This window comes from Haemaphysalis longicornis, unplaced genomic scaffold, assembly GCF_048455015.1.
Source record: "Haemaphysalis longicornis isolate Haplotype H1 unplaced genomic scaffold, Haemaphysalis longicornis Haplotype H1 scaffold_5, whole genome shotgun sequence".
Classification (NCBI taxonomy): Eukaryota; Metazoa; Arthropoda; class Arachnida; order Ixodida; family Ixodidae; genus Haemaphysalis; species Haemaphysalis longicornis.
Genome location: NW_027526385.1, coordinates 196,862,581 through 196,965,875, shown reverse-complemented (window position 1 = coordinate 196,965,875; position 103,295 = coordinate 196,862,581). Strand labels below are relative to the sequence as shown.

General features: G+C 47.7%; 1 long non-coding RNA gene across 1 annotated transcript; it reads right to left on the bottom strand.

Moving 5' to 3' along the window:
• Nucleotides 1–55,263: 55,263 nt before the first annotated feature.
• LOC144139589 (uncharacterized) lies at nt 55,264–99,515 on the bottom strand. The gene is made up of 2 exons (XR_013316287.1): nt 99,464–99,515; nt 55,264–55,451 (listed from the first exon to the last, which is right to left on the bottom strand). It is a non-coding gene; the product is annotated as an uncharacterized LOC144139589 (long non-coding RNA).
• Nucleotides 99,516–103,295: the final 3,780 nt, after the last annotated feature.

Sequence of the window (103,295 nt, the reverse complement as noted above, 5' to 3'; positions counted from 1 at the left end):
AACAAGCATATTCGTGTGATGCTCCTTGCATTTTCTCATGCGTGCACAGTTATACTGATACCAACGGGTATTTGAGGAGCTACAATAATAAGCACTTGTTCGGTTTCGTTGGATACACAGCATTTTTTCGCAGTGGTCTTATGCCAAGTAGAGTGCAGATACGCAAATTCACCTATGGGTCTGTACTTTTTTATTTCTGCGGGGCTGTTATGTGCTTTGTGCACGTCGGCGTCGCAAGCAGCTGTCGTCTGCTCTTATTGGAGAAGGGGCGCTTTCGAAATATTTCAGCTTGTATTCCTCCACAATTATTCAGCGGAACATTTCTATAAATATAACAACTGTGAATGTAATAAAACGCGGAAATAGTTGTATACTACTTTTCCGGTTGTTGTTTAAATTGGGCCCCGCCGCGAACTGATGTTTATGTTTATTTTGTTCTCCAGAAAAAATTCCGCCGCCGCTACCAGGTGGCACCACATGTTTACTTGAAAGTGCAGTGCACGAGGCCCATAGCCCGGGCGTGCGTCGGCAGAAAGAAAACGGAGATGAGCGTCTTTCGGAGGGTGAGACAGTGGGACCTAGCCATTCTGATGTGCTGGCTAGGGGCTCAACCACCGCGTGACGCAAGCGCAGACACCGAAACAATTCGGCACGTGAGCTTAGTTATTCCAATTTATGCTGATTAATACTAGTTTAGTAAGTTTGAGAATCGGGAGAAAGCGGTGGGAACTTTTATATTCCTATTTATCAGAAGCAGTTGATCCTTCCACCTTTTGTAATACCCCTTAAAACCCAGCCGAATTGGTATTCACAAATATAGAAAACAGAGTCCCATTCGTCGCAAGCACTGCGCAAAAAGGAATGTGTTTGTTTAGCGGCCAGATGTCTGTATGCAGTCTCTACATTTTGTTTTCGTTCCCTGCAAACCAATCTTTAACGTATTTTTGCAGTACGACCACTTAATTTCGTCGTTTTCTGGTTACCCAGGAGGGGCTGTCGAACAATTTAATCAAGCCATGCGAAGAAAGCGCGCAATGGACGCGAAGCTGCACCTAAACAGGCCTAAAACAACCATAGCTAAAGCAGTTGACAAAGCGGGGTCACGCTGATATGCGCCCGCCGGCGTGAACGCGCGGGGAAAGCTGGGTAAATTCGCCGCGCCATCTACACTGTGCTCCCGGAGTGAAAACCGCCCTACCCTCCGCAGCCGGTTGCGAGTTTCTTTTCCCACACGCCACGAAAGAACCCTTGGCTGGTAGAGGTAGAAAGCTTTGCTTAAAAACACGGCAAGAGTGTGGCAGCTAGGCATTTTGCTAGGGGGCGGGGCTGAGGTCGTAGTACCTACCTCGAACTCCTCTATATAATTTCTAAGTGGATTAAAGATATATATAATAACTACATAACTATTAACTGGTTATATACAGAAATCTTCACGTTAACTTATAACTATTAACTGAAAATACATAACTATTAGTGTAAGGAACAAGGGAAAAAATAAGATATTTCAAAAAAAGTTTGTGCACACGTTCCGATAATTGTGGCGGAATTTCCGGCTACCAATTTTCGTTTTTGTCTACATGAGAAGAAATAACACTTAAAGAAATGTGGAAATGCAGAACAAATGTAATCATACACGCTTACCAAACATGGAAGCAAAAACATTGAAGTACTAAATAACTAATTATTTAAAACTAACAAAGCACGCAGCGCACATTACAAACGCGTAAAGCCCGACAATACCAATTTATGTGTGCACGCTATATTTTATTGTGGCGTTGCCATTCAAGAAGGAGGAGGAACAAACGTTTATTTTACATATCTACAGCAGATGGGCGGCCGCCTTAGTCCAGGTAGCCACGTGATGTCACTACTCGGGTGGCCCGCTGGATCAGGCTTTGCTGGTCCTGCAGGTCCGAGCTGGTCCACGCGCATTCCTACTGCTCGAGAGTAGGTGTGGGGAGTGGGGAGGAGTGGTCCGGGCAGAAGAATACGATGTGGGGGGTTGTACCTGGGGTGTGGCAGTCACGGCAGTTATAGGTGAAACGGCTGGGGGAGATATGGGAGAAAGAATCTTTCTTTTTTTTTTTTTTGCACGCATGCGACGGTTAGGGACAAATCTTATTGCCTCTGTGAGCAGCTTGTCAACTGTGCCGTACTGCGGGGAGCTGCACCAAATTAGGCACACACAAAAAAACGTTTTATTGAACCGGTGAAGTGGGAGTGGTTGGTTTGATTGGCTTCGGTTTGTGGGAGGAGCGGGAGGATGAAAAAGAGAAACACTTTACTTAGAAACTGGGTATAGGGAAGAGGGGTGGCGCAGAATGCGATGTTATCCGCGACCTTGGCGGTCTGGCTGGTTTGTGCTAACTATACGTCCGGGTCGGAGCTCTCCAGGGCCTGCTTCCAGTGTTAGGGGGAAGCAAAAATGCACTGACGATTACTGCACTCCCTAATATAAAAGACATCCCCCTCGCGAGGGGCACGATCAAATGCACAGCATTTCCGAGGCAGTGCGCCGGCAAGTCGTATCTCTCGATCGCGGGACCCGTGTCGCCATCTTTCGGAGGCGCGGGACAACTTGTGGCGCTTTCGAAACAAACCAGAAATGAGTGAAGGATATAAGGCGCGTTCGGTGCATTCAAATCCCTGTCGGTTTCATGGCTCAGTCGGTAGTGCGCCGGGCACCTTGCGTTCCGCCCGCGGCGTCATGGGTTCGAAACCGGGCGCCAGAAACTGTTATTTCTTTTATAGTGTAGTGGCCTGGCTGCGGACTACGGCAAGGCGCGCCTGCGGACTACGACAAGGCACGCCAATGCCGCGTGACCTTGTGAGTTACTAAAATGCTACGCATTTAATACGTCAATATGTCCAGTTATCGTGAAAAAAGCCAGAAGATTATGTTTTTATCAGGCAACAAAAGTAGTACTTGCAACACATTGTACATTTATACTGTAAGCCCGTTCTACATGGCACGAATTAACCGGCGAAGTCGCTGCTACGGCGCAGCGAGGGCGGCAAAAAGACATATTTTTGTAACTGTGGCAGTTAATTGTTTTGCCGCTCGAACGGCGCCGCAGCAGCGACTTCGCCGGTAAATTCGCACCGTGTAGTGGAGAGGCGGGGGGGAGAGACAAAGTCCGGAGCCTTTAGCCATGGAGGAAAGAAAAGTTTAGGAGGGAGGATCACGTGACAATCGTGAAGCCTAGTCATAAAAAATAAAAAGGAAAAACAGATGGGAGTTCCACTCACGGGACAGGCAAGCGGTAGATCTTTGCGCCTCACGTGTCCCTTCGCCGACGCTGCGTGCGTGCGTCTATCCGTTTGGTTGCCGGGCCGTCCGCGTATTCGGGTTTCGGCGACGAATCGTTGTGCGCAGTTCTGCGTGCAACCTGAAACGCGCAGCGGGCTGATCGTGCGCGCGAAGTGGTCAGACGGGAGAGGCAGAAGACATCTTTGTTTATTGAGCTTTCAGACCGGTCAAAGTTCACGCCGCAGTCAAAGAGTTGTGTGCCGCCACCGCATGCAGAAGTGGACATGACCTTTCCAACTTTGCCGCTCAGGCAAAGTTGAAAGATCGGGCATTTCAGGTAATCGATCGTTTATTGCCAAGACGCAGTCAGTCTACAATTCAGCAAGGTCCCTCCCAGGCGTAATCCAGCATTCGTTTTTTTTTTCATATACGTATCGCACCGATCGAGCGGTCCTGAGCGGACAAACAGCCGGCATACTGCTTGCGACGCGAGGTGTTTACACCCAACATAAGGGTTCTGAACCCTTTGTTTTCCAATGCACTGAAGTAGATAAAAAAGTACCACCACGCCGGAGCACCGAAAAGGCGAACGTATGCAAATGCGCGCGTGAGCGAAACCAAATCTAGTAATAATAATAATAATAATAATAATAATAATAATAATAATAATAATAATAATATTAATAATAATAATATAATAATAATACTTTATTTGTACTCATGGTGGGTGGAACCAGGCGTACAGGGCCGCAAAAGGCAGAATTTCCCCTACCAGTCTGGCTTCGTACCCAACCTGGGACCCAAAAAGGCTTACCACCTCCTAGCCGACATGGCACTCGTTACGCGCGATAACTCAGCAGAATGCCAAACGCAATCGTCACAGCACACCTGGCAAACACCGCGCAGCCGTAGGCTGCTCCATGCTAGTGCATGTTTACGGCGGCGCGTTCAAGCGATCCAACGTCAGAAGTGAAATTCCGCTTGCAGCTGTTGAGGGTACTACGTAAGAATGCGATCGAAGTCTCGCCTTGTTTGGAACAGCGACAGCGGCAGTACATCCACGATACGAAGCTTGGAGCGCAACGCTGGCGAACAATCTTGTACGCATGCTTGTAGGGCGCCTTCGGCGTCGGCGCTCGCCTCCACCTCCACCGGCAGCCAGCCGGAGCCACTAAATGCTACCCCTTGCCTGAGCGTGGTGGATCTTCCATAATGCATTGCGCGAAAGCAGACCGAGGAGAGGAGAAAGCGGCTTCAGAGGAGGTTGGCTTGCCAAAGCTGGGCCGCCTGACGTCATACTCCCTTCTAACATTTTTCTTCCTCCATGGCTTAGCGGATTGGTTTTCGACGGTAACCCCAGTTATATGGAGGTACAGAAGCACCCAGGCCTGCGGTTTCGCCGCGATTCTCCGCTACTCCGTTCTCAACAGCGACTCTCCGTCGCGTCGCAGAGCGCGAACTCGCAGATCGCCCCCGTGGATGAAGTTTTTGCAGAAGAGTTAGGTACTCCAGGAGGAAAATGATCCACCAAGAGGGCGTAGGCGCGCTCTCCCGGGCAAGATTGTTGAGGTTCTATACAAAATCCGATTATAGTTCCCGGAGCACGTGGTTGTCTCCATCGCAGTGCATGACAGCGCGACAAAAGTTCTCGAAGGGGGGAAACCGGAGGGGGCTGAAGCTCCGTAAGCCCCGTCCCTCCTCTCTTCGCCCCTGCGTGCAACCGTTGCAATGTCAGCTTCGCTTAAAACTGCCTAGCGTTATTCTCAAATCCCTGTCCTCGACTATCCCTACCTTTTCAATGGTATGTTTTCCCGGTTTTCGATTTCATTAGGTTCTTTTCCCATGCATCAAAGCCGACCGCTTCGCTACTTGTGCGAGACACCATGCACATCCACGCACGCTCCGTCCCCCTCAGAAGGTTATTTATTGCCAGTGACAACGTAGACATGAGGAGCCGTGCTGGCGAGCTTATCTTTCAATGCTGCACCTTTCCAAAGTTCTACCCTTCGGGTCGTCACCCTTCTCTCCCTCTTCCCGCCCAGCGAATTCGCTTACTACAAGAGGCAGATATAATTCGAAGGATAAGAATGGGGTTGAGTGAATTCGGCAGGCATTGTCAGATAATGAATGGCAGCCTACCATTGTCCCTGAAGAAGAAAGTGTATGACAGGTGCATCTTACCGGTACTCACCTACGGGCCAGAAACTTGGAGGCTCACTAAGAGGTTCCAACTTAAAGTGAGAACGACTCAGTGAGCAATGAAGCGGAAGATGATAGGTCTAATATTAAGGGACAAGAAGAGAGCGGATTAGGTCAGGAAAGAAACGCGTGTTAAGGACATATTAGTGGAGATTAAGAGGAAGAAATGGGCGCAGGCAGGCCATGTAATGCGAAGGCAAGATGACCGTTGGTCATTGAGGGTAACAGAGTGGACCCCTAGATAATACAAACGTTGCATTGGGCGGCAGAAAGTTAGATGGGCAGAGGACATCAAGAAGTTTGCGGGGATAAATTCGTCACAGTTGGCACAGGACCGGGGTTATTTAATGGGAGAGGCCTTTGCCCTGCAGTGGGCGTAGATAGGCCTGTGATGAGGATGATGAAGAGAACCGAAACCAGGAGATGGCGCCTATGGAGTTCCTGTATACTCAAGGCGATGACAAGCTCCGCTCGAATTTCTCAAGGCTGAGCTGACTCAAGGAACAAAGCAGCGGTCGAACACGCTCGGTATGGTTGAGCAAACTCTCTCACGCCATGCCTCACCGACTTGCCGGAGGGTGCGACAGGCGCGCTTTCTGAAACACCTGGGGCCTCAAGCGCCTACTGCTGGCAGGATAAAGATTTTTTTGGGATTGCAAACAACCCGAGTCGGTGTTTTTGTGATGGCTCGCGTAGAATTTGCCAGCTTCGGATATAATGCCGGCTGCGTAAGACTTTGGTAGGCAAACGGTGGCATAAAAATAAACAAAAAATGATTTTCTGGGTTTGTTACGTCGTCGTAAGCTCAGATCACCCGGCATGCCTGTTTATGTCGGAATCTGTCCAGCGCAGTGAAAATGGAAACCCGATTCCGGCTTCCATGAATTCAGTTGGACTCTTGGACGCTTACTTCTACGACCCCGCTATACTTACTGTCAACGCAGAGAAAAGAAAAATGGAAAAACCTACAAAGGTTATGCTTCTATCAGCACAGATGTGCGCAGTTTTCGATGCTGAATCGGACGTCGACTTTTCTCTTCACGAACTAGCCGCATTTCTTACTTGTCTGCGATCATTCGTACTAGAAACCCATGCGCTATTTACCATTGAAGATGGCATCCTGGCATCCTGATCTGTTCAAACGCGGGCAATGTGAGCAGTGCCAAAACAATATAGTCCCTTATTCTGCATCCTTCGCAGTATACGCGACAAGTACAGCTACATAACCAGTTTGTACCCCTAGGGCGGTGTCTGTGTCGGTTCCAACAAGGAAATCCTTCACCGCGGAATATGCTTAGTGTCTATAACAAAAAAAAAAATAACTCTCAGGTGATTTCACGTCGTTTCGCTCAGCAGCAGAACCGCATACCCATTGAGTCAGGACGATCGATGGTGCAGGCATTCGCAAAGTACGTACAGTAATGGTAAAGTAAAATGGGAACACCAAAATATGAACCAGAACACGCAAATTCAAAGAATGTGTACAGTGGACATTAAACAATGGCACGCTCCGGGTATATTTGGACTGACGCATTTTAAGTCTTTTTAATGTAATAAATCCACGTGATAATTTTACTTGCACGGAAAGAAGTGCGCTATTTGTGTGTTCTGGCGCATATTTTTATGTTCCCGTTTCATTTGTCTATGACTGTACGCCACTGAAGTCAACGCTGCGCATCCAAATAAGAAGCTCAATACATCGGCTAATGCCGGCCTCTTGAATCCCCTTAAAAGCTAAACGGCTTTGAAAAATGACGGCCGTGCTTTCTCGCTGTGTCCCATTTATTTCTTAATGTAGGAGAAGCTGGAGGTCAATGGGTGTTTTCTTCGTTCTGCAGTGGATCTTAGTAGGTTGTTGTTGGTGTTGTTGTTGATGAAGATGATGGTGTTGGTGGTGGTGGTGGTGATGATGATGATGATGATGATGATGAACGTTTTTTTCTGAAAGTGAACACGAGTTCTGAGGGGCGAGTTCGCCTCTTCAAAAGTCAAAAGAGCCGGAGCACCTTAGACTGCTTTTCCTAATGTTGGTAGGGATGGCGGACGAAGAACATTCCATAAATTTGGTCCTAAGTTAGCGGGGAGCGTATCAAGGACGCCTTATCTATCTCCACCTCTAATCAGCTATATTCGCAGAGCTGCGGTGTTGTTGGGAAGGCGTGCCAGTCTCGCATTGAGAGTGTTCCGGGTTCGAGTGCCAGCCAGACGCAAGTTCACCCAACTTCCGCTTCAACACAATTACTCCATGTTTTAATTCTTTGAGCTGTCGGATATTTTGCGTTGTGTGCGATCTGTGAGCCAGAGGTGCCGAATTTTCGACCTATCTAGTTAATAATGTTTGCGCGTTAAAAGCATCGCGGAGTAGTGGTTTCGCCTACTACAGGCAAGCGAACAGTTAGATCGGGCACGCACGGGTGAGTGCGCGTTCCTAATACGTGCGTGCGATTAGCCGCGCGGACGCACGCCGTCACTTCTGGCCCGTTTGTTTAAGCGCACATATTGTTTTCTGCCGCAGAAATAACCAATCCTGTTTTCTCCGAAGTCTCCGGAGCGTTTCAACGCTGATTGCTATTTTCATAATAGGGTTCGTTTTTTTCTTCCTTCTATTCGCTCTTCGCAGTGTGTGCATGTTTACAAATCTGTTCCAACAACGATCTTTATTTTACCCTACCCAAGGTTCTTTCCCGACAAGCACGCTAAATCTCTGCAGTGGCTCAAACGAATACAAACACGAGAAATACCTAAGAGAAACTATAAGGAGCAAAAAGAAGCACAGATGCTGAATGGGTTGCGATAACTCCGAGCATGGCCAGAGTAAAATTAAAGCCTGCAGTTGACAGGTACAGATGGTGCAAAACGGTTGGTTCAGCACGCCGAATCTGCAGACTGGCCACAGGACGCGGCAGATGGGAACGGCATAGGGTAGGCCTACCTAAACACTTGGCCACCCTTAAACACAGCGGCCCATGATTTCCCGCGGGAGATGTTAAGCGCACTGCGTGCCTTCGTAAACGGATAAAACAACCGGACGGAATGGTTGGCGCAATAGCAGTGGAAGTACATTCGTGACTGTGATTCTATCCACTGTAACTCGGGTAGACCAAGAGACATTCTGCCGAGTGTAAATAAACTTTTATACGTGGTTTAATGAGTAAACGAAACTTACGCTATATGGCCCCACTTCGTGCACACACATACAGCCTCATAGGATTATATGGTGACGTTCCGCCTCTGAGACTAGGTGCGTTAGCTCCTTTCTGATCACTCTACCCTGATTTACGTGCACTGTGAATTCACTACATGAATAATAACCGCACCAATCAGAATGATAATCCAGATACATTTTAAACTCACAGTAGACAATTCATATAATATTCATAGAATCAATAAAAAAGCAACCAATGGCAAGCATTACCCCCATTGTACACCGAAATCCGCTGTGAATGGCTTTTCTTCTGCGACTGCAATGAATTTTGTAAAGGCAGAGTGGGAACTTGAAGGAAGACACTCGAGACTAAAAATTTCAGGATGGTATAGCGCTATTCATCGCATCCAGCGTGGCAGCCACACTTTCCATCCCTCAGAAGCGGCCATGCGGTCTTGCCTTCTTCGCTTGGAGGCACAGATTTTTGCAGATATTTCTATTTTTAGACAAAGCTCTAAGTAACAAAGAAACAGTAGTAGAGAAAAGGAGACGTCAACACACTGACAACATACGGCGGCTCCCGGAATCCCAGCGGACGTCCCTGATTGGACAAGGGAAGGCGAGGGTGGTACAGCAGAAACCGACTTGCTCACATAGAACCGTAGCATGGTAAACGTGCACTTCACTCAATTCTTCTGCCAGGTTCTGCATTCTCCATGAGAACCGGAACTTTCGCATCAGGGTTGGATCGTCACGTCATCTAACCCCATTGACTGTGCGCAGAGGAATGTCACATATAATTGCACGAAGAACCAATCACAGGAGGCCGCGTCAGAATTCAACACCGCAAGCGAAGTTTTGGTGCCCCAGAGAATAGGACTCCAGGTGGGAGAGCAGACGGGGCATCGCTTCATCGCTTGGTACGCTTCCATTGTAAAGCAACCTGGGAGATGCTTAGAACTTCCTAAGAATATGAGGGCGAAAGCCTAGTTGGTCCTTCTGTTATTTCCTCTTGACCTTTCCCGTTACGCTCACTCGCCATCACTAGGAGCCTCCTGTTCGCCCCCGTCGGCACAGTTACCTCAAATGGCTCGAATGGCACGTGAGACAGTGACCTAACCTCCTTTGGCACTGCGATACGCCGCCCTTACTCAAAGCCCTCCTTTGACCCTCCTTGAGGAAGGTTGTTTCCCTTTTCAAACTTCAGACCCTATCCTCATTCTCCTATTTTCGGTACCTCACGATTTTATGCACCTCACAACCCGCGTGCTTGAAACCTTGAGATCTAAGGCTTTGCCTTTACGGCGGCTGTTTTTTACAGAAATCGATAGATTAATACAGGACGTTTTTTGCCCACGAAATGTCTCTTGCGAAATCAGTCCTGGACTGCCCTAGAACTGTCCAGAACTGTTCTGCAAAGACGATAAAAACCAGAGCGGAGCCAAATGGCTTCAACAGCAGACGACACTATGACAGACGGCTCCCAGCACATACCGAGAGTGTGTACCGTAAAAAATTACGCGCTCTTATGATCCCAAAACACATTCTCACGCAACAAATTTCTTTTATTTCCCCCTGTCGCTAAAGCATTAGACGCGCGAATTTGAGGAAATGAACGACGTTATAGAAATAACAACTTCACGCTCTTTTTTGAGAATCAAAGCCCAAAAAAGCCAGAGAAAGAAGGACGCTCCTCTTTTGACACAAACCACGGACACTCCGCTACAAGCAGTACAATTAGACACCACTTTTAAACAGAGGCTGTGAGGGAACGCTTTCTCCCCCCCCGACATAGAGATGGTGTCCATGACACCACGTCTTCAGACCGGCCCGGCTTCGTGAGCTGACAAGTCTGTTATTCACGCACTGTCACGAGGAACAAGTGTCCTCCCTCTGAGGCTGGCGTTTCGAAGTGTAGTGGTGCAAATGTACGATAGCTTCGAGAAACCGAGACGAAGTTATACAGAGAAAAAAAAAAGAAACAACATCTCTAGCAACTCCAGCGCGGGCTGCTTCGCACGATGACTGTGCTCGAGGGAGCGGTGGGTTCGTGTCCCAATGCTTTATTTAATTTTTTCCCACCCCAACAGCGACCTTAATTTTCGCGTACGTTTAAACGTCAGTCTTAGGTCCACATGCCTTGTGAGTGGTTCTTCTAAAAAGGCTTTGAAGGTAAAAAGGTCGTATTGCATTTCCTGGAACAATTAAAATTTTGCAGGCCTCGTGGAGAAAAACGTCGTGTATACCTAGTACATGCAAAAATGGCTTAATAGTCTTGATGGTTCCAGGCCTCACCGAAAAGGCTTAGCTCATCCTAAAGCGAAGGGTGTCTTCTTATCTATACCTGGATACGTTCAGTTAGCAAAACAATAAAAAATAAATTTCAAAGTTCTACACCCTGCGTGTCCCCTGGGTTGTTTCCTGTCCAAGAGCGAATAAAACCAAGAGAAGGGAAGAAACTTTTACCGCCGGAGCAACGGGGTCGTGGGAAACTTAAAACTGCACCGCCGTCGTGCTCTGTTCATTCCGTACGATTCTAGCGTGCGCCTGAGCTTCACATAGTTTGGGGTAACCATGCCTGTGGCTGCAGCAAAAACACTCCAATGCTTTTCAACAGAACAGCACTGTGACTTGGAGTGTATTCCACCGCTGAAACAAGTACGGGGCTACTTTACAAAGATTTCTGCTCTACACGTCCACCTGCGCATGCACCACGCATTAGTGATCTGCTCAATAGGCGCGAAGCGAAGAATCAGGTGAGGAGCGCGAAAAACGCCCACGGTTCGTCACACCAAAAGACGCATTTTGAAGACGATGGTCTTCCTGCGCTACTTAAACGAGAAACTTTTACTGGGTCTGGCAGTCTTGAAAGGAGAAATGTATTATCAAAAAATCCTGGTATCAATAATACAACGTAACAACCAGAAACAATAAAACAAGTGCAGCGCCTGTTGGTACAAAACAAATAGAGCCCTAAGGCTGCCAGTTACAGGCACTTACAGAAACACATAAACAACTTCAAGTTGATTGTAGACAAAAGAATAACATACAAACAATTTAGAGTTGCTTACAACCCCCTCGATTCAGTCGCCCGATCAAATGTTGAAAGAATTCTTGAACAACACGTTTATATCGGCAAAGCATTTCTAAACCACTTGTACTTGTGGCAATGCTCATACTTGTCAATATTATTAAGCAAAAGGGAAACATTGGGTGCATGTGAAGCAAGTCATATATACATAGATAGTATTTCCATTGTTCTTTTATTAAAATACGTGGCAACTTGATTTTTTGCGAGAGGAAATAAAAAAAGTAATGCAGTTTCAGTGAACGTGAGAGATAAGTGCGTTATAGTTATTCGAAAAATGATGATGATGATGATGATGATGATGATTCGTGGCTTTCCCATTAAATCGGGGCGTCGGTTGTCAGCAACCGACTTGCCTGTTTTATTCCACTTACTTGCCCTGCTCCTAGCTAACCTAACAGATTTGCCTCCCCCCATCTTCCAGTTACCCCTGTTTTAAACTTTCATTGCTCTTACCCCCATTTCCCCCCCTATGTTCTAAATTCTAACCCGTATGATTACTCCGCCTGCGTACCCATCCCGTCCCTACTTTTCCTCTACCACAATTCCAGTCGATTCATCGTCGCCTCTACGGCCCTGAAGTTGAGCCACGCCCCCTCTCCCGAAATCTCAAAGCCTCTGCCAACGTTGTTTCCCCCTCACCCCGCGGTGGTATAATCTCTGTGCAGCCCCTGACATTATGGTCTATAGTGACGCGATCATTGCAGCCTGCACATGTTTCATCCTGCTGCATGTAGATACCCACGAATTTCCGGGTTCTCAGGCGCACCCCGCCCGTGCTTCGAAGAGCATTAACTGCCTATCGTATTGCCATTGAAACCTTCCTTCCTTATTTCTAGTTTCTTGGCCCTATAAGCCTCCAGGGTTTTTTGGCTTCCATTCTTAGAGTCTGTGCCCACTTCGTCGCTATGCTGTCTTTACCTGCTTTTCGACTTTTTCACTAAAGGGGCTGGCCACCCTCTATCGACTAGTTTCAGTACTAGCGTAGCATCGATACAGCAAGTGTTCACGAGAGGGCGCAGCAGCCCCTAAAAACGCCTATAGAAAGAACGGAGTTCTCATAGCGGCGAAAAGCAAAAACGCCCGTGCGAACGATTTGATTTGATTGTAGGGTTTAACGCCCCGACGCAACGCAGGTGATGAGGCGCGCAATAGTGGAGGGCTCCGGATTAATTTTGACCATCTGGGGATCTTTAACCTGCGCCGAAATCTCGTACACACGGGCGTTTTTGCTTTTCGCCTCCATTAGAAAAGCGACCGCCGCGGCCGGGAGTCGAACCCGCGACCTCGTGCTCAGCAGCGCAACGCCTTAGCAACTGAGCCACCGCGGCGGGTGCCCGTGTGAACGAGAATTCGGCACACCTTAAAGATCCGCTGGTTGTCAAAATTAATTCGCAGCCCTCCAATACAGCGCGCCTCACCACCTAATTGTTACTGGGGGCTTCAATGCTCCCCACACGGCCTGGGGCTATCCAGGCGATACTACGAAAGGAAGGCACCTCTGGGAGCTCCTCCAAACTCAGCATTTCACTCTAGAGACACCTCCTGATCAGCCAACGTGAGGAGGAAATAGCGTCCCAAGAGACCCTACACCGGACCTCCCGATCACCTGTCACACAGGGCCAACCACCTGGCAGCGTCTAGACCATACACTAGGCAGCGATCACCGCATTATACAGTAACAACCTCCTAAGCAACCCCCTAACATTCTGCCCCCCCCCCCGCAAACTCCAAACTCATAACCGATTCGGCTGCACTCCGGGAATTTCGTGCTTCTAACTCCAGGGACCCAGCACTTACACCCCTAGCACAGTGGACACAACAACTTCTCCACGATGTTCACACGCGCCAACATCCCCTAGACCCAGCAATACCATCTCGCCATGCAGAAGCCAGACTACACCACATGTGGGAAGCTCTTGGCAGCCTTAAACATCGTTGGCGTAAGCAACGTTATAACAGGCGACTTAAAACCCGCATTGCCCACCCCGTGAAGTCTATAGAAATTCACTCCCAAACACTAGTCCAGGAAGCCTGGGGCACTGTATGCGACAGCAATCGAAACGGCCTCAGCATGAAGCGCACGTGGGCTCTCCTAAGACACCTGATGGATCCCACTTCCTCTCGAACTATCCAATATACTCGTATAACCAATATAACCCGTCAGTTAATCAACTCGAATCCCACCTGTCCCCATGCACTAGCCCAGCAGTACGTCCCAGCAGGCTCAACTCAGCCACTGCCGCAATACACGACCCCCCTAACGAACCCCTTGATTTGCCAATCCTTGAAGCGGAAGTGAGGGGAGTCCTACATGACCTCCGACTGCAGTCAGCTCCCGGTGGTGACCGCATTACCAATAAATTGCTACGTTTTTAGATGATCCGTCAATAAAATTTCTCCCCGACCTGTTTAACGCACTGGGAAGCAGGCACCCTCCTCCCTCACCACTAGTTTACTCATGCAGGGGTCACTCTCATTCCTGAACAATCCCCTCTCCCACATTAACCTTCGGCCTATATCGCTAACTGTACAACTGGTAACTGGGGGCAGCGACGCCGATATATAGAAGCATCACTTCACGCAGGAGTCTCAGCGGTACAACAGTCAGCCCAGGAAGGTGGTTGAACATGTTTGCCAGCAAAATCCGAACTCCTCATGCTATCTCCACACGCCACCGCCCCTAGAACAGCACATAACATGCATGTATTTCTGAATAACGCTCCTATACAAACTGTGAATCGCATAAAAATACTCGGCCTAGTCACCCAATCCAATCTCCGAAACACATCAGTCCCACACACCCTTTCCTCACATGTAACAAAAATCATAGGCCTCCAGAGGCGCGGAACTGCTAGGGGCCACGGCCCGACGGAAAAGAACCGCTGCCGATTTATCCAGGCATTTCTACTTAACCCCATTACATACTCCCTCCCATATCTGTCACTTTCTACCACGGAGGTCACCAAAGTAGATGGACTCATCTGTAAGGCCTACAAGGCTTCATTCGGTTTGCCTCATCACGCATCCACTGCCAAATTATGGGCCGCCAGAACCTACAACTGCCTGGACGAATTAATTGAAGCGCACCGTACGGGCCAGATACATCGCGTGGCTAAACACACACCTGGTCAACTCTTACTTAAGGAGGCACAAACACTTACTCCTCTTACATCAACCCCCCCCCCGGCTGCCATTCCACCTAATTACTGAGATTGAATAGAAATCCGTCCAATCCCTCGTAATATGAACACTACTCATCATACTGCCCAACGAGCTGCTCTATCGCGTGCCCTCATTTCCACTTTCCCTCCCTCGCCAAACACCTTCGACGTAGATGCTGCAGTACACAGGCGCAAGACGGCCTTTACTGTAGCTATCGTCTCCTCTCCGACTACTACTCCTCTCACGTCTCTCACTATTCCCACCACAACCCCACATGTTACGGAAGAGGTGGCCATAGCCCTGGCTCTAATATTATCTGATTCTAATCACCCTGATCTAATATTATCTCATTCAAAAAGGACCATCAAACATTTTGATCGCGGCAGTACCTCCATGCTAGCCTACAAAAGTCTGCTTCAACATTCAGCCCCGAGCACCCTATTCCGGTTTCCGGCACACACGGAACAAGACGGCTCGGAGTGGGCTCATGAGGCGGCACGGGCACTCGTCACCCGTGCGCCTGACGAGAACACTTCCCGTCAAGAAGCGTACTCCGCCAGGGACTCCCTCACCACGTATAGGGAGGTTACTGACTACTCCCGCCTCTCCCGCAACACGTTGCTCCCGGCTCATCCATCCCTAAACCCCTCGGAGGAACGGCTGTGGCGCCTACTCCAAACGGAATCGGTCCCCAACCGAGCCCTTCTTATTAACTTTAACCATCCGCCTACCCCTCTCCGCTCTGCCTACATTGTGGCGCTAAATACACAGTGCAACACCACATGTGGGCCTGCCCCTCTCACGCCCACCCTACCATAACTACCGCTGACCACTGGACGGAGGCCCTGGGCCGCTTGGACGAAAACTCCCAGAGCCCACTGGTCACCCGAGCACAACCCGTGGTGGCGGCCCCTTAGGCCAGTGGTGTCAATAAAAGTTTTTATTTCTATCTCAAAATTCCGAAAATCACGAGGCTGTCTGTCATTGACCACCTCCGCCTCCCAGATGGCAAGCGACTGATTGCAGCCTCGGTTTATTACAGACCAGCCACTGCCTCTCAAAAATCAATTTCGTACAACTCTCTTCGGCACCTGGTATCTAAATATACCAGAATACCGATCATTATCGACGGCAATTTTAATGCCAAATGTACCACCTGGGGTTATGCTCAAACCGATTGCCGTGGTGCCCGCCTTGAGGAAACCTCGGAACACTGTAACCTCATTATCATCAATAATCCAATGCAACACACACGCATTGACCTACAACCCAAGCAACAGAACTCCTCCCCGGACCTTACTTTACCTTCGTCTTGCATTGTGGGGGACTGGAGCCTCTTTACAACAATGTGGGGCAGCGACCATTATCCGATTCACATCACCCTTAACGGAAAGCCCTTCCGAACACGCCAGCGCCTACCCCGAGTCGATTGGACAACCTACCGGAGCATGTCCTCTTTGTCCACGCCTCAATCCCTCGAACAAATCATTACAACTTTCCATAAAGCCCGAGATCTCTCTGGTGAATATATTGGCTATGACGACAACACCCCGGCTATGGACGCCCACATGGCGAACCTATGGAAGAGAGCTCAAACTCTAACCACCCGGTGCATTGCTAGCGGGAAATGTTACCGCGATCTCCTCAAGATGAGAAAATAGAAGCTAATTAGGGAATATTAGCGCTCGATCGCTAACGAACCATGGCGCAGCCTCTGTGCAAGACTCGGCAAGGAACGCGGCCTCTCCAAGTTATGGCAGGTGTATCGTGGGTTGTTCGGCAAGCGCAAGCATAAGTCGACGCTGTTCTCCACGCTCACTCAAAAGGACACCCCTGAAGCTGAGGAACAGGAGCTCATAACTATTTTTTCACCACGCTTCCCTAACTGTGCATCCCCCGCAACCCAACATACATGTATCAGAGCCTGTTGAGGAGCTAGATCTCCCATTCACCTTTGCGGAGCTCCAGGCTGCCCTCCACCAAGGCAAACCACGTTTGGCTCTGGGCCATGATGGGCTCAATTTGCAGCACCTTTGCAACCTGTACGAAGCTACCCACCTAGTGCGTCTGGACATCATGAATGGCCTTTAGTCTACAGAGACTGTTCCGTACAACCTCAAGCTCACGCTCGTCCATCCCATCCCAAAATCTAACAAAGATTCCTCCAACATCTCTAACCTTCAGCCCAGTTCTTTGACACCAACAATCTGCAAACTCATCGAGCGTCTCAAAAATAATCGCATGAAACACTATATGGAATACGTCCGGCCATGGCTCCACCCATCAAAAACTGGTTTCTAGCCACACCTGGGTACGCACAGTGTTTACGGCTGCAGCGACGGGTGATCAATCGCACGTCCAAAGCAGGCAACCCCGACTTTGTCCTTGCCATTGACATGCGTAAAGTGTTTGATCGGATGAGCCAAACTGAAAACCTTACAGAATTGGCACAAGCATTTCAAGCCAGCGAGCCTAAAACTGGATCCGGTCATTTCTAGACAACCGCACCATACGTCTAAGCGCCACGCAGCTAGCATGGAGCCCCAAGATCTACTACCTGGACACGGGCGTGCCTCAAGGCTCTATCCTTGGACCTGCGCTTTCCAATTTGGCAATGGCCCGCGTTGCAAGGAAACTAGAAAAGGATTCTGCGGGACGTTTCGCGATCTATGCAGATGATCTTACTCTATGCACCGAAGCTGCAGACTACACGTCAACTCAAGACATAACTGAGTTGCAGGCCGAAGCCCACAGCCTAACGTCAAGCCTTCCGACGTTAGGGCTAGACCTGGGTCCTGAAAAAAACAGAGTTCTTTGTGGTTCACGGACGGCACAAGATACCGCCTGATATGCACCATACCATCTATCTATCTGACACACCAATTAGGTCTACGTGTGGCAAAATTAGATTGCTGGGTATCCCTTTGGCCAGTCACAATAGCGCACAGCGCTGGATAAAGCAACATTAAAATACCTGGAAGCCAATGCTTCATATGATTTCTAGAATGTCAAATAGGTACGGAAGGGCCCAACAATCGGCTTGCATTACCCTAGCACGAGCAGTGGCTCTAGGCCGCCTTCTTTATGGTGCCCCTGTATATACTTTGTCAAATCGTCACACAAAGCAATTATCAGTACTGCACAAAGCCACGCTTCGAACAATAACTGGATTGCCGCGATATACCCGTATTGACGCCCTCGAAAAGGTGCCTCTTCTGCCTGCTATGGATGCTCTGCTCTCTGTAGCTACCCTCCAACACGAACAACGCCGATGTCCTACGGGTCAGGGAGCGGCGCTCGCTGCGTGTTATGCTCGAACCGTGTTGCCACCACCAGAGTCCGGCACCCCCTGCCCCCTGGGAAAAGTCACTTCTGACATCGCCACCTCAGCGAGCAGGCATTCGAAAAGCAAGGATGTGTCCACACCAAAAAGCCCTCCGTCGCATCTTGGGGACGAAGCTCCCAGATGAAATTGACATCTTTACCAATGCAAGCCTGGACCACCATCAAATGGGCCTCGCGTGGCATTGCCCAGCATGGCCTAAATGTCATGGTTCTATTAAAAAACATGTACTTTACCCGTCTCCCACTGAAACCGAACTGCGCGGTATCTCCATTCACTGGACCATCTGGCCTACAACGTCTCTGCTCCACTACCTGCGCGCATTCGTATCCTCACTGACTCCAAAAATGCTCTTGACGATTTCAAGAAGCCTTTCTCGGACCCTCCTACTGTCCACCAGATTCAAGCTATGCTCGACATACTCGCCAAGACCGGCACTAAAACTCGCCTGGATTGAATACCGGGACACGTGATGCAGGGATATGGCAACCAGACCGCGCACTCCGCGGCTACGGAGAGCCTCCTCGTAACCCCTCCTCTGGATGACCAATCCCCTGCTGCTGTCTCACCCACCTCCTTTCGCCTGCAACTGGACCACGCTCGCTACGCGCGCCGATGCCGCCTAGCATCAAGCACTCCGCTTCGCTACCTACACGGTGTACCATCTCTACCACGCCCAGCCGACATTTTCATTAATAAGACTCTTGCCAAAGCTGGTCTCACTCCTCACATCATAGCCAAATGGATTCACCGAGGGAAGTCACCACCCCCACTTTGTCCGCACTGTTCAGCGACTTCTATCGCGGACCTAAACCATTTATACTGGCACTGTGCTGCATTCTCAGACCATCCATATATTAAATGCAGAGCATTTCAGTAACTCACGATGTCACCCGCGTTGACGTCCGTAGTCCGCATCGCTCCCCCTACACTATATAAAAAAATAATACTTACCGGCGCCAGGTTTCGATCCCACGACTCTGTGGGTGGAGCGCAAGGTACATGGTGCTCTACCGACTGTGCCACAAAGCCGGCACAGAACGGAAGGTTACGCACGCGCCTTATATCCTTGACTCATACAACCGTCGGCCACAGGTGCGCCCTCTCCCCCGCGTCCTCCTCGCCTTCTCTCCGCTCGCAACACCTTCTCTCGCCGCATTCGGTTCGGACGCACAACAGGTGCCGAAGTGCGCAACACCCTTTCTCGCCGCGTTGGGTTCGCGCTGAGCAACAGTCGGTTCGCGCGCAAGAACAGTTGGGGGAGCTCGCATCGCGCTCTCTCGCCGCGGTCGGTTCGGGCTTAAACCACATATGTCGTTCGAGCGCGCTCCGGTCGCTAACATCTGTGGCGTGATCGTGACGTCAACATCACGCTTTCATGTGGTGGCGCGATTTCGGCGCTATAACACTCTCTCGCGAGGGGCATTGGATTGGATTCTATTGGATTGGCTTGGCTTGGCTTGGCTTGGATTGGATTGGATTGGTTTGGATTGGTTTGGATTGGATTGTATTAAATTGGATTGTGTTGGATTGTGTTTCGTCATAGCCGCGCCACGTTGCGTCATAGCCGCTCCATGTTGCGTCATAGCCGTGGCAGGGGGTTCACGGCACGTTTCACGTTTCACCATCGACTCCATCGGCAATGTCTACGCTGGAAGACAACAATTACAACAACAAAAACCAATACGTAATCTATACGACTTGCAGGCGCGCCCCCACGGAAATGCTCTGCATTTGATCGTGCCCCTCGCGAGGGGGATGTTTTAAATTTTTTCTCGAACGTGCACTCCCAAATGGTTTTGCACCAAACAATCCCCTATACCATGACCCCCAATTTCTCGCAGTGATAGGCACCTTTTCTCTTGAGAGTCGTCGAGCTCGTGTAGTGTTATTCAGGGCCTACAACCCACCCTGCCGCTCAAACTGGACAATTAGGAACTCAATTGAAGTTGCCCGCACAGCCCTTGAAGATTCAATAAGTGTTAATCCTCCCTTCAGGATGCAGCGATGGCGTAGAGGTAGAGAATCCGCCTCGCGTGCAGAAGGACCGTGGTTCGAATCCCGGTGCCAGACAATTCCCACCGGATTAAAAAAATCTGCATATTGATGGAATTGCACAAAGGGGCTTGGGGTGCGGCCTTACCCCGCTGACCATTTCCGGTAATGCACTCCCTCACCAGAGCAGGATTTGCCACCCTGGTGTAGTAACGGCCACAACCTCCGATGAATACGCCAATTAACCCACGGCCCTCAGTCCCCAACGGCTGCAAAGCAACTGACCACGGTGGCGGTCAGACCTGTGACGCAGCAGAGGGTGCTAAGAATCCCTGGATCCGGACAGGCCGCCAATGGAATCTGAACCTGGCAACGTTTAAAGTGCGAACCCTATCTAGCAAAGCGAGTCTCGAGGCGTTGTTCGAGGAATTAGAGGGCATTAAATGGAATGCAATGGGGCTTAGCGAGGACAGGAGACCAGGCGAAGCCTTTACGGTGCTGAAAAATGGACACGTATTATGTTACCAGGGCCTAGAGGACAGAAGAGAACTGGGAGAGGAATTTCTAGTCAATAAAAGCATAGCTGGCAACATAGAAGAACACTATGGCATTACCGAAAGGGCAGCAGAACTTGTAATTGGGTTCAATGAGAGGTACAAGCTCAAGGTGGTGCAGGGCCACGCGCCCACATCCAGCCACGACGACCAAGTAGTGGAATGCTTCTATGAAGATGTAGAATCGGTAATGGCTAAAGTAAAAACAGAGTATACCGCAGTTATGGGGGACTTCAATGCTAAAGTAGGCAAAAAACAGGCTGGACACAAGGCAGTTAGGAACTATGGTCTGGCCTGTTGAAATAGCAGGGAGGACCTACTAGTTGAGTTTGCAGAACGGAATAACCTACGCATAATGAATACCTTCTTCTGTAAACGGGAGAGCCGGAAGTGGACCTGGAGGAGCCCGAATGGAGAGCATAAAAATGAAATAGACTTCGTATTATGTGATAACCCTGGCGTCGTGCAGGATGTGGAAGTACTCGGAAGGGTAAGGTGCAGTGACCTCCGTATGGTAATCTCTCGAATTAATCTAGATTTGAGGAGGGACCGCAACAAGCTAGTACGAAAGAAGCCGATGAATGAGCTAACAGTAAGACGTAAAGTAGAAGAATTCAGGATAGCGCTGCAGAACCGATATTCAGCTCTTAACGAGGAAGCCGAGCCTACGACACAGGAAGCCAGCGACAACCTTACACGCATTATCACGGAGTATGCAGTAGAAGTCGGGGGCACTATGGCTATACAGGATACTGGCAAACTTTCACAGGAGACGAAAGATCTAATTAGGAAACGGCAAGCCATGACAATCTCTAACGCAGCCTACAGAATAGAACTAGCGGAGCTTTCGAAGTTAATAAGCGTAAGACAGCTGACATACGGAAGTATAATATGGAGAGGATCGAATACGCTGTAAAGAACGGAGGTAGCCTGAAATCGGTGAAGAGGAATCTTGGCGTGGGGAAAAAGTATATGTATGATCCTAAAGATAAGCAAGGCAATGTCATCGCAAATATTGATAAAAAAGTCACAGTGGCCGAGGAGTTTTATAGAGATCTGCACAGTAGCCGGGACATCCAGGATAATGCCGAACGAGACAGTGGCTAAGAGCAGATAGACATCCCACCAGTAACGACCGAAGAAGTAAGGAAGGCTTTGAAAGAAATGAAAGCGGGCAAAGCACCTGGTGAGGATGAGATAACAGCAGACCTCTTGAAGGATGGCGGAGAAATTGTACTTGAAAAACTGGCCAACCTGTATACGCAATGCCTAATCACTGCAATTGTACCGGAATCTTGGAAGAATGCGAATATCATCCTAATTCATAAGAAAGGTGACATTAAGGACTTGAAAAATTACGGGCCGATCAGCTTACTGTAAGTCGTCTACGAGGCACTTACCAGGGTAATCGCTAACAGAATCTCTGCAACCTTAGATTTCAGTCAACCTAAAGACCAAGCCGGGTTTTGTAAAGGTTACTCAACAATGGTCCATATTCACACGCTCAATCAGGTGATAGAGAAGTGCGCTGAGTATACTGAACCCCTATAAATAGCCTTCATAGATTATGAGAAAGCATTTGACTAGGTCGAAACCCTAGCAGTCATTCAGGCATTACAGAACCAGGGGGTAGATTAGCGTTATGTAAGAATACTAGAGGATATCTACAATGGGTCCACAGCTACCATCATCCTCCATAAGGAGAGCAGTAAAATACACATAAGGAAGGCTGTCAGACAAGGAGACACAATCTCTCCAATGTTATTCACAGCATGTTTACAAGAAGTATTCAGAACGTTGGATTGGGAACAGGTGGGAGTAAGGGTTAATGGAGAATACCTCAGTAACCTCAGATTTGCTGATGACATTGCATTGCTAAGTAACCCGGGGGACGAATTGCAAAGCATGCTTTCCGCACTGGACGAACAGAGTAGAACCGTTTCCTGAAAATTAATATGCAGAAAACTAAAGTAATGATCAATAACATCGGGACCACACAGCGGTTTCAGATAGGTGGCGAGGCAGTGGAAGTGGTAAGCGAATATATCTACTTAGGCCAAGTTGTGACTCCAGATCCCAACCATGAGGCAGAGATAATTAGAAGGATCAGAATGGGGTGGGGTGCATATGGCAGGCATTCTCAGATAATGAATAGCAGCCTACCATTGTCACTGAAGAAGAAAGTGTATGACAGCTGCATCTTACCGGTACTCACCTACGGGGCAGAAACTTCGAGGTTCACTAACATGGTTAAACTTAAATTGAGATCGACTCAGTCGGCAATGGAGCGTAAAATGATAGGTGTAACATTAAGGAACAAGAAGAGAGCGGAGTGGGTCAGGGAACAAACACGTGTTAAGGACATATTAGTAGATTAAGAAGAAGAAATGGACGTGGGCAGGGCATGTAATGCGAAGGCAAGATAACCGCTGGTCATTAAGGGTAACAGAGTGGATACCTAGAGAAGGCAAGCGTTGCAGGAGGCGGCAGAAAGTTAGATGGGCAGATGAGATTAAGAAGGTTGCGGGGATAAATTGGTCACAGTTGGCACAGGACCGACTTAATTGGAGAATAATGGGAGAGGCCTTTGCCCTGCAGTGGGCTTAGATAGGCTGATGATAATGATGAATCCTCCCTTCCTGCTATTCCCATCCCCCCCCCCTCTGGCCAACCGACCTTCCCTTCCCAGTAAAGGACTTTACTACTACTCTCTCTCTCTCTCGTCGTCTGCGTTGTGCCGGCACGTTCAATCCCACAATCAATCTATAAAAAAGATGGCGTGAGTTTTTAATAATTCCAGGCAATGATTTCGTTATTGTAAGATTTTTTTTCTGATTTTATGTCGCTGTGCACTTGTCTTCGACCTACCAATTACAGCTTCCGTAACATCGCCGTAGCGCCATGATCACCTCCAACACTTTGCATACTAGGCACGTGTGCTGTGTTTCTTAATGTGTTTGACATCGGCTTTGTACCGCGAGAGACGTCGGTTCGATGGCGACCAAGGAAGTGGTGATCTTCTCGAAGCCCCAGTTTGGATGCGTTGCGCGTTGCTTTACGCGCAACTAGCGTGGCAAGATACCATGCCCATGTACGAGCTACGACGACAGGCCGGGCCCATCAAGTTCTTCGAACTTGAAATACGCCCTGAAAAAAGCGTTTGGCTCAAAAAAGACAAAAAGCGCTCGCATTCCGCAGTAGCCGTTGGTACGGCGTTCTGTAGGTACAAACGTAACGCATGGTTGCAATAAATGGCGCGCGAGCAGTGGAACTCAGCGAAATCGAATTGAGTTCAGCAAAACCTCCTGCGTGTTTATCGTGGGAGAAGCGAGACTGGTGGGGAAGAGGGTGAGATGTAAGCGGGAAAGAGAAGAGATGCCTTTACGTTGCAGGGGCGGCGGAAGACTATGTCTTTGGACATTTGCTGTAAAGTGAGTAGGAATGCGACCAATTTTTTTTCTCAATACATACAACGTAACTTTTTTTTATCAAGGGATGTGTAGTCGAATATAGCCCGGAACTGTAAAAGTACCTGACCTTTCCCTTTTAGCTTTGCTGAAAATGTGCCGCTACATAAATACATATTTTTAATGTTATCTAGAAAACTCTGACCTTACTTTCGTGTGTGATTAGACGAATTAGAAACACAGAAATGCAGGACGCGTCAAGTAATTCCAGGAGTTCCGTTCTAAATCTCTGTTGGACCTTTACACGCTTTCCTGCACAGGCTTTCCTTATTCTCACAAATTTGTCTTTAAGATGGCGAGAAAATTGCGCAGAAGAGGTTCATATGTTTCGGCAAATTTAAACAAGACCCGTAAGAGTCTTTTTTTTGGAAGAAGTGAGTAAAACCTTGTTGGTGCATTGGGGTTTGTTTTGGTGGCGAAAGAACCCATCGCTATCGAAGCTGGTGATGGCGATTAGGCAGAAAACCGGGAGGCAATGATGGCAGGATGTGATTACAACTAAAACTGTATTTACAAATAATCTACAGGAGAACGAACTATTAAAGTTTTTATTCAACGACGGGGACTGCTTCTAAGGCACCAGCCCAATAGAGGGAATCCTCAGTCTGGAATACCTTGGCTGTGGCTGCGTATGCGGGCCCTCTTTACCAGGTCAAGCTGGATCGTAGAGTCCTCGCCGGCCAACCACGTCATTCGCTGTTGAAAGAAGATATAGGAGATTGGTTGTAGACGTGGTGTTTTCTGGCACGCCTATACCTGATGGTATACGAGGCCGAGTGCTGGGCGGTAGTTAGTGGTGGCTCGATATTCGGTCGGATATATGGCATGGAGGAGGGTTTGCTGTGGGTAGGTGTTGGTTTGTAGTCTTCGGAAGGGGGTAGCTTCATCTTTTTTCAGTTGCGGGTGTGGATGGGGAAACACTCGCCTTTATTGCGGGTTGTGGGCCAAGATATCTATGTAGCATGCGTGGGACAGGTTGTTCATTAGATGCCAGGGGTGATAATACTCCCACAAGAGAAACGGTCTATTGCATATAAGCGGGGCAGCGGCGTGAGCTGCCTCGTTCCTCTCGGGGTATTCGTCACCAGGAACCGAGACTATGTAGACCACGGAACTGTTCAGGCTTGTGTGAAGTATACGTTTTGGAAATGCCTCCTAGTCGAAAATTTCTGCAAGCGGTCTGAGGGTCCCTCATTGTGGTGATTGTGTCATGGGCAGCAGTTATTCTATAGACTTGTGGTGAAGGAAACCTCCCTCGCAGGTTCCTTTCAGGTATTTTGTGACGACTGGGACCTGCCACAGTGCCAATAATTTGAGCAGGGTTCTCGACGACGGCACAAAAACATCTATTCTTAAACCAAACACGCACACTGCAGGCAGTTACTACTTAAAGCTAAGCAGCCTGTACATAACTGTAACAGCCTGTAAAGCACACAGAAAAGTCCCCACCAAATGTTCTGGGCGATAAGGAGCTTTCCGCAGGAGGTCGTGGGTGCTGGTTACAATGCGGGGTGTAAAGTTGCGTGGCTATGACAACGGAGTCGTACACACCGGATCGTTGACGAGGAACAGCCACCGTGGTCCTCGTTGAAAATGGCCTGACCGGCCACCGCTAACCATCAGGCGCCCCGTAGCAGCAGGCGGGAGGAAACAGGCCACTGCCGGACGACGGCGGGCAGCAGGCCGCGGGTCATCGAAGAACAGAGGACGCGAACGTGGCGCGCCTCCACGAGTCAGTCGCGCCTCCGCTCCAGGATGCCAAGGAGCCTGGTAGCTTCTTCTCGACCTCGGGTCCCGAAAATCGGACGAGTTTCTAGTCTTCAACCTGGACGTCGCGCTCCTCAACCTCCTCCGTCCACTACTCCCGGCGTTCTCCTCTGTTCTCACCTGGCCCCCTTAGATCTTCGGTTGTGACCGCCTCCCATTGGTCCACATCATTCCCTCTTGTGATGTGCAGCTTCTTTTTCTTCCGCAAGGCTGGATGAGGGCAATGCCTTTATTGTCATTTTCCCGCGCTTGCGTCACCATAGCCGTTGAAACGAGCGCGTCACCTAACAGGGCTATTGCGGCTTCTTCGGAAGTACCGATTAATCCACGTTGTCTTGACTGCGCCGTGCGTTGTTCAAAGTATTTACCGAACGGGTGAGAGAACCTTGATATCTTAGCAATCGATCGAATGACTGAGTTACGCCCAAGGCATACAACCTTAGCAATCGACTTTTTCGTAGTTACGCCCCACAACAGAAGTTGTACGTGTGTCTTACAAGGAGGATCACTGTTCAGGTGTGAAAGCTACAGCCCAGTCCGGAGCTCACCATCTTCCGCGCGAATTTTACACTTCGTGCCAATTGCGTGCAGCACAGCATACTTTATTGGTCAGTTCACCTTTCGGTTGGGCGTAGCCGAACCCCGCCCGACCGATTTCCCGAAGTTTTTTACCTTTCTCGAAGTGCATTATTCGACGGAGGAAGAACACATGCCAACGGGGTATGTTTTTCACAGCCAGCGAGAGACTCAGGCATCCCCATGGTCAAGACTTGGGTTTTCGCCTGCTAGCGTAACTCACTGTAATAACTAAGGAAAATTGTTAGCGTCCCAAGCATGGAGGAAGACAACCCGTGAGCAACGACGCTTTGTTAAGCGCTCTGAGGGTACGCCTTAAATTAAATGTCTCTCTGCGCGTCTACAACAAAGCGCCGAAGCAATACAATCCAGTTGTCATTATCATCGGCATTGTAATAATCAAGTTGAATGCGAGAAGGAGTGAATCGAACGACAACTAATGGCGTAGGAGAGGCTACGAGAAATGCCCACGAAGCGGAAATAGAATACGAACAAATGCGAAAGAGGTTGGTTGAAAGGCGGGGAGACCCACAAAATCGGCGGAGTTCTCCCTCCCTAGGTTGTCGCCTATGCCGCAAAAGAAACACTTCCCAGGTATCGCTGATGACAAAGCAACGCCCAAGTGGCCTGATGGAGTGTCTATAACAAAATGAGTAAGACTGGGACGGCTTGTTGTCCAAAACAAGCCGAAATTTAGGCCAAAGAAACATCAAGGGAGCAAAGAAAAGATGCCATGCAGTAGCCATTGTCCTGACATGTATGCACAGAGTGCTCGACTCGGCGGGAGATCCACGAAGTTTTAATTACACGAACAAAATTAAGGCTTCGATTCCATTTACCCCACCTCCACGTTTTTCCCGTTATTTACGTCCGCCACTTCAAAAACGGGTTGCGGTGACACTCGTCATCGAGGAAAGATTAGGTAAATAAACACGGCGAATCTGGACGTTTTACTGAGTCCATGTTTGCCTTGTATAATTCAGGAACAAATATTAAAAATAAATCTTGAAAGCCCTCTGTCGCGATTTTCAGAGTCAAACTTCGTTTTTGTTATCAACACGGCCGCTGTATAATTGACGAAACCGTGTGTGCTTTATGTTTTTCATACTTATGTTTTTCATAGAACAGGATCCGCAAGAACACCACACTTTCGCGCTACAAGGTACGGCAGCCTAGACGATCCCGAGTGTTCGCGGTGCTCAGCCAATAGCGACATTTCACACATCCTGTGGGACTACCCTCGCTTTGCCGACTGTCGACAAATTGGCTTTATCCAAGTCGTTCCAATCAGAGCATCGAACGGCGACTGCTCGCCGCTCTAAGAAAATTCGTCGAGAACTCTGGCCTTCACCATTTCCTTTAATTTCCTACCCCATTGTATGTATCATACTCCCCCCCCAAATTCCATTACCTAATCCCTCTGCCCTAGAGACCAAAATTTGTAAAGCGTAACATGGCGTCTTTGTATCCCTTGTACATAAAATAAATGCGCGTTACCACCACCGCTAGATATGTTCCATGTTCCGCTTGGAACGCTAGCGGAGTAGATTAACGTGGTTTTGTAAACGTAGTAGGGTGCCTCGATTCACGCGCGTCTCCGCCGTAAGGCAGCGCTGGAATCGAGGCACCTAACTTGTAGCAGTGGAACGCTGTAAATTTTATTGATTTGAGCAAACCTCCAACGTTTTATCTTGGCAGGAACGAGAAGGGAGATGAGCAGCTTGACAGGTCAGCGGGAAAGAGAAGGCGGGCGTTTACTTGGCAGGGGTGCCCGTCGACTATCGTCTTTCGTCGACATTGGCAACGAACGGAGCAGATACGCGGCCATTTTTTTATTGCAGCCATGAAGACGAAATAGAGGTTCGATTTATAAGACAGCTTATCCGTCCCGATTGTAATGATAAAGATTTTGTCGCGAACTTCAAAATTTGATTTGCGATATTAAAGAAGAAAGATGAAACAGTGGTGACTTTCCTGAGGTTAATACGCGGAATATTTCGGACGAATAATTGCACACTCGTACATTTGAGTTTGCAGTGCTAAGAATTGCATGAGTTCTCTTTTTCCCGTCGGGAAGTCTTAAATTACTATGACGTGTTTCGTGGGCATTGGTGTACAGATATACCCGCGGGAGTATATATTATTCGCATGCTTACCGCGCATGCAGCAGCCAACCGATACGGGACGTCCGCTGGCGGGAGAGCTTCTAGTTCAGCCCAAGTCACCAATATCAAAAAACCCAGTTCCACCCAGTGCGAAATCTGCTGAAACATCAACGCTGTGGTTCTCTTGTTGCGGCTCGAACGTCAACGGGCGCTCGCCCGAGAACGGCAGCGCCGTCGCCGCGCAAATTCTTTGGTTCGCATCAAGGAATGTGCGGTTAGACGTCAGCGGTGCGAGGCTCCCTCCCACATCCTTCTCCTAGCGAGAAGCAGAACACATCCCTGCAGGGATCATCATGATCGTCCTCGGCTTGGAAAGACCGCACAACACGAAGCTCCAGAATCTACGCTTTTCTTACCAGGCTACCGACGCTGTGACCTGAACCGTCCAGTTCACACTATTCGCCAAGTCTGTTGGATCATTTTCGACCCTCAACTCTTCTATTTCGCCGCTTTTACACAGTACACATACCTTGTGAAGGAAGCAGTCATGTCCGACACCCGCCAAGCCTAACAACGAAGTTCCAATCTGCTGCCATGGCAACGGCGCATTCGCCGCCACCGCCACCGCCGCCACGTGCCGCCGATGCATCTCCAGCCGAAGCACACGCTCTCCTCGCTGAAGAACCCGCTCAGGCCATCGAAGAAGACATCGACGCGAGTGACTGGATTACCATTACGAGGAAAGGCAAGATAAAGATTCCCACAGCAGCAATCACAACACTGAAGACCATCGTCATGAGAACACCAAACACGCTCAAAATCGCCCAGGTAAGACCCTACGAAACCTTTCAAGCCATTGCTTCAGCTGCAAATTTGGCACCACACGAGCAACAGGATTTGACCTTCCAAATTCGGTACCCCCAAAATGTTATCCTTCTAAAGACCTCCAATGAATTCACTGCCTGAAAGATAGCAGCTATGACTACGTTGTCGATTCAAGCATGCATTCACATCGTGAAAGCCTATGTGACGGCCCCCGTGGTTTCGTGCCGTCTCATCATTAACGGGATTGAGAAGGGACTTCCCGACGCCCAACTTTTAGAAAGCCTTGAATCGTGGCATTGGTGAATTGGTGAATAGTGAACACAACCAAATTGGTGCATAGCAATCCGGTTGTGTTTTAACAGGTAATACAAAAGGCGAAAGGAGCAGTGGTTTTGATAAATAGCGATTATAAAAGTTCCCTCAGCTTTTTCGAGTTGTCAAACTTTCTAAACTAACTCGTTTAAATCGGTATACATGGGAATCACTAAGCTAATACGGTGAATTGTTGCATGTTGCACTGTCTGCGCTTGTGTCGCGCGGTGGTGTAGCCCCGAGCTAGGACATAATAATGGCTAGGTTCCGCTGCCTTATCTTTTGAAAGGCTCCTCTCCGTTTTCTTTCTCCCGAATTACGGCCGGGCTACAGCGGCGGCGTCCGCTGCTTTGTTCCGGCCGTGGCCGACTCTGCTGTACTGCTGCTGCGTTCGGGACGCCGCCCCCGCGAATTCCAAGTAACGGCAAGCAAAATCTCTGGATGCACTCTTTGTAGAGCCACGTGTGTGAACTCAAGTGACGTCGCATGGGCAATTGTTGTGGACATCCACAAGTATCGTTAATGTACATTAACGATAGTTGTGGGTGTCCTTTAAAGCTTTGCTTTCCAACCACCTTCACAACGTGGATTGGAGCCAATTTTTTTTATGTACGTGTTTGGTGGCTAGCTTGTCACGGCCGAACTGAATTTTTTTTACTTGTCGTTGTTTGCGGTCTTTCTCTTGTGGTTTCGTTACACCTTATCAAGAATTAATGCTAATCAAACACCCCACATGTCACTAGGCCAGGGATGATGTTGCGGCAGGGGAAACACGGCACGACTTCGAGGCGTCGAGTTTAATTGTTTGTCTCTACAAATGGCGGCTGTCATATAGATCCCTGCTATTTTATCGATATGTCTGCGTATTGTCTTACCTCAACCATCCGCGCTGGTGGGCATTACAGCGGTCTCGTTACGCCCGAGTTTATGCGGCACGTGGCGTTGTAGCATGTATATCGGCCATTTTCAGCCGCTAACGGGGGCAGCTTTTATGGCTACCGCCTTCGTAAATTTTTCGCCGAGTGAAGCACATACGAAACTTGGCCGTACTGCACTTCACAAGTGATACCTCAATCTTATGCAGCTTTCTCCCCTTTGTTTATCTGAAAGGAAGTTACACAGGGAGATACCATATCTCCAAAGCAATTCACAGCATGTCTGGAGGGGTGTTTAGGAATCTTGACTGGGAAAGCGTAGGATTAAGGATAAACGGGGAACACTTGAACCATTTGAGGTATGAAGACGGCATAGTCTTGCTGAGTGAGACTGCAAAACAACTGCAAACATACGCTTCAGGAACTACAATCAGCAATCGCGGCCTTAGGACTAAAAATAAATATGAATAAATTATTCTCGAATAAGCGTACGGAAAGCGTATTTTTCAGCTTAGGAAACGAAACGCTAGAAGTTAAAGAATATAACTACCTCGAACAGGTGGTTATTGCTGACCCCAAACCACGGGAGAGAAATTCGGCGCAGAATACATGTGCGTTAGAGAGCATTCGGCAACCACTCCCAAATAATAAAAAGTAAGCAACCATTATCCCTCAAAATAAAAATATACAACCAGTCCACACTAGCGGTGATGACGAATGGAACTTGGACTTGGCACTTTACTTAGCTAGAAAGCAAACATAGGTCGGCTTAACGGGCCATGGAACGAATAATGTTAAGAAACGAGCTTCCTGGATCAGGGAACAAACTGGAGTTGGCGATATTACAGATCAAATAAATTAAAATAAATGGACTTAGGCTCGTGGTATTATTGACAACCGGTGGGAAACTATGGTAATACAGGTGATACCAAGAGATCGGTCTAGCCTTTTGAGTCCCGATTGTGCTCAGAAGCAACAACTGGAAAAGTACTTTTTTTTCAAACTTTCTGGTTCTTTTCAGACACGTCACACCATCTGTTGACAAAGGTCCCCAGACCATCAAAAATTTAAAAAAAAGAACAGCACGTACTTCCGTGCACTAAGTATGTCAACTGATGCGCGTCAACTCGCATCGAGCCCGGGTGACTCAATGGGCTAGTGACAGGTAAGCGAAGTCGAGCGATTTCGTTGTTATTACAAATGCTATTAATACAAACCTTACTTTATGGTCTTCACTTGAACCGGAAATCATGCTGATCATGGTAGTTTTCTTGGTAGCTTCCCAGTGGTATCATGGTAGTTTCCCAGTGGGTCAATGTGTCCGTTCTAATGAACCAAATTTTTTCTGACCTCATATTTGTGATGCCGGGAGTTGTTTTAGATCCTAAAATGTTTTCACAATCTTAATGGGAAATTTTAGGTTTTGGGCATCAAAGTGCTAGAAGGAGGGGAAAGCCATTCACCCGATGGAGAGATGAAAAAGAAATTCGGTGGCAAACTGTGGACTCGGCAGCGCAGGACAGGAGCTGTTGGAGGTTAATTGGAGACGCCGTTGTCCTGCATGGCTAATGATGTAAATAATGGTCTGGATGGGTACCCATCTGATGACATTTTTTTGCTTGAATGAGGCCTTGTGTTAAGGGGGCGCTGGATAGCAAGTGAGGATATGGTATCATAGCTGTAGTTACACATGTCCCTTTTGAGTGCTCACTAAGTATGTTGGTGGTTGGTTAGGGTGGGTGCTGTAGCGAATGGCACAGCAATCTTCTTCGGAAGTAGAATTCTCGGTTTGGATTGATGCATGAACGATAGGATGCAGATGGAAATTCACGGCCGTCACTGCTAAGGCGGAGTGGAGTGCGGAGTGCGGCAAATGTGGAGTGCGGCAAAAACTGGGGAATATGTTGTTTCTAAGGCATTGTCCGTTGCAAGTCATCGTTGCCTAATGTATATAGGCTGCATGTGTTTAGGAACCCTGGAAATGTGCATGTAGGCACTTATCTCGGGTGTAATGGTAGCTTTGGGGCTGATATCGGTAAGCAGGGGATTTATACCCAGCTGGCAAAGTACGGCCCGGCTAAAGTGACTTTAAGTGAGGCGGATACGTTTGGTGGTGCTTAGGTCAAGAATTTTGTTGAGAGTGTTATGAACTCCTAGTTGTTGTAGAATATGTATGTCAGTGTAATAGGGCAGCGCTAGGGCTAATTTTAGCCTTGGCGGATTACTCTGCCTAGTTGTTCTCGTTCAGCTTCTGTGAGTTATAGAAAGGGAGTTGTATATGCTATGCGGAAAATAACGAAGGACCAAACAGGGTGAAGTACACGAGTACGGATTCTTGGGCAAGTTGGTGTGGCGATTGTGACGAATTTATAGCCCAAACTTCTTTGTGCTATGAATTAGTCAAAAGGTGAACTAAGGTGTCGCTATTCATGCCAGGATGGCGTGTGTAAATTCTTGCGAGGAGTAGCGTGGCAAGAGCGGCATGCTGTTTGTGTCTTCTAGTGCGGTGGCGTTGTGTCCATCAAAGTTCTGGCGGAGTGCCATGATCCAAATGTAGTCGACTTCAGCCTGTCTTGCAGTATTAAAATGGTAAGGGAACTCGGGGAAGGCGACAGAGAACATTTTGCGAAGACTAGTTTTTTCTACCAATGATATTGCTGCTTCTGTAGTTTACGTGTTCAAATTACTCGAGTAGGCCTATCTCTAACAGTTGTTTCGAATAGAAAAGCCAAAGCTTGTTCACCAGGTTCCCCTTCATCAGCTAGAGCTAAGAAGCAGTCATAAGTGCGGGCTAAAAGAACTAGCATTGGCCCCCCATTAAAGCAATGCGTTATTCGCTGTGTTACGTCTGACGGAACCGAAAATTGAAAACTAGAGTTACATCCGACGGAACTTTAGCACAATGTTATGAGTTACGTCCCACGGAACCCGGAATTGAAAACTAGTTACGTCCGACGGAATTTAAACCAGCTTCTAAAGCTACGTACGACAGAACCCAGAATGAAAAACTATAGTTACGTCCGATGGAACTTTAGGCCAATGTTTTGAGTTAAGTCCGGCGTAACTTAAAGCACACAAAATATTTTAAATGCAGAGCATTTCTTTAACTCACGATGTCATTCGTTCTTGGCGTCCGTAGTTGTTCGCATCGCTCGCCTCGACATGCCCGGCTCAAACGTTTCGCTATCGGCGCGATCAACATTCGATAGCGCGCCCAGGCACGTTTCAAGGACACTCTCTCCCCTCTCTCGGACTCAACGTGCGCCGAGGCTGCCAATTTTACTGCTGACGAGCGCTCTCTCGTCAGCAGTTGCCACAAGTGCAACAACATTAACGTAACGCAAACTACTTAACGTCGTGCGCCCCCGAAAATACTCTGCATTTGATCGTGCCCCTCGCGAGGGGGATGTTTCACTGCGTCGCCATGCGAACAGTTTGCCACGCTTTAGTTTCAGTTCCGTATCTCCCCGCCGCGGCCGTGGAGAGAAGGCGGCCGTCCGCGACTCTCGCCACAGCGGCGCTGTGGTTGCGAGTGGCGCTAGGAAAGTGAGCGTCGTCTGCTAGCGGGGAGCGGAACGCGTTCCGCTCGGCATCTCCGGTCTTCGCCACTTCTGGCTGCGCACTGCAAAAGAAATATTTTTGCCTGCCCTCTCTTTCATCCCCTACAGACCCCTTCCCCAGTGTCGAGTAGCAATCCGGGCGCTGAGCCTGGATCACCTCTCGGCCTTTCCGTTTGCATCTCTCTCTCTCGTAGGCCACTTCGTTGCGAGGCTCATTTGAACGACGTGACGTTTGCGGTGAGGTTCAAACACCATCGACAACAACATGCTGCGCAGCGGCTGCGCGCTGCGAGATAACAGCAGAGTAAAACGCACCGTGGTCGTTTCCATTTACTTTATTTGCCTCTCCCGTGGATGCCGTGGCACTCTGTACGCGGCTGTACGACGACTCACGACGGCGAGGCTATCCGATGATGAGGGCAGAGTTCGGTTGGACTCCCTGAGATGGCACCACCGTTCCGACGCGAGGGAGCAGAGAGCTCGAGAGATGGGCCCGCGCGACAGCGCGCGCGGCCCGCCTCTTGCCATGGCCGGGCTCTTTTCGTCAGCCTGCACCGACCAGTGTTCACTGGTAGCGCCGGAGTTGAACGACTCCGGCCGCTCAACCAATGCGGGAGCCGTCGAGGATGAGCAAGAGGGGAGCGCTGGGGTGGCTTTAGGAGTAAAGCCCCCTGTAGGTTCGCATCACTTGCCTCCGTGTCTTTCCTGCCTACCACGCCGGTGCCATAGATACAGCCACTGCGTGGAGAGGATTCTTCGCGCATGACCCTTCCGACACCTTTTAAGATAGGACCAGATTTAGGGGAAATCCCCAAGGTGGCGTAAGTGCCTGCGAAGGAAAGTTGGACCTCAACCAGGGTTGATGCTTTCGGATGCTGTTCTCCTGGCCGGATGCCGCTCGTGTTCGCCGGCGTCTCCACACCTAGACTCCCTGTGGCGGAAAATTAGAGCAGTTCCATTCAATGGGAAAGCTGTCGGAAGTGCAGAGCAGTGATTCTCCATAATGGACTGTAGCGCCGTTATCCACTCACTGCTACCACCCAATGCATTTCAGATTTCCCGCCTTCCGAGTGCTCCTGCGCCCCCTGCCTGAAACTGCGCCATCGGAAGTTCTGTTCTTTTAGTGCTCGTTTGTCCTCTCGCACGTGCAGGTGTTGCACTGCCATTTTTATAGGCAAAGGCTGCTGCTGCCCGGAGATCCTTTCCCCCGGGATGCTCCAGCCTCGCCCGATCGCGGCTGGCTGGAGCGCCCCACGGAAGTGACGTCACCTGTTTTTTGTTATTATTTCTTGGATTTGGTCGTTCTTGTTGATCGCCGAAACTAGTACCAATTGCCATGGCGGCCGTGCAAAGTGGCCTTGCCGGCACTCATGTTTAGGTCGGCTGCGCTTTTCATTGTTTACGCGCCGTAAGCGCAGCCTGGTAACTCTCCTCCTTGGTACATCGGCTGTCGTTCAGTGTTGTGTTATCTACGGCGCACCTGCGGGCAAGGCAAAACCACTCCGAGTGGAGGATTCGGAGGAATTATAATCAATCAATCAATCAATCATGTTTATTTACGTGCCCAGGAACAGCCAGAGGCCTTAGTGCTGGCGCACGGGTAGTTACATGAAAGCAAAATACAAGAAACATATAGCAAGAAACAAACAAGCGACAAGACACACACAAATTGAAGTAGTGAAAATGACAAAAATAAAGCACAGGCGGAGCCTGGGTACAGGTAAAAAATAAAAAAAAGAAGATGCCTATGTTGCTCTGCCTGTCGTAAAGGCCACACGACAGGCAGAGCAACAAAGTTTGACAGTAATACAACAAAAACAACGGCATGAGTGTAGAGACAAATGATAAGACGAACAAATGACAGTAAACAGTTTCAAAAATAGGCAACTATCAGTTGGATAGACACAACGGCAGAGAAACCAAATTACAGAAAAAAAAGTAACGACAGACATATCATAGGTGTTTAACATACTGTATTCAACAGCGCCGTTCGGTAAACTGTAAAGGATTTCTGAAAGATGTCAAGGCGTTCAAAGAAGCGGTTGTAACAATTCTGTATTCTGCGCACAGGAGAATGATTGGAGTTGCGCGCAGCGGTCAAGAACGGGCGATGCGACCTGGTGGGCCTTTGTGGTACACTAAACTCAAAACAGTTAAGCAGGTGTGCGCTAGAAAGGTCACCATGAACAATTTTGTGAAGAAATGTAAGGTCTGTACGCATACGTCTACAGTTCAAGGAAGTGATGGAAGGGACTATGGGTAAGTCAGAATCAGGATGAAAACTGTGATTGGGATGACGGTGCTTAAATATGGATAAAAACTTCTTCTGCACACGTTCTATTAATTCACTACTAGATTTGGAGATGCCGTTCCAGGCAACAGAAGCATATTCAAACTGTAGTATACATATTGCATTGTATAGCATTAGAAATGGATCCGGAGAAGAGAATTCCTTTGTAATCCGACACATATTTCCAAGGCTTCGGAGTGTTCGCCGGGTGATGAGCCTAACATGAGGAGAAAAAGAGACGGTACTGTCGAAAAGCACCCCTAGGTCCCTAATCTCCTCAACCCTTTGCAGTGGAGCTCCCTCAATACTGTAGGAAAACAGCAGACGGTGGGTTTTCCGGCTGTAGGTGACAACCTTTGTTTTATGTGGGGTTTAAAATTACGCAGTTTTTCCTGCACCAGACCGATAATTCCGACACATCCCTCTGCAAGGCGCAGCAGTCCTGAACACCGCTAATGTGCCTAAATAGTTTGACATCATCAGCATAGAGAAGAAAAGAAGAGTTTGTTAACACTGTTGAAACATCATTGATAAAGACAGAAAACAATAATGGACCCAGCACGGACCCTGGGGTACACCACTTGTTGCAGGGTAAACACTAGACTTTTTGTAGTTAACATCTACATAAAAGGACCGGTCAAGGAGATAGTTGGACAACAAGGCAACAAGGCTTGCGTCTACACCGGACTTAACAAGCTTGTTAATTAATAACTGATGGTTCACCACATCAAACGCCTTACTGAGGTAAAAATAAATAACGTCCAACTGGCCGTTTTCACAAACTGCAGCCGAAGCCTGTGTCATAAAGCTTGCAAGATTTGTGATCGTCGATCGACCCGAGAAAAAGCCGTGCTGATTTGGTATCACAACGTTCTTGACGTAGGCAGCAAGAACTTTGTGCAGAGCTTACTCAAAGAGTTTTGAGGCGACACAAAGGAGTGAGATCGGGCGATAGTTAGAAACGGCTGACTTATCACCACACTTAAATATTGGAAAAATTCGAGCGATCTTCCATGCACGAGGAAATTTACCTAAAAGTAAGCAGTTATTATAAATGGAAGTTAAGACAGGCACAAAAATGTTGCCGTAAGCCTTCATGAGGGCTGCTGGAGTTCCATCTGCACCACCGGAAAATGATGGTTTCATCCGTTGAAGGCTATCATTGACAATTTTTTCATCAAACCTAAGTGTGTTAAAATTAGAGTTATGAAATGATAGGCGTTCGTCGTTGCCATCTGGCAATTGAAAGACAGAATGAAAGTACTGAGCAAAACTGGTGGCAACATCCTCAACCTCTTCACCATCGGCTAATGTGTTCTTTAGACGCCTTAGAACGGCCGCGTACATACCTCCAGAATTCAGCCGGTTTCTGAGACGCAGCAGCCTCTAACGATTCTATATAGAGCTGGTGGTCACGCCGGTAGAGGATTTTACGAAGTGAGCGATACCGACTAAACTCCGCTTTCAACTCCGCTTTCCGCTTTCCGATAATAATAATAATAATAATAATAATAATAATAATAATAATAATAATAATAATAATAATAATAATAATAATAATAATAATAATAATAATAATAATAATTTTATTTGCAAAGTCAGTGTGCCCACCCAGTGGCGTGCACGGCTAGGCAGAAAGCTAGAGACCCTTACGCAGGTGCTCCTGCAAGCCCGCCACTGAGTGGGTAGAGGGAGCGTAAAACGCGTTGAAGAAATAGATAAGGATTGGAAAGAAAAACAAAACGAAAAGAAGACGACAACAGAGACAAAAAAAAGTGACAGCAGAGAGATTGTGGGGACATACGCGAAATGCAGGAAGTGAACACGCAAGGACACACAGAGAATAATATAGACTTATAGTATATGGCGGGATGTGGAGGAGACTAGGGGGCACTTGTCAGAAGGAGGCGTTCATACGAGCGACACAACTCTAGGGATTCCTCTCTGCCACGGGGCAGAGGCTTGCGCTGGCTTGCCGGCAGTGAGAGGAACCCTCGTACAGCAGCGGGAACGAGGGACGTGCTATGCCTAGCAGTTCGTGCACGCATCGGTTGGGGTTGGCCAGTGCGGTTGCTCACGCGCACCTGCGAAGATAGGAAAGTTCCAGACAGAGAGTGTTCCACATTTAAGTTCGCCGGCTTTTGTAACCGCTCTTCTTTCTTTCTGTTTATTTTGGAAGGTATGTGCGCGCGCCATTTCATGTCATTAGGTTTGATCTGCTGTGGCTCAGTAGGGCAGAATTGGTCTGTGTCCTCAAACGTGGGCACTGGCTGAAGAGGCTACCGGCAAATGACTAAATAACGTTGCACGAAGGCTGCTTGCGCTCCCATTTAGATCATAAAATCTGTGGCTTTTGTGGGGAGAAGAATAGGCGGAAGGAATACCGTATAAAGGCCCTCATTTGACAAGAGTTCTCTTGGGCCTAGATTACTGGTTCCCACTAGATCTTCCACTAAATAAGCTTATTTAGTGGCACTTGTGCACTCTAGTACGCGCCGCTGAACGCCAGCGTTTTTGTCCGTATAGTTTTGGCGCAGCAGCCTGAAATGGTTTGCAACCTCACCATACTTTCTGTGCATAGAAAGACCACCAGGTGCCTTATTTAGGGGGGTGAAATCAGCACAACTGGTACAAAAGAGGCCTGAAATAAAGTTTATTGGATGTGACAAAAAGATGTTTCGAGTAAACACTGTGTTAATGCCTCTTTTCGTCGTGCCTACAACTATGTATATTTGGTCATGTTGTACCAACTTTTCCGAACTTCCAAAGTTGCAAGGGATACACGTGCAGTGCTACAAGTACTGAGGACAAAGTGTCAAAAAAATTGGCTTTTGGCTTCCCATTGCCACCCTTGTTAGTGATGCCACCGCATGCAGTTTGGCCACCAGCGACCACTCCACGTGCCCACTGGAGCTGCCCGGTTGGTCAGCCGACTGCAACCACAGGAGGGCTGGCCGGGAGTCCGTAAGGACGAGGGCCTTGCAGTCTGGGCCTGCCCGCTCGAGCAGCAGGACCCTAGCCAGGAGCAGGCCGGCCAGCTCCGCGGTGGTGGACGAGCAGGGAAGGGCAGGCGGAACACCCGGCTTCCGCCAAGTGCCGGGGCAGTGCAGGCGGCTGCCGCATTGCCCGTGCGGGAGAGCACTGACCCATCCGTGAAGACTTGGAGGCTGGCGTTGTTCTCCAGCAGGGCAGCCACCTCCTGGTAGATGGCCTTGTGTGGAGCCAACCCTCCTGCGGCTGCAGTCGGATGACCAACCGGCCAGCTCCAGTGGGCACGTGGAGCGGTCGCTGGTGGCCAAGCTGCAAGCGGTGGCGTCCCGTGGCTGCACTGTGCAGCTACACTGGCTGCCGGCTCACATGGGCATCCCGGGCAATGAGGTGGCCGACGCTCTGGTCAAGGGTGCCCACCAGCCAGGTACCCCTGTCTCCCAGGACGTGACGGCGTTTGACGCCCCACGCCAAATCCTGGCCCGAATGGCCCTGACCAGACACCCGGACCCCCGAGTAGTTTCTGGCCAGGCACCGCCTGTTCTGTCAGGGCGCCTCACCAGGGACGTCCGGAGCCTGCTGCTCCAGACGTGCCTCAACTGTTGCGAGGTGGCGGCTCTGCTGCACTACCAAGGACGACGCGCCTCCCCCGCCTGTGCCGACTGCCCCGAACCCGAGACGCTGGAGCACCTGCTCCTGTCCTGCCCCGAGCACACAGCCCACAGAGCAGTGCTGCAGGCTGCACTCCAGCGTCTCGGACGGCCCAGACACCACCTGCAGGACCTGCTGTTCCCGACGGGTCCTGCCAGCTGCCGTCGTCAAGTGTTCCGCCACCTCCTGGCATTCCTCGAGGCCACTGGACTAACCCAGCGCCTGTAGCTGAGGCTACTCAACAAACACTCGCGCCGAACACTTGTGCTGCTGTCGCCTATGTAATGCCCCCCTCTTTTGTTTTTTTCTTCTCTCTTGTCTCTCTCTCTCACCTTTCTTCCTGTCTTTCTCTTTCACACCTTTTCTATTCCACCCCTAGCCTCCTCCCAAGTCTTTTATCCCCCCTTCCCCTCCCCACCACACTGGGTTGTATGCAGGTGAGCTCCCTACTCAGCTCAAAAATATCCCCAGTGCACTTTCCTTTCCTTTCTTCCACCAAATCACTTATATCTCTCTCTCTGGCCTGGGAAGAACCCCGCCGAAGCAGGAAGCACCGACCAATCCAGCTAGGAGATACACTGTACTTCATTTCACCAACTTCACACACCGTTGTTAAAATTGTGCTGGCAATCAATAAACAGCGAGAGCACAGCTCTGTAGCAAATGTAGGGCAGCAAATGTAGCGCCAACAATGTTCTTTCACATAAACTGTGCCCACAGCTCCTGTCAACACCAAATTGATAACAGCGTTGTTGCACATAATTACGTATATAAACGTCATTAAGTAGTATTGCTTCTGGTCATAGTTGCAGCTGTCCAACAGCCTACCACTGCAAGTGCCGAAGAACCGGCCAACCATGTGACGTTTGTTGTCCAAAAACACAGAAGCACTCGGGCCTTCGTTTTCTGACAAGCAGACTGGATGCTCATCACGCTGAAGTTCCCCTGTAGTAAGAGCTATGTGTGCGCATCCATTTACGCGTATATATACGTGCTGCCACGTGCACCTAGCAGTACGTGGCAGCAAGGTTCCATTCTGCCAAGGTGCCGGTTTAGCGCCGTGGTGAGAGAATTTTGCTGCTGCTCTGGCGAAATTTGTTAAATCTCTCGCTGGGTATGCGCCATTCATCATAATCATCTTGAAAGCGCCCCTGGCAGTAAAGTTATCGTCCCCGCGAAGGGCAGCCATGGCCCAGGTCTCGCTTCTCTCGTTCTTCCGCAACATTTTGGTGCCGTTAAACCCGGGAAGATGACCGCACACGACGAAGGAGACCACCGACGTCCCCTCCGGCTTGAGGTACCCAGAACCCTGTTCCGTTGACTGCTGTTTCCGCTGATCACCCCGCCCTCAGCCGGAGGTCGACATGGCTGGCCCAGACCATCCAGTGACGACCGACAGTAAGTGTCGAATGGATAAGCTGCGCCGGCAGCAGCGTATACTTCGTGTCGCTACTTCGAGACTGCTCAAGGCAGCGAATGAGCTTTTGGAAGCCCCCTCTCCATCTTCGCATGATTTGCAAGCAGCCATTGACCTCCTTGTAAGTAAAGATTCCGCACTGTACGAGATTGAAGGGAGAATCGTAGAACTGCTTGACCGCGACAAACTGGACCAGGACTACTGCGACGCGTTGGCTTGCCGAGAAGAGATATGCCGTACCCTCATGAGGCTGCGCGATGCTTTGAATGTCTCAAGGTCGCCCGGCGTGACAGCCACCACCAACGGCACATCAGGCACGCCAATTTGCCCTCTCCCATTGACTTCTGTGTTCGACGGTGTTCAGCTGGCAACGCATCGAAGCGACCCCTCTGAAGTGCGCTCACTTTCATCGACCTCGAAGGTTACCTTGCCAACGTTCAATGTTCCCACGGTTAAGGTTGAGCCGCGTGAACTGCAGAGGCTTGGAAGCATTTTGGAGAGGACTACGCGCGAGCACAGGGACTTGTCCGAGATGGAGCTGACACATACGCGGTCGTTCACGTCTATCATGCCGAGAAAACGAACGGAGAGTGCACACCGCAGTTGTGCACATGACGACGTATGGAACATCGACTAGGGATAGCGTGAGGCCAGCAGGTCGGTCAAAGTACAACGGCTCCGGGATGGTCATGCAGGGACCCGTTTCGTTTAACGCGACACGCGACGCTAGGAAGCGCTTCTTACCCACACCCGACAAAGAAAAGACGATGGAAATCAATTTTCCCGCAAACGTCTCCGAATTTTCCGCAAAGAAAAAAATTGTCGCTGCAGCTCAGGCTTCAACATGCAAGGCCGAACACGAGGCTGAATGACAGGACCTGAAAGTGGGTGCCTGCTACGAGGGAGCATCGAACATCCCAACGAGAGAAGGGGGTGCAGACCCCGAGGCTACGCCTGCCGCACACAAGGACGGCTCAGAAGCTGCAGTCCAAATAGACAACGAAAACCCTGTAGCATTCAAGGATGAGAGACAGAAGGCAGAGCCACCACCGTGCGATATCGAGTGTATCTTCCTTTCAGACAAAGTGAAGAGCGAACGCTTACTGGAAGCAATTAAGAGCCGGCGAACTCTAACCAACGGGGGATTGCTACACGCTGTACACAGGCGTGAATATGAGGTGTTCCGTCTCAGCGAAGTATGGATAGCCAAGAAACCCTGGCGTGTCACGTCTGCCCCATGCGAGGAGGCAGCAAGGCCCGGTGGAGAACCATCTGAACCATACATTGAGCTGATAAGAAGCACGAAAATGATCTCGTCAGGAGAGGAAAAACGAATGGAAGGCAAGCACAAAGCCAGCATGAGAACACCACTAGACTCACTGCGCAACAGCAACCGTTTTACCAAAATATTAGGACTTGCAAGACATCGACTTCGCCACAAGAACTGCACGGCTAAAGGACTGCAACATTCTAAGGAAACTGGACCCACAGTCTGGTTATCGTCCGCATTGCGTTGGAAACCCTTGGCTGCGGTGAGATCTGCACGACGGCGCAAGCACCAGTGGAGGCGAAAGAGGAGATAGCATTCCCCGACCGCGTGGCAAGGGCTTACCTTATGGACAGAAAAACCAAAATGTTAGGATTGCGGAATTATTGTTCACACATCGATCATCTCGGGCGCGGGAGGATGTTAAATCTCCCGCTGGGTATGCGCCATTCATCATAGTCATCATGAAAGCGCCCTTGGCAGTAAAGTTATCGTCCCTGCGAAGGGCAGCCGTGGCCCAGGTCTCGCTTCTCTCGTTCTTCCGCAACAAAATTACTTCAAGTCGCGCACCAGTCAATACAGCGGTGGCCCCGCCAACAGCCACGTATATATACGGTCACTTTTCGGGCTTGATTTAACACCTTCGTCTATAAAATTGGTGAAACTTTCACTAAGTGACACAATTGCTAAGCTGGAGGATTTCTTTCTGAATGACACACCACCACGTATGCGAAATTTGTTTATTTACGTGCTCCGTCGTCGCTTCTCACTGTGGCAGTAGTAGTCATCGTCATATCCATCTACCTTCCGCATGCATGACTGGCTGACGCCGATCGTTTTGTCCGCAGGCTTTCCCATTCCTCCAGAGTGGAACGCGTCGGCAGGCGCTAGGACCGGCTTCGCGAGCTGGGCGTCTGCGAGCTGTCTTGTGCTCTTCCTTGTGCCACGGACTCACGTGAATGTTTCCTTGGTGTTTTTGCGAGCGCCACGCGCAAGCCAGGATGATGCGGGACGCTCATCGCAAAACGCGCGCGCGGTAAACGGAGGGAGTAACTATGACATGATATTTTCTGATGACGCCGCACACATTACGGCCAGCAACAACAGCTCTGCTGTTAAAATGTTGTCCGAAGTGTTCGTATGGCGGCGGATTGGCCAGCGAAGCTGCTGTGATTTCATTGGACTGCGCACATTTATAAAAAAAAACACGATTGACTCGGGATATCCTAGTTTTGGGCAAAATAAAGCTATCATCATTGACTCGGGCGTGGTTCAAAGAAGTGCACGAAACTGCTGCGCCTTGTCGGCCGACGCTGTCCACATGTTTGGCAGCGGGAGCAGCCGGCTGTGTCGCGTTCGACGCCCTTCTCCCCCGCATTTCCGCAGCTCCTGCGCCCTCTACACCATTTAGCGTCTATACGGTAGCATCAAACCCCGACGCCACACTCTCCTGCGCCTCGGCTGCTGCCGCCTCCTCCGTGTGGCTGCAATTAGCGCCTTCGCTTCTCCCACACCTCTGTCGCACCTTTAAATTGGTTGGTTGGATACGGAACAAGAATGGCGCGTATCCACTCTGAGGGATTGGCCAAGTCTTATCGTGGTTTCACTGTTTAGGAAGCTTATAAATTAGTTTGAAACGAAGAGAAAATGGGGTACAGTGATGCTAACAATTTTAGAACAAAAAAATTCAATACTACTGTACCAACACGTGTTTCAATAAACGCTTAAAAATTGGTTGATGCGATTGATTAACTAGGCAAGCGACCTGTTTCGGCAATAAATGAGTGAAGAGCGCGACAAACATCCCCGTTGCACCAACCAAGCCCTACTGCCCCGAATGACAATAAATTAGGCACCGACAAGGCGAGACCCAAGCACCGGAGGGGAACCTTCAGGTAACGATTTCGGAGGGAGGAGAACTGCCGGGAAGACAACAGGAAGTGGTCAAGTGTTTCCTCCTCTTGTCTGAAGCAGCAGATGGCCGATGGCGCTATACGTGCGCGGAGTAGATAAAAATTCAAACTAGGTGTTCGGCATCGAAAGCAAGTCAGTGTGACCTCGCACAGTCGAGACTGCGCAAAGTCACACTTCCAAGAGTACCGGAGATTCTCAATGTCAGGGCAGCCAGCGATGCTGTCTGGTGGGAAGCTGTCCAGCGAACTGTACCTTCGAAACCTAGTTGCAGCAACATAGGCTATCTGGGGCACAGTATCAGTCAGAGTACCATTCAGTGCTACTCCTGCCAGGTAATAAGCGGTTTTGTTAAGTTCAACACCTCTGTGCCCGGGGACCCATACCAGACGGATTTACCTGACATGTGCCGGTATAAGTATCGACAGCGATCGGCGAAGTGGAGAAACGGTTGGTGAAGATAAAGTGGAGCAGACTGAAAAAGAATGTATTTATGTCAACACAAACACCAATCCAAAGTAGCAGACCATGGGCTGAGGTGTTGCATTACTGAACACAAGGCAGCAGGTTTCCTGGACATACCAGTTTTTGCGAAGGACGTGGAAAACAGAACGTTCCGTGAGTAAGTGATATCGCTGTTGATTGAGCACTTCCAGGTGGTATAAGTTTATTCATTGCTCTCCACCATGGCATGCCTCATATTCATGGTGCGGCTTCCAAACACCATAATACAAACTTATCTTTTGGGTCTTAACACTAGCAACATTTAATTGAAAAATATTTGACATTGTATAACTGTTCTTTAATAATTAAACATTTTATAATGGGCACAATAGCAGTATTGTCGTAAAAAAATGCAGCTAAATTATAAATCCTAATTGTTGTATGCTAGTGACATGTTGCAAGAAAATCGAAAATGTAATAGTTATATCCGTTTGCTCACCACCTGTACAAGTTGTACCTGTCCCATGAACCTCCAAATGCTGATTAGTCTCATGGCCAACACATGAGACATACATGCCCTTCTGTTCCCAAAAGGACTAAGCAAACACACAACCTCCAAGAAAACACATCAGGCATTGGGAAGAAACATTTAAAATTGACTCACTTTATTTAATCGACAACCACTACATTTTGCTTTTATAGCCCACAAAAGACCATTACCAGCACTGCGTTTGGTGCAGTTGGCTTTAGCAACAAGCAGAATGCACCATTACGCATTGGAAACACATTACAAGCCACAGCTTTGACCAGCCCATCGGTTGCACTGGGTGTCAAGAGATGAAAAGGAAGAACCACACCAAATGCTTCAATGTATGTATGCACGTTGATCAAACATTAATTCAGAGTGTAGAAAAACACCCCTTCCATCATGTTCGGCTGATCCACCCATTTGTGACAGCCTTATTGAAGTGAAGGAAAGAACGAGTGCGTGGCAAGATTTTGATGTGGGCTTTAAGAACTGTAGGTTGTCTGTAGACTGTCTGCAGTCATAATTACTACTGTGCGCCAAACACCCTAGTACACTGAGTGCAGTGAACTTCAGCAATGAAAGTAGTCATAAGTAATTTTTATCGCATGTTGACCGTTGCGAATCCTAGAAAACCGTTCCAAGCACCTGGCATGCTTGCAAGAGAGAGGTAGAGAGAGTAAAAGATTTTTGAAAGGAGAAGAGGCCAGCCTGAGTAACTGAACTTGGGCCTGCTACTTAAATCCCGTGGGGGCAAGGAAGGTACTGAATACTGAGGGTATGAGAAATGACAGTGAAATCAACCAATGAATTTTGTACACTTAAAGCATGTATAACATGCAATGGGGCACAGAAACAGACAAATCACTGTATAAAAAATTCGCATAACTTATTTACCGACCATAAAAAAAAGTTCTGCAGTTTGTGAAATTTTACCACCTAGACCCAAGAGTTCAGACAGGACAAGCAGCGATTTGACAGCTCGATCTGGCTTCTTTGTGTCAGCCCACGTGCCCAAAATCTTTCGTTCAGACAAAGGGTAAGCATTCAAGCGTAGTAAGGCTGCTTCAAGGTATTTTCACCCACTAGTATACCTTGGTCAAACACTATGCAAATGATCAATTGTCTCTGTACAGCCTTACACAGAAGGCAGTCTTGGCTATCCTCGCGTCCGATTGTGTGCAGATACTTTCAGGTCAATGCTACTTCAAGCCGCAGCCTGTGTAGCAAGGTTTTATCGACTTTTGTGAAGTTGAGGGGCATGAGCGAGCCAGAACCTTTGCTCGGGATCAGTCCTGGGGAGCTGTTCCTGTCAATTTTGTGGGTCAGACCAATGCAAGGCAGCAGCTTGTGCTCGGGCTCTATAGAGTATTGCGTTGCTATCTTGTCTTACAATGGGTGTAGCCAAAAGAGGGTATATCCTTTAGCAGGCACAAGGCAGCCTTTCGTTCCCAGAAAATTTGTTCTATAATTGTAATTACACTAGCTAGTTTCAAATAATTCTTGCAAACAAAGAGCACGACTACCATGTGTAACAAATGAAAAAGACAGCAACGACTTCCAACTAGTGCCTTGTTTGAAACCTATGACCCATATAAATACCACATGTGCTTTATAACACCAACACAGCAAAAACAGCACAACACCATGCTGCTACTTTTCTGTTATGACCCATATGAGCACTGCCAGCTTTCAGGTCCGCAACCTCGCTAAACTCAGTTTCCCTTTGAGAACATGATTTAAGCGCTAAAGACGACAGACACACTTTACTGGTGCTTGCACTTGGAAGCTGGCACAACTTAGTGGGATGAGAGTAGCAACAAAAAATTTGTGCACAGTAAAGCCCCTGTTGCGGCATTTTTCAGCACGGCGACAGTTGTCACACCGCCTTGTTAACCTATAATCGAATCTCCTGATACTATGGACACACTTGTTGCATCGGTGGCACACTGGAATTACCACTGTGTCGAATCATGGAGCCTGCCAGTTGCCATTAGAAGTATGTGAGTCTGCCGATGGAAATTTTTTTCTGCCGACTGTTTTCTGCTGCTTCCTGCTGGCACAGCCATTCCATTCCACCCAGACAAACAAAATGCGCGCAGGCCGCATGCAACAGGCATGTGTTTGCGTTGTTGTGTGGGAAGCAGGTTTGCCAACGGGTACCAGTCGGCTGCGCAGTAGCACCCAGTGTATGCTTCTAGCGGGTCCGCCTTGGTTCATTCCACAGAGGCAAAAGCAACGCTTTCTCAAGTTTTTCAGATGGTGCTTTTCAATGCCGTCAACTATGCATTGCACTAAACAAATAGAGAAATATTTTATGGATTTGCGAGCAGAAGGATGCTAGAGCTTCTACCCTATGAGAGCCGTTCTTAGTCCAAGTGCCCTGAAACCCAGAAGCGCCGTCAAAGTCGCCCACCCCGGACTTCGACTACCGCCTTCACCATCGCTAGAGTTAAATATGGATTTTTGAAATTATTAGTAACGATTAATTATTAAGAGTGACTCTTTACGGCTAGTCAGTGAGTGGAAGTGTTTTGGTTTGTTGGGTAAAAATCAGAACAGACTGCTTTCACCATGTGTTGTGAAGTGGGCGTGACAGTGACCCTGGCTCGTCAGTAAGCAGAAGTGGTTTTGTCGGTTTGGTAAAAATCATGCATGACTGTGTTGAGGGGCAGACGAAGAGTGTGGAGCACGTCAGACATACTTTTAGCCTGTGCGATCCGAGTATGTGCTTTGTGCCATTGAGAAATTTAGCAGGTATATCCCGTGTATTACGTTTTTTGCAAGTCTGTCCAACATATCTTTAGACGCAGCGTTAAATCATCAATTCCTTTTAAAAGCAACACGAAGCCAGCATGTGAGAAAGAAAGAGGTATGTTAGTAATACTAAAATTCAGGCTATTAGCAATCGTTCAGAACGACATGCAAACAATCTTTGCTAGCATGCACAGTAGTTGACGAAATACTGCAGGGTAACAGTAGCACATGCACACGTGATTGCAAAGATGGTTATGGCATGTACAGGTTAGTGTGTAAGGTTGATTTAGTGCTAATATGCTGCATGCACACGTAAATAAAAATACCCTGCAAGAAAGAAGAACAAGGCAACTGAGGTTAAAGCAAATAGAAACAACAACTACGCCGAGTCACCTAGATGGTATGCTTAGAATGTAGATATAACAGTTTAACCCAGCACGTAGCACCTGTTATTGCTGAAGCCACTGACGCATCACCTAGCTTGTCATAAATGGGCACGATCACGTACGTTTGGCGACATCGTAAATTTTGGAGCACACGAACACAACACACACGGCAAATGCCACACCAGCCATGGTAACTCACGACAGATTTCCGGCGCATTTTTGGCCACGCTTGTAACGACCGGGATCACGGCAAGTTGAAGCGCACGAACGAAAACTCGCTGTCACTGCGACGCACCATTGCTAAGTGATGGGGCTCTAGTATACACTCCTGCAGCGACATGAATCTGGACACTTGCAAGTCGAGTACGGAGCAGTATCAAAATATTTGCCTCGCGTTGTGATACCGACACAACACCGTGTATAACGATGACTGTGATGATAGCATCGATGAATGTGGCGCCAGGAGCTTCACACAAACAACAAACCTCTGGAAACCTACGACGCACCACACACATCGGTCACGTTTTGAAGGCAACACGTATCTTACTGCATATTTTGGGGCAACATTAGGTTCTGATACGTACGTATTTGATATGAAAACATTGCGCTCTGCGCAAACGCTACGACTAGTCATCGGACTTTGAAGACTGTGAATTACTGCAGAAGATACAAGCGCGGAGACACAGGCTTGGAGCTGACAACCTAATATGAAACGAAAACACAGCGCAGCACCGCACCACTCGTGAGCGACTCCACACAACGCCGACGCTCGTACATTCTTGCTTGCATCGGCACCGCGCGAAGCCGGAATATTTGAAACAGGCCAACGGAACTAACTTGGTACAGACGTACCACGGAACAGACAAGCCCGTACTAGAGTGCACTCTACCCGTACGTATGCCAGTACGGGGCCAAAATTTGCTCTTCGATTGAATTCGGCCTCTTCTCCATGCCGCTCGTCCGTAGGTCATCCGTAAAACCCGTAGTAAATATATAAAAAGTGCTTTGTTTACAGAACTTCTACGCGAGTGTCAAATAACTCGAGTTTCGCAGAGAAAAATATAATGCAAACATCTACAAAGCATGTCTATGACGTCATGGTGACTAGGTGACATCATAATAAAATAAAATAAACTCAGGCTAAAAATAAATCTTGATACTGTAATATTAGTGCGTCACTGCCAAAAATATATGTAATACTATTGAAGTAATTGCAGTGTAATGCAATTACTCAATTTTTTTTTGTTGATGTGCGTCACTTCCGTGGGGCGCAGCAGCCATTTCGTGGGGAATCGGCTCGGAAGCCCCGGGTTGCAGCAGACGCAGCCTTTTTTATATCTTACGATCGTAAAAACCAACCCAACAAGCGTTCCGAACTAAATGAACGCGGGCGCTGCCGGGTAATTACGTATATTTTGCCCCAAATGTACCTACAGTTTTCTGTGCGCTAAACAACGGGGAGATGTATGACAGGCGGCAGCGGTTCACAAGTTTCGAACGCTTATGACTATATAAACCACTCCGCCTTCGTAGCCTCTTGGTAACGCCGCGACGACAGCAGCTACGACGAAACGCCGTGGGGCACTACTTGGGTCCGACGAACGAGCTACGACGAAAAGGCGAGCCCCTAAAGTGCTCTGCACTTAAAAAAACATCGTGGGATTCTTACAGCCCCTCCAAATGAAACACTGGTATCCACGACGGAGCTTTTGCCAGTTCCTGACTTTGTTTGCGCTTAGAACTGGCGTGCTGGAAAATAATGCAAATAAAGCACGTGGTCACAAGCCAGCAAAATTGCTCGAAAACGTTCCCGTAGCTTCCCGACACTAGACCCGAAAGAGGTGTCATTCAGAACAGAAATATCTCCGATAACTGGGTAAGCCGGCGCAGAACGCGAATGTATGCTGGGTGTTCTGGCTAGAATGTATGACCCCAAGGCAACAACGCATGACGGCAACGAAACACGTCTAGCTCGACGCCCGGAAGCTACGAGCGAAGAAAAATGCCACACGCACTTTCGTCCCAGCCCAGTGTTGCCATGACGCCCATGCAATCTTTTAAAGGGACCCTGCAACACTCTTTGAGCAGTGAAAGTAAAAACCTGCGTGACGTTTTGACTACACTGCCAGGAATACCTGAGCCAAATATTACACGTGCACGTGAACCGGTGAGCGCGCAAATCGATGCGAAAGACGCGGAAAACCCAACCGCTCTCTCTTCAGTTGTCCTCATTATTATAGTGCCTAGAATATATTGTAGGCGCTATATCATTATGCAACCCCTGGCATATTCAAAGGGACGTCACATAGGCCATGACTGCCCGATCGGCTGTCACTGGTCAACTTCGCGGCTAGACTCTCCCATTTCCGTCGTCGTCATCGCTGTTTACGAACCTCTTCTATGCCTGAACCTGTAGGCACAGTTTTGCCGTTTCTTTTGTGTTTTGAGTGCGCGCGGAGTTTGAGTGATGAGCTCAATACTTCCCTTTCCACGGGACCACTCGACTACAAACGTTTATTGCTTCCAAAACGCCCTACCAGCCCGAGCGCGCACTTGCGAGCAGGCACCCATGCCTGCTTTTTTGTGGCACCAGATCGGAAATAGGCCCCTCCGCGTTGCGGAGAAGAGGAAAAAACTACCCGGCATGTGATATATCGAAGGCCACTGAAGAGAACGCCGCGAGCCGCCCCCTTCTCCGGGAGAGATCGCGCAGCTTTCGTCGCGTTGTCCGCGGTCGAGTTGAGAGGGAACGATTATGCGCGATTTCCTATCGCGCGTAGTTTCGTTAATTGTGGACAGATTTTCATATTTCCTACGGGAGGAGAATTCTGGGACAATAGACCTTATCCCAAAATACATTACTAGTAGTCGATGGCAAGTGTTGCAGGGTACCTTTAATCATTTAAAACGATCCTCCTGGAACTCCAATTTGCAGTTCATACCATTCACAATAATGACCACGTCAACATCATTGAAAGCTTCGCTTTACGTTGACTCCCACAAATGCGTGGCATCAGACATTTTTTCGCGTGTTTCACCTAAACGGGGCTTTCATTGGTCGTAATATCTGCCCCTATTCCACCTAGGGATTTTTCAGACCTGAAAGAGTCAGGTTCGTGCAGGACATCCGGGCCACAGGCGTTGCAAGACAACAAAAGACTCGTGGCTGGTGTAACAGAATATAAGGAAACGCTGTTACCATCACGTTGCGTTGTGTGCCTTTCGTCGCTGAGAAGCCCGTTAATCTGAGGTTTTAAAGGGATCGGGCGATGCAGCCGATCTTCCGTCCATTCTTAATGGGGAACACTCCTCAGCTCCCTCGGCACTTTTCTCACTTCCGTTCACTGACGTATTCTTGCTTCAGGTATTATTTTTGTTGTTGGTGTGGGAAGATGAGTAATAAAGACGATGGAGAGACGGAGTGGTGGAGGGCTTCCTTTTTTCCTTTTTGGGTTGCTTGAAAGCGACGTATGCGGCCAGACTGATCTTCCGAGAAGTTACTTCCGTGTCCCTGCTAATCCTCCGTGCCGGAACGGATTAGGGATGTCTGAAGGGTGACTCTCTCGGAGACATGAAGCCGAGATGCGGGACCTGACGTATCTTCAGAGAAAAGGCATCTGTTGTCTTTTTCTGAGTACTTATTTTTGGATTGGCACCTCCTTGAAGGAAATATTGCGAGAAGATAGAAATTAGGACGCCAGCTCTGGTCTGGGATAGGCGAAGTTAAACACGCAAAAATCCTCGGCCATTTCCACTAACGTGAAACCTTGGGAGGGTCAAAGCCTGCACTTTATAAGTGTATTCTTCGCGCCTTGGCGTTTTTCCCAGCGGAGATGAAACCGTTGGAGGGTAGAGGTATACAGCTTTGTTGTAAAAGTCTGTTGTCTTTGAAGCACGAAGCTCTCTAGCGCGATGCGTAAACGAGTGTCCCGGTGTCTTACTACAGTCAAACCCGGCTATAACGAACCCGGATAGAGCGAATTAGGCTATATATCGAACAAAAATATTTCAGTTACCAAAATACATGGGAAACATATTCCTTATAACGAAGTTCACATAGGATATATTGAACTCTGTGCGCCTAGAATGGCCGCTGAAATGCGTGGTCTCGAATCGGCGATTGTGATGTGGATTGGCTGCGACCACTGAGCAAGAGCTGCGACTGAGACATTGCGCGTCGCACTGAGCGACGTGACGCGCGACACTTTCCGTAACTGTTTCCGACGCGTGGGACTCACGACAGAACCCGCCCAGTCAGCGGGTCCGGGCCAAGACAGCAGCAATCGTGAACAGTGGGAAGAGCTCGGCAATGTTCCCGATGCTCTCGCGAGTGAGAGCCGTCCGACGCTTATAATGAAGCGCCTTTGGGAGTCGATGTGCTCCGCCAATGCTTCTTCGATTGTGGAGGACGCGGACTCGAACTGGTGCAAATAATGTTTTGTGTAGAGAATGCTATGGTAGTTGAGTCCGCCAAAACGAAAGAGTGAAAACAAAAATCACCGCCTTTTTTACAAAGTAGGAAATTGGGACAGAAAGTAGCTTTATTACTTGAAATAGATGGATTACTTTGGGTGTGGTAATGGCTACTTTACTGTGTTCGTTTCTGCATGCGGGGATGGTGGAGTTGGGGAGGAGGGAGGGCTCCCGCGGATTGCGAACTCGTAACAATAGTTCGTCATAGGCGGGTTCCACTATATCGAACTATTGGATATATCGAACTAGTCTAAGTGCATATTGCAGTTCGCTATAAACGGGTTTGACTGTAGTACGTCTTACGTTCTTGGGCGAGGCGTAAACGAGATTTCCGGTGTTTTAGTACCGCGACTACATGAGACGACGATTACCACGGCGACGACAAGGATGGGATACGCCAAGAGCCCCGGCCCCCAAAGGGCTTCGCACATAAAAGAAAATTGTAGAGAACCATTTGTTCCCGCCAAAAGAATTACCGCTGGTTCCAGTTTGTGTGACGTTCACCTAACAGATCTAGTGAGCTTGTCTACTTCCGGGTGATTGCCCGTGTTTTGTTTTTTCTGACTGCTTCAGCAGCTATGACGTTTCGATTTTCAACAAAACGTTACGCGCACTCGACTTCTTCCAAAACGTTTATCACATTTGTTCGTAAGCGATTGTGACATTTTGTCCGCCTGGCTCTCAAGCATTGCTCGGCTTCGCTTATTCAAAAAACTTCCGATTTACTGCAATGTTCAAGAGAACATGCTGACAATTTCAAGTTCGTCGAGTAAAATCGGAACGGGATTCTTCTACAAACCGAAGGTCTGGATGTTTATCAGGCTGTACTGGGAATATTAGGTTGTTAAAGCCTACACCATAATTCTACGGGCCATTTAGAAGGGCGGAGTGGAGGGAGTGGCAGTTTCCCGGCGATGCAGTACTGCGGTCAGAACAAGGCGGAGAGGTCGGCAGACAAGCCGCAGCGATGGCCGTTAAGCCACAGTTCTGGCACCACAGCCAACGCCAAGAGCGTTCAACAACTTGCAGGCCCCAATTTTACAAGCGTGGGTTCGCTGTAGGTAAGCATTGTGAGCTGGTAGGTTGAGCCAGAAACTTGCGCTGAAAGCGCGTAGTCGGAACGACATGCAAAAACGGAATTAGAATTACCATGGCACGTTCAGGGTAATTACTGCTAATGTACTAGTTTCTTCACTTAAGTTAGGAGTCCTATAGGTCAGGAGTCGAAAACCTTTTTTTGTTTTTCGAGCAGGGGAACGATATAGAGCAATGCGGGTGGCAGCAACGCTAGGTATTACTTCGAACGTGCGACTATTACTTCGAATAATTACTTCGAACTCTGTATTACTTCGAACTCTGCTCTTAACTTGATATGTCTCCATGCGTACGCGTTTATACATTACAGCCCCGCTTAAATGGAGGGCCGCCTAAATCGCGCGCGCTGCTGGAAAAAGTTCACGCACGCTCAATATGTACAGTCTTTGTCAAAATTTTGTGGGCCACGGCGACCGTGGCCGGAGCAGGCGCGAAGCCGAGCAGGGGCGCTACGCTTGCCGCTGCGGCTGGTTGCGAGGCTAAAGAGGGCGAGGGGAACTTTCGCGCTTTCTTTCGGAGTATGGTTGGCGCGATAAGTTCCGCGGGGCCGGTTTCTCAGAGCAGGCGCACTTCGCTTCAGCGCAGGCACTTTGCGCAGCACCTGCCGCACCGGACATACTACAAAAGCAATAGCAAAAGTTCCCCTTGCTATCTTTAGCCGCGCAACCAGGCTACAGCGGAAAGTGCAGCGCCCCTTCTTGACCGCGCTCCTGCTGCGGCCTTGGTCACTAGGCCCACAAAATTTTGACACAGACTGTGCGCCTCTGGAACAGGCATAACAGAATGGGAAGGAACAATTATTACAAAAGTACCAGGAAAGAAGAAAGTAAAGTGAAGAACAAATCACCTCTATTTAATCAAGAAAAAAAGCAACCGCCAGGGTGGAGAACTAATTACGCCGACGACTTCTCCTGGCTGAGGTGTCACGCACAAGAAGAGTTTGAGGGCGTGTGGCCAATTTCCGCATGCAGCGCGGCGGACACCAGTGCACGTTGTTCTCCCGGTCGCCACACCTGCAAGCTGAAGCGGGAAGGAGGAAATATCTCAAAACAGATATAAAAGAAACAAATGGGCGGTTCAAGCCAGCCAACAGGGAATAAAGACCGGTAGCAACGACTGCATACATAGTCGCAAGCGAGGCAATTAGCTTTGCAGCCACACCGCTTTTCATATGCCGTGCCAGCTCGATACACGGTTAGCTCGATACAGGATACACGACGCAATGGTTGTACTAATGCGTCTATATACAAGGGAGCAAGTTAAGAACGACAACGATGATGATTTGTGATGATTGCTGTTGGTTTCCCCTTTGTAGCGGGGTGATGACATGCACCTTACCAAAAAGGACTAATATACCTATGTTTTATACTCTTGGTTTAATACTAGCGCTGCTCAGGGCAGGCACAAAAAGCTCAGCAACACAAAAGGCACAGCGGCAACGGAAGTTGCCGCTGAGCCTCATCACCGCAGCCGGATGTTGCTCTTCGGGGCGCAAGAAGTGCGTTACTTAAGATATTTTGAACACGGCACGAGCCGTTCCCGCAAATTTTTGGGCTTCATATGCTTATAAACGACTGCAGCGACGACAAACAAACTAGGTGAGAAAAGGCAGACGATGTCACGCTTTCATAGCGATCTCCAAAAACGCGGGCGCCCGTTGACATCCAGGACCGTCGCTTAGGCGGAGTGATACCGTACATGAGCTATCCGTTCCTTTCTTAACTTGTACCCTAGTATCGTAAAACAGGGAGAATAAAGGGCTAGAATGGAACGCGTGTGCAGTATGCCATGCCCCGCTGAACCAAACGAGGAAGGACAGGAAAATAAACCGCCGATGAGAAACCTTTGGCCACTTGCGCTTCGCCGCAAATAGCATATGTCCGCCACGGTGAACACTACTCGCTCCCCGAAGTCGGCTAATGTGGTTTTAAGATAAAAGCCTGGCGTTACCAAAGGCTTTACTCGCGTGTTTGGAGGTCCCTCTTTTTCCTCTCTCCCTTTTGACGCGAATTAATCCGACGAGCAGACCAGCCGCGCTTCAGATAGTCACAGCTTTCTCTGCGTCCAGAGAGAGGGAGAGAGAGAAACGTTTATTTTGAGCTTCCTGAAGTAGGACACTAGTTCAGCGCACGTGCCGCCACGGGCACCTGTTCTGGCGTCCACATCGGACTAATTCTTGTTCCAGTCTGCCAGGTTCCCGGGTTTGCGCTGTGATTGAGACACTTCCATGGCTAAAATCCCAGCAGCAATACCTAATGACAATTCTTGTCGTACGACAAAAAACTTAGCTGTGGCAATAGAAGTACTTTTGTCACGACAAAGCCATCTGTTGTTACGACACTCATTTCTGTCGTAACGACAAAACCAGTTATCTCAACGACAAACACTCTTGTTGTAAGAACAGAAGGGCCGTTTACGCTACCCTTCACATTAGGCAATGACATTCAAGCCATGTGCAACTACTGATGCCGGAACATCAGCATCACGACAAGGTAGGGATTCGGCATGACGGAACATCAAAATCAGAACAGGAATACTACACACGACAAGAATACGACAAGACGACATAACAACACGGAAAATTAAGGCAAACTACAGAAATTTTTCTTGTCGCCTTTTTTCGACTTTTGTTGGCTACAGGTCTGGCGACCCGAGTGCAAATCTCTCATGAACCCAATTTATTTTCTCCTTACTGCGGTGGCCATTTTGGCACTATTCGTGTAGACGCCGAGGACTACAACAGCGACGACGACGACAAGGACTACGGTCACATTTCGCGTTTGATAAGATATCTGAGGCTTCAGCCCGAATACTTAGAGACCGGATTTTTAGGCGTTAAAAAGCGCGTTTTATGCGCAAATAAAAGGCAGGCAAAGAAGAATTTTAGGCTTTCAACCTCGGAAATACAGGTTGTTGCGACGATAATTGGAACACTTTAACAGTTTTTTATGAGCGAACCACCACTCTGTTGGCGCTCAAACTGGCCACGAAGGTCGTATTTTGTTGTCTATTTTGTTTGATACCGGGAACAATGACGGTACCTACCTGTTTATCCTGAAAAGAAATAAAAACGATTTTCGCCTAAGAGAAAATGGCCGCCGATTTGGACGTGCAGGTGGTACCGCCGTTCAAACATCGACTTGCGCTGGCTCGCACGTCCAAATCAGCCGCCATTTTCCCATAGGCAAAAATTGTTTTTATTTATTTTCGGGATAAACAGGTAAGTACATCATTGTTCCCGGTATCAAACAAAATAGACAACAAAATGCGACCTTCGTGGCAAGTTTGAGCGCGAACAGAGCGGTGGTTCGCTCAGGAAATTTTTTAAAATTGTTCCAATTATCGTCGCAACACCCTGTATAGGCACCACAAATCTTTCCATAAATGAAAATAAATCCAAAACGCAGGCGTACGCCGCCTGGAACTAATACGGGAAAAACAAAATTTGTACTGTTTATGAGGGCCCAGAAACGCCAACAGTGGGACATATTCGTTACGTTGTCCCATAAAACTGCTGAACCAATGGCGAATCATTGGCCTAATCCGCGGATTAAGGACAAGACAGAAGCGGAGCCGGCGCTTCTTGGCGCGGTGAAAGAAAGTCGTCACTAGCTCTCGGCCTAGGTAAACATAGTGGCGTCTGTCTCGAGAGAAAAAAATGCCTGCGGCTTAGCTCAGCTAACCTTGGATATTCCAAGCAAAAGCTTGGCTTAGTCTTGTTGAGTCTTGGTTTCGCTTGGTTAACCTTTGATGTAGCTATGTTGCCGACCACGGCTCACAGCCGCTCGGTCGCGGGCTACGCTCACAAAAGGAGGTCAGGCCACGCTTTCATTCTGGGCGAACGCGGCGTTCCTGTTTCACGGCAAACGCGGCCCAAGATGAGTTACATATCCCTAGTCGACCCAGTGGCGCATGCGTGGAAGGCGGCGCTCTTGCTCGGCGGGGAAGGCGGCACTCTAGCTGAGCGGCGCTCCTGTAGCGGCCGCCGCCGCTATGTCGCAAAGCGACATAAAACGGGTACTTGTGCGCAGCGCCGGCAGCTGGCCCGGTGAATCACGATATCCGCTTCAAGGGGTGTGCCGCCGGCGGTGCGTCTGCGGTCAGAAGGTAAACTTGCGCATTCTCCGCGAAAGATCCCGACGAAAGTAGTGAAGCTTTGCTTTAAAACTTCCGCGACAGCCGCTTTCGCCATTCCACTGCGGAGCACCAATATGAATTGTGCCCGAAATCTTTTCGCCCATCAGGTACTGCCACCCTCTACTTCGCCGTTGAGCTACGGAGCTTTCAAGTCCGCGTTGGTTTTCATTGCAGAATCATTTGGCTGCTCGCCCACGCGAGCCGCAAAGAGCCGTTTCGCCTGCTATAGACATATTCTTTCTCTGTGGCTCAATTCAAAAAGAGCAGTGGTCACGTTCATATTCAGTGAGCACTGTCGCTTGCTCAAGCGTCGTATGTAATCAAACAGGCAAAAGAACAATATTTGAGAGCTGGGAATACTGATTTAAAAACGCCATATGTTAATTGATCTGGCAACATCCTCCTTGTTTATCGTGGGACCATCGAAAGAGAGGGAAAGAGTGTGAGATGTTGGTTGGGGAGAGAATGAGGCATTTACGCGGCATGGGCGGCAGAAGGCTATCGTCTTTCGAAGTCATTTGCAGCGAAGTTAGCATATGCACGGCCATTTTTTTCCCACTAACGACATTCTTGGCCTCGTCATTCGCCAAATTCGCCGCTTGGCCACGCTGACCAGCACTAAAATGTGTTGTGGTGAAGCCCACTTGCGGCAATTTCTCCTTCAGTCACACAGTGCGCGTATTCGGTGATGTGTGCCATGCGAACTTTGTTGCGAACTTGCGAACTTTCTTATGTGGTGCCGTTATCTCAGATTGTATTTATTTTCCTCATACTATTTAAATGGATTGTGTCGGCTATTCGTTCACCGTGCTTAACAACAAAATGTTTAATGGTTCGGCCAATACATCTCTGCGGTCATGTGTTACCGGCCTATGTTGGTAGATCGGTGTAAATCGCTTCAAAGCCCCGGGCGCCGAAGGGACGATCTGAGAAGCATAGGGGACGCGGCGAGCTACTACTATAGTTAAACTGGGAAACAGCGCTTTAAACGAGGACAGCGAAGAAGAAGACACAGACACTAGCGCTGCCCTAGTTAGTTCATATTTAAACTGGGAAACAGCGCTTTAAACGAGGACAGCGAATAAGAAGACACAGACACTAGCGCTGTGTCTTCTTCTAGCCCAAACCCAAACTTTAGTTAGATTTACTACCATAGATTGGAGTGGTTGAAAAAAAAAACAAGTAAGCTTGACTAAAAAAATAGGTTCTTTTCTTTTTTCTTCAACCACGATAATACTGGGAAAAACACACAGCTTGTCTGGGGAAATTTGTTGTGATGCGACCAATGTGCAGTGGGGGGGAACGCTTTCTGAAATCAATGCCTTGACGTGAAGTCGTGCGCAGATTTTGAGAGCGGGATGTCTTGGACTTTTCTGATGCAGCATGTAACAATTATGTTGTATCCGCCGCGTACCATGCGTGGCAGAGAGACGCAGACGCCACCTTGTACCCACGGAAAAGAGAGCCTTTATTCTTGTTACACGATATTTATAACCGGGTATGCGGTTGCAGATGATGATGCTGGAAATTGGCCACCTTAGCATTGTGCACCACCTGGTGGCATGAACAGAACTACATTACACAACACAACATCCCCTCCTCCCAAAAAGGGGCAGCACACCGTCGCACAACACAACAAAAATATGTTTTTTTTTCAGGGTTATCAGAAAAATTTACCAGGCACTTCAGTCTTTTTAGTTATTTGGAGGCGAAAGCCAGCGAATATCGAAGACTTCACTGCTGCATTGTGTTGGCGGTGCCGTCACATTCACCTGTCATGCGGCACGCATTCGGAGAATTATTGTGCCAAGTTCGCACACTCGGCGGCGGATCTCGACGACCCGGGATCATATCCCATTCCAACCCAAATAAGTTTCTATGTGTATGTTTATTAGTTATTTTCTGTTTACAGCTGCCTTAATTCGGTTTCATTCGTATAGTCGCCATCAGCTACGGTCACTTTTCGCATAGAATGAGGCATTAGGAATTTCGCCTGAATAAGTGTGTTGAATTTTTTTGTAAAATTGTTCGGAATCATCTTTGTTCAATTTGAATACTTTTCTTAAATAAAAAGCAAGAAAAAAACTTTTTTTTCACGCCTTGAAATTTTCATAAGAACTTACATATCTAGCTCCAACACCACCTGGTTAAGGAGACAAATTTTCATCGGCACGCCGGAAACGGAGTGACCGCTAGTCAGACGGAGGTCGCCCAGATGTTGATGGGGAGAATACGAACCGATGTGTTCGGCAGGTGGACAGGACGGAGAAAACATTGATGTCAAAAACATCTGCCCCCTAGCTTAGCAGTGCTGCTAGAAGTGAGTACATGCAGGGCGTGAATACACAACACCAGCTCACGTTATGAGGCATACATCCAGTGTACATAACTCACGTAAGAATGTAGGTGTATTACACAAGGCGCAAAACAATTTGGTTCGCACAAAATACAAGCAAAAACGCCCGTTTGTACGAGATTTCGGCGCACGGTAAAGATCCCGAGGTGTTCAAAATTAATCCGGAGCCCTCCACTACGGCGCGCTTCATCGCCTGCGTTGCGTCGGTGCGTTAAACCCTACAATCAATCAATCAATCAATCGCACAGAATACACGTGTTCATAAATTCCCGCTCAGACAATAAACAAAACGCTGAAATATTGACACGTGTAAATGATTTATTTGTAAAGTGGATGTCTGGACATGTTGATCATGATGGTCAAGAAAACCAGTGAATAAGACCCTACAAAAAAGGGGAGAATAGGTTCAAGGACAGTCAATCTTCTCCGACGTGCTTTATAACGACATGCATAGCAAACACTACTTTTCTACTCTACAATTGTGAGAAGGATATACCATATTTTCGTTCAGTGTAGTATACTCTGCGTTTACGATACACAACGTTCACAGTTATAATGTTGAAGTTTCGGGTTTTTTTTTGTGCGTATGGTTTCCCTAAATGGGGCCATAAATAACTCATCTGGGAGTATATTGTCATTTTTCATTATATCACATGTTGTATACGCGTTTTTCTTGTCCCTGAAAACTGGGGACGACATAATACCTGGCCTTTTAAAGATTGGAGCAGGGTGCTCCGTAAGATTCGAAGAGATAACGCTCACAGCTCTATTTAAGCGAAGCTTGTATTGGGTGACTGGTGCTGTCGGTGGTGGCGTCCGCCGAAACATCTTGCGTCACAGCCAAATTTATCCGCGTGCTTCATTATGACGACGACGGCGGCGGCGATGGTCATGATGATGATGATGATTATGCCCTTGAAGTGTTTGGCCCACTCGGGAGGATTGGCTGGGAAAGTGTTGAGTGAACCACTGTTGCAGCGTATAGATTTCGTATATATTGGAGTGCAAGCACAACCCCACCCTACCGCTATTCCTACCTCCTTCCTACCACTTAGCTGTGAGAGAACCTGTTGAATATATTCTGGATATCCCGACAGTTTTGACCCCCAGAGCGACGGCTTACCGCTCATTGCAAGACTTCACGGAATAGTGAACCCCTCCCGCTTCACCGGCTCAATAAATCGTTTTTCGCTACTACTACTACTACTACTGCTACTACTAAGACTACTACTACTAGTAGTACAACAACTACTACTGCTGCTACTAAAACTACTACTACTAATATTACTACGGCTACTATTACTACAACTACTGCTAGTACTACCACTACTGCTACTACTACTACTGCTGCTACTACAACTAAGCCGCTCCGCATTCTCTTTCCCGGAAGGCCATTTCAGGAACTTTCCCAGAAGGCCATAGGATCACGAGGAGGGACCTCTTTCGTTTGATACTGCTATTTCTAAGGGTCAGAAGCCTCAGCGAATCATGATGAATTCCCGCCTATAGCAGTAAAAATGTGTTGATCGAGTGAGTAATTGCCGGCATACCATGCAAGGCTAGGTCCACCTGTCAAAAAACATCTCCACATCACATCACATCACTACTACTACTAATACTACCGCTACTTTACTACAACTACTAATCGTACTACCACTACTGCTACTACTACTACTGCTCTTCCAAGAGAGAGAGAGAGAAAGAGGAATTTTTATTGAAATGAAATAAACACAGAAAGGTCGGCCTGACGCTAGTATTTCTGGCCAGCTATTCTGTGTGTGGGAAGGGAAAGTGGAGGAAAGAGTGTGGATAGAGGACGAGAGAGATGAAGATGGCGGAGAAATAAATAAAGGGCTACGCATAGAAGATGCCTATACCGATACGGTGTATGTGTTAAAGTTAAGCCGGACGGGCCTCAACTACAATATCTCAGAGAGGCCGCTGCTGCTCAGAAATGTCAGCACAGCTTTAAATGCCTTGTAGGAATGCTTCGCGTCTGGCCAAGGTCCCAGCAGCACTTCCTCCGACACCACACGACAGTCCAAACGGGCCAATGTTCTCACTAATTGTTCTCGAGGTTGCGCATAGCGTGGACAGTGGCAGAGAACATGCGAAATAGTCTCTGGTACATGGCATGTCTCACAGTCGGGGTCACTCGTAAAGCCAATGAGGTGCTTGTAGCGACTGGTAAAGGCTACGCCAAGCCGTAGTCGGTGAAACAGCGGGGCGTAGCTTCGCTGAATACCAGGAGGTAACCGAAACTTGCAGTCGGGGTCCAGGCGGTGTAGTCTTCTATGACGATTGTCAGGGTGGGACCAGTGACTCGCCGAGGCGTGGCGGAGAATGGTAAACAGAAGGGCGGTCGTGTCCGTCCTTGCGAAGGGCATACGTACAACATCTGCATTTGCAGAAACCTTCTTTGCCTCCTGGTCAGCCCAGTCGTTACCAGCTAGCCAGCAATGGCCTTGTACCCACTGAATGGTGAGGACATGTCCTTGTTGCAGTGCCAATGAGCATAATTCGAGTACTTCCGCAGCAAGGGCATAATAAGGTCCTTGCCTCATAACTCCGTTGAGGACCTGGAGTGCTGGCTTGGAATCACAAAACAGGGTCCAAGCTTGAGGTGATTCACGGTAGACTAAACGAATCGCCTCCCGTATGGTAACCAACTCGGTGTCAGTACAAGTTGTCTTGTGGTCTAGTGTGAATCCTAGGGTAACCCATAAGCTTGGAGTTACCACAGCCGCGGTGGACCGGGATGCAGTCACAGGGCCATCAGTATATACATGTACAGTTCCGGCGTACTTGTCTGCCAAGAACGCTAGATTCAACTGTTTGAGGGCTAGTAATGGCAAAGAGGACTTCTTCCCAATTCCCGGGATGGAAAGGTAAATTGATGGTTTTGATAGTACCCACAGAGGATTCTGGGAAACACCATTGGGGCAAAACCTGATGGGATCTTATGTTGGTGTTGCAAAATGGCTGCCGCAAAACTACTTCTCGAACACGTAGTAGGAAGAGCCGATAATGGATGGTGTTCATGCCTTGTGAAGCATCTAAGGTAGACTTGAAGGGGTTCGCCCAAAAGAAGTGCATCCATTGGAAAAACACGTGCCTCGGCAATTGTGCCCACAGTAGAGGTACATCGTGGCAGTCCCAAGCATATTCTGAGGGCTTGTGCTTGCAAACCCTCCAATATGCGCCGGGAAGAAGTTCGCAGGTTTGAAATGGCTGGCAGGCTGTAACGAAGATACGCCAAAAAGAGGCTCTGGTACAACTGGAGAAGAGCGCTCTCAGATGGACCCCATCTCATCCCCTCCACGAAACGAAGAACATGTACAAGGCTTGCAAGTTTAGTCTTCAACGAGGCGATGTGTTTCGTCCACGACAGACCGCGATCCACAGTCACTCCCAAAAATCTGTGGTGCGTGACGTAAGGTATCAGTGTCCCCTCAATAATGATAGGATACCGGAGCATCAACTTTCTGGTGAATGCAAGAACGGCGCATTTTTCTGGCGCTAAACTGAGGCCTTGACGGCACAAGTACCGAGACGTCGTTGTTGCGGCTCGCTGTAAATGGGCTTGCAGCTGCGGTCGAGTTACACCAGAAGTTCAGATGCAGATATCGTCAGCGTACATAGTGACTCTCAGGACTTCAGGCATTTCGTCCACGAGACCGATTAGGGCAATAATTAAGAGGGTGGGGCTCAGTACTCCTGCTTGCGTAACACCACGATTAACCTGGTGGAGTCCTGTGTCACCGGAAGACGTGGACATGAAGATTGTCCGACCAGTAGGGTAACTGGAAATCCACTCATAGATTCGGCCACCTACACCCACAATCTCAAGAGCATCCATAATCGCACTGTGGAGCACCTTGTCATAGGCGCCTTTGATGTCGAAAAACAATGCGCCCGCGATTCGGCGACGGTTTCTTTCTTGCTCCACTGAAGACACCAGATCGATGACTAGTACTACCAGTACTGCTACTACTACTGCTACTGAACTACTACTAGTACTTCCACCACTAATACTGCTACATTGTCAAAACCGACTTGATAGACTGTGTTCTGATGATGATGATAATGATAATGCCATTATAGTTGAAAGTTCGACGTAACACTGTGAGGTCAGGTAAAGGCATTTGTACAAAAAGCAGGACACTGACCAATATTGAGAGAAAACTGACATTTCGGCATTCGTACGTATCCCTTGTTCACAATCTTGTTCACAATATTGTCTAGATGAGAATTGACGTTTAGGGATCCGTAGGGATTCCGAAATATCAATTTTATGGCAACATTGGTCAGTTTCCCGCTTTTTATACAAATGTTAATGCCATTCAAGAGTCTCGCCTGCATCCACTCGGGGGATTGAGCAGGGATAAACAGAGAGCCTCTATTGCAGCAGGAAGACGCTAGGTCAAGTGGAGGAAGCGGGAGTAGAAGGTGGGGGTTTGTGGCTTGGGAAATGATTTTTATTCAAATGATAATGCCATTGAAGCGCTCGGCATGCATCCACTTGGGGGGATTGACCAGGGATAAAGAGGGAGGGAGAGAGCTTTTAATGCCGCAGGAAGGCGACAGGTCAAGTGGGGGAAGCCGGAGTTGAAGGTGGGGTTTTGTGGCTTAGGGAATGCTTTTTATACAAATGATAATGTCATAGAAGCGTTTGGCATACATCCATTCGGGAAGATTTACCAGGGATAAAGAGAGAGAGGGAGGGAGAGAGAGAGAAAGAGAGCCTTTATTGCAGCAGGAAGACGATAGGTCAAGTGGGGGAAGTGGGACTAGAAGGTGGGGTGTTTGTGGCTTAGGAAATGCTTTTATACAAATGATAATGCCATTGAAACGTTTGGCATGCATCCACTCGGGGGGATTAACCAGGGATAAAGAGAGAGAGAGAGAGAGAGAGCCTTTATTGCAGCAGGAAGACGATAGGTCAACGGGGGGACGCGGGAGTAGAAGGTGGGGTGTTTGTGGCTTAGGAAATGCTTTTTGTACAAATGATAATGCCATTGAAGCGTTTGGCATGCATCCACTCGGGGGGATTTACCAGGGATACAGAGAAAGGGAGAGAAAGATATAGAGAAAGAGGGGGAGAGAGCCTTTATTGCAGCAGGAAGACGATAGGTCAAGTGGGGGAAGCGGGAGTGGAAGGTGGGGTGTTTGTGGCTTGGGACATCTTGAAAATGCAAAGTTCAAACCGAAAGTGGTAGGCTCCTTGGGAAGGCGGAAGAGATCGCTGGGGGTGAGAGGATCATGCTCGCGGGTCTAAACTGCTCGCGGCAGACCGCTTTCTAGAAGTACTAGTTCCAATGTTTCAGGGTAGATGTATGAGAAGGAGGCATTTGGAGGACGGTTGAGAATGTTCTGTACCTCGTAAATTTCGAACAGTGCCAAATTATGTGCTGGAGATTGGCGGGTGTGAGGGAGGCACAGAAAGGACGTCGAGGCGGCATAAATGGGGTGTACCATTTACGGAATGTCTCTGGTGTTAGACCAGCATTGGCAAAATATCTGTTTATGAAAATTTTGGCTCATCTTGGGAGCGGGGGCAGAGCGGATACACACCGGTTGGAGTGAGCGCCTTTAGGCTGTCTCTTTTTTGGTTTTTGTACTGTAGAAAAAGTGTTCACTGTGCCATTGTTGGAACATATAGATTTAGGTGCTCTTCGGGCGCAGTTGGCGCAAGCGTGAAAGCACAAGTGTCGCGCTCTGTCACGCCACAATGACAGCCAATTAGCATCGTCACTCGCATCATGCCCCATCGCAAGTGCAGTCGCTCGATTTTATCGTGCAGTTCACCTTCTGGTGCGGGTGGGTAGGCCGCGCGAGGTTCGCTCCGCGGTAAAGCGGGCAGCCATTAAAGAACGCAGTAGAATGATATACATTACGTATGCCAAACATTTGCGTTCTGGTGAAGCTCAGTGAAACCAGAGTCCTTCAATGCTCATTTAGGTCGACCGATAGTTTTGCATTTTCATTTCGGTCAATGCGTTCTGATCTTGGCAGAAGTATTTTTGTTTCCGTTTTGCTGTCATTGCGTTTCAATATTGGTCGTTCTCTTTTTCACTGACCTCAAGCTTCGCGTGCACTCATTTCCAGAGGCGAGTGTTTCGTAAATTTTTATGATGTTTTGACAGGGTATAGCCCCATGACTGTATACATTATATTAGGTGACAGCGAAATATGGTGAAGTACAGCACGGTTTATATTTGCAGAAGGTGATGGTATCGTGCTTGATGGAAGGTAAAATAAATTTTCTAATATTAGGACCGATTATATTACATTAGTTATACACTGCATTGCATTTTCCAAAGTAACACCAACATAACAGTAGGATTCGACTTCCGAAACTCAAGATGTTGATAATTTTCAGTTTCTTTTTGTAATCGCTTTGTTAGGGATGAAAATATAACCTAATTAATTTTCGGTACGTTTAATGTATATTCACAGGAATGTTCCCTCACGTTACTCAGGTCTTTATATGCAGACGGTTTTGTTTTCTGAATACCCTTCTCTGAAATTAGCACAACTGTGTCATAAGCGTATGAGTTTTTTGTTTGCGCATTCTTAATGTTGTTATTAAAAATATCATTCATCCCTTCTCTCTTGTCTTGGAGATAAAAAAGAAGGGACTTACGCGCGCGTTTCCTACATTGCTGCGCTTTTTTTGCCTTCCTTCTATCTCGCCCGGCTTTAATCACTTGATCTTGAGCAAACCCGCGCACGGGGGCTACACGACGGCGATAAGCGTGTTCAACAAACCTAGTTCCTTCGTGATTGGCCGAACTCGGCGTCAAATACCGATAATTCTGCACCTCCTCCACCTCTCTCGACTTTCGTGGGTTCAGTTCAAAGTGAAGGATATGGCCTGATGTTGCATCGCTATTTTCTTTTCTTACCGATAAAAATAAAGCTTGTTCAAAACAGCGTCGTTTATTACGCTGAATTTAGGAAAATGAGAGGAGGGTCGAAAATGTAGGGAGAGAGAGAAAGAGAAGAGAGAGAAATGAATGAGAAAATAAGGTATTTGTGATTGACGAGAACCCCGTCAGCGACTTCCGTAATCTAGCTTGAACCAGCGTAATGGACGCGTGTCACTAGAAGAGATTATCATCCCGAAATCCTGCCAAGTGGGCATCAGTTGGTCGGACGACGGCGATCGGAAAAAGAGCAAAATGATGGGCTTTTTGCTTTTTTTTTTTACTCATACTCTTTCACCAGGTAGCAGTCTTCAACTTTGAAGACTAACTGCGCAATTAGACAACGGTTTTCGAAGCATAAAACCTTGAAAGGCCCAAATAAACAGAAAATTAAATGCACCGGTCTGAGTTTAGCTACAGTTCCTGAAATGAGTACAAGAAAGTCAAATCGCGACTTTACGGGCCAGATCTACACCTGGGATATGTGCGCCGTGGGGGGAAAAGGGGATTACTACATATTTTATAAAATAAAGTGCCCAAACTTCGACACGTGGGTAATTTCGATTGTCGAACCTCAATAGGGAAAGCAGTGCCGCAGGTGAGTGCCCTGCCCTCAACCTTCTACCGGGTGGCACAACCCCTTAGGTATACAAAGCTATCGCGGCAGTTCCAAACTCTGTGAATAACCAGGCCCAGAACACCGAGGCATGGCATAAACTTTCCACAGAAATATGGCTCGATACGTATACGTTTACGTCACTCCTTACTCTTAGGAGGTCACGACGACTATCAGTCACAGCAAAATGACAGATACTAACGCTTTAACATTCTGTGTTTTCACTGCAGACAAAGCAAGGCCTCCAAAATAATCGATGGGGTGTACTTTCCTCGATGCTTTTTTCTTCGTTTAGATACCGCCCCCTAGAAAGCCAGGAAAATTTTGTTAATTTAAGAAAGGCATTCATATGCATACACGTGAAAGAAATACATCGATGAAGAAGTAATTGCCCATTGCACCTACCGAGCGTTCCGCAGCAAAGAAGAGTTACCAAGGCGGCCTCGGTACAAGATGTGCGGCCCAGGACACGCGTCGTGCATTGGCGGTCACCGTTCTCGAACGTAGTGATTTATTTTTTGAATCTCTGGAAAAATAAAAGTATTTCCTCTGCTCTCTGATGCCGCCTACAAACTCGTGCCATGTTTTACCACCCACAAGAAGCCCCTCGTTCTCATTTGAAATTATACTGTCAGCTATTTTATGCATGCATCCTGACTCAACCGGATAAGAAATGCGGTCATGCCTGATGTCCTTACGACTATACCGTAATTTCTCGCTGATTAGAAGACATAACTGCGGTGCTTTAATCACAAATTTTGTGTACTGTCTTTGGGGACCAAACGTAGCAAGGAAAATACATCCTTGCTCGCAAACCACAGCGAAAGCGCACCCGTCATTGCTGCTCTAAACCTATCCTTGCCAAGTCACGGTCACTCACGACACATACCATAGGGGGGATTGGCGACCGCAGGCACGGCAAAGATATTTCCGTTGGTGGAAATATCAACAGGCCATCTTCCCGAGGGGCCCGTTTGAAATTTGCATGCGAAGCACAGTTTTACGTGGACGAGTGAGTAGCGTAACTTGTTTGACTGCTTCGGAACTCAGAAGATTAATTTCTTGCGCCATTTAAACACACACAGACGTATCACACACCGAGAAGTATCATTGGAGAAGTATCAACTACAATTGCTTACGTTATATAATTCTTATTGCTACTGACAGCTTTTGAGTACTTAGCTATTTAGGAGCCCTGCAACAGCTGCGGCTGATGCCCAATGATATTAACAGTGCTGCCCATTGAGCGAGTTGGCGCTGGAAATTCGAAACCATGGCTGGCTTAAAGGGACCATGCAGTCAAAACACAAGTTCGGTTCATTCGAAAGATCGCCTCGTTGGAATAAAACGGACACCACTTTTGACGCAGACTTCTCTCAAGCACGTTATATAATTAAGGAAAAAAAGGGAGCGACCATGCGGCGCAATAGCTCATTTCCGGCAGTAGAACCTATAATGATTATGCCCAGCTGTGCGATCAGCTGAGGCCGGCAAAAACAACCGCAAATTAGGCAAGGGTTATAAGCTTGCCGAACGAGGTATTTGCGCTTAAATGTGATGCATATTCATTTTACAGCAGCAAGAATGGTGCGGTATGCAATGACAGTTATGAAAATACACGTAAATATAAAAATTCCGATGCGCACTGCTGTTGGTACTGGGCGCCCTATTCTTGTTTTAGCTGCACAGCACTGTGGTGCTTTAAAGTTGTCTTACACGACACTGGCTGACTAGAGTAAGCGACGTTGTTTTATGTGACCCTGATTGTCGAGCATTCTCCACGTTTCATGAAACGACTACTTTCTACTCTTACAATAAAAACAAGCCAGATGCAAATACGCACGAAAACAAAGCAACGGCGGACAACGGTTCTCGGCTCAGTATGGTAGCGCCGTCTGGGAGGAGTGTCGCTAATCAGAACCTAATGACGCACTAGAAGTTCATTTCAATATCCGCCCTTGTGACTTCTTGGCAGACGCCACAAAAACACATTATTTTACGAAGAATAGAAATTTTAACCTAAATTGAATAATTTCTCAGTGAATGCGGCAGCGTTTGCGGCCGGACAAGCGCTGGGGGCACCACAAAACACGAAAGCTTTCGAATAAAGCAAACTTCTATTTTGTCTGCATGGCTCCTTTAAGACAAAAGGAAGTGCTAAGAGACGACCACAGAACGTGCTGGAGGAGGCGCTATAATGAGCAGATACGCGGCGCTGCAAGACAAACGTTGCAAAGGCACTCACGCGTAGAGACTGAAAAGAGACCCGCGAAGCTGTTCACGTATACGGTGGCACTGAAAACCAGTTACTTCTTTATACGTCATCCCCACGCGGTCGCTACAAATGGGCCGTAAATATCTTTTGTCGCACCAAGCCGCTCACCCCAGTTGCAAGCAAGCAAGCAAGGAAGAAAGAAAGAACGAAAGAAAGAAAGGAAGAAAGAAAGAAAGAAAGAAAGAAAGAAAGAAAGAGAGAGAGAGAGAAAGAAAGAAAGAAAGGAAGAATAAATCAAGAAATGAAGAAAGAAAGAAAGAGGGAAAGAAATAAAGGAAGAAAGAAAAAAAAGAACGAAAGAAAGAAAGGAAGAAAGAGAGAAAGAAAGAAAGAAGGAAAGAAAGATTACACCTGGTGCGGGAATAGCCTCGTCGGACTTCACTGCCTGCCCCGCTTCTTCACAGCAAGCCCAGTCGTTGTCGGAATGGATCTACAGGTGCGCCGTACTCCGCCGTCACAGGTTGTGAAGGTCCTAATGTGTGTAATACGTCACCTGATAATTCATACACTTTATCAACGCACCAAGTTCCCTCGCACACACGCAAGACCCCATATAAGGGGCAATAAAATACTAAATGGTTTACGAAGTTTCTTTCATAAATATCAGCGCTGTGTCCCGATCAATTTCACCGCAACTTGCTAGAAAGTATGCAGACATTAGGCGAAACATATGAAGCAGTGGCTTACCTCCAGACACTTCCTGGTGACGTCTCTGTGACGTCACAGAATCTTGTTCGCGGGAATGGCGTCGCCATCAAACATGACTGGGCGATTGTATCAAAGCCTTTAGTTCGTGTTATCGCGTTACTTGTATGATAACGGGGATTTAACACCCTTATAAGGTCATGTTCTGAACACCTACTTAACAGCCACATCGTGCACTATGGACGTAAAAAACGGTGTTTCACGCAGTTCCGTTAGCTGATACGTCACATGACGTCATTATTTAAAGACACTACGACAAATGCGACAACAGTGTGAACCTGACCTATCTTTCTGCGTTCTTTCAATAACGTCCCAGATCTCGTCGCGTGGCACAAAAAGGGAGGTTTTTAAATATTTTCGCCCTTTTCTTGCTGTTGGAATGGAGCTGGATCAGATATGAGACGCTAGTTTGCTTATAGTATTAGGCAAGACTGTAGTAAAGCGAAGCCGAAAAAAAAGCAATGCAGAAAAGCCAGCTTCACAGCAGGAAAGCCGTTTTTACACTGTGGGTTTCCACAAAGCGAACGTCTTTACATGCATAACGGGTTCTATTGAGGCAGACAAATTCGTTTAGCGTCATACGGTTGAGCAATGATGATGGTGAAAAAATTCCCTAACAGGCACGTGCAGGGCACATTGATCACGCGATATATTTAGCCATCGATTAGCATAAATCAACGGCAACGCTGATCCAATCGAATCAACACATTCAGATGACCCAATCACAAACTAATAGATAGAAAATCACATCACATTCAGTTAGCTCAACGTGGTCGCAGATTTGCAATTTGGCTGATAAGATTGTGGGCTTTGCATTTGTATCGAAGAAAGCTTCGCGTTTAAACCATCTTTCCTATTTTCCCCTGAAAGGGGCGTTAGATTTTTTGTCTTCGTGGTTTGTTTAAGTGCCGTAATTTAACGGGAGTGTGCTTAGGGGGCTCCGCCTTTTTTTTCCTGCACCCACACTGCATGGTGCATTCTGCGCGAAGGGGTGTCACCGCCGACAGTATACTCAGTGACAACTTGAGAACGGCACCGATGAAGATGATTGATGATTCCTATTGGTTTCCCCTTTGAAGTGGGGTGATGACATGTCATCTTACCAAAAAGGACTAATATAACCATGTTTTACACTCTTGGTTTAATACTAGCGCTGCTTATGGCAGGCCCTAAAGCTTATTAGGCCCGGAATACTTTCTTTTCCCTGTTACAGGTGGTACCTGTCCTAGGCAATATTCCCCTCTCTGCTTTTCGTCCACCAGCATTCTAATCTTCTTTTCGTCCACTCGACAGTCTTGAAGTTAACTTCCTCTCTGATACCCTTAAATCCTAGGGCTTCTGAAAGCCCAATATTCCCTTCATGTAGATTTGGATGGATACCCTCACATTCTAACACTATGTGCCGCATAGTTTCTGTTTCTTTTCCACAGACCACACATACCCCATCATTGTGTGAATTCTTCCCCACAAAACTCTTAGTTCGCAGGCAACCTGCTCTAGCCTCAAAAAGCAAAGCATTTCCCTGGGAATTATCGTAGAAATTTTCCTTTTTGATGTTCATCTTCTCAGCCCTATACATCTCTAACGACGTTTTAGCTTCCATTTTTTCCCTCCCTTTATTCGTTTCAATCTGCTTTGCCTTTTTTTTGGTTACCTTGGCTGTTTTAGATTCCCCACTGTTCTTTCCGTAATTCATCGTTAGCCGTCTAGTCTTCTTTAACCACTGCGTGTCCACGCTTTTCAAGTATAGGTACCTAAAAACCTTAGCTGCCCACCTTCGTTGATTCATTGCCCTCAACCTCATCTCGAAGCATATTTTACTTTGAGCTTCTCTAACTTCAAACGACGCCCAGCCCATATCTCCCTGAGCTGCTTCGTTAGTTGTTTTTCTATGCGCGCCTAAGGCCAAACGTCCTACCGTTGTCTGGTTTACTTCAAGGCCTGATAGAACGTCTGATTTTAAGCAGAGTACATCATTCGCAAACGTGAGGCCCAGAACCATCACTCCTTTCCACATTCCTCTTACTACTTCATATTTTTTATACCCCCACAGAGCTCTATGCTTCATTATAGCTGCGTTTCGCTTTCCCTTAACCTTAAGTTGCTCCTCGTGAGTACTTAAGCAGTTATCCCCTTCGTTTATCCACACTCCCAAATATTTATATTCCTTCACTCTAGGTAATTCGCCTTGCTCGATAGACACTACGTCGGTGGTAGCGTCATTGAAAACCATTATTCCTGATTTTTCTGCACTGAAATTTAACCCGAGGTCAGGGGCTTCCTGACCGCAAATATTTATTAGCCGCTGCATATCGGTTTGGTTATCAGCTAAAAGAACAATGTCGTCTGCGTATAACATTCCCGGAATATGCTGTTGAACCACTTCGCCTTGCAGCATGCAGGTTAGGCTAAGCCTTACTTGACTTTCTTCCAGTTTCTTTTCTAACCCTGCCATGTAAAGCATGAACAGTATTGGGCTCAAAGGGCATCCCTGTTTCAGTCTCCGATGGATGTTGACCTGCTGGGCGCATTTCTGTCCTTCCCAAGTAAGGTGCACTCTATTGTCTTTAAAGATTGCTATAAGGAACTGTACTAACTCTTCATCTAATCCCTGGAGTTTCAGCATTCCCCACAGCCGTTCTCTGTTTACGTTGTCATATGCCCCTTTAATGTCCAAGAACGTAATCCATAGTGGTCTATTCTGTGCTTTCGCAAATTCAATGCATTGCGTTATCACGACCAGATTGTCATCAAGTCGCCTGTATTGTCTAATTCCATTCTGCAGTTCCCCAAGTATTTCATTTTCTTCGATCCATGCTTGAATTTCTGATTTTATCGCCTGCATTACGAATCTATACACCACTGACGTTACTGTGAGTGCTCTGTATGAATCAATACTGGCTTTGTCTCCTCTGCCTTTATATATTAAATTCATTCTACTTTCTAACCAGTCCTCTGGTATTTGTTTGGTTTCTATCACCTTATCTATTGCCCTCATAAACGATTCCTTACTTTTAGGTCCAAATAGGTTTATCAGTTGCATTGGTATTCCGTCCGGGCCCACTGCTGTCTTGGGGGAAACCTTTTGCTCTGCTTTTTTCCAATCAAGGTTGCTCAAACTTATTTCCCTTTCCGCAGTCTTTTGTTGCCCTGATGTTATCGGTGCAGGTTTCCCTAACACTATTGTCCTAAACTTCTCACAAATCACTCGATGAATATACGCCAACGCGTGCTCTCCTTCTAAATGTTCCCCCTTCTCATCAATGAGGAATTTTTGATGGTTATCGTTTTTTGAGCTGAGTGATTTTACATGGTTCCAAAACATCTTGGATGCGCTTTTGTCCTTCTTCTGTATTTCTGCCATCCATTGTTCGCTTTTCTGCTTGATCTTTGCTTGCACCATTTTCTGCACTTCTAGTTTTTTTCCCACGGTAGACATCCCACTTTTCCTTCACTACCTCCGGTTCCATACCAGTTCTTTTTGCTTCTCTATGTTCTCTCGACGCCTTCCTTCGCTGGTCAACAGCCTCTTTTATTTCCTTATTCCACCAGCTTCTCGGCTTTCTCTTCTCTTTCCATCGGTTTCGTTCCTTTGCTTCATTCATCTTACCCTTTATGAACGCAATCATTTCGTCGAAATCCCAATTTTTGCCTGGGTAGTTATTGATTTCCTCTTCGAATCTATCAGCGATGATCTTTAACTTCTCATTATTCAAATTATTTCCTCCTATTGTACCTATTTCTGCACTTGTCCGGGATGCTCCTCCAAAGTGCAAGCTAAACCGCTTGTGGTCGCTTCCTAAGCTGTCTGTTCCATTTTTATCTATCCTCATTTCCCGCAGCCTTCCATATACTGTCTCGGATACTAAACTGTAGTCTATGCTGGACTGTCTGTTACCGCTTTCCCACGTTATTTGTCCGTCACACTTGCTTTCCGTGTTTAATATTACAAGCCGGTTTTCCTGGCATAGATTTATCACTAGAGAACCGTTGTGGTCTGTGTATCCATCCAAACCTTCCATATGGGCATTCATATCGCCAACTATGATTATTTCGCCCGAATCTTTAAAATCGTTTATATCTCTTCTCAAACAGTTTACCATTTCCTCGTTTTCTTACCTAGCACTACTTCCGGTCCAGAGATACACCACTCCTAACCATGTATTTTTCCCCTCTATGGTGCCTCTAACCCAAAAATGCTCTTTACATCTTTCATGCACTCTCTGCCAGTCGGTCCCTTGTTTAATGAGCATGCCAACACCTCCCCCTTTCTTCATTCCTGTGGTTCTGTTGCAACCTTCCCAGACATAATTGTCTATGATAGGTAGGGCTTCTAGGTCCTGGAGGTGAGTCTCGGCTAAAGCGAACACGTCTATTCTTTCCCATTCAAGTTGCTTTTGAATTTCCACCCACTTATCTGGATTTCTGCCTCCCTGCATACTTATGTAGCTGAATAAATATTTATTGCATTTGTTTTTCCCTTTCTGCTTACGGGGTCTGTTTTTGTCTTTTTCAGAATTGTTTGCTCTATTGTTTCCACTGAAATGGCTTCTGTCAACGCTCTAAGTTACGTCCGTAGGTTCTCCGTTTAGCTCTAGGCCTGGCTGCCTCCCAGCGTTGAGTGTGCAAGTGTCTCTTGCTTCCCCTTCGTTTCCTAGTTTGCCTTCCTTAGCTGCGCGGGGCCCCATAAAAAAGCTACCGCTCGCCCACCTAAGCGCCACCCCACCTTGTTTCCTAGCCTGGGGCTGAAGTGAATCCCGTCCCACTGAAAAGCTTGCCTATGTCCAATGCTGCCCACTACCCTGTTCACGTCTATCACTTCAAGCCCAAGTTCCCTGCCGCACCTCACTGAATGTAGACCGGAAGTGGCCGCTGTGATGATGATGATGATTTCAATTGGTTTCCCCTTTGTATCGGGGTGATGACATGTCGTCTGACCAAAAAGGACTAATATACCTATGTTTTACACTTTTGGTTCAATACTAGCGCTGCTTTGGGCAGGCACAAAAAAGCTTATTAGGCACAAAATACTTTTGTTTTCCTGTTACAGGTGGTAACTGTCCTAGGCAATATTCCCCTCTCTGCTTTTCGTCCACCAGCATGCTAATCTTCTTTTCGTCCACTCGACAGCCTTGAAGTTAACTTCCTCTGTGATACCCTTGAATCCTATGCTTCTGAAAGCCCATTATTCCCCTCATGTAGATTTGGATGGATACCCTCACATTCTAACACGATGTGCCGTATAGTTTCTGTTTCTTTTCCGCAGACCACGCATACCCCATCATTTTGTGAATACTTCCCCACAAAACTCTTTTTTCGCAGGCAACCTGCTCTAGCCTCAAAAAGCAAAGCACTGCCCTGGGAATTATCGTAGAAATTTTCCTTTCTGATGTTCACCTTCTCAGCCCTGTACATCTCTAAAGACGTTTTAGCTTCCATTTTTTCCCTCCATTTATTCGTTTCAATCTGCCTTGCCTCTTTTTTGGTTACCTTGGCTGTTTTGGATTCCCCACTGTTCTTTCCGTATTTCATCGTTAGCCTTCTAGTCTTTCTTAACCACTGCGTGTCCACGCTTTTCAAGTATAGGTACCGAAATACCTTAGCTGCCCACCTTCGTTGATCCATTGCCCTCAACCTCGTCTCAAAGCATATTTTACTCTGAGCTTCTCTGACTTCAAAAGACGCCCAGCCCATATCCCCCTGAACTGCTTCGTTAGTTGTTTTTCCATGCGCGCCTAAGGCCAAACGTCCTACCGTTCTCTGGTTTACTTCAAGGCCTGATAGAACGTCTGATTTTAAGCAGAGTAAAGCATTCGCAAACGTGAGACCCGGAACCATTACTCCTTTCCACATTCCTCTTACTACTTCATATTTGTTATACCCCCACAGAGCTCTATGCTTCATTATAGCTGCGTTTCTCTTTCCCTTAACCTTAAGTTGCTCCTCGTGAGTACGTAAGTAGTTATCCCCTTCGTTTATCCACACTTCTAAATAATTATATTCCTTCACTTTAGGTAATTCGCCTTGCTGAATAGACACTACGTCGGTGGTAGCGTCATTGAAAACCATTCCTGATTTTTCTGCACGGAAATTTAATCCGAGGTCAGTGGCTTCCTGGCCGCAAATATTTATTAGCCTCTGCATATCGGTTTGGTTATCAGCTAAAAGAACAATGTCGTCTGCGTATAACATTCCCGGAATATGCTGTTGTACTACTTCGCCTTGCAGCATATGGGTTATGCTAAACCCTACTTGACTTTCTTCCAGTTTATTTTCTATCCCTGCCATGTAAAGCATGAACAGTATTGGGCTCAAAGGGCATCCCTGTTTCAGTCCCCGATGGATGTTGACCTGCTGGGCGCATTTCTGTCCTTCCCAAGTAAGGTGCACTCTATTGTATTTATAGATTGCTATAAGGAACTGTACTAACTCGTCATCTAATCCCTGGAGTTTCAGCATTCTCCACAGCCGTTCTCTGTTTACGTTGTCATATGCCCCTTTAATGTCCAAGAACGTAATCCATAGTGGTCTCTTCTGTGCTTTCACAATTTCAATGCATTGCGTTATCACGAACAGATTGTCATCCAGTCGCCTGTCTTGTCTAAATCCATTCTGCAGTTCCCCAAGTATTTCATTTTCTTCCATCCATGCTTGAAATTCTGATTTTATCGCCTGCATTACAAATCTATACACCACTGACGTTACTGTGAGTGGTCTGTATGAATCAATACTGGCTTTGTCTCCTCTGCCTTTATATATTAAATTCATCCTACTTTCCAACCAGTCCTCTGGTATTTGTTTGGTTTCTATCACCTTATCTATTGCCCTCATAAACGATTCCTTACTTTTAGGTCCAAGTAGGTTTATCAGTTGCATTGGTATTCCGTCCGGGCCCAATGCTGTCTGGGGGGAAACTTTTTGCTCTGCTTTTTTCCAATCAAGGTTGCTCAAACTTATTTCCCTTTCCGCGGTCTTTTGTGGCGCTGATGTTATCGGTGCAGGTTTCCCTACCACTATTGTCCTAAACTTCTCACTAATCACTCGATGAATATGCGCCAACGTGTGCTCTCCTTCTAAATGTTCCCCCTCCTCATCAATCAGGAATTTTTGATGGTTATCGTTTTTTGAGCTTAGTGATTTTACATGGTTCCAAAACTTCTTGGATGCGCTTTTGTCCTTCCGTATTTCTGCCATTCATTGTTCGCTTTTCTGCTTGATCGTTGCTTGCACCATTTTCTGCACTTCTAGTTTTTTCCCACGGTAGACCTCCCACTTTTCCTTCACTACCTCCGGTTCCATACCAGTTCTTTTTGCTTCTCTATGTTCTCTCGACGCCTTTCTTCGCTGGTCAATAGCCTATTTTATTTCCTTATTCCACCAGCTTCTCGGCTTTCTCTTCCCTTTCCATCGGTTTCGTTCCTTTGCTTCATTCATCTTACCCTTTATCAACGCAATCATTTCGTCGTAATCCCAATTTTTGCCTGGGTATTTATTGATTTCATCTTCCAAACTATCAGCGATGGTCTTTAACTGCTCATTATTCGAATTATTTCCTACTATTGTACCTATTTTTGTATTTGTCCGGGTTGCGCCTCCAAAGTGCAAGCTAAACCGCTGGTGGTCGCTTCCTAAGCTGTCTGTTCCATTTTCATCTATCATTTCCCGCAGCCTTCCGTATACTGTCTCGGATACTAAACTGTAGTCTATGCTGGACTGTCTGTTACCGCTTTCCCACGTTATTTGTCCGTCACACTTGCTTTCCGTGTTTACTATTACAAGCCGGTTTTCCTGGCATAGATCTATCACTAGAGAACCGTTGTGGTCTGTGTATCCATCCATACCTTCTATATGGGCATTCATATCTCCAATTATGATTATTTCGCCCGAATCTTTGAACTCGTTTATATCTCTTCTCAAACAGTTTACCATTTCCTCATTTTCCTCCCTAGCACTACTTCCGGTCCACAGATACACCACTCCTAACCATGTATTTTTCCCCTCTATGGTGCCTCTAACCCATAGATGCTCTTTACACCTTTCATGCACTCTCTGCCAGTCGGTCCCTTGTTTAATGAGCATGCCAACACCTCCCCCTTTCTTCATTCCCGTGGTCCTGTTGAAACCTTCCCAGACATAATTGTCTATGATAGGTGAAGCTTCTAGGTCCCGGAGGTTAGTCTCGGCTAAAGCGTACACGTCTATTCCTTCCCGTTGAAGTTGCTTTTGAATTTCCACCCAATTATCTGGCTTTCTGACTCCCTGCATATTTATGTAGCTGATTAAATATTTATTGAATTTGTTTTTCCCTTTCCGCTTACGGGGTCTGTGTTTGTCTTTTACAGAATTGTTTGCTCCATTGTTTTAACCCAAATGGCTTCTGTCAACGCTCTCAGTTACGTCCGTAGGTTCTCCGTTTAGCTCTAGGCCTGGCTGCCTCCCAGCGTTGAGTGTGCATGTGTCTCTTGCTTCCCCTTTGTCTCCTAGTTTGTCTTCCTTAGCTGCACGGGGCCTCCTAAAAAAGCTACCGCTCTCCCACCTATGCGCCACCCCACCTTGTTTCCTAGCCTGGGGCTGAAGTGAATCCCGTCCCACCGAAAAGCTTGCCTATGTCCGATGTTGCCCACTACCATGTTCACGTCTATCACTTCAAGCCCAAGTTCCCTGCCGCACCTCACGATCTCGCTGTTAGCAGCGAGTACTACCCGTTCGGTGTGCACGCCCTGCTTTATCACCTCCGGCACGCTGCAGACTGCAATGCGCACATTTGGGGCCGTCGCCCGCAGGTCCTTTACCCCCTTCGCTATCTCCTGGGCAAGTTTTCCCTCCTCTCCCTTTAGAACATCGTTAAGCCCCGCGGCAATCACCACAAGGTTTCTAGCTTTACTAGACAAGGCCAGCTGCCCCTTCGCTGCAGTCATCACCGTCTGCATCGTTTGACCTGGGAAACACCCCACCTTCACACGCTTATCCCCCTGTACCCTTTCCACTATGGCAGCGCTGCTCCTCTTCATGTTAGAGTCACCCGCAATGGTTACCACGCTATCATCTGCCACGTGCCGCTCTTTACTGCTACCCGGGTTATCGACTGGTTTTGCTGTCCTATTTCGCAGCACGTGGGAGTAGCTGTTGCCTATTGCTGCTTCCACCCCCGGTGTCCCCTCGGCGCATGCCTCCGCTTCGCTGCATGGGCCGAGGTGGTCGTCATTTGTTGGCGAAATGACGCTCCTTTCTAGCTTCCTCTCAGCTGCTTCTAACTTTCCCTCAACGGCCCTCCGTACATCGCGTTCGTTACTTAGCGCTGCCTCCAGTTCTGCAACCCGCTTAGCTAACCCCGAGTTATCCGCTTCTACGCGTTCTAGCCGCGACACCACTACGCATAACCGACACGTACCTGCCCCTTCGTCTTCCTCGCCGCCATCCCGCTGAAACTCCTGTGCGTCTACGTGCCGCGGACAGCTACCACACTGTACCAGCTTTCTACGCGTCATCTCGGCTGAAACCCCGACACAACGAGAAAGAAACCGTGCAGGTAAATACTTAGCTTCGGCTGTCCTCCGCTGTCTCTGCCGTTTCGCTGTCTTTCACTGTAGAAACACGCTGTTGTCGGAGCACCAGAAAAGCACGTCCGAACAGGTCGACTGCGCAGTCGAAACGGTCGCAGTCTTTATCACCATAGCCGGATGTTTCTCCGCGTGGCGCAAGTAGGCCGTTACTGGGAATATTTTGAACATGGCGTGAGCCGTTCCCGTGATTTTTTGGACCTACCCAGGCAGCACAGGACTGTTCGGCCTTACTCAGGCGGGTATACTTTGGCCGGTGATTTTCTGACCGGCCTTTCTCCGGCAACCATGTTCGGCCCGTGTCCAAATGTGGGCCTTTTGGCCGTATACGGCCGTACTCCCATCACTTTCCAACGGCCAGTGTCCGTCGGCCAGTCGACCGGCTTACGTTCATAGGCCAGATTCCAGCCGTAGGGCTCCGGCCATCCCAAAGCTACCCGTGTTCGGCCGAAGTACGGCCACCAGAGGACAGTCGAGATGCGGTCGTCGGACTCCAGCCGGACTAAAGCTACGGGAAATACGGCCGGGCTACGGGCATTGGAGCTCAGCCACAGTACGTTAACTGTACTGAGGCCGGTAACTGCATGTCGCGCAAGCAGATGACTCATTCGCGCAGTGCAGAAGCAGCACAAATCCAGCATTTTGGGTCCAATGCAGCTACATCAAAGTGAGCCCGCGCAACCACCAGCCGTCCAGCCTTCAGTGCAGCCTGGTTTAATTATCAGCGTCAATTTACGCCAAAATTAATTTATTCAACAGTGGTTACAAATGGTCGTTCTTTTATTTGCTGTGCCTCTTTTACTGTGGAATACAGCAAATATTCATTCCTTTGCAGAGCTGGAATAGATGTATTGTCCAGGTGCTGATATCTTCTGTGGGGCGGCTTACCTGCAAAAAAAGGAAGGATTTGGGGGGGGGGGGGGGGGGCAGGCGGAAGGCGCGTACTTTATTGGGTTGGATTTCACAAAGATGAAAGTGCCGCTTTTAGGCAATTGCTTTTAAGACAATACTTTCATGCTGCTGACTAAATCAACTATTTTTACAACAGCTGCTTGACCAGTTTTTTTGTATATAAAACCGGTGTGAATGCCTTTACGAAGCGGTTCGGTACTCCACAAAACACTCAGCAGCATACAATATAATTTACCCTACACAAAAAGTCTGACCAGTATTTGCCCATTTTTCTTGCAAAGAAATTTTCTACTAGATCACCTTTTCTGATGATCTTTCACATGGCTGATCCTAGAAGAGATCAAAGAAGTACTTCCAGTTTCAATATATTTTTATGTTGTTTTCATGAGTTACGTGCACACTCCTTAATAGTCCAAAAGAACTTAATTTACTACGTAAAGAAAATTCTAGACGTGTTGCGAATGACGCCCTTCTTCAGATGGCTGCAGTTGTATCCCTCTGTGTTCACGCAAGGAAAGGCGTAAGACAAGTGTTTCATATTTTCTTTCAAACAAATAACTTAGCAATTGTAGTATTCATACAGCAAACCTTGCATACTGCAACGAATAAAGCAATCAATATTTCATTGGTCAAGTTCGAATGAGTAGGGTTCTCAACCCGTCGGAGGCGAACTTGTGGCTCCGCAAGTTTATTTATTTATTTATTGTTTAGTTGTTTTTTATTCTTTGTTTACTTATTTATTTGTTTGTTTAATGATTTGTTCAGTTATTTATTAATTTATGTATTTGATGCCTGCTTGCTCTTGCATGCATTACAGCAAAGAGATACATAACACTAAGCATCAAATATGAGACCAAATAACAAAATAATTCTACAGAGCGCGGTGAAAATCGTCATTATAAACAGTGGATAAAATCATACGTGGAAGATAATTACACTGTCATATTGATCTAAAATAAAATGAATCGAACAAGGCGTCACCCTAAAGGAAAGTTAATAATTTGCTTCAAGCTAGCGATTCCACTTTGGGACATGTAGAGTGGCGCTTGGATATACTTCTCCCCTTCTATTCCAGTTTTCGAATGATAGATATTACGAAAAAAATTCAGACTCAGGTTTCGTCTATGATCTTTCCCGTCTTACCATTTAAGTTTACTTTTACTTTCCCTCATCCTAAGTTGACAGTGCCAATACGTAATACGAATCGCACTGCCCTATTCTGTATGTTTTCGAGCGTATCAACCAGCTTTTTTCTGTGGAGATCCCAGAAAACACATGCGTACTCCTACATTGAGCGCACATGAGTGAAGTACGGTTTTTTTTTAACTTGCATCGAGGTTCGCTGAAATTTTATCTCGGAAAGCCAAAAACACGTGCAGCCGTAACTTTTATGTTGTGAACGTGCCTATTTCTCTAACAAGTCGTTAAATAAACTCCTCGTTATTAATATTCCCCGACCGTTCTTAAAGCAGTGTGGTTTACTGTATACGCATTTATTTGGAATGAAGGTTTTTTTTTAAAGTTGACGTTAACACACTTTTTAAGATTCAGCGACTTTTCTGAATCACCACACCAGGATGTTATTAATTTGAATCATGCTGCAAGTATTCGGAATCATGTTCATTCGCTATAGCCCCGTAAATTACACACTCATTCGCGAACAGGTTTGACAAAGATTTGAGGCCACACAGACAAAAGAGGGCCCGAAACTGAGCCTTGGGGATTTCCTGAGGTCGCGGGAACATATCCCGACGAACAACCATTGAGAGCGACCAACTGCTGTCTTTGAGAGAGATACTCGGCTGTCCATGCAATAAACGATTCATTCAGTTTATTTCCCGCAATGTACTAACAAGAAGGTGATATGAATGACAGTCAAATGCTTTTTTGCCGCGCAAGAAAATAGTCAGCTACTTTAAGCTTATGTATTGCTAGAGCCAAATCGTGCGTGAACTCAACAAGATGCGTCGAGGAAAAAAAAACCGACGAAATTCGTGTTTGCTAGGATGCTGGCGATTATGTTTAACCAATTGAGTCATATCCCACATATAGCTAATCTCAATTTCAAACACCGCAACTAAATTAACATCCAGGCTTCGTATTCACAAGGCTCTGTTGTTATGGCAAATTCAAAATAACACTTGTTTCTACATGGGCAGTCATAAAATCCCATGAAGTAACATAGTGCAGGGCACGAAGTTGAGCCTACCAATGCACGAGCTCAGCCTTTTCTACGTTTATCACAAACAATATAGTACACATTGTTTTTTGCAGTATAATTGTGAGAAGAATAGCCGGAAACTTGCGCTTTTGCGCACCCTTGCCTTTCTTTGGTGGGGAGTCCTTGACATGGCGCCGGTTGAGCTCCTGCGTGGTTGCCGGTTGCTCGACACCCTTTAAGGCCACTTATTTTCGTGAACCACTGCCATCTCGGGTCGGACATAGTTGTCTGGTCGATGTCTTCAATGGTCTCCATTTTTTGAGGGGGCGAATAGCCTCGAGCTGATGCGTCGACGAAGCCGACGGGCGAGGCGTTGTAGCGGCTATGACTGGCGAGGCTTAGCTCACCCGTCGGTGTGGCACAGTCTTCTTGTGGCAATAAATGACATTTCAATGACCTAAACGTTTCCCTGGTAATGTCCAGTGAGTCCTTGCACCTTGCCCGTTCACCTAGAACACTCATTACTGTTTGACAAACGTAGTTCGTTCATTTAAACGTAGAAACACCGAGCGGATGAAAAACGTGTCTGCGCCATCCGACTCCCTAACGGGTCTTTCTTCACCCACGGAAAAACCGGTCCTACATCGGCGGGTCTTCTTCCAAGCACGTCTGTGCATGAATTCTCGGCGCCCAGACGCGCGCGCCGTTATTCACATAATGACGTATAACCTGATACCTTACGAAGGGCGGTCTCCTCTACCGGTTGCCGAAAACTCTGCGGCCGTTCGCTTGCCGTAATTCGGCCGAGGACCGCTAACCAAATGAAAAACGTACATTCGGACGCCGTAAGTCGGCCGGTCTCCTTTATAACACCGGCTGCCCGAAGAAACCGAATATTCTGCCGCCGGACGCGCGGTTCACCGTTGAACGAGCGGATGCACGGCCGGTCTCCTTTCGAACACCAACTGCCGCAAGAATACGGATATCCTGTAGCCGGTCGCTTGCCGTGCTTCGGCTGCACAAAGCTTCCCGACGGAAAAGCGGATGCCCTAAAGCCGTACTCCGGCCGATTTCCTTCTCAACATCGGCAGCCAAAAGGCAACTGAATATCTGGCAGCCGGGCAGCTGCCGTTGTGCGTCTGAACACGGGCGGCCAGAGAAATACCGAAGCGCTGGTTGCCGAATGTTGGCCGTTCATCGTATGATCAGTGGCTGCCAGAACCTGGATGCTGGCCGGACATGCCAGAAAACGGCCATAGACAGGCCGGTCTTGGGACACACTTTCTGTGCCGCCTGGGTAATATGCTTATAAACGACTCCAGTGACGACAAATAAACTACGTGTGACAAGGCTGACGATATCACGCATTCATAGCAAACACATTTCAAAATGCGCGCGCACTGACGTCATGGGTCTGGCGCTTTGGCGGAGTGATACACTACATGAGGTGGTGGCGTTCTTGAGTAGTAACCAAGTGGTTTCCAGAGGTCTACAGCTAGTCAGGCGCGGCTCGCAGTATTCGTGGGTTCGCCGTAGAAGCGGAACAGAAACCCTCTTTTCTGCCGGGTTGCTGGATTGTAGTTTCCTTAATGCACGGGCATTGCCTCCAAGTCTGTAGCCACAGCTTTTATATGTCGTTCACGGCTACATTCCTTCTGCGTTACAGCGATCATTCTTTGCGTTGTGACGTGCTCGCTTTCGCTGCGCGGAGGTAAAGTAAAAACCACATGTAAATACAGATGAACTCGGCGTAAACGTATTTTGCTGAACTTCTGGCTGAACAGCCCATGTCGACGCGAGCACGGTAGGCTTCAAATCACGCTATGCTAGGAAAACACGCGCATCATAACTGCTGTATAAAACTGCAAGCCCACCGAAAGAGGTACACTTTTATTCTTGATTCTGAGTTTTTGACATTAAAAAAACCGAGTTGTGTTGTTTAAAGGGACACTGAAGTGAATTGGTCAAGCTCCCGCTTTTGCTTGCACTGCGTAGACTGGCTCAAATTAGCCCACTTTTCATCGTTTATCCGGTTGACAAATCGGTAATTATTTTACACAGCGCGAAAGAAGAAAAACTACTATGCGCGGTTTGTGGCGGCCGCATCAACTAAAGCTGTGACGTTGGGAGGAGAGAGCACCGTGATTGGACGATGCCCAATGTTAGCAATCAAACAAGTTTCGGTTTCGGTTCGGTTCGGTTCGGTTTCGGCTTTGTTGGATGGGGATTCTCAATATCTCAGTAACCATCGTACCGCGCTTCTGCCATGTTGTCGGCTGTAAAATGCATAAGATGAGCCTCCCAGGAGGGCTTGGAATCGTAGCCTTCACAAGCCGAGGCCTACGCAGTGCATGAATGCCCTCCACGTCCCCGCAGACGCTAAAATGCCATGCGCTTTTCCCCCGTATTTGGAGCTTGCCTCACTCATGCCTGTATGGTAAAAAGCGTGTTCGCACCAGGCCAAGGGTCTGTTGATTCTGGCCTGTGCCCACTGCCCGCAAGCAGTCGGTGCTTATGGCAACAGCACGCCAACGAGAACTCGCTAGCGCGCCAATGCCAGCCTGCGCGCGTTCTGTGAACTAGTTCGTAGAGCAATGAACGTTGCGGCCCAAAAAAAGGTGAACTCAGTATAGCAAACATCGCCGGAAAACGAAAAAGTTCACTTATATAAAAAAAAGGACGCACCCGCGGGGATTTGAACTCGCGACTGGCAAAACACTTCCAATGATATACCCAGCGCTCTAGACCACTCGGCCACGGGGCGGGATTCGCTGCCCTTGGTAATATAAGGTATATATTGTATAACCAGTTTAAACTTTTATTTAGTTTTGACATTTCAAGCAGCTTAGGTGACTATTTGTTGTTTTGCGCTCGTGCAGTAAGCATCCCCCAAGTTTCCATAATATATCGCGTCTAGCAATTGCATTTATTTTACGGAAAAGCGTTCGCAGTTGCATAGTCGTGCTGCTGACCGCTGTGCTTGTTCGCCCAGCGCGAAAAAGTGCTTCCCGCACCCTAGTTTTACGCTGTACGGTAAAAATATCAGTTGATGTTATTTCCTTAGTACCTATATTGACTTCGCTGACTCTTCTCCCACCTTCAAGAGGCCTTATAATTTCCTACTGGCGTACCAGTCAGCGAAGCGTCGCATGTGCGCTTGTGCAGCGCTTTTGTGAAGCGACCTTGGAGCTAGATACAGTGTAAACTAACCAAGTAAAGAAAGGCACATTCTTCCATTCACAAACGTGTCCTGGCTTCGTTTCAACTGAGGGAACGAATTGCGAGGACCCGTCGGCGGCCGGCGGACGAAACGCTGGGCCGACTGAGTCTGTTTGAAGGCCGGGGAGCCATGCAGTAGTGGAGTAGCGCAGCCAATTGTGAGCTCGGCTCCTCCCGACGTCACACGAAAACACCACAGAAAATGGGCAAGCGTAAAGAGAGGAGGACAGCATTTCCGAATTATTTTTCTACTAAATAAAATCGCGTAAACGCGCCCAGAGTGGTCGAAACATGGCCTGGGGACTCCGGACTACAATTTGCGCTAGTAATCCCGCAATGTTTACAAATGACTTCAGTGTCCCTTTAACCTCAGTTGAGTAACACCCGTATCTAAAAACCACTGGAGACGTACCCGTACCTTTCCGTCCTCTCAGACTCAAAACAAATAGCAGCCCACTCGGAAAAGCGTGCCCTTTCAAGTATGGGGAGAAAACGTGCTGTTGAGCATAAAAGCTAGAAAGTAACTCACCTTCCACTTCTAGGCCACCCAGGGAGCCACCCGAACATGCCTTTCTCTAGTATTTACAGGTTCCTGTCTTGCAGCGTGCGATAGCAGCGATTAATACCAGAAAGACAACAACCATGTTTGAATTTTCTACATGGCCGTCGCACTCGCAGTAATCTTTTCTCAAGAGGGCCAGCCCTTTTCTAACCCGGATATGTCGTACATTAAAAGCCTTTCCCAATCGATCACCAGTCACGATTCTTTGCTACCATTTCCATTCAATCCCCGTGGTCGCATCGAGAGATACACGTGTCCTATAGGTTCATGATGTCGTTTTTGGACTTGTTTCGGGGTGATAACGCCCGCACAACACTTAGTGAATCAGTGTAAATGATAGATTTTCGAATATGACATTTGACAATGTTACTCAGAGCAAGAAAAATTCCATTAGCCTCTACTGTGAAAATGCTGGAATTAAGATTCATGGTCTCAGAAACGTTCAAACTTGGTCCATGCACGGCTCATGACACGGTGAAGGTAGTTTTGGAGGTGTTGCTGCAAAATTCGGTAGACTTGTATTTCTCCTGTAGTGACAGAAAGGGCTGCAGTATCACATTTCTGGGTTCCATATTTCTGTCGAGTTGGAATGAAGACAAGTCTCGCGATACATTGCGAAGGTACAATGGTGCTTTAAATCAATTTGAGATGAGTTGAAGGGGTTTTAAAAGGAGACAATATGTAAAGCCGCCTCCTCTATCACTCTATGTAATGAGGGAATAGAAATAAATTGGCGATTCAAAAAGACCTTCGATGTGGATATATCTGTAAAAACAGTTTTCGAAAGGTGGTTGCCGTTTGATGACATTTCATAAACATAAAACAGATCACCATAACTTGGCTAGTACTATAAAAACTTTTGTTCTTTTGTTCTAACTTTTGTTTGTTCTACTATACGCCATCTGACGCAGGTTACGTATAGGCTTTGGAGTGGACTTGTACGTAAAGCCCCGCACAAAAGGAGAAGCACCAAGTGCAGGACTGCGTAAAGCATATCCAGCGCTGTTTTCGTGGCTTAGCCATAGACAGCACTACCGTAGTCCAAACGAGACCCTACCGAAGTGGTATTAAGGTGCAGCAGGAGTTGTTGGGCTGCACCGTATGATTGATGACAAAGGAATTTAAGAATATTCATTGTTTTAGATATTCTTTTATTTGTTTTATGTGACAGATGAATGTGTTTTTTCATCCAGCTCGACGACAAAAAACGCGAGTTCTTGTTTACAGAAAGTCAGTCACAATTGTGTTTTATTTCATGATCGGGACTTATTCTGCATCTCTTCAAGTATACAACACACGTACTTTTAAAAGGATTACGTTTAAAATCAATTTTCGTCAGCGCACCAAGAAAGTTTGTTCACACCAAGATGGACCTCTCGTTCATATATGAACTAGTTACAAGACTTAAAATATATTTGTACATAATCCATACACGATAAACAGAACGTGGAAGCAGGAAAATGCTTTCCGAAGAGAATTCACCTTGAGAGTAAACAATCAGCAGCTCAAAACACCGCCTTGAAGCACACCATTTTTCTGAATGTCAACTTTACTCACTAACGGCCAGAATCTGGAACGAAATGTTCTTTTGGACACGTAAGTATCAAGAGTGTTAAACTTGTTACCTGTTACACCATAGAATTTTAGGCCCACAAGAATGTGCCATGCCGTATTCTAAGCTTCTACGGTGACAACGAATACGGTCATGCACTTCCGTTCGTGTATAAAGGCATCTTTTATGTATTATTTAAAGCAACCAGTTGATGATTGGTCGGTCGCCCTGTCCTGGCGCCTGCGTAGAAGCTCTCGAGAAGAGCATTGTACGCAAGAAAATACATGAACCTCCAGTTAGTCACGTTCTCGAAATCCTTGTTGAAGGGAGCTTGTCATTGGCTTAATAGCTCACGGGTGAACACGGGTCCTTCCCTGCTTTTAGAGAAGCTACACCTATGGCCTCCCTCCAAGACGTTGGAAGGTTCCCCGACAGCCATATTTGGTCGTGTAGGTGTAGAAGTCTCTCAAGAGTGTCTGCGTGTGGGTGTTGCATCAAAGCGTATGTAATGCCTGCACCAGGAGCTAAGGGCTTACAAGTGGCAAGAGCAACCGTCAGATCATTAACTTTAAATTCAGAGTTGTATGCATATTTCGACTTGCTCTTGTCGCGTAAGGGCTTCTGGTCAGATATTTGTGTTTCATGAAAGTGTTTGTGTAGCGGGCCGAACTAGAAACCTGTTAGAAGTGTTGTGCCAGTGTGTGAGCCTAGTCCTCGGGTGTGTTCTCTGTCGTACTAACTATGGGCAGTATGTGTGTGCGCTGGCCTTTGAGTGTACCTATTCATCTGCATACCTAAGGAAGCGGTGATGTGGAGTGGGAGTTTATGAATGTGGGTGAGGTTCGCCAGCTCTCCCTTCTGGCCTCACGGCGCACACGTTTACCTAATTAAAGTCCGTCCTTTTAAATGATATAAGGTCAATGGTTGTTGAGTATCTATGGAGGACACCCCGCAAATGGTTCTGAACTTTTCGGGGTCACCTATATTTGTCACTCCACCATTGACTTCTTGGGTGGCGTGGTGCAAAGGAGGCCTGGGGAACTGACTTTCCGGCGGCGGCGAGGATGTGTGCCACGACGAGCTGGGCTGCCTGCTCTATATTTAAATGTGTATGTATGTAGGGTGTAGTGGTTATGTGTCTGTGAACGTGTTCCAGTTCGCTGTTGTTTCATTTAACCACTTTTAGAAAGGTGAACTGTTTGGACCTATCTATGTTTGTAAACTAGGGAAGTAAACATTATTATATGGCTTAGCGTCAAAATCCGACTCCCGGGATGGAAAAAGTACGGCAGAGGCAATAGCCGTCAAGGTGTGAATAAGTGTTCGCCCTATATTATCGTATGTAGGCTTGCTTTGTTGACTAGTCATGGTCTCGAAGATGTTAGAAATAGTTCGATAAGGCGGCCTCGGCATCCGTACGGGAAGGACCCCAAAGGGAGTTGTGTGCAGTGAGGTCACCTATAACAATTAAAGTTTTGGGTAGCTGATCTAGGACGCCCTCAAAGTCAGAGCTTGGTAGCTGGAAATCAGGAAGGACGTAAACAGAGCACACTGTCATTAGCCTATTGGAGAATATGTTTAGTGGCAAAACCCTCAAGGAGTCGCTGCAATAGGATAGTTTGGCACGCCAAGGATTTTTGGGCGATGATGAACACCACGTAAAAACGTACCAGCACCCTCCATTTCCTTACTGAATCCCATGCAAGGACAGGGAGCGTGAAACTATTGAAAGAGAAAAACGTTTCAAGAAATTTGTTTATTTGGAGCTTAAATGTTGTTTTTGGCAACACACAACAGTTGGCTGATTACAATGCAATATCTTGTACACTTCATCAAGATTTATAACGAGGCCTCTACAGTTGCACTGGGTGATATTTCCTCTTCCCATTGTGTACATTTAAGAGATATTAGAATGTGCGTGTGTGTTTATTTTTAGTGTTTCGGGGTTGTATTTGAAGTGGCTTTTTGTGCCTCTCTGTTTGTTTGGACACTGCAGCCACTTCATTGCGCTGCGATGCAGGCTGGGATGGCCCGATGTCTATCTCGTCATCTGATGTCTTGAGCGAGCCCGGCGAACCGGGCCCTCTGAACATAGAAGCCGTACGGGAGCTCTAGTATGATCCGCCACCACCGAGTGCGTCAGGAGCGGCACGAGTGGCACGGGCAGTACGGCGGGGATGGCCCCTGATGCGTGGCACCCCGTTTCCGTCTCATCGGCAGCCTTCAGTGTGCCAGTAGGATGTGAAAGCAGGGGAAAAGGCGGCATTGGTGCCGATGGAGAATGTTGCCACCACAACGGCTGCTGGGTCACGAAACTAAGTGGTGACGAGTTAGGCGGCCTGAGGCAACCTAGGGGGGGGGGGACGGACATATTCCGACTCGCGGTACTGCTCGCTGCCAAAACCAGGCGCCGCTCCGCCTCCCGGCAAGCTGCGTCTGCGTACCTCCCCGGAGGGCAAGAGGAGAACATCGTCCGTCCCTCTTGAAACTAAATGTTCTCCGTTACTTTGATGTTGATACCTCTGTTTTCAAGATGGACGTTTTCGCAGGTCCCGGAATATGCCACGTGCGGTCCCGGCGGTTAACACAAGTGCGGGTAGTGGAATTGCATCTGTCAGGGGTGTGGTCCTGTGCGCTGCATTTGGCACAGGTTGTTTTGCCGTGCAAGACTTTCAACCATGCCCGAACCGCTGGCACTTGAAGAAGCGGCGTTTGTTATGAATGTAGCGACGTACTCCACACCTATTGAAATCAGCATTGGCATGTAATTAAAGTTTTGATCAGTCGAAAGTCAACAATATGTGTTCCGTTGGTATTTCTACATTGCCTCTTATGACGGAGATTGCTCTCACGGCGCTAACACCTTGATGCTCCAAGCCTTTCAGAAGGTCCGCCTCTGTTTTGTTAAGCAGATCTGGCTTAGATATCACACCCTGCCAACTGTTGAGGCTGTGGTGAAGCGTGACTCTGATGCCCAGATGTATTATGCGGGTTTTGTGCTGGAGGTTTGCAGCTTGCTTTGGCGTCTTCACTTTAACAAGCATTTCACTGGCTTGTAGTTTTTTAGAAACTTCTAGAGAGGAATATGAATTAAAGTACAGATACGAAGTACGGCAGCAGTACTTCTATAGCCTGGCTTGCTTCTACAGTCGATGATGGGAAGGTCTGATGGTCGTCATTGTCGGTTTCCTCGTCACTATCCCCACCAGGGCTTCTTCAAATTCGTTTAGGATATCTGCTAGTGTCCCCGCGGCCGGTGACGAGGTTCTCATCAATACTTGCGTTGTCGTTAATTTTTCCAATTCCAGGCCGCTAATTGCAGCCACCATTCAGAGACAGGGTGAACCTGAGCACTGTCGGCGTCCTACTACTCCTGGTTTCTAACCACCCCCTCAGAGAAACCCGCCTGACTGGAGAATCTTTATATTCAAAACTGTGTGGCAGCTTACCTGGGCGTGGCCACCGGATGGGATGGATATGTGGGTAGGGGCAGTAACAAAGTCTATATGGAGCTCCATTACGGTTTCCATGTTTCTCGCAAAACGATGTTTTCAATGTCGAGCACAACTTAGCAGAACTCTTACAGAAAAACAATTACACTCTCAAATTTTTTGTGTAAAAGACCTCTTCGTTCATCTCTGTTTCGCTTAGCGCGCGTTCACTGTGCATAAAAACTCTTCCTCGAAACAACGCCTCCGGAATGAACATAAGGCTCAATTTTGTGATGCTGGTAAACTTCAAACGGGCCTTATAAGGCACTCATGGTACGCAATACGCACGGCCATTAAGATAGGCCACTCAATGTTGCCTGTGCGGGAAGCCACAGGGCCTGAAGTTTTGTGCAGGAGGACGAAACTCGCATGCTTGTCCACCGCAGTATCAAGAGGAACCGTTTTACAAACAGTTGTACAAAACAAGTGAAGGCGGATTTAGGTCGGAGACGGAAGCACGTTTTGAAGGTGGTGCGTAGTTGCTATGCACAAGACCGTGAATAAATAAGGCAAAAATGCGGTAATGAAAACACCCACTTGACTGAAAGCACTAGTTTACGAAAAAAGGTTTCTTTTGCAAAACAGTAGTAGCCAAATGCACAGGCTCATTATGCATCCCCATGCAATGCACAGTTTAGCCATAATTTGGCCTGTCAGCGTATTCAACATCTACACTCACATCTACTTAAATACGGCGCACCAGATATCTGTTTGTAGTTCAATGTACCACCACAAAAAACCTCGACATGACTTTTTACTAACTGCCAGCACGTCCTTCAATATTTGTTCTACGTCTGCTATCGACGAGTATTTATGAATATCGGATGATGCCCATTGCCAATACGCATTCCTAAACAACAGCTCCAGAGTAGTAACGCCGATTTGCGCCGTTGCTGCACGTTTTTCTTCGGCATTGAAAACACTCTCTCTAAAAACGCCGTTCTTAGACGCAATGAATCCTTCGAGTGGCAGCTATGCCGGGTAGACAGGCGTCCAAGCTGGAAAAATTGAGATTATCCAGAACTTCTTGCATACTATAAAGATGCCGCACACTCTTACTGGACGGGGGTCGCCTCTTGGAGGCTTTCGTAAACTCCCCGATGACTCCCTATTAGGTGAAATTCGACACGTCTAGTTGGGCGATATTCATGTCCGAATACCGCAACGTGTGTCATGATCAAGAAACCACGCGTTCGGCAAAGTAGATGTCTTCTAGAATTTTGATATCCCCTTCAGAAAGGCTGTACTTTATTACCCGTTGAACACGGTCTACAAAGAGTCTGCAACATGCCCCAATCATTTGTCGTACCATGGAGGTTGCGGTGGAGACATTCAGAGTTGCAGAACAAACGTTGCCCTTGCTGCCCGGCTGCCGCCGGGCGTAGACCCCTATCCTCATGATGTAGTGCAGTGTGTTGCAGACTAAAAGGTAAAAAATGTCCTCTAAGCTCTTCGCGAAATTTCAGCTGTTCATGCCTATGCCATATGCAATCCACAGTGCATCAAATTTCACCCGTCCGCGGTTGAAGAATTCAAGGCATGACCTGTAGTGGGGAAAATAAAATTAGGATTGCGCGTGTATTTCTAACAGTCTGCGTGCGTGTAGAGAGTGCTGCATACGTTTTGAAAGCTCCCCCTAACGAAGTAGATTTATTTAAGCGTTTGCGCCATTTTCATGGCTAAACGTTAACCGTTTTGCCGCATGCTGAGTTGGCACTGCGAGGAGCTTCCTCAGTTTTGCATTTATGGGGACTGCACCATCTGTTTGAAGAATACGAATCACTAAATTATGCTCTGCGCTATTCATTTATTGTAATGCGAGAAGACCCACAGATTAGCTTTTCTCTCAGATAAGGTATTATTAATGGAGGGTTTAACGCGCCGACGCTGCACAAGCGATGAAGCGCGCCGTAGTGGAGGGCTCCGGATAAATTTTAACCTCCTGGGGATCCTTAACGTGCGCCGAAATCTCGTACACACGGGTGCTTTTCGCCTCTATCAGAAAATCAGCCGCCGCTACCCGGAATCGAACCCACGACCTTGTGCTCAGCAGCGCAACGCCTTAGCCACTGAGCCACCGCGGCGGGTCTCTCAAATAAGTGCCTCGATGAGTTACGACTATCAAAACCACTGCACGTAAACGCTTTCACGCTCTATTGGAGGCAAAACGTGCATAGCATGATACAAATAACCTCTTACCAAAGTCCACCTGATAGCGGCACGATCAAAGTACTGTTTTTTTTTTTAGAAATCTTTCATAATGTCTTACAGCAAACTGCCGGCTTTGACTCAGGTATTTAAACAACTTCCAAACAATTATTAAATTTATTAGAAACGTTTTGAACACTGCAACGCCACTGCATCCCCTGCGAAGCTGATGCACAAGATTAGGAGGCTATCGGTGGCCGCCTCTTCATCATAAATAAGGTCTTAGATTGTGTGATTCCGGGAATTGAACACCTCCTTTCGGTAGAGCAAATGCGCGACGTTAAGCCGCAGCTGCCCATACAGCGTTGAGTGGTCGCACGCAGAGTGTAAGAGATACTTTTAGGTGTGTACAAAGTGGCCCAAAAGGCTCTCAAATAAAGTTGACGGCGCCGCACGTGTACCTTCGATGGAAATGTCATCTGGTGGCAGAACTGGTACCTTCGGAGCGTCGCAGACTTCACGTGACTTCACCAATGACTCTCCCAAGCGGCGTAGCTCGCATGCATCAGCGGCATATGTGTGAAATAACGTTGGTTGTGTAATGTCACTCTTTGAGCTCCCACAAAGCGATTTTCACGCGGGATTTTACCGCTCTGTTAAAACACCTGCGTAAGTGTCGGAGTCCTAACTTTATTTAAACCTGCGCCGAAGCTCCTTCGAACATTGGGCGCCGCCAGTGACGGATGACACCGCTTCGTCTCCATTGCGTCGTTCTTAAAGGAGCCATGAAGACAAAATACAAGTTGGGTTTATTAGAAAGACTGCTTAGTCCCGATAACAATGATACCAGTATCGTCGCAATCTTCGAACAAATAACGGATATATTAAAGAAAACGTGTGAAGCAGTCGCGCCCCCCTAGCCAATTACCCGCAACTTTTCTATGACGTCACGGAACCTTGTTTGTGCGATTGGCGGCTACCTAACTGTCCTGTCGCGACGACACATGACTGGACGTCTGTAATGGGGCCTCTAGTTCCGTTTGACCACATCACTTCAATGCTAACGTGCAATTAACGCACTGAAAATTATGTTTTATTGTTGGCCCGTATGACGTCATTTTTGCACATAACACGTCACTGTGGCGCAAAATTTGTAAGTTTTTAAATACTTCTTGCTTTTTTTTGTTAAAAAACATCTTTTGTGGCTGTAATGAAGCTGAGTGAGATACTGAAACCTAGTTCTTTCAAATTAAACGAAGTTGTATTTTCTCTTCATCGCTCCTTTAAACTTACCCAAGTTTTGCAACGTCAATTATGACAAAGAAACATCCGCGTACTTGCGGCTAGGTTAATCAATTCCAGTAATTCAGCTGCCCTTCTTGTGTTTCTGGGTGGTGTTCCTGCAGGGAGCGCTCCATTTTTGCAGCTGCTGGCACTGAGTAGCAGGGGTGCTGCAGCGAACCATAAAATCGACGGAACTGCATTGTTTGCACGCACGCCCCTCTCCTACGTTCAGTAGTACTTCCTTCCCCTACAAGCTCCGAGAAGCACCTATCGGCAACACCGCACTCTCAGAGAAATGCCGACTACAAGTAGCATCATTGCTTGCGCGGGATTGCTCCAGAGCAAGCATTTATTGGTTTAGTATCGCACGCAACATTAAATAATAGCGAGTTTTAGCTGGTCCTCTTGCACGATTAGTTCCGCTCCGATAGCAAGCGGGAGTGCCATTACGCATGCGTGGCACACTTTACCGTGAACGGCATTGGCTCCGGTTGCACTGAGCGGGCCACCGAACCCTCAGTGGACCATCGAAAACGGTCAGCTAATACTCTGTTGCCACGTTTTCTTGCCGGGTGCGTGTACCGGCAGTGTAATCCGTTATTAAGCATGTGCAACCTATTTTTTTCGTTGCGCCAGAATGGCATTTCACTTGCGAGAGTGTTCATCTGATATCGCGGCCCACATTCACCTTTGTTTAGTGTTTTTATTGCATATTATTTTGGCTCTTACAGACTCAAAACAACTGCCCACAACACGTTCAAACACTGCGACGAGCACAAATACTTTCCCACGGTTTTCTCCAGATTATCGCCGGCTCCATCTGCCCGCCGAATAGTCCAAGCCGCGGCCAGCAGATGAGCGGTTAGGGAAGCTTCGGAGAAGCCCCGATGAGGAGCCGAAAAAATCCCAACACATCCGAGTGGCAGCCGTTCGAGCAGCTTCTTTTCTCTCGCGCTGGATTGCGCTGAAGTGGACGGTTTCAGTAGGGCCCCTAAAATTTAGGGGCCTTACGGTCTCAGCAGTGTCTTTTGGCAACTTTATTAGAACGACGATGAAATGTCTGTATTTCAAGCTGTGCCAATACCTAAATGTATATCTTACACCGAGGTAATCTTGCACGTGCTTAGAGCATTCCTGCACCATTTCAAAAGCTTCGTTTTAAGTGCAGAGAACTTTAGAGGCCTGTTTTTTTGTCGTACCTGTTCCTCTTTTACGGTCTCTAGCCACCGCGCTCACGCGGCTTTACAGTCCCAAACACGGCACCGTGGCGTCAAAAACCCAAACAGAGGCTTCAAAAAGCTACCCGCCTGTCCCTCCATTCAGCCTTTCGGCCGACAGGTAAAATGGCACATAAACAAGAAGTTTATGTAAGAAGAACTATTTGAAACAATTTGAATCACTGTCTTTGGTGATACCTGCACTCGTTAGTTAGCGCAAAATAAACAGGAGGTATATCTGATGCAGAATATATGCACTTAAGAGGCCATCCCCGGATGCGTTTTGTTAGGAATTCTTGGGTTGGTTTTTATGGTAGTAGGCGAAAAAAAGAGGCCGCGAAAACAAAACGCGTTAAGAATGGCGCAGTAAGGCTCCAGCACGTGCAAGATGAAAAGAAGCACAAAAAATGCGAGCCAGTCCACCCTGTAAAGGTGGTTGGAAAGCAAAACTTTAAATGGCGTCCACAACGATTACCAATGTGACGTGACTTGACTTCACACACGTGGCTCTACAAAAAGTGAAACCAGAGATAAGATAAATGCACTTAACGACACTGTTTATTACTTGAAATGGGTATTCTTTGCTAAACTTAAATAAATGCATGATCCCTGAATGGTGGCTGGTGGAGTTGTGTTGGTGGAGCACGTAAGTGGAAAGTTTTTTTTTAATTAAAGGAAGCTCAAAACCAGTGCTTGACTATCTCACTTTCCGCCGTCTCTGCCGCTGTCGACGGAGGCGACGAGATCGAGGAGAAGTGAGATGCCAAGCGTTGATGGAACCTTCCTTTTCACGTTACTCACTCCTCGAGCATACGCAAGGCGCGCACACGGCCGCTACACTTACTGTGGGCGGAGCGCACCGCAGCGTGAAAAGTGGCGTGACGCTATCACGTGGCACTTACGGAGAACGCAGGGGGTGAACCCGTATATGGTCTCGGTGAGTGTCCCGTCTGTCTCCCCATTCTCCGCGTGGATACGCAGCTCAATCGGTAAGACACCGGGCTCTCGCTCCATTTCTCTCTTCGTTGCAGGTACGGTTCCTGGCGGGGCCAATAACTCCTTTTATTTGTTCGCGGGAGTTTCCTGTTAACACGAACGGTCGTCACAGAACCGTTGGGGCGGGGGTGTGGGAGGGGGTGTGGTAATGAGCTTCGCTTTAAACGATGAAAACTCCCAATCATGCTGTTCCAGACAGCGGGCTCGATTACTGTGAATTCATGAAAATGAAATTGTATCACACAAAAATATCTTCAATGCATCAAGACGAGTGAGACAGCGAGGCAAAGAGCGTGAGAAGTGGTAGCAGTGTGTGATAGCGGCACCACAGCCTACTATAGCGAATCATGGCTCTGCACTTCGGCAGCTTTTTTGTTGAGTGGAACAGCCTAAATGTTTTTCTTTGGTGGCCATTTTTGGAGCTTACTATCGTACAAACCAACCCAATGAGCATTCGTAACTGAATTGACGTGGGGAATTCGGGTAAATACTTATGTTACCTCAAATGTACCTGCATTTTTTTCGCTAAATAATGGGGTTTTCTGTGACCAGACTCGGGGATACACAAAATTTTTTATAGTTCGGCGTATATAAACCTCTGGTTCAAGTATCCTCTGAAAATTTGGCCTGAAGACTAAATTGAGGTAAAGCGGGTATTTCTTGGAAGCACCTATTTGCGTTAGTGACGCCGGGGGACTCTGCGTTATTTGCCTGCTGCTGCGTAACTGTGCTGGCTAGTTAGCCTGACAGCGGACAAGATACAACGACATGCCGTGCCCATAAGTGCTCTACAGTTAAAAAAATGGCTGCGGCTTAACTCAGCTAACCTTGGATATGCAAAACAAAAGCTTGGCATATTCGCAGTAGTGGTTTGGCTTGGTTAACCTTGTGCGGACCGCCTTGGCACGATACCTTCTGTCCTAGCGGCGGTCGCTGGGCGCCGCCCGCTGCAATCTCTCTCCCCTCACCCTATCTGCCCCCCCCCCCCCCCGCCCCATCGCCCACCGGCCGCTGGACCTGGGGAAGTCGGCGCCTGAGGGATGGCGCTAGTTGACACGGAGCAGCGGGACTCGGGACTCTGGAGGGTTGTCTGTGTGCGTGCCTGGGTGGTGTACCTCGAATGAGTCATACTGTGAGTAAAGAGTTTTTGTACACAACCACAGCGTACCTCATTCCTGGGCAACCGTAGAGAGCAGTCCCACAACCTTTCATGTAGTTCAACGTATTTCCGACCACGGCTCAAACCCGTCCGTTACTGTGCAATGCTCACCGCAATAGGCCCGCTTCGCTTTCATTCGCGGCGAATCCGATGTTCCTCTTCGCAGACACGAGAGATGGGTCACGTAGCCCGAGATGAACAAGCGGCGCATGAATGCAAGGCGGTAGGTTGGTATGCTGTCAATCAGCTGAGTGCCCACAACCGCGCCCTGCTCAGCTGATCAGTTCAGCAGAACGACTCAGAACGGGACCTTGTGCGCAGCGCCAAAAGCGGGTTAGATTTAAATTATCATCTAAAAAATTATCGGCCTAAATTATCGTCATTGGATGCTTTATGTGGGCAAAAAACTTTTTGTAGCTAATAACCCAGTTTTAGAGGTGTATTTTGTATAATAAAAGGCAAAGGCTGCTGCACCCCGGGGATCCTTTCCCCCGGGGTGCTCCAGCCTCGCCCGATCGGGGCTGGCTGGAGCGCCCCACGGAAGTGACGTCACCTGTTTTTTGTTATTATTTCTTGGATTTGGTCGTCGTTGTTGATCGCCGAAACTAGTACGAAGTACCATGCCGGCCGTGCAAAGCGGCCGTGCCGGCACTCATGTTTAGGTCGGCTGTGCTTTTCATTGTTTACGATGAAAAGCACGCGCTTTTTGTACGCGCCGTAAGCGCAGGCTGATAACTCTCCTTCTTGGTACATCGGCTGTCGTTCGGTACGTGTTGTATTATCTACGGCGCACCTGCGGGCAAGGCAAAACCACTCCGAGTGGAGGATTCGGAGGATTGTGTTGCACGTTTAAATTCGCCGGCTTTTGTAACCGCACTTCTTTCTTTCTTTTTATTTTGGAAGGTGTGTGCGCACCCCATATCACGCCATCAGGTTTGATCCGCTGTGGCTCAATAGGGAAGAATGGTTCTGTGTCCTCAAACGTTGGCACTGGCTGAAGACTCTGCCGGCAAAGGTCTAAATAGTGTTGCACGAAGGCTGCTTGCGCTCCCATTTAGATCATAGAATCTGTGGCTTTTGTGGGGAGAAGAATAGGCCAAAGGAATACCTTTGAAGGCCCTCATTTGACAAGAGCTAGTTCTCTTGCGTCTAGATTACTGGTGCCCAGTGCACTTGATCTTCCACTCTGGTGCACTGTAGTACGCGCCGCTGAATACCAGCGTTTTTGTCCGTATAGTTTTGGCGCAGCAGCCTGAAATGTTTTGAAACCTCACCATACTTTCTGTGCATAAAAAGACCAGCAGGTGCCTTATTTTGGGGAGTGAAATCAGCACAGCTGGGACAAAAGAGGCCTGAATTATATTAGATGTGACAAACAAATGTTTGGAGTAAACGCGTGTTAATATGCCCCTTTTCGTCGTGCCTACCACCTTTTCCGAGCTTCCAAAGTTACAAGTTACACTGCAGTGCTACAAATACTGATCACAATTAAAGTGTCAAAAAATTTGGCTTCTGGCCACAAGCACAACTTTGCCACCCTTGTTACTGATGGCCTGGAAAGAATCACGCCGAAGCAGGAAGCACCGACCAACCCAGGAGATACACTGTACTTCATTTCACCAACTTCACACACCGTTGTAAAAATTGTGCTGGTAACTAATAAACAGCGAGAGCACAGCGCTGTACCACACGCTGGTAAGGGCAGCAAATGTAGCGCCAATATATAGTCTCCCACATAAACTGTGCCCACAGCTCCTGTCAACACCAAATTGATTAAAGCGTTGTTGCACATAATTTGTATACAAACGTCATGTAAGTAGTGCGCATGTTGCTTCTTGTCATAGCAGCAGCTGTCCAACAGCCTACCACTGCAAGTGATGAAGAACCGGCCAACCATGTGACGTTTGTTGTCCAAAAAGAAAGAAGCATACAAGCCTTCGTTTTCTGACAAGCAGACTGGATGCTCATCACGCTGAAGTTCCCCAGCAGTCAGAGCTGTGTGTGCGCATCCGTTTACGCGTATGCGTGCTGCCACGTGCACCTGCAGCTGGCAGCACGTGGCAGCAAGGTTCCATTCTGCCAAGGTGCCGGTTTAGCACCGTAGTGAGAGGATTTGGCTGCTGCTCTGGCGAAATGAGTTCAAGTACACCAGTCCATACAGCGGTGGCCCCGCCGACGCCACGTATATGTACGGTCAGTTTTCGCGTTTGATATGTTACACCTTCGTCTTTAAAACTGGCGAAACTTGCACTAAGTGACGCAAGGCGAGCTGGACGATTTCTTTTTAGATCGTCCTGAAGCACTGAATGACACACCACCACGTATTGCGAAATTTGTTTATTTACGTGTTCCGTCGTCACTTCTCACTGTGGCAGTAGTAGTCATCGTCATATAAGGTCTCTAAAATTATCGTCATATCCATCTTCCGCATGCATGACTGGCTGACCCGGATCGCTTTGTCCGCAGGCTTTCCCATTCCTCCTAAAGTGAAATGCGTCGGCACGCGGTAGAACCGGCTTCGCGAGCTGGGCGTCTGCGAGGTGTCTTGTGCTCATCCTTGTGGCGCAGACGTACGTGACTGTTTTCCTGGTATTTTTCCGAGCACCACGGGCAAGCCAGGTTGATGCCGCACGCTCATCGCAAAACGCGTGCACACGTGCTGGGTAAACGGCGGGAGTAACTATGACATGATTTTTTCTGATGACGCCGCACACATTACGGCCAGCAACGTATGGCGGCTGGTCGTAATTACTATTAATTTTATAATGGGCACAATAGCAGTATTGTCGTAAAAAAACTGCAGCTAAATTATAAATCCTAATTGTTGTATGCTAGTGACATGTTGCAAGAAAATCGGAAATGTAATAGTTATATCCCTTCGCTCACCAGCTGTACAAGTTGTACCTGCCCCATGAACCTTCAAATGCTGATTAGTCTCATGGCCAACACATGAGCCATACATGCTCAACTGTTCCCAAAAGGACTAAGCAAACACACAACCTCCAAGAAAACACATCCGGCATTGGGAAGAAACATTTAAAATTGGCTCACTTTATTTGACCAACAACCAGTACATTTTGCTTTTATAGCCCACAAAAGACCATCGCCAGCACTGCATTATGGCTGAAGAACTTTTCTGCAGTTGGCTTTGGCAACAAGCAGAATGCACCATTATGAACTGGATACACATATGACAAGCCACAGCTTTTACCAGCCCATTGGTTGCACTGGGTGTCAAGAGATAAAAAGGAAGAACCAGCAAAAATGCTTTAATGTATGCACAATGATCAAACATTAATTCAGAGTGTAGAAAAACATCCCTTCCAGCATGTTCGGCTGATCTACCCATTTGTGACAGCCTTATCGAAGTGAAGGCAAGAACGAGTCCGTGGCAGGATTTCGATGTGGGCTTTAAAAACTGTAGGCTGTCTGCAGTCATAATTACTATTGTGCGCCAAACACCCTAGTACACTGAGTGCAGTGAACTTCAGCAATGAAAGTAGTCATAAGAAATTTTTATCGTATGGTGACCGTTGCGAATCCTAGTAAACCATTACAAGCACCTGGATTGCTGGCAAGAGAGAG